The sequence below is a fragment of the Mercenaria mercenaria genome, chromosome 12, assembly GCF_021730395.1.
Source record: "Mercenaria mercenaria strain notata chromosome 12, MADL_Memer_1, whole genome shotgun sequence".
Classification (NCBI taxonomy): Eukaryota; Metazoa; Mollusca; class Bivalvia; order Venerida; family Veneridae; genus Mercenaria; species Mercenaria mercenaria.
In genome coordinates, this window is record NC_069372.1 from 42,135,768 (window position 1) to 42,260,167 (window position 124,400).

Consider the following 124,400-nt stretch of genomic DNA (forward strand, 5'->3'; position numbering starts at 1 on the left):
ATATACATTTATGTTTATATGTAAAACATTCTTAAACGTATTGCATTCCTTGACTGTATATTAAATTGACCAAGCTGAAATAAAAGCTGTAAATTAACTATATAGAAATGGAAATTAATTAATACTTTGAAAGTTATATTGTGTAACTATTATCCCTAAAGACCACCTAGACATAGTGACCTACTTTTTCACCCACAAAATCTTCATGAAGATAATTCTTACAATATAGATAATATACAGCTTTGCTACAAGTTTTCAGGTGGACAATTTAGGGCCTTTCTGAATAAAATTTAATGTTTTTTTTGACAACATCATCTGCAAACTTATTCAGTCAATCTCTTTTCATCATAGTTTTAAAAATATAGATGAATCACTATCTTACACTGTAGAAACAAAATGTGATTGAAATTCAACTAAGTACACTGATTTCGGTAAATATTGCTACAGTAATTCAATAAAATGTTAAGAGATTACACACATCGCCTTGTATAATGTCACTGAAACTAAATACTTGTACATCTCATTTTTTCATGCAAATCATGTATAGTTGCTATCATGGAAATACAAAAGAATACAGTTATTTTATGGTGCGTCTTTAAGTAGTTTTTATCAATTTGCTAAGTACTGTCGTTGTTTAGGGCAATTTTGATGTTATGTATAATTTTATATATTCAGATTGTGCAGGCAGTGTTATTAACTATTTGACTGTTAAAATACCTTAAAATTAAGTTCTAATAGTAAAATCTAAGATGAGTAATGACAAACAATATATACCAATCATGTTAAATGTGGTGTAAAATCCACAAGTTAAAGTATGCAAAATATAGTTTTAAATTTATATACTTCCTTGAATAAAATTATTATTTTTTTACATTCCATGCAGTGCATTTATTTTTATGTGCGTATTTTACTCAGTATTAGCTTTAATCAGAACATTTTTATTATTACATTTGTTGTTGCTTCATATTGGTATATAATTATTTCATGATTCATATTAATAAAAATGTTTACATATCTGTTGGATGTTTAATTGTTCCAATACATCATGGTCTGGACTTAAATTTTGATATTTAGATGCAATAAGGTCAAGGTCATCGTTACTAAAACCAGAAAGATTAAATTCTGCTCAATAATGTATGTCAGGGGTGACTTATGGCAATCCATGTCGGTGTGTAAGTAGCTGGCATAGAGAGGGAGCTTTGGATTGCATATAAGGTCATTAGACGCACAACCAAAGCCACTGTTACCAAAATATAGAAAACATAGTTTTTCAGTAACTTGAGCTAAAAGTGACCGACTGCGATGAAACTCAGTGACTTTTTAGGTAGCTTGCATGGAGACAAATGTTTGGATTGCATATTGGGTCACTAAGATTAAGGCCAAGGTCACTATTGTTTAGAATAGAAAACATAGTCAATAACTAATGACTTAAGGCTGCTATACATATTTCAATTGCAGTATCTATTTTTGGTTGACCTACTTTGCGCTGTGTAACTCGATCTGGTTGTGTTTGCTGTGTTCAGTGCTTTCATGGAGTCTATTCCTAAGACCTCATTATAGCTTCTCGGAATGCACCGTGCTGTTTCGATAAAACTAATTGCCATGCCCCACAGTTAATAAACGAATTGGTTCGGGCCAAACTTACCCGACTGAAAGTATGCCAATCGGCCCAGAGTAACAGGGCTAATTAGCTTGTACAGATGGAAATTCTGACCAAGTTTCATTAAGATATGGTCATAAATGTGGCCTCTAGAGAGTTAACTAGCTTTTCCTTTGATTTGACTTAGTGACCTAGTTTTTGACCCCACATGATCCAGATTCGAATATGAACTTGACCTAAAGATCATCAAGATTAACATTTTGACCAAGTTTCATGAAGATACAATCATAAATGTGGCCTCTTGATTGTTAGCAAGCACCTATGATTTGACCTTGTGACCTAGTTTTTGACCCCACTTGACCCAGATTGGAACTTGACCTTTAGATCATTAAGATTAATATACTGCCCAAGTTTCTTAAGATACGATTATAAATATAGCCTTTTGGGAGTTAACTAGTTTTTCGTTTGATTTGACCTGGTGACCTAGTTTTGACCCAACATGACCCAGATTTGAACTTGACCTATTTTAAAGATCATCAAGGTTAACATTCTGACCAAGATTCATGAAGATACAGTCATAAATGTGACCTCTTGAGTGTTAAGAAGGTTTTCCTTTCATTATTTTGACATGATGAGCTAGTTTTTCATCCTGCATGATCCAGATTCAAACTTGACCTACAGGGTATCAAGACAAACATTCTGATTAAGTTTCATAGAGATATTGTCATGAATGTAGAGTGTTAACAAGCTTTTCCTTGGATTTTACCTAGTTTTTGACCTCAGATGACCCAATATCAAACTCGTCCAAGATTTTAAATAAGAGTAAAATTCTGACCAAGTTTCATTAAAATTGGGCCAAAATTGTGACCTCTAGAGTGTTAACAAGCTTTTCCTTTGATTTGACCTGGTGACCTACTTTTTGACCCCACCTGATCCAGAATGAAATTTGACCTAAAGATCCTAAAGATTAACATTCTGAATAAGTTTAATTATGATACGGTCATAAATGTGGCATCTAGAGTGTTAACTAGCTTAAACTTGAGTTGACCTGGTGACCTAGTTTTTGAGCCCAAATGGTCCAGATTTTAACTTGACCTAAAGATCATCACGGTAACTTTCTGACCAAGATTCATGAAGATACAGTCATAAATGTAGTCTCTAGAGTGTTAACAAGTTTTTCCTTTGATTTTTTGACCTGGTGACCTAGTTTTTGACCCCACATGACCAACATTTGAGCTAAAAATCATCAAGATTAACATTCTGACCAAGTTACATAGAGATATTGCCATAAATGTGGCCTCTAGATTTTCCTTTGATTTGACCTGGTAACCTAGTTTTTGATTCCACCTGACCCAGATTTAAACTTGTCCTATAGATCATCAAGTTTAAAATTCTGACTAAGTTTCATTAAGATATGGTCATAAATATGGCCTCTAGAGTGTCAACTACCTTTTCCTTTGATTTGACCTGGTGACCTAGTTATTTGACCCCACCTGACCTAGATTTGAATTTGACCTAAAGATCATCAAGGTTAACATTCTGAAAACGTTTCATTAATATATGGTCATGACTCATAAATGTGGCCTCTAGAGTGTTAACTAACTAGCTTTTCCTTTGATTTGCTCTTTGTTTCATAAAGATATGGTCATAAATGTGGCCTCTAAAGTGTTAACTAGCTTTTCCTTTGATTTGACCAGGTGACTTAGGTTTTGACCCAACATGACCCAGATTCGAACTTGACCTAAAGATCGTCAAGAGTAACATTCTGACTAAGTTTCATGAAGATACAGTCATAAATGTGGCCTCTAGAGTGTTAACAAGCTTTTTCTTTGATTTGACCCGGTGACCTAGTTTTTGACCCCACATCACCCAGATTTGAATGTGAAATAAAGATCACCAAGATTAATATTCTGACCAAGTTTCATTAAGATATGGTCATAAATGTGGCCTCTACAGTGTTAACTAGCTTTTCTTTTGATTTGACCTGTTGACCTAGGTTTTGATCCCACATAACCCAGATTCAAACTGGACCTTGAGATCATGAAGATTTACATTCTGCCCAAGTTTCAAGAAGATACAGTCATGTGTGGCCTCTACAGTGTCAAGAAGCTTTTCATTTGATTTGACCTGGTGACCTAGTTTTTGATCCCAGATAACCAAATATCGAACTAGTCCAAGATCTTATTAAGGGTAACATTCTGACCAAGTTTCATTAAGATGAGGCCAAAATTGTGACCTCTAGAGTTTTAACAAGCTTTTCCTTTGATTTGACCTGGTGACCTAGTTTTTTAACCCGAGATGACCAAATATCAAACGCTTCCAAGATTTTATTAAGGCTAACATTCTGACAAAGTTTCATTAAGATTAGGCCAAAATTCTGACCTCTAGTGTTAACAAGCTTTTCATTTTATTTGACCTGGAAACCTAGTTTTTGAACCCAGATGACCCAATATCAAACTTGTTCAAGATTTTATTTAGGCTAACATTCTGACCAAGTTTCATTAAGATTGGGCCAAAATTGTGACCTCTAGAGTTTTAACAAGCTTTTCCTTTGATTTGACCATGTGACCTAGTTTTTGACCCCAGATGACCCATTATCAAACTCGTCCAAGATTTTATTGAGAGTAACATTCTGAACAAGTTTCATTAAGATTGAGCCAAAATTAGAGTGTTAACTGTCAAACTGTTGACGACGCTGACGACGAACGGACGACGGACACAGGGCGATCACAAAAACTCACCTTTGAGCACTTCATGCTCAGGTGAGCTAAAAATGGTGGTTTGTAGGTAAAGGTAACTTGACCTGTATTTGATGATGTTACATCTGTGTACCAAAATTTATTTTAATCTGTCAAACCTTTCATAAATTATTAAACCTTTCATGAGTTATTGACCGAATTTCAAGTTTGAAAGGGGCCATAACAACATAAACAAGGAGCTCCGTTCAATAAACGCTTGATGTCCCCGGTGGCATCCTTGTCAATAGATTTTGCACCTAAGTCCAAAACGAGGTCAAGGTCAAGGTCAAACTGAGGTCAGGTGATGTTTGAAGATGAGGAATGGTCACAGTTTACATCTGTTTTAGTATCAATTCATTCTTGTAAGGGGTATTGATGCTAGACGAAACGGTCCCATTTGGTTAACCAAGAGATGGCCCATATAAAGCAACCTAAGTCCAAAATGAGGTCAAGGTCAAGGTCAAACTGAGATCCGGTGATGTCTGAAGATGAGGAATGGTCACACATTGCATCTGCATTAGTATTAAGTCATTCTAGTAAGTGGTATTGATGTTAGACGGAACGGTCCCATGTGGTTAACCTCGTACGGACGGACGGATGGACAGGACAATCACTATATGCCTCCCGCATCAGTAGATGCCAGGGGCATAAAAATTGTTGATTTGTAGCCAAAGTCGAGCTTGACCTTTATTTTATGATCTTACACCTGTGTAGTCATAAGTGACCTCTATCTAATGCAATCTTAGACAAAAGTATTCCTCACTTATTTGGAAAAAAAAGTTCTACTGTTCTGTGTCAATATGACCTTGACCTTTGACCTACTAATCTCAAAATCAATAGGGGTCATCTGCTCGTCATGACCAACCTTCCTATCAACTTTCATGATTCTAAGCCTAAGCATTCTCAAGTAATCCTCTGGAAACAGTTTAAATGTTCCGGGTCACTGTGACCTTGATCTTTGACCAACTGACTTATATATGGATCATCCTGGTAATGACCAACCACCCTATCAACTGATTCTAGGCCCAAGTGTTCTCAAGATATCATCCATAAACCATTTCACTGTTCCAAGTCCTTTTGTCCTTGACCTTTTACCTACTGACCTCAAAGTAGAACTTGACCTGTATTTTATTATGTTACACATGTGTACCAAAATCTATGATTTTCGGCCCAAACATTCTCAAATTATCATCCGTAAAACATTTAACTGTTATGGGTCATTGTGACCTTGACCTTTGACCTACTGACCTCAAAGTCTAACTTGACTTAAGTATTTTATGATGTTACACCGGTGTGTCAAAATTAATGATCCTAAATCCAAGCGTTCTAAAGTTTACATCCGGAGAACCGTTTAACTGTTCAGGGTCATTGTGACCTTGACCTTTGACCTCAATATTAGACTTGACCTGTTTTTTATGATGTTACACCTGTGTACCAAAAAGTATTTAAATTTGTCTAGCCTTTCATGAATTGTGTGGAATCCATGAAAACCAACGTTTATGACCGACAAGCTCACTCCTATATACCCCCTAATTTCGTTTGTGGTGGTATAAAATATCTAGGTCTAACTATTAGCCATGACCTACTATGGACCAAGCATATTAATAAAATTGTTACGACATGGGGAGTTGTGGAGACGGGGTAGGCTAGGCATACTGAAGAAATGGTGAATAGGTATAGCCTTAATTCTGGGTATCTGAAAACTAACTAAAGCAGAGAAACTATAAGACTCAGGATAACAATTAATGATGCTTATTGATGTTAATATATAATACTCCAGCAAATGGAGCTAACACATTAAAGAAATGCATCTCACTGATAGCAAATGTAATCACAAATTTCTTTCTTCTCGATAATAAGTGTAAAAGAATTTCAACTATTGATGGTTAAAATCAGTCATTTTAAGTACACAATGTACAAACTTCTCGGTTATTGACCGATGGGTCACAATGATCAAAAACGTTAAACTAGTATGCCGAGCACTGCCGTATCACAAAAATGGCAATATTATGAAATATAAATATGAAAAGACATCAAAATAAGCACCATCGGGTAAATCTAAACTGTGTTGCTGCATTGGCTGTTGACTGTATTTTCTGAACAGAAACTGACTATTTATATATCTCCTACACTAACACTGTCAACATGAAATATGGCAAACTACGGAAAAAAATTGAACAAACAATAATAATTTCCGTTTATTATTTATTTTTTAGTATTCCATATGATAAAGTAACAATATATATACAAGATTAAATAAACATGAGCAAATTGACATTGTATTGTTTTGGATTTCTCAAGTATTTACATTGTATTACCTTTATTGCAATATTTGGAAACTAAAAAATGAAAACAGATTCTGTAAAAATGAACTGTTTATGAACAAACAACAACAATCTAAAATGCTGTGTATTTGATACCTGACCAGGTAACATAACATATGAACCAGATGGCCAAGATGGCCCTAGGTCACTCACCAGCGCAACACACCATAACAGTGTAAACATGTTAGATACAGAAACCCAGTTTTTGAAACCACATGACCCAGTTTCAAACTCATCTGAGTTTTTTTAAGGAGAAACATTCTGATCAAGATTGGAGCAAAAATGTGGCCTCCAGAATGTTTTTTTTTTCTTCGATTTGGTCAGGTGACCTAGTTTTTTACATGACTGAGATTCCAAACAATAAAAGGCTTCATGATACCAAACATTGTGACCAAGTGTTATGAAGAATAAGCAAGAGTGCCAGAATGTCACAATATACGCCCATCATAGCAAATTTCTTTACACTAGCACCTGTATTTGCAAATGGAATTTTAATTTTGGGGTTGTTTACAATGTTTTTAGTAATTATTGTAATTCTTTTGTTTTTCTTAATCCACAAAAAAACTCCTTACCAGGTAGAGATACCTTAAAATACACCTAAATTTTAAAAGTAACATCTATGTTGTACCACAGAAAAGTGGTTACAATGTAAGTTTTTTACAGTAACAACTAAGGGAAGTTAATCTTTAAAAAAGAAAAAAAAAAACCCAAAAATTGTAAGTCCACACAAAAATCTTACCAGGTAGAGATAGGTCAAAATACACCTCAGAATTTGATGCAACATGCATGTTGTACTACAGAAAAGTGATCTCGATTTTTCCCTACAACTAGTAATGAAAAAGTTACAATATAAGCTATTTATAGTAACAACAAAGGGAAGTAATTCTAAAGAAGGGACCTGCGCATGACACTCTATCTCATGATGGTGTACAATTGTGCCAAATTACATTAAACTCCCTCTATGCATGAAGAAGAAATGCTCCGGACAAACTCATTCTTGTATCTGACATTTGGCCTCTAAGTGTGACCTTGACCTTAGACCTAGGATCCTGGTTCTTGCACATGACACTCCGTCTTGTGGTGGTGAACATTTGTGCCAAGTTACATCAAAATCCCTCTATGCATGAAGAAGAAATGCTCTGGACAAAGTTTTCATTCTTGTATCTTTTGACCTCTAAGTGTGACCTTGACCTTAGAAATAAGGACCTGGTTCTTGTGCATGACACTCCGTCTCGTGTTGGTGAACAAGTTATAAAAAAAACCCTCCATGCATGAAGAAGAAATGCTCTGGACAAAGTTTTCATTCTTGTATCCTTTGACCTCTAAATGTGACCTTGACCTTAGAGGTAGGGACCTAGTTCTTACGCATGACACTCCGCCTCATGATGGTGAACAACTGTGCCAAGCTACATCAAAATCCTTCCATGCATGAAGAAGATATGCTCCGGACAAAGTCATTCTTGAATCTGACATTTGACCTCTAAGTGTGACCTTGACCTTAGACCTAAGGACCTGGTTCTTGCGCATGACACTCCATCTCATAATGGTGAACAATTGTGCCAAATTTCATCAAAATTCCTCCATGCATGAAGAAGATATGCTCCGGAAAAAGTCTGTGGACGCCGCCCGCCCGCCCATCCGCCTGCCACGGGCGTATAAAAATGTGGCCCCTAGAGTGAAAACAAGCTTTTTCTCTGATTTGACCTGGTGACCTAGGTTTTTACTTAACGTGACCCAGTTAAAACTTCATCCGAGACTTCATGGAGGCATACATTCTGACCAAGTTACATGCACATCAAATGAAAAATGCAGCCACTATTGCATACACAAGGTTTGTCTTTGATTTGAACAGGTGACCTAGTTTTTGACCCCAGATAACACATATTCGTACCCGACCTAGATTTCACCAAGATCATTCTGACAAAATTTCATGAATATCCATTGAAAAATGCAGCCACTATTGCACACACACTGGTTTTCTTTGATTTGACCGGGTGTCCTAGATTTTCACCAGAGATGACCTACAGTCAAGAAAAACATTCTGATCGATTCTCATGAGTTTCAAACCTGAAATGTGGTCTCTAGAGTGCTAACAAGATTTTCCTTTAATCTGACCTAGGTTTTGAACCCACATGACCCAGATTCAAACTTGGCCTAGAGGTCATCAAGATAAACATTCTGACCAAGTTTCATGAAGATAGGGTCATAAATGTGGCCTCTAGAGTGTTAAAAGGTTTTTCCTTTAATTTGACAGGATGACCTTGTTTTTGACCCCACATAACCCAGATTCAATCTGGACCTAGAGTTCATCAAGATAAACATTCTGACTAATTCTCATGAGTTTTTAACTAAAAATGCGGTCTTCTTTGAATTTGCCTAGTGTCTTAGTTTTTAACTCCACATGACCCAGATTCGAAAGTAGCCTAAAGATCATCAAGATAAATATTCTGGCCAAGTTTCATGAAGATAGGATAATAAATGTGGCCTCTAGGGTGTTAACAAGCTTTTCCTTTGATTTGACCAGGTGACCTAGTTTTTGACCCCAAATGACCAAGATTTCAAACTTGGCTTAGAGGTCATAAAGATAAACATTCTGACAAAGTTTCATGAAGATAGTCATAAATGTGACCTCAAGAGTGTTAACAATATTTTCCTTTGATCTAACCTACTGACTTAGTTTTTGACCCCACATAACCCAGTTTCGAACTTGACCTAGAGATCATCAAGACATATTCTGACCAAGCTTCATAAAGATTAGGTCATAACTGTGGGCTCCAGAGTGTTAACAAGGCAAATGTTGAGGCATGATGAATGGACAATGGCCAGTCACAATAGCTCCACTTGTGTACTTTGTGCTCTGGTGAGCTAAAAATAGTGCCAGTTTCCTTGCTAGGTTCTATGAGGGCTGTTCAAAAATAACGTAGACTTTTGCTGTCAAATGTTGCTTATTGTGTAAATAATAATGTGAAATATATCATTGTAATTTGGAATCTCGCTGTAATTTGGTCATATATTTTTTGTAACATTTTTGCTGATTGGCGAAGTGCGTTGAATGTTTTTATTACCATAGCTACGCATAACCGGCACAGTCGCTTTTTGATCTGTCGCGATTTGAATTCGATCGCTAATGTTTGCAGCTAAAAGTACACTTTTTGCCCAAAAATACGCCACAGTGCAGCAACAATTCAGTGCGACATGTACTTAGAGTATGGCGTCCTTCCGACGCGGGAAACGGAAGAAAACAACGTTTGTACTAAGTGAGTATTACTGTTTATAATGCATGTAATGTCGTCATCGGCTCACATGGATGGTAAGACAGTTGCTTAGTTATGGCGAACAGCAACTTCAAATCATAATTCAACGAAGCAGACGCAACAACATGATCAGTCATCTGTGTCTTTACCTTAAAGTGGTATAAACGATTCTCAATGGTCCAGAATTGCTTAAAAACAGCTGAGATCGAGGGGAAAACGGAAAAACTGCAAATGGACGTAACGCCAATGTATGACGCCGTAGATAAAGGCCAAGTACTCGCGTTTAGTACCCTGTCTGAGATGCGTGTCGTAAGTGTTCATACATATTTAGTATTCTAACCAAACAACCTGTTTTGACTTAAGTATTGCTCATGAAAATTTATAAAATAAATTTATAAATATGATTCTAACACGATCCGATTCATTTTCCTATTAACAAAGAAGGCTGGAAACAGTGAATTATTAAACAACAATTCACTGTTCTGACGTCACAATTATTACGTCATAGCGTGAAACGGCGTAGCGGCACGCTGGAAAAGAAACCGATTGAAAATGGGCAAGTATTAAATGAATGCCAACAAGGATGTACTTTAAAGTCCTTGGTAACCTGTTAGAATCGAAATAATATATCTCATTTAGTGATTTGCTCTTGAATAAATCACTGTTTGTCGTTAGATGCGTAGTATTATATCACTCGGGCTGCGCCCTCGCGATATAATTCCTTCGCATCTGAACTCCAAACAGTGATTTATTCAGTGACAAATCACTGATGAGATATATTATTTCTTAAATTAATGCAAACTTAATGAAAGCATAACAATGAAGGCACGACGCCGTTAAAATATGATTGCCGTGCGCCGGGTCCGTGTAAGTGACTGTTTTCGAGGATGCGTAATTCCTGAATGCATGATCATAATCACGTCAAATTTGCAGTGCAGTTAGTAGAAAGACTGCAAATCATGACGGTATATTTCTTGTTTCCCTTCATTAAAGTATATAAAAGCTAGAGAAAAGTCTACGTTATTTTTGAAGAGCCCTTGTACTAGGCATTTAAAAGGAAACTGGTCTCTTCCCTCATACTCTGAAGGTTACAGATACCATCAGGAATGAGGTGTCTTGTGATTCATATAAGTGGAAGAACTTGTTTCACAATCAACCCAAAGTACATTAGCATAAAATAAAATAAATAATCTTGAATACTGCTAATTTTACAAAAGTAATACTTTTAAAACTGTTGCCTATTACAACCAATTGTTAGGAGTATAATGTGAAATGAACTAAAAAGTAGAATTTTAGTTTGAACACAGCAGTAACTGACAGGAATAATGCCCAGTTTTTGTTATCATTGTAGAGGTATCAGCCACCTCCATGTTACAATTTTGGTCCGATTTGATCAAACCACATACTGTATTCCAATGTATTTCAAACAAGAGCTGTCTCCATAGGATGACACATGCCCCCGATGGCACTTTGAATGAATAGTTATGGCCGATGTAAGAGTTTAGGACCTTTGACCTATAGACCTGGGTCTTCCTCGTGACACACCGTCTTACTGTGCCACACATTCATGCGTAGTTATTTTAAAATCCATGCATGAATGACAAAGATATGGACCGGACATGCCCATCATTGCACTATCATGAAATATGACCTTTAACGTCTAAGTGTGACCTTGACTTTTGAGCTACGGACCTGGGTCTTGCGCGCGACACGTCGTCTTACTGTGGTACACATTCATGCCCAATAATTTTAAAATCCATGTATGAATGACAAAGATATGGACCGGACACGCCCATCAATGCACTATCATGAAATATGACCTTTAACGTCTAAATGTGACCTTGACCTTTGAGCTACAGACCTGGGTCTTGCGCGCAACACGTCGTCTTACTGTGCCACACATTTATGCATAGTTACTTGAAAATCAATCCTGAAAAATGACCTTTAACGTCTAAGTGTGACCTTGACCTTTGAGCTACGGACCTGGGTCTTGCGCGCGACACGTCGTCTTACTGTGGTACACATTCATGCCAAGTTATTTGAAAATCCATCCATGGATGACAAAGATATGGACCGGACACGAAAATTGCGGACAGACCAACAGACGGTTCAATAACTATATGCCTCCCTTCGGGGGCATAAAAATCAATATAGTGAAATCAATATTTTAATTTTGTGAGTAAAATTTTGTGGTTTCAGCAAAAATGCCTGTTTTGGTGTTTCAAATGGCCATGAATATGTGGATTTAAATATATGAAATGAATGAAAGATTTTCTTATTCATTAAGACTTAATTTTAGGAGTGACCAAACAATAATCAAAAAAAAAATTAGTCCCCCACATGAATTAATGATCTCACAGTGTACTGTGCATAATTTTACTATTCTATCCAGATATTCAAACTAATACAGGACAAAGGCTTATGAAGTGAAATTTTCAGCATGAAGAAACCAAACAGGAAGTTTAGAACAGTTACTAACCTTGGTTTCTAAATACTGAAAATTTCATCTGTTAGCCTCTATCTGACGGAATGTTTTTTTCTACTTTTTCTATGCAGTAAGTAGGTCATATTCTGAAAAATGCTCAGTTTTGGTGAAATGATCGATACTTTCATGTCACTATATAGGAATAAATACTTGAAAATGTTTACAATGTCTGACACGTGACTGGTTGAAAAAGTAGCAAAAATGCTAAAAATTGCATTTGTCGCCTTTATTACGAATACATTAATTGTCTAGAAGAGGTGTTCACCTACATGTATCAATTTTTACACACACAAATCCTAACGTCAACAAAATGCCCTATTAATTATGGAAAAATCTCATTTTGAGCAAGTGTTTATATTATATTTTATTACTATATCGAGGGATGCATGCGAAAGAAGTCTGAGTGCAGCATTATCTATATGCACTTCTTTCACATTCAACCCTCTATATTTACATAACGTACATAATATATGGCAAATAAATAGCACCATTTCAAATTTAGTAAAGGGATAAATTTCAAATGTTAACAATTACTGGAATAATATGTCTAGTTTTAAGAAAAAATTGTATAATCCATTATGTATAATTCATGACAATATGTATAATTCTTGGAATAATAAGTACAATTCATAGAATAATATATCTTGCACCTCTCCAGATAGTTCTGCACACCAGAAGTGATGGTAAGCCTGGATCAGGCATTATAGAAATGTAAATTAAACTACATAGAAATGGCAAACCTTGTGTAAAATCATTAAACCATTAAAACATTTCTATCTTTCTAAACATTCTATACATGAACAAAAATTTTGGCACATGAAATTAGTTCTTAACACCTGCATGCAATTTTATTATCTTTGTGATGAAGCAAAAATATCTAGAAACAAGAGCTGTCTCCGTAGGATGACACATGCCCCCGATGGCACTTTGAATGAATAGTTATGGCCGATGTTAGAGTTTAGGACCTTTGACCTACGGAGCTGGGTCTTGCGCGCGACACATCGTCTTACTGTGTCACACATTCATGCATAGTTATTTTAAAATCCATGCATGAATGACAAAGATATGGACCGGACATGCCCATCAATGCACTATCATGAAAAATGATCTTTAACGTCTAAGTGTGACCTTGACCTTTGAGCTACGGACCTGGATCATGACACGTCATCTTACTGTGGTACACATTCATGCCAAGTTATTTGAAAATCCATCCATCGATGACAAAGATATGGACCGGACACGCCCATCAATGCACTATCCTTTAACGTCTAAGTGTGACCTTGACCTTTGAGCTACGGACCTGGGTCTTGCGCACTGCACGTCGTCTTACTGTGGTACACATTCATGCCAAGTTATTTGAAAATCCATCCATCGATGACAAAGATATGGACCGGACACGCCCATCAATGCACTATCCTTTAACGTCTAAGTGTGACCTTGACCTTTGAGCTACGGACCTGGGTCTTGCGCACTGCACGTCGTCTTACTGTGGTACACATTCATGCCAAGTTATTTGAAAATCCATCCATCGATAACAAAGATATGGACCGGACACGAAAATTGCGGACAGACCGACAGACTGACAGACCGACAGACAGACAGACGGTTCAAAAACTATATGCCTCCCTTCGGGGGCATAAAAATTAGCACAAGGATCGATGCATTTCATTTTATAATTCAATAGAAAATATTTAAATTTACAACCGTGTAAAGTTTCACCTAATGACTTCTTACATGTAAGATGTCACCAAAAACTGTTATTTTCTCGTAAGATGAAATTTTGCTTCAAGTGCAATTTTTTAAAGTCAGTTTAGCAAATCAAAATCAAGCACACAATCCATTACACCATGCTGCTTTGAAAATTCAGGACTAGGCCAAAAACATCATTGTAGAATATATTTCAATCCTAATGTGCTAAACTATCTTAAAACCTAGCACTTCAATCATACAGTTCTGGTCATAATACTGGTTAAACATATGGTAAATAAAATACATTTTGATTAACATTACATAGTGTACATTTCTTTATATCAGTAAAAAGGATTTCATGAATATTTTTGGCTATATACTGAAGTTTCAAAACTTCTTTTAATACTCATTTTTTTTGCATATACATGGCATGAAGCCAGAGGGAGCTAACCTTAAAACAACATTAAACTTTCATCTGAATACAATGTAGTATCTAATTAATGTAACACAACAAGAATGATGTGAACATTGCACTGTTATAAAGACCTTTACATTCAATAACAGATTGCAGGAGTTCTTAAAATCAGCTGTCGTCAACAATAAAGTGTTTGAAAGAGTAATATCTAAATAAATCTGTAAATGTCCAGAAGTCTTCTGGGGTCAGCATTTTTGGCTAGGAACTATACCATGGCAGATGGTCAATATCAGTGTTACCCCCACACAGGATCACGCCCACATTCTGAATACTGTCATCCATATTTCTCATCCTGTCAGACATGGCTGCTGCTATACCAGCTCCAGAGGCAGCTTCTATCACTAACTGTAAAAGATAAATGTGTACAGTTATACCATGGCAGATGGCCAATATCAGTGTAACCATCACACAGGATCAAGCCCACATTCTGTATACTGTGGTCAATATTTCTCATCCTGTCAGACATGGCTGCTACTATATCGTCTCTCGAAAAAGCTTCTATCACTTACTGCTTAAAACATGTTTCAATTGCCACTTTCACTAGATGGAGTCATAAAAGCATGCTGGTGAACTTATTTGTGTTAACTGCGTTTGTTACTGCGTTGCGCACCATTGTTACTGTGCTGCACACCATTGTTATAGCACTGAGCACAACTGTTAATGTGCTCTGCCCCATTGACACTGCACTGTGCACCATTTCTGCTGCTCAGTGCACCTTTGTCACTGCCCTGTACACCATTATTACTGTGCTGTGCACCATTGTGACTGTGCTGTGCACTATTGTTATAGTGTTTTGAACCATTTTTACAGCCAAACTGATACTTCTTTTAATTAAAAAAATCCTTATAAATAGAAACAATCAATATCTTATATACTGAATACACTTTTAATGTGAAAATCATTTCTTACCTTCATCCTTTCAAAACAGAACTTCATTCCTTGCATTATTTCCTCATTGGTCTGAAATGAAAAGAAATTCTGGATCTCCATTTTTTTGTGTTTAAAAATAATCATCAACAATAAAAGACAGACGTTGTACATTTCTTAGTGTAGACCTTGAATTCGGTTCCGCACACTTTGAACACATCAATGCATTCCATATCCAATTATTAAATACAAAACTTCAATTCCTCTCTTTAATAATCAATAAGCCTCTTACAAATAAGAGAAGGTAATCTGAAAATAAATGAGACAAAATGGAGGACAACACAATAATATCTGACAAGGATCAGTTTGACCAAGGCGGACAAATGCCCCCATAGATTTTTCTATCATGTCTATGTGTTATTTTGAAATGATACAAGCTGACAGGCATACGAGTACTTTGTTAATGATTTCGTTGTGACTGAAAACCTTGACTGGAGTACCTTGGTAGAACTGACCTTCTGCAAGCCAGCTGGATGGCTTCCTCACATGATGAATTAAAACCCCAAGTGAGGCTCAAACCCATACAGGTGAGGGGCAAGTGATTTGTAATCAGTGACCTTAACCACTCAGCTACATGAGGAATGACAAGAATATTTCATGTTATTGGAAGCTAACCTGAGAGAAGACTTGTTTTTCAACCAGCTCAAGAATAATCGGCCAAGTCACATGACCAAGTTGCTGGAGTCTGATGCCGTCTGCTATCGTGTTGAGAAATCTAGGTGGGTTTGGCCATAACCTTTCACCTGGAAACAAAAAATGATTATTAACTGTACCTAAAGATACTTTCAGGTATTAATGCCTAAATCAATTTTTTTATACAATGTCAAACTTTATCAAACCCTCAATTTTTAAAATTTCTGAATATAACATGAAAATCCAACAATGAACAAAGAATGCCTCATATGCTTGATTGTTTGCTAGACTGATTTTTTAACTTCATGCAAGTTTTCATTACATAAGTCTATGAGAAAATTATGACTTTAGATTATTTGTTAACGTTTTTATCTTTAGTAAGAAAGTCATATAGCTGTATGTATACAATTTTGTACACATGGGATGACAATTATAAGTTGGAGAACTTTCCTTTCTGTATGCCAGGTCCAATAAAATGTCTTCCAATACATCAGATGTGCTGAACTACCTTAACCCAAGCTGCAGAATACTAATTCAAGGCTTCATTTAATACTCAACTTTTGGCTTTTTTTCTGGAGACTACTAACTTTAAGGTAGACAAACAGTTAACCTATTAGAATATCTTACCATATGGACTGAATGGTTCAGATTTGTGTACCTGAATACTTTTAATCAAATGTCTTACTAACATGGACTTGTATGTACAGTCTAAACAGAATGTCCAGTAATCTCTGTAGGTTAAGTCATAGGTTAACTGACCACTATTACATAACTGAAATGCTTCCAAGAATGATAGAGTAGAGCTAAACTAGAGCTATCACTAAAGGTGATGAATGTACCCCCCCCCATGCACTGACACAGTACATTGCAACTTGACGCACACAGGATTGCATAATTATGTGGACTGTATGTATACAGTATAGTAACAAAAAACAAAGTCCCATAACTATGCAGAATATTTATCTAAAAGAATGTAACATGCACCATGCACAACTAGGGTTGGTACTGATCACTTGTGTGAAGTTTCATTAAACTGTGTGCAAGGGTTAGGTAGATTAGGCACGCACAAGATTGCATATGCAGACTGTATGTACATAGTATGTTAACAAGAGACAAAGTCCCATAACTGTGCAATTTTTGTCGCTGAAAGAACCTAACATGCCCCATGCACAACTACTGTTGTTACTGATCACTTGTGTGAAGTTTCATTAAATTGTGTGAAGGGGATGAGGAGAGATGGTGCGCACAAGATTGTGTCTATGTATATAGTATAGTAACAAAAAAACAAAGTCCCATAACTCTGCAAATTTTTTTTCTAAAAGAACCTAACATGCCCCATGCACAACTACTGTTGGTACTGATCACTTGTGTGAAGTTTCATTAAATTGTGTCAAGGGGATGAGGAGAGATGGTGCGCACAAGATTGCGTCTACGGACAGACGGGCAGACAGACAGACAGACAACCTGAAACCAGTATACCCCCCCTTACAACTTTGTTGTCGGGGGGTACAATAAAGTTTCATAGCTGCTGAAATTAAACCTTTAAACTGCCTTCCAGCTGTACCAAATGTTACCACCACATAGAGTACTTATTTTTTACAGCTTTCATTGTTTTTCACAAAGACAAATGCACCTTTGAAAGGAAGAAATTTACTACCTACAAAAATATAGTACCACTAGAAGAACTGAATGCAATTAGAATAGCTCACCTGCAGTTAAACATCTCTCAACATCTTTTCCCTGAGGCTCTACAATGAATACTGAAAACAAATGTAATATTGCAAGAGTGTTTCAATACATAAATTCATGCCAAAAAGTATACCTTCATTTAAGAAATAATATACAGAGCAGCCATATTTTGATATACAAAAAACAATATATTAAAGTGGTTAAAAAAACTTCACGATTGTGTTTTTTCTTGTCATTATGTTTAATGCAATACCCAGCGATTAATTAATTATAATATGGTTAAAGCAATACCCAGTGAATACTTAAATAATCATTTGATGCAATGATATAATGATTTCTTTTCACTTAAAAACCAATAAATTGGATTCATTTAATTGATTTTAAATTGTATAAAAAACCTCCACTACAAGTCAATTTGTTTTGTTTTTTAACTGAGAGTTAAAGATGTCCAATGCTTATTATCTAAAATCCATTAAAATATTCTATCTTTAACTTAATTTACTTAAGATGCAAATGTATTTAAGTTTACTAAGCATATAAACTGATCATGCATGCAAAACTACATTCATACAGAAATGTCATGCCTTGCTAGCTGATTGTTAAAAATATCCAGTTTCTTTAGTGGCAGTGCTCCCTCTCTACTGGCTAGCAACCGCCAAAATTGGACGACCACCAAACAGTCCTGTAAATCTTAATTTTGGTCTTTAACCTTGCTCATCTGTTTACGATCAAATGGAAGCTTCATTTTCAACAACACAGCAAAATTACAATGGTTAAATTTAAGTATTTTACGATAAATGCTACATTTCATTTTGTCTGCACTCACGAAGCATGTTTACAAGGTGGGGAAAATCGGAAGTGGCATGATGCGCATGCACAGTATTTCTGTGAAAAATATTACAAAAGTGTCCGGTTGTAGGATGCTAGCCAGTAAACAACACCCTTTGGGAGACGGAAAATTTGTTTGTTGTTCTGAGGGAGTTGTTGTAGAGGGGTAAAATAAAGAACAATAAGCATATTTTGGAGTCAGTCGCAAGTGTTGTTGCAAGGAGGGAATTGTTGTTCAGAGGGCCGCTGTAGAGAGGTAATTGTTGTTCAGAGGGCCGCTGCAGAGAGGGAACTGCTGTTCAGAGGACCGCTGTAGAGAGTACATTGTTGTTCAGAGGACTGCTGTAGAGAGGGAATTAAGACAAACCTTTTATATCAGGTTTTATAGATTTAGCTGCTATAGCTATTCCTGCCACCATCCCACCGCCACTGGTTGGTACAAGGATTGCGTCCAGTTCTGGTACCTGCTCCAGGAACTCTAATGCTATTGTGCCCTGAAATATGAAAAGAATGTCAGTTTTCTACATATTGTGGAATAATATAATTCAAGGGTATAAAATAAATTGGTTTCATTCAAAATGGCTGTTTCGTGAATGTGAATCAATGGATTTTAAATTTTAAAGATAAAACAAGAGCTGTCTATAACACAGCATGTTCACCTATTCAACATCTTCTCAGTCAAACAAAGACCACAGCTTTACAATAAACTGAGATATTTTATAACAATCTATTAACAAGAGCTGTCTGATGACAGCACGCTCGACTATTCGAAGAATTGATTGAAGAATGGGGTCAAAATATTTCCACGGATATTCAGACAAAAGAAATAAATAGATTAGACAAACAATGTTCCTGTATTACTTTGATTTCGATAAGTCTTGCACTAAATGGCAATATATGAGCCAATTTCAAAGTCCAAAAAGGGCCATAATTCAGTCAAAATAGTTATGTACTCTTGCCTACAGATGGAAATCATAATGATAAACAAGTGTTTAAAGTTTAAAAGCCATATGTCAAATAGTTTTGACAAAACATGGACTTGTATGAAAACAGAACCAATTTCAAAGTCCAAAAAGGGCCATAATTCAGCCAAAATAGATGACAGAGTTATGTTCTCTTTCCTACAGATAGAGACTATTATACTAAACAAGTGATAAAAGTTTCAAAGCCATATGTCAAACACTTTACAAAAAATATGAACTGGTACGAAAAACTTAACCTTAATTTCTAAGTCAAAAGGGGCCATAATTTAGCCAAAATCCTTGATGGAGTTCTGTACTCTTGCCTATAACTGGACATGGTGATGGTAAACAGGTGTTGAAAGTTACAAAGCTTTATCTCAAAGACTTTGTCAAAATATGAACTGGTACGAAATATTAACCCAGATTTCTAAGTCAAAAGGGCCATAATTCAGCCAAAATCCTTGATGGAGTTATGTGCTCTTGCCTATAACTGGACATGGTGATGGTAAACAAGTGTTAAAAGTTTCAAAGCTTTATCTCAAAAGACTTTGTCTAAATATGAACTGGTACGAAAAACTTAACCAAGATTTCTAAGTCGAAAGGGGCCATAATTCAGCCAAAATCCCTGATGGAGTTATGTACTCTTGCCTATAACTGGCCATGGTGATGGTAAAAAAGTGTTGAAAGTTTCAAAGCTTTATCTTAAAAGACTTTGTCAAAATATGAACTGGTACGAAAAACTTAACCATGATTTCTAAGTCGAAAGGGGCCATAATTCAGCCAAAATCCCTGATGGAGTTATGTACTCTTGCCTATAACTGGCCATGGTGATGGTAAAAAAGTGTTGAAAGTTTCAAAGCTTTATCTTAAAAGACTTTGTCAAAATATGAACTGGTACGAAAAACTTAACCATGATTTCTAAGTCAAAAGGGGCCATAATTCAGTCAAAATCCTTGATGGAGTTATCTGCTCTTGCCTATAACTGGCCATGATGATGGTAAACAAGTGTTGAAAGTTTCAAAGCTTTATCTCAAAAGACTTTGTCAAAATGTGGACTGGTACGAAAAACTTAACCAAGGTGTGACGCCGACGCCGACGCCGTGGTGAGTAGGATAGGTCTACTTATTCTGCGAATAGTCAAGCTAAAAATTACAACTTTATTATGGCATTGATTACAACCAGCATGTAACGTACACTTCAACCAAATTTTCTACGAAAAATAAGGCCAATAATTGAAATTAATTTCAACCAAGAGTTATTTAAGTTGGTTGTTTAAGCCTGTTTGCCTTTAAATGATAGCTACACATACTTGCATGTAAAACTTTAACCAAGATGTGACGCGGACATCGACCTGGACCCCAGGGTGAGTAGAATAGCTGCGACAATTTTTTGAATACTTGAGCTCAAAACTACAGAGGCAACAGTTTAGCACTGGATGATGAATGGTTTGTTCAGTCTCTGTCCACTGGTTGTATGTTTTAACAGATCACTGCTTTTCTGACTAGGTATAGAAAATATTGTCTTTTAATTTTCCATTTCTTTCACCAATTTTAATATCAAAATGATTAACACGTAGGTCAGTAAGGACAATCAGCAATTTCAATGCAATAATGTATTCTTGTATGCTATTATCATCAAGTAAGCTTACATAAGCAACCACTATCCAAATGCCAAAATTGTATAAGATGAATAAAGTATGGAAAGGAAAACTACAGACTGTCATTTCGTCATTTCGTCAGTCCATTACCTTAAAATGAAAGCTTTAAGTAAATTATAAAAGTCATAGTTCTCATGAAACTATTGGTACTAAGTGCATAAACAAGAGGACCATGATGGTCCTGAATCGCTCACCTCTTCCCACATGACCAAGTTTTGAGTATGACGTCGTTTTTTTCTATTATTTGACATAGTGACCTAGTTTTTGAGCTCATGTGACCCAGTTCTGAACTTGACCTAGATATTATCAAGATAAAAATTCTGACCAATTTTCATGAAGATCAATTGAAAAATATGGTCTCTTAGAGAGGTCACAAAATTTTTCTATTATCTGACCTATTGACCTAGTTTTTTATGGCACGTGACCCAGGTTCAAACTTGACCTAGATATCATCAAGATGAACATTCTGACCAATTTTTATGGAGATCCATACACAAGTATGGCCTCTAGAGAGGTCACTAGGTTTTTCTATTTTTAGACCTACTGACCTAGTTTTTGACCGCACGTGACCCTGTTTCGAACTTAACCTAGATATCATCAAGATGAACATTCAGACCAATTTTCATATAGATCCCATGAAAAATATGGCCTTTAGAGAGATCACAAGGTTTTTCTATTATTTGACCTACTGACCTAGTTTTTGAGGGCACATAACTTACTTTCGAACTTGACCTAGATATCATCAAGATGAACATTCAGACCAACTTTCATACAGATCCCATGAAAAATATGGCCTCTAGAGAGGTCACAAGGTTTTTCTATTATTTGACCTACTGACCTAGTTTTTGACCGCACATGACCCTATTTCGAACTTGACCTAGATATCATCAAGATGAACATTCAGACCAATTTTCATACAGATCCCATGAAAAATATGGCCTTTAGAGAGGTCACAAGGTTTTTCTATTATTTGACCTACTGACCTAGTTTTAGAAGGTAAGTGACCCAGTTTCGAACTTGACCTAGATATCATCAAGATGAACATTCAGACCAACTTTCATACAGATCCTATGAAAAATATGGCCTCGAGAGAGGTCACAAGGTTTTTCTATTACTTGACCTACTGACCTAGTTTTTGATGGCACGTGACCCACGTTTGAACTTGATCTAGATATCATTAAGGTGAACATTCTGACCAATTTTCATGAAGATCTCATGAAATATATGGCCTCTAGAGAGGTCACAAGGTTTTTCTATTTTTAGACCTACTGACCTAGTTTTTGATCGCACGTGACCCAGTTTCGAACTTGACCTAGATATCATCAAGATGAACATTCAGACCAACTTTCATACAGATCCCATGAAAAATATGGCCTTTAGAGAGGTCACAAGGTTTTTCTATTATTTGACCTACTGACCTACTTTTTGAAGACATGTGACCCAGTTTTAAACTTGACCTAGATATCATCAAGGTGAACATTCTGACCAATTTTCATAAAGATCTTTTGAAATATATGGCCTCTAGAGAGGTCACAAGGTTTTTCTATTTTTAGACCTACTGACCTAGTTTTTGATGGCATGTGACCCAGTTTCGAACTTGACCTAGATATCATCAAGGTAAACATTCTGACCAATTTTCATGAAGATCTTTTGAAATATATGGCCTCTAGAGAGGTCACAAGGTTTTTCTATTTTTAGATCTACTGACCTAGTTTCTGACGGCACGTGACCCAGTTTCGAACTTGACCTAGATATCATCAAGGTGAACATTCTGACCCATTTTTATAAAGATCACATGTAAAATGTGACCTCTAGAGTGGTCACAAGCAAAAGTTTACAGACGCACGCACGCAGGCACGCACGCACGCACGGACTGACGGACGGACGACGGACACCGCGTGATCACAAAAGCTCACCTTGTCACTTTGTGACAGGTGAGCTAAAAATACAAAAGTCAACAACAACCCCTGTATAATACCTGTCCCGCTATGACATCATTATGATCATAAGGCGGAATGAAATGATAGCCTTTGTCCTTGGATACTTGGTCACATGTCTGCTGTCTGAAAACAACACGTGCATAAGCAGAAGATAGAAGCTAGACACATGGTGTTACTATAGACAGAAAGATTCTGTAAAGAAACAAGAGGGCCAAGACAGCCCTAGGTCACTCACCTGAGTAACACACCATAACAGTGAAAACATGTTTTAAATGGTGATTTCTGAGACAAATATTCTGACCAATTTTCATTAAGATTGGACCGAAAAACGTGGCCTCTATAGTGTAAACAAGCATTTTCTTTGATTTGGCCTAGTGACCTAGTTTTTTTTACCCCACATGACCCAGATTCAATCCTGTCCAAAATTTCATGAAAACAAACATTCTGACAAAGTTTCAGGAAGACTGGAGCAAAAAAGTGGCCTCTAGAGTGTATACAAGCTTTTCCTTTAATTTGACCTAGTGACCTAGTTTTGGATCCCATGTGACCCAGATTTGAAATCATCCAAGACTTCATGATAACAAACATTCTGACCAAGTTTTATGAAGATAGGGTGTAAACAAGCTTATTCTTTGATTTGACATGGTGACCTAGTTTTTGACCCCACATGACCCAGGTAAAGACTCGTGCGATATTTTATGCAGAAAAACATTCTGACCATGTTTCATGCACATCAAATGAACAAGAGTGTTAACAAGCGTTTCCTTTGATTTGACCAGGTGACCTAGTTTTTGACCCCATATGACCCGGTTTTGAACCTGGCCTAGGAATCACCAAGATAAACATTTTGACCAAGTTTCATGAAGACAGGGTCATAAATGTGGCGTCAAGAGTGTTAACAAGCTTTTCCTCTAATCTGACTGGGTGACCTAATTTTTGACCCCATAATTATGACTCAGTTTCGAACTTGGCCTAGAAATCATCAAGATAAACATTCTGACCAAGTTTCATGAAGATAGGGTCTTAAATGTGGCCTATAGGTTGTTAACAAGCTTTTCCTTTGATTTGACCTAATTTTTGACCCGACATGACCCAGTTTCGATCCAGATCTAGAGATCATCAAGATAATCAGCCTGTCCAAGTTTATATCAAATCAAAGCATAATTAAACCTCTATATAACTGAAAGGGCCACAATAGAAAATTTTGCCAGTTTCAGGGGCAGTAAATCTAGAAATGAACCGAGATCTTATTATGACTTAAGTTCTGAGTAAGTGTGGTTAAATCAAATATAAATCGCGTTCACAAGGTAAAAATTAACAAATTTTGGCTCTTTCAGGGGTCATTCAGGGGCCGTAACTCCAGAACCTATGATTGGATCTGACAGATTCATCACGGAATCCAAGATTTATTGTTGTTGAAGATATTTTGCAAGTTCGTATCAAATCAAACCATAAATGAAGACTCTATATGGCTGCAAAAGCCAAAATAGCAAATTTTGGCCCTTTAAGGGGACATAACTCTGGAACCAATGATGGGATCTGGCCAGTTTTTGAAAGGAACTGATATATTATGTAAATAAAAGTTGTGTGCAAGTTTGATTAAAATTGATTGCAAAATGTGGTCTCTATTGTGTTCACAAGAAATTGCGGACGGATGGACGACTGACGGACCCACGGACAACCGACGAAGATGATCACAAAAGCTTACTCTGTCACTATGTGACAGAAGAGCTAAAAAGATAGAAACTGATGTAAATCAAATGCAGGATCTTTTAACCCTTAGGCTGCTTTCAATAAACACCCCTTCGAATAATAAACAGTATTGCCCAAATTGAATGAGATCATGGGATCCAAGATCTATTATTGTCAAAGATATTATGCAAGTTTGTATCAAATCAAACCATAAATGAAGTCTCTATATGACTGCAAAAGCCAAAATCGCAAATTTTGGCCCTTTAAGGGGCCATAACTCTAGATGATCTGGCCAGTTTTCGAAAGGAACCGAATTATGGCAATACAAGTTGTGTGCAAGTTTGATTAAAATTGATTGCAAAATGTGGTCTTTCTCGTGTTCACAAGAAATTGTGGACAGACGACTGACAGACTCACAGACAACGGACGAAGGTAATCACAAAAGCTTACTCTGCCACTATGTGAAAGGTGAGCTAAAAAGATAAAAACTGATGTACAGGGTTCAAATTTAGACAAGCATACAAGCTAAATGCTAGTAGAATTTGAGAACAGCTAGTGGGCTTGGAATGTACTAGCTAATTTCAGCTAGTCAGTAATATACCAAGCAAATGTCTTCAAAGCTTGAATAAAGTTTGTTCTGCAGGTTTACATTTTTCTGCATGAAAGGAGTGTTATCATTTATGTTTATAAATGATATTTCATTGTTCAACAAAACTCTGATATAATGCATGATTGCAGCTTGCATCAAGTTGACATGGAAGGATTTGACTTTAGCTTGTAAGTGGATAAAAATGGCACTAGCTATTTTAAGCTAATAGAATTTTTTTTGTGACTGTCTACTTACAGAGTTTAATCAGTAGGTTTTGGCCAGTAAAATCTTGATAAAGTAATTAAATATTATTGTTTAATATTAGCCGGTATCTTTTCATTTTAGCTAGTGAACAAAAAGGGCACTAGCTACTTTTAGCTAGTAGAAAATGTTGCTAAATTTGACCCCTGGATGTAAATCAAATGCAGGATCTTTTAACCCTTAGGCTGCTTTCAATAAACACCCCTTCAAATAATAAACAGTATTGCCCAAATTGAATGACGGACCAGTCCATTTTAGAAATTTAGCAGGCTAAGGATTAAGTATAAGCTAAAAATTATGGACTGAGCTGAAGAAGATAAAAGGAACACAAATGAATTCTCACCCTTCAAATAAAATCATTCTGCACAATTACACTTACGAAAGGCAGACAAAAGCCCAAATTTTCCCCAAACATTATCCTTGTTTTCAAATAATAGAGTTTAAAACAGGTAACTATTAACTTAGACACGGTTGTTTTTGTAATTTTTGAGTTTTGGTGAAATAAAGTGGAATAGAGCAAGTTGGACATCCAAGAATAGATAAAAAGAGAACTGATCTCCATCACCAGAATGGTACTAAAGATAGTCCATGCATTTCATACTACTCGCATCTTGTTAAATAATCTAATTTAAAAAGACAAATGTTCAAAGGTTGAGTGTATAAACAAATGCACTATTTTGATACAAACATTTGTGTGTACATATACTGGTAAGCTACACAGTCAAGTATCTGTAGCAATAGTGTGAATATATACATACATAAGTTGTGTAAAAAGTCTAGAAAAAAGAAATATTGTGTGCATATAATTACAGTGAAAAGCCTACATGCAATTTTTATATGCATATAAGTATGTTGTAAACATATGCACAATATTGAAAAATGAAATAGCATGTGTATATTAAACTGATAACAGTTTTGTACATTCTACCTTGAAGTAGGTGTTGGTTCGCACATCACAATTTCTGCCCCATAACCCTGAATAGCTTCAAGTTTTACAGCTGGTGAGTTGTTTGGACAAATCACTGCACACTTTAGTCCTCTCATCTTGGCGGCCCAGGCCAAGGCCTGACCATGATTACCACTGCTGTGAGTTACCTATAATAAAAAATCAACAAACTGAAACAAAATTAGATTTATCTAAAGTTTGCCAGTTAGAAGTAGATACAACATAGGCTTGTATAAGCTAAAAAATTGAAATGAATGTAGAAAATGATATAAAATCTGAAGCCTAAATAAGCTTGCCATATGGGATCTATAGTTAAGATGGAGAATGGATAAAAAATGTTGACCTGAAAGAAAGTATAAAAATTACATCAAACATTGCATTAGAGAAGGTTCTCATAATGTCATTGTCTAATAATGTCTTACCCCTGCTCATATTTTTGCAACTTAGTATGGGAAATAATGATCTAGTTGACTGCCGGTAACTAAATTTTACCTTGCCACCTTCTGGTTAGGTTCAGGGTGCTCTAGAATCTTTCAGCCAACTGTGCCTTCCTAGGTAAAGTTTGTAAGTATTTGAAGATTTGACAAAGACAGGAGAAAAATTAAACAAGAGTGGCAGACTGTCACAAAATACGCCCGTCATCCAACTTGGCCTAATTCAAGGGCCATAATCCAAGAGTGCCTGGGGCGATTTTGCTGGTTATCAAACTTGGCCAAATATTATGCCCACAAACACTGTCAGCAAGTTTGGTGAAGATCGGATGAAAACTGTTAGACTTAGAAAGCAGACAAAGCTAAATTCGCAGATTTCTAGTAATTCAAGAGCCATAATCCAAGAGTGCCTGCGATTTGGCTGGTTATCAAACTTGGCTGAGATATAATGCCCAAAAACATTATCTGCAAGTTTGTGGAAGATCGGATGAAAACTGTTCAACTTAGAGAGCGGACAAGGCTAAATTCGCAGTTTTTCGAGTAATTCAAGGGCCATAATCCAACAGTGCCTGGGGCGATTTGGCTGGTTATGAAACTTGGCCGAGATATTATGCCCACAAACATTGTCACCAAGTTTTGTGAAGATCGGATGAAAACTGTTCAACTTAGAGAGCGGACATGCTTCTGGACACCGACCACCTGCCCGCTGCCCACCACAGGTGTTCACATAATACGCCCCTCTCTATCAGAGACGGGCGTATAAAAAGCCAAATTTTTTAAGTAACAAAGCCACACTGGTATAGATGATAAGCAGTATAAGTTATGGAAAATGATTTACCACGCCTGGCACAGGATTTCCACCCTCTTGAAGTACTGTTACCTGGAAAAGATAGATTAGAGTGAAATTGCTGCAACAAAATCAAACAAGCATTAAACTAGGTCAAAAAGCATCTAAATATTTTGACTTAACTTTTAAAATGTGTATTATTTGAATGAGTCCAAAGCAAGAACTATTTGATGAATTTTGGTACGTTTTCAAATAAAAATTTGATATTAACCTCAAGAAGTTGCTTTTTTGGTTTTTCCTTTAAAGTTGAAGTAGATACATTAAAATCTTCCATGCAGATGCTAACCACATTTTTCCTTTAAATTTGAAGCAGTTACATTTATTTAATATCTTCCATGCAGATGCTAACCACAGGACTTTAACTGATGCAAAACATATAACAATAGGGGTATGGTCACTTGGAAAGACTTTGATAATTATAATCTGCTTTTGGCTACAATTAGGTCATAATCTGAGTAATCATGAGGGAAATTAAAGCAGCTGCTATATCCCGAGATTTTTGAAGTCCGACAATACTATTTACACAACAAGAGGGCCATGGTGGCCCTATAACGCTCACCCGAGTTGCTTGTTTGAACAGTTAGAAGTTTCAACTAAATAAATACAGGCAGGTAAAAAGTATGTGTGTTTATGTGTTTTTTTTTTCTCCGGGGTGGAGCTAGTTTTAACCCCAAGGGATAATTTGTGCAATCTTGGTAATTTAAAAGGACTACTACCCTGGATGCTACATACCAAATATCAAAGCTCTAGGCCATGTGGTTTTGTACAAGAAGATTTTCAAAGTTTTCTTTATGTAAGTCTATATAAACAATGTGACCCCAAGGGTGGAGCCACATTTGACTCTAGGGGAATAATTTGAACAACCTTGGTAGAGAACCATTAGATAATGCTACGTACAAAATATCAAAGCCCTAGGCCCTGTGGTTTTGGACAAGAAGATTTTCAAAGTTTTTCCCTTAATTTAAGTCTATATAAACCATGTAACCCAAAGGGCGGGGCCATATTTGACCCTAGGGGAATAATTTGAACATCTTTGTCGATGCTCACTAGATGATGCTACATACTAAATATCAAAGCCCTGGGCCCTGTGGTTTTGGACTGGAAGATATTCAAAGTTTTTCCTTATATAAGTCTATATAAACCATGTGACCCCCAGGGTGGGGCCATATTTGACCCTAGGGGGAAAATTAGAACAATCTTGATAAAGGACCACTAGATGATGCTTAACATACCGAAAACAAAAGCCATAGGACCTGTGGTTTTGGACAAGAATATTATTAAAGTTTTCCTTTCGGTTGCCATGGCAACCAGAATTCTGTATGGAATTTAAATCTTCGAATAATTTGTAAAGAAGACCATCCAAGGAACATCCCTGTAAAGTTTCATCAAAATTGGTCTGGTGTTTAAGGAGGAGATTTTGTTTAAAGGAAAGTGCGGAGGAACGGACAGATGACGGGTGCTGGACAGCCGGACGCCGGACGATCCTGAGCTTAAAACATAAAGAATGAAATAAAGAGTACAGTGTGTTAGGGTATAGAGGATAGCATTCCAATTCAAAGAAAATATTTTTAGTAGTTTTTTTCTTGCATATCAGAAGGAAAATGTCTATTCTTTTCAAACCATTCAGCTTTTAACAAAAATTCATATGTTTTTTCTCAGACTATGCCATTAATTAAACAAGATGAACATTCTGACCAACTTTCATAAAGATCCCATGAAAAATGTGACCTCTAGAGTGGTCACAAGCAAAAGTTTACGCACGGACGCACGCACGCACGGACGCACGGACGGACGACGGACGCTGCGCGATCACAAAAGCTCACACTGTCACTGTGTGACATGTGAGCTAAAAATTGTATACCATTCTCATTCATCAGATGTTTGACATGGTACCCGAGACGAACCGGGGAACCTTGGTAGACCTCTGGTATGCGAGAATGTTGTATACACACCCACTGAGTTAATGTTTACATGATATCTTTGGTCATTTTTCAATTATTACTTACAGAAACATACCTAAACACCACTCCCTTGATCTTTTAACTATGAATCGGAATAATAATGTTTACTCTTTTAAAAAACATCCAGCTTTTTAAATTTCTATCAAATACTATTCATTCATTGATGTTTTTCTACATACACATCGATTTATTCAGTACAGAATTGGAAGATGAAGAAGAATAGCTGACGACATGTGAAAAATAACATGTCAAGCAAATATTAAAAATGTATGTCCGAATGTCTGTCTATAAGCCAGTAAAAGAATGACATGAAAATTTATACAAAAATTTACGTCTAAATGCAAAAATTATGAACCTTATCCCCTATATCCTAAAATCTGCTTTACCCTAAAGCACACTGGCACCAGAGCACCAAGCTGTGCTTTAAATTATGTCAAAATAAAAAATAATTTATTGTTTTAAACCAAAATAATATATCCAAAAACAAACTCAAAAACGCAGATTTATTCATATGCCCCATTCATACTTTCTCTATATAGGGAAAGTATGAATGGGTCATAATTATAATACAAGACTGCGTTTTTGAGTTTCTTTTGTGGTTATCTTAGTTTATGATTTATTTTGACAAAATTTAAGGTTTAGCAGTATATCACAAAACAACAGATTTTTTTTTAGTAAATGAACAGCACCATGACAAACAATTTATCTGTCCAATACATGTTTTACTGTTCTGTCCTACAGAGTTGGATACTTAAACTATTCTAAATGAGTTGTCCCCCTTTAAATAAGAATGCCATTTGTAAAGAAAAAATGTAAACAATTGTCAAAAACGATGTTTTACCTAGTTATGTAAAGTTTAAACACTCGCATGATGTTGGAAATGCATCAAAACGAAGACCAGCTTTTTAAAAATGGTGAGTTTTTAAAGCCGCTGAACTGCCCAGAAGTGTGGCCCCTTCATGCAGTCCCTTTCTGGAATTCAATACATATATCAACAAATTGACAATGGTTTTGTAGAATAATATAAATGTTTTATACGCTGTTAAATTTTCATGTAAAACAATGTTTTCTTTCTATGATTTGATGACGTTCGAACTTTTTTCTCCAAAACATGGACCTATACCTTAAAGCACAGCTTGGTGCTCTGGTGCCAGCTGTGCCTAAAGCACTGTATTATCAGATTAAAATGCTGTTAAATATCATACCGCATTGAGAGCACCTCTCGCTTTAAATGACCCAGTCTTCTGCAAGTTTTCTCCCTTAAAGTAGAAATTCCTACAATACTTTTGATCAAAAGTGCAGTTTGTGAACACAGGTGTTGTATGGGTGTGATTTTTTATTCTGCTCTGTGCCTTTAGAATGTCATTTAAAGTCACTGGCAGGCGTTTAGACATTTTGACAGCTATTGAAGTACCCATATATAACTTAAATACAACAAATTATATAAAATCACGTATCAGTTTTACAGATCTATATTAATTTAACACAATTTATGGGGCAGCTGCTGATGTGATGTTGACATTTCTTTCACATAATCTCGGACAGAGGAAATTATCCGAATATCGCGGAAACCAGCCTAACTAGTTTGGGAACCAGTCAACGATGGTCAAAGGTCACCAATTCTGTCAAAGTAGCAACAAAATATTATTATGTTCCTGGTCGTTTGTTTTTATCGACATGTGTAAATAATGGTTTAGTATAACAATATGTAATGGAGAACAATGTTTAGCAGCATTCTGATGTAAACCTGATCTGTTTGTAACAAAATAGAGGTTGAAAAAATGAGTGGATTTGTAGGAGACTTGAGTCCACAACAGACAGCAGTATTGGAGAAGGTATATAATATGCATATGTAGAGCACTTGCCTTCTAATTCACATTTTATATTACATAATATTGTGAAATATATTGGAACAGTACTGTAATATAATTAAGGAAGTGGTCAGAGGAATCTTGCGTTCTGTCTAGTACTATATATAATCTAGACATTTTCACTTGTGTGTTCTAAGCCTCACTCATTTGGCTTAATTATCGGGATGACTTATTTTATGATCGGATATTTATGCCCATCTTCGAAGAAGATGGGGTATATTGTTTTGCAGATGTTGGTCGGTTACGTGAGGCCTGTCTGTCCTTAGACCAATCCGTTTCTGGGTCATTCTATTAATTTTTGAACTTTTAATTAAGGATAAAAAAATGGTAGATTTTAAAGGTTTATAATTTACAAAATTTTGGTTTAGCCACGTGCATATGGTTATTCTTATAATTATAAAACTAATCCATAGTGGGAAAATAATGTTTAAACATTATTTTAAATATGTTTCTTGTAACTTAAAATTGACTTTTCCAAACGTTTTGTCATAAATACCATACATGTCACTAGTCCCCAGGATCGTCCGTGAGACTCACGGATTTTCAGTCCATCTCCCAGTCATACGGAAATCAATTATCATGTATCAAACTAAATTGATAATTTAGCCTAATTACAATGTACACCTTGTGGTTGATGTAATTTATCACTCTATCGATAACACTCTATCGATAAAAGTTTAACAAGGTCACACACTGATGACATTCTGCAAACAGGTGTGTGTATTGGGCTATTTTTAGATAAGGCAAGTGGTGCTGTTTACATAAATATGATAAAGACAGGAGCTGGTTAATGGATGATTAATTAGGAGTACAATTGAATAGATAAAAATCAGACCGTTTCAGTGGTGTAATGGTGATCATTACCACTGATGGCATAAGTGAGAAAACAACTTGAGATAGGTTAAAACATTTTTTAACAGCTATAATTTTGTATTGTTTTATTTTTATTGAGTAAAAAGCACTTTTACAATATAAATCTAACAAGAGCTGTCACAGGAGACAGCGCGCTCGACTATTTCGATGCTGGATAGTAAAACTTGCACATATGAGGAAGCTGGAGCTGTCACTGGAATGTTTAATGACTCCAATGGTGGATGAAGATATTGCACAATAGCTTGAGTCTGTGTCAAAAATATTAAGTAACAAGAGAGATAAAGTGTATCAAAACACTAAGTAAGTATAATTCTAAGCAAAAGGGGGCATAATTCATGAAATATTGGTGCAAGAGTTATGCACCTTGTGTCATAAGATGTGGGTGATGATGTGGAACAACTACTTCAAGTTTGAATCAAATCCATTTAGTAATAATTTTGAGATAGGGTGAAAATGCATCAAAATTAACTTTAAATTCTAAGTAAAAGGGGCATAATTCATGAAAAATTGGTGCCAGAGTTATGCACCTTGTGTAATACGATGTGGGTGATAAGGTGGAACAACTATTTTAAGTTTGAATCAAATTCATTTAGTAATACTTACTGGGATAGAGTGAAAGTGCATCGAAAACCTTAACCTGAAATTCTAAGTAAAAAGGGGGATAATTCATGAAACATTAGTGCAAGAGTTATGCCCCTTGTGTCATATGGTGTGAGTGATGATGTTGAACAACTTTTTTAAGTTTGAATCAAATCAATTTAGTAAAAACTGAGATACAGTCAAAGTGCATCAAAACTTTAACCTGAAATGCTAAGTAAAAGGGGGGATAATTCATTAAATATTGGTACCAGAGTTACGGACCTTGTGTCATGTGATGTGGGAGATGATATGGAACAACTACTTCCAGTTTGAATCAAATCCATTTAGTAATAACTGAGATAGAGTGGAAGTGCATCAAAATTTTAACATGAAATTCTAAGTAAAAAGGGGGGATAATTCATGAAATATTGGTGTGAGAGTTATGGCCCTTGTACCATATGATGTGGGTGGTGATTAGGAATAACTCTTTTAAGTTTGAAACAAATCCATCAAGTACTTACAGAGATAAAGAGAAAGTGCATCAAAACTTTAACCATGGTGTAGACGCGGAAGGACACCGACGCCGGGTCGAGTAGGACAGCTCTCCATACTTTGTATAGTTGAACTAAAAAGGTGAAATGGGTTTATTTCCAATCTGTTTATGCTGCTACTCACATGCTAAAAATCTAGGAAGGTCTAAAAGACCTGCAGATTATTTACTGGATACACCAAATAAAAAAAAGAGATATGCCAGTAAATTTAACCAATTTCTCTGCTTATTAAATGACAATTAAACAAATTTAAATCAATATTTTTGTTGTTTAAAATGTTTTAAAACGCAACTTACAACCCCTGAAACCATTGCCCAAATCAGTTAAACAACTTAGAAAGGAAATATGATTGATTTTATGATCTCATATTCGACCAAACAATTTCCTATTCCTTAAAAATGCTGGTGGATAAAATCTCCTGGATTTTTATAAAAATCTCCAGGATTTTCAACTGAAATCTCCTGGAAGGTTGACCAGAAACTTGGCATGTATGCATTACTGTAACAACAGATAAAATTTCCTCTAACTAGCTAGAACACATTTAAATCTGTCAACATCATTGAAAACATTATTTTGTGAAACAAAAATGTCTCAAAGGTTCAAAGACTTCATAAAATGAAAATTGTTTCTACACAGATTATGAGAGATCTGCTCACAATCAGCGTTACGAAAATGACATTGTACGGTTAACAGGCGCTATATTTGACGTTAACATTCCGTTTTAAAGTAAGATTTCCAAAAATATTTTTCAGCAATTGTATAAAACATAAATTACAGACTTGTTTTCTGTAATGTGTGTAATATCTGTTTTTAATAACAAAATGTCATTTCCGTAACGACAACGTTATGGAAATGACAGTTACGGAAATGACAAATTGTTTAAATTTTGTCACATCACGCAGCTTTATTTAGTCTAAATAAGTATTTTAAATTCAAGGTGTGGAACCATGTACGCAAAATCTACAAGTGGGTGTTATTATGCTCTTAAATATAGATACAGCAATTTGGCTAAAATAAGTGTTACGGTAATGACAAACAAAAAGTATACTCACTAAAAATAAAACATGTTGACCATCAGAATATATGCATATTCCATTATATTTTGTAAAAGACAAAGTTCTTTAAATGAAAAACATGACAGCATTATTCTATGACACCCCTTTAAGGTTTAGGAGTATACCACCAAAACACAGAATTTTTTGATAAACGAACAACATCGTTACCAATATTTTAACTGACCATTACATGTTCTGCCGTACTGTCCCGTACTTAAAATATTCTGAAAAAGTTGTCCCCCTTTGAAAATGAATGCCATTTGTAAAGAAATAAAAATAAACAATTGCTGAAAACTGTGTTCCACCTAGTTATGTGAAATTTCAACACTCGCACGCTATTGCAAATGCATCAAAACAAACTTGTGTAACAGTTCTTTGAAAATGGTGAGTTTTTAAAGGAGTTTGACTGTCCGGAAGATGGACCCCTTTAGGCAGTCCTTTTCCGGAATTCAATGTTTATATCAGTATACTGACACATGTTTTGTAGTTTTTGTAATGATAGCGTATATATTACTCTACAAATCTATTCTATTACGCTACCATCTAAAGTTATCACACTGTCCTGAAACATCCTATTATTTGGACTATTATGTGCTAAGACATGAAATTATGATACATATGAGAGAATCATGTGTAGTTTATAAATTTAAGTATTATTCTTTGATTAGAAAATTAAAAGACTTTAACAGGGCAGGAGAACTCAAAACTGAACTCAAAGACTCATTGCAAAAAAACAACAATCACACACCACATAAAGCAGTTGATTTATTTTCTGTTAAACTTGTCAGTATAAACAGAACCAGAAAGAAAAAAAAATCCAAAAAAAATCCAAAAACAAATTCAAAAACTTTTCTGATTATTTCGAGGTTTGTTATTTATACGATAAACAATGCTAAATAGATAACAATAGCCAAAGCTGTAAAACACTTTTATGCCTCTTTCTCGTAATGCCGAGCCTTCTCATTGATCCGAGTCTTTTGAAAATTAGCACTTGCAGCTATTTTCTGTTTTTAAATATTATGCATGTTGTGACAAACCATATGATAGTTAAAAAGGAATAAAAAGAAGAAGTATTATTCACATGAAAATAGATATATACACAACAGAAAATTTTGGCACAAAATTTGCTTATCTAAATCACTGGCGTAATATATAACCTTATAAGAAACAGTAGCCACTTACTGTAAAACATTTTTGTCTGCAAACACAATTATTTATCTGTTCTTAACTGAAAAAAGAACTTAAAAAAAAAAGCCTTAGTTTTTGAGAGCCCATACAAATGATCGCATGTCTCGGTTCAACAAGAAAGCAGCTGGCTGTTTCAGAGGGTGAGGGTCATCATGGTAAAGCCTGGATTATTCGTTGACAACAATCCTTAGAATTTTTTTTCATGTGGACTTTTTAGGTTTAGATGTTGGAGTATCAGACTATAGCAAAATCTCTTGAAACTTATATCTGTTCCTGACAAGAACTTAAATACCAGTTAAGGGGCTCGGAATAACGAGAAAAAGGCATAATTATATTATCTGCTGATCAGTAACTGTTACTAATCACAGTAAAGACTGCCTTCAGGTAGCCTAGTGGTAGAGTGCCCGCTTCGAATGCGAGAGGTCGTGGGTTTGATCCCTGGCAGCGTCATACCAAAGAAAAAATGGTACTAGTAGTTTCTTTACTTGGTGCTCAGCATCACTATAAAGTTGGGCATTGTGCTCACTGCTACAGTAGACACCATCGTTTATATGACTGAATTTTTTTTGAAAAAGCTGATAAATCCAAACACACACACACACACTAATATCAGTTACATAAATTAAGCAAATATAACAGCACCTTGTAAAGCAGCTATAGCTGTGACAATCACTACCTTGCCACTCTCTCTCCTCAAAATTCACACTGGCCATAGCTTTATCAGATCAAGTGGTTCCAACGTTGTTTGAGCAGTGAATTTTACGCCGATCAGATGGAGAAATATGGCCGATACTACAAATTTCCGGTATTGTAAGTATGATTTTAAGTATTTTCTACCTGTTTAATAACTAATCAGATGAAAATGATGGGTGCACCGGGAGCGCAAATGTGTCTATGTTTTAGCACATGTGTCCGTTTAGCTGAGATATGCGTCGTTTATTCAAACACTTCTGTACAGTTTGGCGGGGGTAGGAGATTTTTGACAGTATTTGACAATATCGTATCAAATACTGTAGTAACAGTGTTAATCGGGAATAAGTAACTGTTAAAACACTTTTTATGTAAAGGGCTATCTCTTTAAACAAAACTTGTGTATTTTCATAGACTTATTCAGCGTTATTTTCTGAAAATCGCTGAAAACCTAATGCAATGCCGTTTTGAGTGGGTTGCTATGCAACGGTTCAAGTGATACCGTTCTGTGTCTTACTTGCGAAGTATTATCCGTCTTAAAAACAGTCATTCAAGCCTAACAATGAATAAATTTAGTGAGTTTTATAGCATTTTAATATCCCGCTATTTCTAATATATTGTACATCGAACAATATCATTAAGTAAATAATAGTAATAGTTCGTAAAAACAAGAACCAGTTCACGGATATCTATCTTCTCCGCGAATGGTACTGAACAGCATACCAAAATCGGGTTGACTCTTTAAATCAGTATAGTTAAAGCTGGTTACTTTTTAGTCCCTTAAAAGCAATACATTGAGATTTCGTTACTAATTTGTTGTGCATTTAAGCTGTTCATTCAAAATAAATAAACTTTGGTCCTTGATATAAGTATTGATCAGGTGTTTGTACATATTTCATTCATATTGCTGTGGTAGCGTTCATTTATTTTCAGAGAAATAAATCACAGAGAACGTTAAAATTGGCCTGGGAAAAGAGAAGATTTTATAATTTTGTCCTCCATAAAACAGAAACGACGTAATAAACATCTATGGTCGCCGTTAAAAAAATGAAAATACAAATGAAATACAGACACCAATGAAAGAAAATAAACCGGACCAGCAATACTAATAGAGATGTACCACAGTTGTACTATTTAACTTTCTCTAACCAAAGAAGAAAAGCCAATGGGTATCAATTCGATTTGATAAGAGTTAGAAATATTGCAAAATAATGTGTCTTTTGCTTCAGAAAGTTGTCTCAGGACAGCCTTGTCACTTGCAATGTCTTAAAAATCTGTCTCTTCCTCTGTTAATTCTTCAAACATTTCATCACATAAAACTCGTTCTTTTAATACCTTACTGTGAACAGGTTTTTTCTTGATATTTTGGAACTTGAAGTTGGAGTTAGCAGTCATTTTGTGTGTGTGTGTGTGTGTGTTCTTTTATTCACTTTGACTGAAGACATGGAGAAAATGCTCTTAATCGTTTGCTTGATGACACGTCTCTATCAGTATTGTTGGTCCGTTTATTTTCTTTCATTGGCAGGCCCGGATCCAGGGCCCGGCTGAGGGGTCCGTGCCCCCCTCCCACTCCCCAGTTGGCCGAGAAGTGACTTATACTCATCAAAGATGCACCTCAAAATTTTGACCTAGAAATGCACCAGAGGCCACCATTTCATACCTGTATTTCAAAATTTTCCAGGGGGAGAACCCCCTGACACCCCCCCTCCCGCCCGATCAAGAGGGGAATATTGTCCCCTTCAATATCTCCAAATTTAGACCTAAAATGCACCACAGGCCGCCATTTTATGCATATATTTAAAAAAATTCTAGGGGAGTTAACCGTACCCGCCCTTAACCCCTACCTAACATGGGCAAAGGCGCCCCCTCTAAAACATTGCGCCTCGGCGTTGATGTCTTTGTTCAAGACTGGTGAACAAAGACTGGTGCCCCCCTCACAGTCAAAAATTATTGGATACGGCCTTGCATTGGTGTCTGTATTTCATTTGTATTTTCATTTTTGAACGGCGATAGAGGTTTATTATGTCGTTTCTGTTTTATGGAGGACAAATAAAATCTTGTCTTTTCCCTGGCCAGTTTTAACGTTCTCTGTGATTTATCTCTCTGAAAATAAATGAACGCTACACCAACAGTATGAATGAAAATATATACAAACAACTGAATAATACTTTTATCATGGATCAACATTTTTTTATTTTGTATGACCGGCTTAAATGCACAGTAAATCAGTAATGAAATCGCAATGTATTGGTTTTAAGGGACTAAAAAGTTACCAACTTTAACTATACTGATTTAAAGAGTCAACCCGCTTTTGGTATGCAGTTCAGTACCATTCGTGGAGGAGAAAAATATCCGTGAAATGGTTCTTGTTTTTACGAACTATTACTATTGTTTACTTAATGACAAGTTTGACAAGTTTATTTCATTTCTTCCAGAAGGTCAGAGACCCATGAGGAATAACAAAGCATATATACAAATGATATTGTTTGATGTTCGTCCTTGCATTATGTTTTTGTGTTGATGTGTTTTGACAATGTCCACAAAAATATGTTAAATGTTAAGCTAACATAAAAATGTAAAAGTACAATAAATTAGAAATGGCGGGATATATAATGCTGTAAAACCCCACTAAATTTATTCATTGTTAGGCTTGAAAAGACTGTTTTTGAGACGGATAATACTTCGCAAGTAAGACACAGAACGGTAATCCACTTGTTCGCGTTGCATAGCGAAACCCACTCGAAACGGCATTGCATTAAGGTTTTCGGCCAATTTTTTCAGAAATAACCCAAAATAATTCATGAAAATACACATAATCTTTTTAAGAAGAGGTAGCCCTTTACATAAAAAGTGTTTTTATCAGTTACTTGTTCCCGATATAACACTATTCTTGATGCGATTTTGTCAAAAACTGTCAAAATCTCCTACCCCCGCCAAACTATACAGAAGTGTTTGAATAAACGGCACATATCTCAGCTAAACGGACACATGTGCTAAAACATAGACACATTTGCGCTCCAGGTGCACCCATCGTTTTCATTTGATTAGTTATTAAACAGGTAGAAATTCCTTTAAATCACACTTACAATACCGGAAACTTGTAGTATCAGCCATATTTCTCCATCTGATCGGCGTAAAATTCACTGCTCAAACAACATTGGAACCACTTGATCTGATAAAGCTATGGCCAGTGTGAAATTTGGCAACCGATGCTGTCTAGCAAGATCTTCTTGTCAAATTTTTAAGAATCAAATATCAGACATGACCTGTTTGCAGTGGTAACTTCATGGGTCTTGTGTTGTACAATAATGACAACTTATTTGTTGGCTATGTAAAATAAAAAAATGGTAAATGAAAACAAACAATTTATTAATATAGGTCTAAGAAAAGTTAAATGAAGGATTTGTTTTGTTTTTCAGTTCCGACAAAATGTGAAAGATGTTCTCAAACCAAAGCAAGGAGATTACTATTTGTTACGTTGGCTTAGAGGTAAAGTGGATAATGCTAAAAGAATTCAATTTTCAAACTGTGTTGTGAGCTTCATTTGCAATATTTATTTGACATATAAAAGTAAATATGTTTGAGTTACTGTCCGTGATACCATATAATTAATTTATGATATAATATGTTGTTCTGAATCATTACTTTTTGTGCATGTGTCAAGTTATATGTACTTTTGTATTTAATATTCTCTCCCAGATAAATGCGTCCATCCATATCCACCTCAGCATTGGTTTTGATGTAACACCAGCATTATGCTGTTAATAAAATGAGCCGTGCCATGAGAAAACCAACATAGTGGGTTTGCAACCAGCATGGATCCAGACCAGCCTGCGCATCCACGCAGTCTGGTCAGGATCCATGCTGTTCACTTTCAAAGCCAATAGCAATTAGAGAAACCATCAGTGAACAGCATGGATCCTGACCAGACTGCGCGGATACACAGGATTGTCTGGATCCATGCTGGTCGCAAAGCAACTATGTTGGTTTTCCCATGGCACGGCTCAAATGGTTGTTTGAAATTATTCATTTGAAATTTAGTTTATAGAGACGAAGAGTTTGCTCTTTAATATGAATGAAATAAATTTTTAAAAAAGGGTCTTTACAAAAAAATTAATGCCCCCGACACCTCCCCCACTCCTCACTTCTGTTGCCATTAGTTGAGATGTACTTATATTCTGGATTCTGGAGAATATGAACAGAATTTTAGATTATCATTGTATCCTTAAAATGAAATATTAAGGAAGAGAAATTTCGGATAATAATTTAGCACAGTACATCAGTTGAAGTGGAGCTTTGATAGAATTAAGAGCTGCATGTTATAAAACCCATCTATTCATATACTTTGTATAATCTTGATTTTAATAAATAAGAATTTTATTGTTAAGATCTATTTACAATCTTTTACTATTGTTTTCATCCTTCAGATATTTATTTAATTCTTGAAGTCACATACCTCATACCTTTAAAGTGCGTCATTCAGAAATTTTAGAATTCAGATGTTTCCTCTCAAAAATCCATTAAATGTGGGTACTGTGAAAGTGTAAAGTGATCAGTGGTATAATAGAAGTATTAGCATATAACTTTTGCAAAATGAATATTATAAATTATGTATATTCTTCTAATGTTGCTATGTCAAAATAATGTGGTTGGTATGGCAACCAATAGTGATAAAGAAACGGCAGATCCTACAATAACTTAAGAGTAAAAGGTATTTATTCTTGAAACTAAGTACATGGACAAATGACAGTATGGAAAACATGCTTATTAGCTCACCTGTCACAAAGTGACAAGGTGAGCTTTTGTGAACGCGCGGTGTCCGTCGTCCGTCCGTGCGTCCGTCCGTAAACTTTTGCTTGTGACCACTCTAGAGGTCACATCTTTCACAGGATCTTTATGAAAATTGGTCAGAATGTTCATCTTGATGATATCTAGGTCAAGTTCGAAACTGGGTCACGTGCCATCAAAAACTAGGTCAGTAGGTCTAAAAATAGAAAAACCTTGTGACCTCTCTAGAGGCCATATATTTCACAAGATCTTCATGAAACTTGGTCAGAATGTTCACCTTGATGATATCTAGGTCAAGTTCGAAACTGGATCATGTGCCATCAAAAATTAGGTCAGTAGGTCTAAAAATAGAAAAACCTTGTGACCTCACTAGAGGCCATATATTTCACAAGATCTTCATGAAAATTGGTCAGAATGTTCACCTTGATAATATCTAGGTCAGGTTCGAAACTGGGTCACGTGCCATCAAAAACTAGGTCTGTAGGTCTAAAAATAGAAAAACCTTGTGACCTCTCTAGAGGCCATATTTTTCATGGGATCTGTATGAAAGTTGGTCTCAATGTTCATCTTGATGATATCTAGGTCAAGTTCGAAAGTGGGTCACATGCGGTCAAAAACTAGGTCAGTAGGTCAAATAATAGAAAAACCTTATGACGTCTCTATAGGCCATATTTTTCATGGGATCTGTATGAAAATTGGTCTGAATGTTCATCTTGATGATATCTAGGTCAAATTTGAAAGTGGGTCACGTGCCGTCAAAAACTAGGTCAGTAGGTCAAATAATAGAAAACCCTTGTGACCTCTCTAAAGGCCATATTTTTCATGGGATCTGTATGAAAATTAGTCTGAATGTTCATCTTGATGATATCTAGGTCATGTTCGAAACAGGGTCATGTGCGGTCAAAAACTAGGTCATTAGGTCTAAAAATAGAAAAACCTTGTGACCTCTCTAGAGACCATACTTGTGAATGGATCTCCATAAAAATTGGTCAGAATGTTCACCTTGATGATATCTAGGTTAAGTTTGAAACTGGGTCATGTGCCGTAAAAAACTAGGTCAGTAGGTCAAATAATAAAAAAACCTTGTGACCTCTCTAGAGACCATACTTTTCATGGGATCTGTATGAAAGTTGGTCTGAATGTTCATCTTGATGATATCTAGGTCAAGTTTGAAACTGGGTCAACTGCGGTCAATAACTAGGTCAGTAGGTCTAAAATTATTAAAATCTTTTGACATCTCTAGAGACCATATTTTTCAATGGATCTTCATGAAAATTGGTCAGAATTTTTATCTTGATAATATCTAGGTCAGGTTCAAAACTTGGTCACATGAGCTCAAAAACTAGGTCACTATGTCAAATAATAGAAAAAAACGACGTCATACTCAAAACTGGGTCATGTGGAAAGAGGTGAGCGATTCAGGACCATCATGGTCCTCTTGTCTTTTTATTTTGTTGCTATGGCAACAATTGTGGCAAAAGTAAAAAACAAAAATGACATAAAAATGGATTCCAAGTTAACTCAAAACATGCAAAATATTTTTCATGAAACATTATAATGGATATATGGCAATATGGAAAATATGTAGGTTCTTTAATTTTGTTACTTTGGCAATAAATGTAGTTGCTTTGGCAACAAATAGTCCAACAATTTGAGGAAAAGCAGACTTTATAATAACTTACAATGTACAAGAGATTCTTTCATGATATTTTGCGACATGCGCATTATTATGTCTCCCCCAGGAGACATATTGTTTTTGCCCTGTCCGTCCAATGACCCCTATTGATTTTGGGGTCACTCCGTCAAAGGTCAAGGTCACAGGGGCCTGAACATTGAAAACCATTTCCGATCAGTAACTAGAGAACCACTTGACCCAGAATGTTGAAACTTCATAGGATGATTGGTCATGAAGAGTAGATGACCCCTATTGATTTTGGGGTCACTCCGTCAAAGGTCAAGGTCACAGGGGCCTGATCATGGAAAACCATTTCCGATCAATAACTGGAGAACAACTTGACCCAGAATGTTGAAACTTCATAGGATGATTGGTCATGAAAAGTAAATGACCCCTATTGATTTTGGGGTCACTCCGTCAAAGGTCAAGGTCACAGGGGCCTGAACATTGAAAGCCATTTCGATCAATAACTGGAGAACCACTTGACCCAGAATGTTGAAACTTCATAGGATGATTGGTCATGAAGAGTAGATGACCCCTATTGATTTTGGGGTCACTCCGTCAAAGGTCAAGGTCACAGGGGCCTGAACATGGAAAACCATTTCCGATCAATAACTGGAGAACCACTCCACCCAGAATGTTGAAACTTCATAGGATGATTGTACATGCAAAGTAGATGACCCCTATCGATTTTTGGGTCACTCCATTAAAGGTCAAGGTCACAGGGGCCTGCACATGGAAAACCATTTCCGGTCAGTAGCTTGAGAACCACTTCACCCAGAATGTTGAAACTTAATAGGATGATTGGTCATGCAGAGTAGATGACCCCTAACGATTTTGGGGTCACTCTGTGAAAGGTTAAGGCCACAGGGGCCTGAACATTGAAAACCATTTCCAATCAATAACTTGAGAACCTCTCGACCCAGAATGTTGAAACTTCATAGGATGATTGTTCATACAGAGTAAATGACCCCTATTGTTTATTGGGTCACTCCGTTAAAGGTCAAGGTCACAGGGGCCTGAACATTGATAACCAGTTCCGATCAATAACTTGAGAACCACTTGACCCAGAATGTTGAAACTTCATAGGATGATTGAACATGCAGAGTAGATGACCCCTATTGATTTTGGAGTCAGTCAATTAAAGGTCAAGGTCACAGTGGCCTGTTCATGTAAAATCATTTTTTGGAAATAACTTGAGAACCACTTGACCTACAATGTTGAAACTTAATAGGATGATTGGACATGCAGAGTAGATGACCCCTATTTATTTTGAGGTCACTTGATCAAAGGTCAAGGTCACAGGAGCCTGAACAGTGACTTGAGAACCACTAGGCCAAGAGTGTTGAAATTTAGCGGGATGACTGGACATGCCAAGTAGATGATCCCTATTGCAGCCAACCATCAGTGTCTCTTTGACTTTCGCTCCTGACCCCTATTGACTTCTTGCCTATAGGACTTTGCATTTGGGGAGACATGCGCTTTTTTACAAAAGCATTTTCTAGTTTTATTTTATTTTCATCATTCATTCACCGATCTGTCCTATTAGTCCCAAGTCTTGACAGGACAAGAGATTTTCTTCATGAAACTTGGGGACATAAATAACAAGCAATATGTAGAACATAAAGTTCATGTTATTTTGTCCCTTTATTCATCTGTCTGTCCATTCACCAGTGACAAAAGATAGTTCCTTTATTAACTTTCAAAGTACAATAATTTTTTGCATGAAACTTGTTTTATAGATTGTACTAACTTAAAGGTTATTTTGAAAATATGCAGGTTCTCCAATTAAGTTTCATTGTAAAAATTTGGTTTCTGTGGCAGCAGTGTGACAAATGCCCCTGGTAGGGGACTTTTATTGCTTGAAAATTAAAAGTCTTGTTAAATGTTTAAATGTATGAATTTCGTATGTGTGGAGCAAACTTACACATTTTGCCATTATTATCTCTCGCCTAAGGCAGGGGGATATTGTTTTGGTGTTGACCATCTGGATGTTCGTCCGTGCATCTGTCCGTCTGAAATTGAAAATGCTTATTATTCCAAAAGTATTTAAGCTAGAATCACTTAACCTCTCAGAATTATTCATTAGTACATGACCTTTGCTCACACTTAGTATTATCTCCCTTAACTAAGTAAAAGCAGAGTTTTTCCCCTTGTTTGGTAAAAAAAAGGGAAATGCTAATAATTCAAAAAGTATTTTAAATAGAATTACCAGTTCTCACATAAAGATTAATTAGCGCATGACGTTTGCTTACATATAGTATTATTCCCCTTTACCCATTTATCCCCTTAATTTGGTAAAAATTAGGGATTTTTGACTGTATCTGAATATAGCCTATAGATGGACCTTCATGGAACTTTACACAAAATTAATGTAATGTCAATTTAGGGCAGTGGTGCACATGCAATTTTGTCAGGATCTCTTCATTAACCAGAGTTATTGCCCTTCATTTTACAGTCAGTAAATTCCCACATAACAAAGTAAATCCATTGATAGATCTTCATGAAATTTAATACAGATATAGGTCACTATAGGGTGGTGATGTGTGCGTATCTTTTATCAGAATCTCTTCAGTAACTACAGAGTGATTGTCCTTTAATTGTTTTAAAATTCAGAAATTCCCAGAAAACAAAGTAATCCATTGATGGATCTTAAAGAGTCAGGTCCATGTTTCGGAGAAAAAAGTTTGATCATCACCAAATAGTAAAAAGAAAGAATTGTTTTTTATCAAAATTTAACAGCATATAAAACATTTATATTATTCTGCAAAACCATTGTCAATTTACTGATATATGTTTCCGGAAAGGGACTGCATGAAGGGGCCACACTTCTAGACAGTTCTGTTCAGTGAAATATATAGAGCCATCATACTCCCCTTAAAAAATCTACTGTGTGTATGACTTTTTTGTCAAATGTCATTTGATTAGGGTCCATCAGAGCATGAAATAAGAAAAAATTAATGGATTGTTTTTAGATGAAGGAGATATTAAGGTATCGAGTCATATTTGAAAGATGGTCTGGTAAAATTTCTTGTAATTTTAAGTTATTTTTCTTCGTTTTATTTTGTACCTTTGAAAATATGCACTATTTATAATGGCTGAAAAATAGAAGCTCAGAATACATACTTGGGATTGAAGATTGCATGGAGATTAATTAAGCTTTAAGTACATGAAAAATGACACACATCAAATGTGACTAACTACCTTAAGTTAACTACCTGGTTAAAGTGATGGATTAATGAACTTCACTTTAAAGGCTGACTGAGCAGAACTAATTTTAATGACACAATAATAAAATGTTTATAATATTTGATTTGGTTTCGCTTACTAAAACATTTGCCCTGGAGCAGAAGCTTGAAATATCAGTCTATATTGATAATGTAAAAAAAAACATCCAAATAAACTCCAAATCACTTTATGTTTTGGGTTGAATCCTTATTTATGTTTATGAGGAAGTCATCTGCTTGGCACAGAAAAGATCTGAGATCTGCCTTGCTGCCAGAAAATTGTCCAGGCTCGTCTTCATCTACTGGCTAACTTTGTTCAAGGTCACGAGGGTTAATAAAGCTTAGAAATGTTATACACTGTGGTGAAACACTCTGATTTGATTGGACAAGAGTGGTGCACACTACATATGCATATGTGGATCTCCAAAATTGGATATTGCCTAGAACAATTTGCATTTGAAGTCTGTCTGTAGTTGCGGTACATACTTTTCACTTTTTTTCTAGTAGATATTTACTTGTAATGTAACAACTGTAGATTAATACCTGGCCACTATTGCTTTCAAAAATTTGCATGTTGCCCTCAGCACAAACCATTGATTATATATTATGAAATTAACATTTATGCAACTACTAAACTTTCACAAGGGATATATCTTGTAACTTTTAGATTATGCCAGTTCAATGTCAGGGTCATCATGTATATGATAAATAGGCCACTTTTTGCTGAGCAGTTGCTTAAAGTATTTATATGATTGTGGTTGAACCTGCCAAATATATTCACTTAACCCTTACCCTGCTAAATTTCTATAATGGACTGGTCCATCTTTCAATTTGGATAGTACCATTAACTATTAAAAGGGGTGCTTACCAAAACGATACTTATTGAATGGTGAACAGTGCAGACCATGATCAGACTGCACGGATGTGCAGGCTGATCTTGGTCTGCACTGGTCACAAAGGTAGAATTACTTGCTGCCGGCAGGCTAAGGGTTAATCATCTCAACAGTTAGACCCTAATGTACTCATCCCTCATGATGGTTTGAAGGTCAAGGCCACAGTCATGTTTCAGGGTGGAAGAAAACAAAAATTAATGTAACAACTGATTTCATTTTTGAGTCGGCTAAACGCTGTCAAGCGATTGACGAGTCCTTGCTATCGCACGATTTCTCATTCTTAAATGGCCCCACAACACAGCAAAGTGATGTAGTTCCATTAGATTGTCTCTAATTTCAAAGAGTTCATTGATCGAATGAAGTTCATTTATATCAATCCTATTTGCTATGACCAATATACAGTGTAATCTGTCATATTTATGACTTGTAATTGTGCAATACTCGAATAAAGCCACGTATTTTCTTCCACGGTAACTCATTAAGCATAAACACGCATAACGATTCTGCGGGATTTGGTAATACATTTGCGCATATGATTATGGTGACGAATTTTATGCCCTTTTGTCACAAAATAGCAAATATGATGTTCACAGATTCAAATAAAAACTGCATATTAACTTATTAGCCAAATTATCCATTTGTTACCCTGTCCGTTTCAAAAAATAATCTTTAAAATCATTGCGTAAATAAATATTTATTGCGCTGTGCATTTTATGAATTGCGCAGACTTACAAAGCTTGCGTAACATCCAGCGAAAGACAAAATATAGTTCCAGAACATACTGCTAGTATTTTATTGAGTGGGTACCTCTGAAAGCATTTGAATGTCTCTTATCAAAGAGTTTACCACATTGATGAAATTAAATTATGACAGCTTCATTTTAAATGACCCGAATAAGATATGTGCAGTACGTTAATCCTTCCACGAGACTTCGCGGTTGAATCCTAACTACATTCTGGACACTTGACAGCGAACACGCGTGACCTGTTTATAAAAACGCTTCTACGACTTTGCGTGGGTTGAATTTTGCAGTCAGTAAACGGATAAATTATCGGAAGAAGAAGCTCTTACTGGTTTGTTTAGTTACTACTGATATTAAAAATGATTTTACTTCTTATTTTTCAAGAAATAAACAAATCGGCGAAACATTAAATTGTATTTTCTTGTAGTTTTTGAAATCGAAAGTAGATCGTCTATGTTTGGCTGCTTTGACGAAACGAAACAACGTTTTTATGAAAAGATTTAAATAAGAGGTAATTTAACCGTAAACTTCAATGTCAGATTCTGCCAATTGCTGCTAAATGTCTTTGTATCATCACAATTTGTAAAATATATTGTTGAAACTGGAGAAAAGTGTAATTGTATCCGGATATAATATTTTGGGTAAATATCGAGCTGTGTTATGAAATTTTAACATTCAAGTAACATACATGACAGATATTATTGTTACAGAAATGATTCTAGAATTTATTTTTATTACACCTACATATAATCTATATCAGACTCATATTCTAGTCCTGAGGCATGATCTGAAAGTAAAAAGATGAAGTGATAGTCATACTTTGGGTATTGTAATACTAGAAAGAATCTAGGTAATATTTAGAAATTGAAACAGAAGATTTTCAGTTAAAATCGCACCAAAGGCTGTATCAAGGGTCTACATATTCAAAAATTTCTTGTGGTAATACCCCAAACCCTACTTGCAGGAGGGGGTATCCTCCCACACCCTTCCCCCATATTGCCACTTTACAGTTTGATACATTGACTAATAGGGTCTTAACACTTGGTTTTGCAGTAACTCTGTGATTCCAGCATGTAAATGAGATGTGGAACCAAAATTTGTAGTCCTGTTTGGCGCCATATAACCTATACTGTGTTGGTGCGCCGTAAAACCCAAATAAATAAATAAATAAATGATACATTTGCCCTTTTACCACCTGCCGCAATGCCCATTTCAAAATCTGACTGCAATTTAAAGCGGAAAGAAACTCCCCTCCCCACACCCACCCTGCTACCGACCATGTAAAAATGGCTCAAACATTTTTTCTGCCCAGTCTGGGCCTGTCTGTCTACATGAATCAAAATGGATAATTGAAAGTGGATGGACTTCGGGATAACAGACATGATTTTTAAGGGGTTAACAAGTCTGAAATAGAATAAATGATAGTTTTAACTAAAAAAGAACTGCATTTATTAATATCTGTTACACTATATATTGACACTCAGCAACATTTACATACATGTATCTCTAAACGCAAAAGTAAGTATACTTTAAATTGACATCACTTATAATATGATTGAACAATACCTAACATATGACAAGGCTATCGCCAGGCCCATTATAATATCTGTAAAATATCAGTTCTTTCGTCCATCCGTTACAAATTGTATGTGGCAATCCGCGCTGTAAAATTTATAATATTATAAATTGTCATATTCAAATTTTATCATGTGCGAATATATACCAGCCGATAATTGCCTCTTTTGGCAATGCCAGAGGCAAATGTTTACTGGAAAATTTATAAAGTCATGGGCAGTATCTTAGTGTCAGCTGCCAAATTGTAGTTTGTACTTTCAACATTTTTATTTCTGCGAACCACTCTTCAATTTTAGAGAAATATATTTGGTTTAAATACTTGTATAATGTCAATCAAAGTTTTACTAGGCTTGACCGAATGTTCATTTCATTTATTGTAACAAAATCTCTCTTTAGTTGGGGAAAAAAACTAAAAACAAACTGAAACTGGTAGACTATACTGTCAGTACATCAATCATTAGCCGACTCAGGCCCTTCAGGCCTTTGATTTTAACTTTGCCTGAATTTAATGTACAAAATATCATCTCAGAGACATGATTGATATCCGGAAGATTTTGATTTGATGGATTTTTTTCTCTATTTTTCAGCTCGAGATTTCGATGAGAAGAAAGCGGAGAAGATGCTGAGAGATGTAAGAACAGTTTTCACACATTGGCTTTTGTGAATGTATGATAAAAATGTTTGTTATTTTTTATCTGGATAACTTGAACAAATATGATTGACCTTTCAAGGGGTTATGTTTCAGATATAGTCTGGACTGTCCAGTTTTCTTTGTGATATTGTGACCAAAAATTTACAGTGAACAATCCATATGGTCCCTCATAGTCTGGCTACAGATCTTTCTTGGCTCTGATTATTGAAGAAAAGGGACATAATTTATACAAAATTTGAAATAGGGTCTGAAGTTCAGACTCTGAACACAGACTGACAGTGTCCCTGACTGTATATTTCTTGTTTTTGAATCTCTCAAAATACCTGGATTATTACATTTTGCTCATCTTACGACATCAAGTGATCAGAGTTTTACTGTACATCTAAAGCAGTTTGTACAGCTCTTACATGTCTTATGGAATACGTTGAGCAGTTGTAAGTTATTATGGAATTTTGGTAATTTTTTATTATCCCCCGACGAAAGTCGGAGGGATATAGTTTTGGCGTCATCCGTCCGTCCGTCCTTCCGTCCGTCTTTCTGTCTGTCCGTCCTTCCGTCTTTCCGTCCGTCCGTCTGTCCGTCCGGAGCCATATCTAGAAAATGGTTGGGAATATTTATTTCAAACTTCATATACATGTTCACCACAATTAGTTCTTGCGGCCCGTCAAGTTTCAGTCAGATTGCCCAAGTAACACCAGAGTTATGGCCCTTAGAAGTTTCTAGTGTTAACTATATAGGGTACTATAAATATGGCAATTTCTGCATCATAACTTTTGATATATTTGACCTAGAACTATGAAACTTAAACAGAATTTAGATCACCATAATGTGGTTGTGTACACACAATTTCATTTGGATTTATTTGTAAATTAAGAGTTATTGCCCTTTAATTGTATAAAAATCCACATATTTGTACATAACATAACAAACTTACCATTTGGTACAATTTCATTACATTTCTTTCATTCATTTCCATGAACATTTATTGTAAACATGTGAAGTTGTATACCCACACCTGGTCACCCCCTTACCTTGATCACACACCTCCCCCCCCCCCCCCCAAAAAAAAAAAAAAAAAAAATTCATTCCTTATTTTAGATTTTTTTCAAACAAACTTCATATACATGTTCACCACTATGAGGTTATGGGGCCCATCAAGTTTCAGACAGATTGCCCAAGTAACACCAGAGTTATGGCCCTTAGAAGTTTTTAGTGTTAACTATATAGGGTACTATAGATCTATAGATATGCCAATTTCTGCATCATAACTTTTGACATATTTGACCTAGAACTATGAAACTTTCACAGAATTTAGAGCACTATAATGTGGTTGTGCACAGACAATTTTGGAAGGATTTCTTTTTGTAACTTCAGAGTTATTGCCCTTTAATTGTCTAAAAATCCACATATTTGTACATTACAAACTTACCATTTGGCAGAATTTTATTAAATTTCTTTCATTCTTTTCTGTGAACATTTATTATAAACATGTGAAGTTGCGCACCCACACCTGGTCACCCACTTGCCTTGGTCACACCCCCCCCCCCCCCCCCCTCCCCAAAAAAAATTTTTTTTTTTTTTCATTTCTTATTTTAGATTTTTTTCAAACCTTCCAAGTTGTACCATTCCCCCACCTCACTTCCCCGTCCAGTCATGCCCACCACTGATCATGCATCCTCTGCCCCCCCCCCCCCCCCACACCCCACTCCAACTTCACCCTTTTACCTTTTTTTTTTTTAATTTTTAATTTTCAATCAATATTTATAATCAACATGTGAAATTTTGTTTCCTCTCCCATTCCCCTGCACCCCCACCCCCTAAAAAAATAAATATATACATATATCTATATATAGATATATATATTTCCATTCCTTTTTTTTTTTTTTTTTTAAATGTTCAAACCTTCAACATGTTAAGTTGTGACTGCACAAACCTTGCCCTCAGCCGTTTTAAGATATCTTACCTGTGTTCTCTTAAGGACATCTGATCTTTTAAGTTCAAATGTACATGTAAAACAGCAACACCTGGTGCCAAACCACTCAAAGACAATATTTCATTCCAGTTAAACTTCAAGCTCACATTTCAATTAACTGCATTTAATTTTAAAAGCTAAGCTTATTACAGTAAGCATATCCCATTCAAAATAAATTCTTAAGTCAGGATCAAAGTATCATACATTTATTATGTACTCTTTAATTAAACATTTGTTTTCTGTTAAATTGATTTTGACTAATGAAATCATTTGCTTCTTATTAACATCCTTAACTTTTTGCCGGATATATCTTTTTGCCATTCCTCACCACAAACCCTTTCGGCGGGGGATACCAATTCATCGAATTTGCTTGTTTGCTTTGGTACTGGTCAGAATTGATGAAAGTACTGTGATTTTAAAATTTGTGCATACTTTTAAGAAGTAATGTATTATTGTAAACATGGATTAAAGCAGTGTTCAGAGTTCAGATGCAAAGGCATTATATCTCTACGATGCAGCCTGAATGTTAAAGTATGCATTCTGAAAGACAAACATATTAATAATGACTGATTTAATTCTTGACAAAATCACTGGTGAGATATTATCATTTTGATTTTAACATATATGAGCCGTGCCATGGAAAAACCAACATAGTGGCTTTGCGACCAGCATGGATCCAGACCAGTCTGCGCATCCGTGCAGTCTGGTCAGGATCCATGCTGTTCGCTAACAGTTTCTCTGATTGCAATAGGCTTTGAAAGTGAACAGCATGGATCCTGACCAGACTGCGCGGATGTGCAGGCTGGTCTGGATCCATGCTGGTCGCAAAGCCACTATGTTGGTTTTCTCATGGCATGGCTCATATTATATTCGAGGATTTCTGTCTAAATCCTGGATGACCTCCCTTGCCTCACAGATTTGTGTGGTTTTCTTCTGAAGTATTGTGGCATACAAAGATTTTGTTGCATACTAAAGTCCCACTTTTAGTCTTCCTTGTTTAATAGGAAAACAAATCAAATAGTGTTAGAATTTTCCATTTCTAAAACTTGTACAAGTTGTAACAGAATGTCAGTATGGTTATTAACATTTTTGCATTTTTCCCCGTAATAACCTTTGAAAATACAGTATGAAATCTAAATGGAAATAATTTCAACTTGCCTTTAAATAGTGGCCACAAGAAGTAAGCAGCCACCTGCCTTGAGCAGCCAGTCGGATAATTTCTAGAATTTACATTTTGTTCCAATTACAACAAATACTAGTCTTAAGCATTCACCTGTGTTAAGCAGCCAGATTGTGTTGCTCCCTCGACTGGTTGCGAAAGACAGGTTTGACTGTAATTCTGCTTGAAGACTGATATTTTCTTTCCGAATAGACCAACCCTTGTTAAAAGTAACCTGTCTAGAATAAAAAACCTCTAAACAGCAAACAAAAATTAGTCTTCCTAGGCCTGTTAGCTAAAGAAGTTGTTCTGTTTTAAGATTTTGTGTATTTAATAAACTTAACCCATTGAGACAGTGGTTTAGGTTGCTGGGTTTGAATTATTTGGTACACTCCACTGTTGGTTTGAAACCACTCTAAAAGTTTTTAGAATTCTTCCTGCAAGGAAGCTAGCCAACTTCTGCCTTTGTGAAAGGTCAGAGGTCATACTTGAGATGATGTAATGAGGAGATCTTCGAAAGTTACTGTGTAATCAAGAAAATGTTTTTCACTGCAAAACCGATAACAAAATATAAACCTACAGCATAATAAATACTCATTAGTTAAAATGTTCACGCTATTTTACAGGCATTGCAATGGAGACAGGAAATGGGTGCTGACACCATATTAGAAGATTACCAGCCAATTGAAGTTCTGGAGAAGTACCGGACTGGAGGCATATTGGGCAGAGATAAATCCGGATGTCCTATATACATAGATCCATATGGTCTAATTGATATGAAAGGTTAGCTTGTATTCATGTCTGACAGATTTCTTCCCTGAAGACTATTGTTTGATATGAAACTATCATTTACATTGAATTTTATTGAAATGAGAAATGAGTTTTTGTTCGGGATGCATGTGAAATGAGAAACAGAATGTGAGTGGCAAATCTATGAATTTAATTAGCTCTTCATCCTTTAAGTTGCTGATCATTTTCTGTTTATTCATTTCTCATCAACTTTGAGGAAGAATTTTTTTTATATTTGCGTTAAATTTCCTTTTGATTTGTAAAGGTTCTTCACGTAACTGAAATGCATTCAAAATGCAGAGCTAAACCAAAAATAAATTCTAATGAAATCTTTTCATAAATTGCACAAATTTTGTTGCATTTATTTAGAATCTGCTGTTCACCATACAGCAGAACTGTGTTGTCACCCTGAATACATGCAAGTGTCGTCAAAACAGCTGAACATTATCAATAGGCTGCATTAATTTAACTTTGGCCCCTTTCCTTGTTTGGTTCATACAAAATGAATGTCATGATTTTTAATGGAACAAAATGGTAGAATGTCTATTTTTGCATTTACGTAAGAGCGGTAAGTTAGCCTAACCAGTGTGTTTTGCTTTGCAAATAACAGCAAGGTGGAAGACATTAGCTGAAGGTTTGATTTGTCTGTCAAATCTTTACAGAAAAAAAATTATCTTGACCTTTTGATTTACAGTGTAATGCTGTACCTGCTGAGCTACTAGGCAATCTGAAACTCCCGACAGTTCTTTACAATAGTATTTTGAGTTTAAGATTCTTATACATGTACTTATGATTGGCAGTTTTTATGATGTTGTTAATTTAAGGTTTATTACGATCAGTAAAGAAGCAAGATATATTGAAGAAATTTGTACAAGTGATGGAATCAGTAGGAAAAATTTGTGAAGAGGAATCAAAAAAGGTATGCCATATATTAACTAATTAATGCCCCCCCACTATTAAATGCTCCTTTAAGTCAATTTAGGTTGTAAATGAATTACAGCTCTATGGTAGTGGTATAATTGTTAAAATTCATTCATTACAAGATGGATTTAAAGTGTATATTTACCAAAAAGAAAATATATATTTAAAAAAAAAACATTTACCTGTTACAGTAAATATCCATATTGATTTGCTCATGTTGGTCCGTCTGTTAATAGACCATTTGTTTTTCTGTCAATGATTAGAAATCCCATTGACTAACAGTCAACCAATTTCATAGGATTATTAGTTGAGGTCAGTAGATGACCCATGTTTTCTTGGATTTATGTCAAGGATCAAAATGACCTGGAACTGAAAACATTTTCATTCACTAACTTATTCTTGGAACAATGGCTGTTCAGTTGGGGGGCAGTAGGTCAAAGGTCAAAGTGACCTCAAAACTGAAAAAGAGTTTTAGTTACTGGGGAACCCTTGGACAGCTATCAAACATTATTTGATAGTTACCTTTGGTCAGTGGATGGCCCTTATAGCTTTTAGGGTCATTATGTCAAAGGTTAAGGTCATAGAACACTGTGATACTGAAAATGTTTTGGATCAAAAGGTAAAATTGCTTGGGTCTATGAGCTTCAAACTGCAAACTATGTTTGCTTGGGTATTTAGGCTAAAGGTCAAGGTCACTTTGATTTGGTTTACTATAAATGGCTAAAAAATGCTTGGTCTCCCAATGGTCAAACTTCATGAATCTACCCACGAACTTGAGAACCAACTGACATAGAACCTTTAAACATAGTAGCGTGACAGGCCTTATGAAGTAGATGAAATAATAGTTTATGGGATCAATAGGTCAAAGGTCAAGGGGGCCTGAACCTTGCAAGCAGTGTCTGTCCAGTAATTTGAGAACCACTTGACCCAGATCCTTCAAATTTTATTACATGGTTTGGCTTATGAAGTAGATGATCCCTCTTATGTGAAAGGGTCATTATGTCAAAGGTCAAGAACACAGGGTCTGAACCTTGAAAAAAAAATTCTACCCAATAACTTGAGAACCTTTTGATCCAGAAGCTTCAAACTTGACAGCAAGATTGAGCATAAGAAGTAGACGATCCCTATTGTTTTTTTGGGTCAGTAAGTCAAAGGTCAAGGTCATATGGACCTGAATCTTCAAAAGCAGTTTCCACTTAATAACTTGAGAACCACCTGACCTAAATCCTTCAAATTTGAAAGCATGATTGAGCATATGAAGTATGTGATCGCTATTGTTTTAGGGGTCAATAGGTCAAAAGTCAAGGTCACATGGACATGAACATTGAAAATGGTTTCCCCACAATAAATTGAGAATAACTTCACTGAGAACCTTCAAACTTAATTGCATGGTTGGAATTAATGAAGTACTAGTAGAAAACCTCTATTGTTTTTTGGGTCAAAGGTCAAGGGTACAGGGGCCTGAACCTTGAAAACAGTTTCCAGTCAATAAACTGAGATTGACTCAGTATCTTCACTCTTCATAGCATGACTGAGCTTATGAAGTTGATGACTCCTATTGTTTTGGGGGTTAGCAGGTCAAAGGTCAAGGTCATAGTGATCATGGGACTGAAAACAGGACAAGCCATTATGCGGGGCATATGTGTTTTACAAACAGCGCTTGTTTTTAACTTGATAATATGGCCTAACTCATTTAATAAGTTATACTAAAATGTTCCTAGCCTACAAACACAATCGTATGATGATAGATAGATGTGATTTTCAATAAACATGTATAAATTTTAGCAAGGCAGACATCTTGAACAGCTTACTGTTATATATGATTTGAAGTGGTTCGGCTTAAAACATATGTGGAAACCAGGTATTTTGTAATGTTAGCTTACTAAACCCCATTAGGAAAAACATGTGTGGTTCTTAAAAAAAATGTAGGTTCTCACTAGCCGGAAAGTGATTTTGCCTTTGTGACCAGTGCAGACAATCCGTGCAGGCAGATCATTTGCTTTTTGCAAACATTATTTGCTTTTCAGTCAGTAAATATTCAGTGAACACCCCTTCCTATTCCGAATATAGAATAAAAACAAATTTTACTGGTTTGTTTAGATTTGATTTTTTGAATTCAAGCAAACTAGGAAATTCATGAAAAGAAGTCAATGGCAAAATATGATGATTTCACAGCATATTTGTGTTTACATTTGTAATAATGTATATTTTTTTTCAGAAAAACATCACTTTTGTAGATTTTTTTTTACAGATAATGAGATTTAGAACTTTGTTATGTCAGTAAATCATTCTACTGATACATAGAACCACACAATGTTTTTAGCTCCACATGTATGCCTGAGTTCTTCAAAAAATCATTTAATATTTCATTTTAGTTTGAAATTGTGTTTGGAATTAGTGTAGTTTTTTTGAGCTTCATCACTGTAGTTTTGAGTTCAAACTTGTGTCACAGTCTGTTAAAATCTATTATTATCTCAAGAGGTTAAGCTTGGAACCAGAATCAGCTGAATCAGGAATTCTGAAGAGAAGGAACCAGTCTGCATGTCATTTAAAGCTGTTTAATGTAAAATAAACAAAGTTCAATCAAAATAGATCCAATTTTCTCACCTGATATATATATAGAGTATTCAAATGAGTCTTGTCTCACACAGCTTGTCTAACATTTAGGGCACTGACTACTACACTGAGTAGTTTAAAAAAAATTAATGTAACACCAATTGTTGTAAGCAAAATATTGTGGATATTTGAAGAAATATTTTTGTCAACAAAATAAACATAAACCTCTATAACTTCTGACATGCTGAATTTGGAAATCACGTGAAAATGAAGTCTATGATGAATTTGATGGGATACGTAATGTCAGTAATACACAAATCAATAGAATTTTTAAAGTACCATGTTAGAATACATCTGAACTGGAAACTACATATTACCGGTATTTTGGTTAAATATTTTAAATTTTTCGTAATTTAGGACAAATCTTAACCTCAGATAGAATTTCTTCAACCTCAGCTCATGGAAGTCTTAGATTCGCTATACATTGTATATATTTTCTGATTAGACTAATGGCTACAGCAGGGGTAGAATGTCCAGCTTTTATAATTTTGCAAAAGGGTCTGGAAATTTATGGAAATTCTTTGTTAACTCACAAAATCAAACACATTTTCATATGAAATAATTCAACTTCCTTCTACTAATTTTTGCGGTTGTACACTGACACCAATCCTGTGTGTGATTTTAGTCTTTCTTCTTCTGAAACTGAAATACTCTGAAATTAAAACATTCAGATACTAACTACCCTGAAACTAAATACACAGTAACTAAATATTCTGAAACTTAACTGCTCTGAAACTGAATGCCTTGGAGCCAAGACACTCAGAAATCGAATACTCCTGAACTGAATACTTTGAAACTGAAATACACTGAAACTAGATAATTTGAAACTGAAGTTAACTGAAACTAAATACAATGTACTCTGAAACTAAATAATGTGAAACTTAATACTTTGAAAACAAAATACTCTGAAACTAAATACTTTGAAACTGCAATATACTGAAACCTAATATTCTGAAACTAAAATTGTGAAACTAAATACTTTGAAACTAAAAAAACTCTAAAACTAAATATTTTAAAACTGAAATATACTGAAACTGAATAATTTGAAACTGAAATATACTGAAACCTAATATTCTGAAACTAAAATTGTGAAACTAAATATTTTGAAACTAAAAAAAACTCTAAAACTAAATACTTTGAAACTGAAGTACAGTACAATCGCGATCCTACGAAAAGCCAAGGGACCGGCCATTTTTTTCGTAATATCGCATTTTCGTTCGAGCGTAGCATAGGAAATTTCGTAGTATACCAGTATTTCGTTAAATTGCGATTTGTAGCATCGCGAATGCACTGTATACTGAAACTAAATAATGTTAAACTAAATACTTTGAAACCAAAATACTCTGAAACTGTAATACACTCCAACTAAATACCCTGAAAATAAATACTATGAAATTTGATACTTTGAAACTAAAACACTCTGAAACTTAAATATTCTGAAACTAAACATACTCAAACTTTATACTTTGAAATAAAAATATTCTGAAACAAAATGTCCTGAAACTTAAATATTCTGAAACTAAAGTACTCTGAAACTAAATATTCTGCAGTGAAATACACAGAAATAAAATACTCAGAAACTAAAATACCATGAAAGTAATGTGCTCTGAAACTAAATATTCTGAAGCTGAATACTCTAATACCACCATTTAAAATGTTTGGCTTAAAGTTGTGAATTAGAGCATTTGAATTAACATGATCATTTCCTATCCACTAAAACCCAGAGGTGATAATAGGTGATGGCAACAAAGCAAACTGCAATGAAAACATAGATATTGATGCAAATTCTGATTATCAATATCAGTTTTCATTTTCTTGTTGTTTTGAAAAGAAACCCAATTCCTGGGAATTGCAATAAACTTAATAATTTAAGTTGAATTAGCAACTTTTAAAGCAAAACTGAAGTGTGCGGTAAGATTGAATGGTAAGATTTAATAGTACATAAGTAATAAAAAATGCCTTTTCTTTTAGTTCTCACTTAATGATATGTTGCTTTAATGTGACTGTGTTTTAATTTCAGCTTTCATGTTTAATTTTTTTCTGTTTATTTTGTACAGAATGGATGTCAGTTAGATACAATGACAATTATATATGATTTGAAGGGTTTAGGACTTAAACACATGAGTAAAGAATGTATGTATAAAGGCAGTTTATAAACACACTGCTAGATTTTCATCTTCTCAGATACCTGTACTTAATCCTTTAGGATAAAGTTTCAGTTGGGCAGATCTGAGCAAATTGAAATAAACATGTTTATTATTATGCTCCCTTCAAAGAAGAGGGGATATATTGTTTTTACTCTTGCTAGGGAATACTGTGAAATAATTAATGTTCGTAGGGGACTAATTTTCGTGGATTTCATAGTTGAGTCAATCCACGAAATTTAATCCCAATGAACAAATAAAATTCCCATTCATTTTATGTTCAGAAGTTGAAATCCATGAATTAACATCCCCACGAAATTGCGGTTTTGACCTAAACCATGAAATTTCATGCCCACGAAATTAAATGATTTTACAGAAGTCCATTTATCCAGCAGTCTTTACAATCCATAACTACAGAATGCTTTGGCGTATAGTAGTCAAACTTAAACGGATGATTATCTGTGGTCACTTGATGACCCCATGTTGTTTAAGGGGGTCAGTAAGTCAGAGGTCAAGGTCACTGTGACCTTTAGACTGAAAAGGATTTCCAATCAGTAACCTGAAATGTCATAGGATGATAGCCTGTGGTCAGCAAGTGAACATTATTGTTCAAGTTAAATGTCAAGATCCCACTGACTGAGACTGGGAATGGAAACCTTTGGTCTATAAAGGTCAAACTTCATAGGATGATTGTTTGTGGTTAGTAGATGACTGCTGCTGTTCTAAGGGTCAAAGGTCAAGTCACAGTGACCTTGAGACAGTAAAATGGTCTCAGATCAACAACTGGAGAAGTTTTAGCCGATAGTGGTAACTCTTCATAGGATAATTGCCTGTGGTCATTGAAGACAACTATTGTTTTGGGAATTATAAGTCAGAGGTCAAGGTCACAGTGTTCTTGACTTTAAGAGTTTTCTGATAAACAAATGGAGAATTCTTTGGCCTAGAACTCTGAAATTTCATAGGATTGTTTCATCTGGTCAGTATATGGCCCCTACCATTTCCGAGGTCATTGAGTCATAGGTCAAGGTCAGAGTGACATTGGGACTTAAAATGGTTTCCTATCAATAGCTTGAGAATGATTGAAACTTTGGCTGTTAAACTTTATAGTATGATTGTCTTTTGTCATAGGCCCCCTATCAGTCTTGTAGAGCCAAGGTCATTTTACTTAAGACTGAAAATGGCACACTTGGTTACCTTGGACAGCCATCAGGAGAAAGTGTGGTGTTGCAGACATGTGTGCTTAACAACTCTTGCTAGATATTTGATGTTGGTAAAAAAAAAAAAGCAGCTCCGTTTTGATAATGATATGTCAGTAAATAAAATGTAAATATTTCTTGATAATTAACTCATTTGCATATTTCAAATTATAAATATGTGTATAATGATCTGCACAGCTGACACATTTTCCTATATTGTTGATTTGAACAAGATCATAACGAACTGCAACATCAAAAATACTTAGCTTTGATGAGCCTACTTGAAAAATTAAGTCCTTAAACTTTGTGTCAAATTGTTTGAGATTTTTTAGGTGCTTTCCATTGTAATTGTTAGTAGAAAGTAAAACCAAAATGATTCAGTAATATAATCAGGAACTTACTATTTATAGAAAAACACATAAGTGTGTATTCTGAAAAAAGTTAAGAAATGATATATCCACAGTAATCCTTGATAATGTGTTAGAATCGAAAAAATATATCACAAGCAGTGATTTGCTCTTGAACAAAATCATTGTCTGTCGATTAAATGTGTGTTATCAAACACATCCCATCTGATATGATTCCTTTGCATCTGAATTCCAGACAATGATTTTATTCAAAAACAAATCACTGTTTGTGATAATAAATTTTTTAGATTTTAACATATTGTCAAGGAATATTGTGGATATCCTTGACGACAAGAAATAATGTAAAGAGAAAAAAATGGAACATGCCAAAATTATTTCAATCTTTTTATGTGTTTTTGTTCATACTACAATACTAGAAATATTTTTTAGCTCGACTATACGAAGTATAAGGAGAGCTATCCTACTCACCCCGGCGTCGGCGTCGGCGTCTTTCCGCGTCCCCACCTTGGTTAAAGTTTTGGTGCACTTTCTCTTTTTTCAACTTATCTCTGTAATTACTTGATGGATTTGATTCAAACTTCAAATACTTATTCCTCATCATCATCAACATCATGTGACATAAGGGCCATAACTCTGGCACCAATATTTCATGAATTATCCCCCCTTTTCACTTAGATTTTCAGGTTAAAGTTTTGATGCACTTTCACTCTATCTCTGTTATTACTGAATGGATTTGATTCAAACTTAAAATAGTTGTTCAACATATCACCCACATCATATGACACAAGGTGCATAACTCTGGCACCATTTTTTCATGAATTATTCCCCCTTTTTACTTAGAATTTCAGGTTAAAGTTTTGGTGCACTTTCACTCTACCTCTGTTATTACTGAATGGATTTGATTCAAACTTTTAATAGTTGTTCAGCATCATCACCCACATCATATGACACAAAATGCATAACTCTGGCACAATTTTTCATGAATTATTCCCCTTTTTACTTAGAATTTCAGGTTAAAGTTTTATTCACTTTCACTCTATCTCTGTTATTACTGAATGGATCTGATTCAAACTTAAACAATTGTTCAACATCATTACCCTTATCATATGACACAAGGTGTGTAACTCTGGGGCCAATTTTTCATGAATTATTTCCCCTTTTTACTTAGAATTTTAGGTTAAATTTTTGATGCACTTTCACTCTGTCCCTGTTATTACTGAATGGATTTGATTAAAACTTAAAATAGTTGTTCAACATCACCACCCACACCATATGGCGCAAGGTGCATAACTCTGGCACCAATTTTTCATTAATTATTCCCCCTTTTTACTTAGAATTTTAGGTTAAAGTTTTGATGCACTTTCACTCTGTCTCTGTTATTACCAAATGGATATGATTCAAATTTAAAACAGTTGTTCAACATCATCACCCACACTATATGACACAAGCTGCATAACTCTAGCACCAATATTTAATGAATTATGCCCCTTTTTGCTTAGGATATACTTATATAGTGTTTTGATACATTTTATCTTTACCTCTCTTATTACTTTACGTTGATATTTTTTGACATAGACTCAGGCTATTGTGCAATATCTTCATCCACAATTGGAGTCATTAAACACCCCAGTGACAGCTCTAGTTTCCTCAGATGTGCCCAGTTTCACTATCCAGCATCAAAATAGTCGAGCGCGCTGTCTCCTGTGACAGCTCTTGTTATATGTACCACCACAAACAGAATCTGAGGGGTATGAAGGAGTGAGCTTGTCTGTCGATTGGTTGGCCGTTCGGCCGGCCAGTTTCCAGACAATAACTCATGAAAGGCTTGACAGATTTAAATAAATTTTAGTCAAGTTCAACTTTGAGGTCAGTAGGTCAAAGGTCAAAGTCACAATGACCCAGAACAGTTAAACGGTTTCCGGATGATTACTTGAGAATGCATAGGCCTAGGATCATAAATTTTGGTACACAGGTGTAATCAGCATAAAATACAGGTAAAGTTTGACTTTGAGGTCAGTAGGTCAAGGGCCAAGGTCACAATGACCCGGAACAGTTAAACTATTTCCGGATGACAATTTGAGAACGCTTTGGCCTAGGATATAATAATTACAAAACCTTCCTATAGCCTCTTTTAGACTAAGAAAATACGATAAAAACACACGATTACAACAATATTTCTATTGTACAGAGACAAAAAATCAGATGAGCATCACTGTTTCTCCGTTTCTTCTAGAAACAATGACAATTTGATGAAAATCTAGCAGTTTGTTGTGTCCCCTGTACCACATTATATTACATTACTTATGAAAATAGCTTACTAGGCTAAGTGTTGCTTTATTCATATAATTTTAGCTTTTGCTTTGCATTATCATGCTTTTAAAAGTTTTTATTGCTATAGTAAAGTTCTGGCATTTTAGATATTTCAGTATTTTAAGGTAATTAGTTTCTTCAAAAATCAGCTCTTTTGATAAACATATAATGCTCTACCTTTGATACTCAGAGAATTTAAGGATTTCATATTCTTTTTTCCATTTCTGCTGTAATAACAGTAAAAATATGCTAGAACATTATGATCAATCTATGTTGAACCTTTACTGACTATTCTGCTCTATTTACTACTAACATAACAATACTAACATTATTCTATTGCTAACATAGCATACTTTAGATGAGCCACGCCATGAGAAAACCAACATAGTGGCTTTGCGACCAGCATGGATCCAGACCAGCCTGTGCATTCTGGTCAGGATCCATACTGTTCGCTTTCAAAGCCTATTGCAATTAGAGAAACAGTTAGTGAACAGCATGGATCCTTAGACCAGACTGCGCGGATACGCAGGCTGGTCTGGATCCATGCTGGTCGCAAAGCCACTATGTTGGTTTTCTCATGGCGCGGCTCAGATGTTGTTTCAATTGCTGATGTATTTAGGAATTTATTTGAAAAGACCCATAGATTGGTGCTGAATTTTTGAAAAAATGAATTTTTATAAATGTCTGTAAATTAATAGTTACATGATCTAATTAAGCCTGTTACCTCATACAGTCATATCATTGTACATGTATCCAAAATAGCATCTATTAAAGTGAAATTTGTATCTGTAGACCACTCTTTGTGTGAAAATGTTTTGTTTTCTCAAAACTGGTCTTTATAATTTCAGATACACATATATATTTGACTATTAATTTACTGTAATTGTTATAACCAGCAGTAAATAAATAAATGAATTATTAAGTTCTCTTTATAGTTACTAGGATTTATTATTAGTATATACAGTTTTTTCCTTGCATTACAAAATAGCTTGTACTTGAATTTATATAAATCTATTTCTTTATCTTATTGTATGTATTTTTCCTTGCATATAATTGTAACCATAGAAACATAATTTTACTATATATTTCAGCGGTAGATATGTATCTAGCAATAGTAGATGCATCTGAAAGTCGCTATCCCGAGGTGCTCAGACGTGCTTTCGTTATAAACAGTATGTCAGAATTTTGTTAAAACTGTAAATAGTTAGGTTGCAATTCCTGTACTTTTTCATGAGTGCATACCTGTGGTAAGTACTGGTAAATCTATTTGATAAATCCAATAAACTCGCCCGCCACACAATTATTCATCGATAAGTGTCTGCTAAAATTTGTGTGATAAATTCATCCAACTCACTCATTCTTTACATGTTAGACTTTACACTTAAAATTTCAAATTTTGGTTTTACATGTATAGAATGTGTAGCTTAACAATTTTGCAATGTTCTGATTTTTGACACTTCGGAAATAAATCGTGAAATCCTATGGTATGCAAGCAACCCATACAAATATGAAATTGCAATCTCTCTATTTTTATCACTTTCACTGCTTTTGACTTTCTGCTTCTTGTAAAATTTGCATTTTTTTAGATAGGAAATTTTCTCTCTTCATTTGATAAAATAATGTTCACAGCTGCACCTTTATATGACACCAGTACTGGATTTTCCAGAAAACTTACTCAGATATGCAGAATTTTCATCACAATTGAGCTGAAATAAATGCGTCTAAATAGTAAATTTTAAATTTGTTGGTTCATGAAATCATACTGTTACAGACTGTTGAATTAGCTTTATAAAGGTAAACCTGTAAGTCATACCAGTATTTAGAATTCTGAAAAATAAATATCATTTGAGCTTTATCAGTTCATTTTTAACAAAGTAGAAGTTGTGTTTTTTTTCAGGTCCTAAAATATTTCCAATCATATGGTCAATAGTGAGACCTTTTCTCCATGAAAATACGGCAAACAAGGTTGTAGTTTTGTCAGGTGAGTTACTTCCCTTGTTTTGTGTTGAGTTAATAGAAAAAAGCATTGTAGGCTTTTCAAACTTAAACGGAAATTTCAGTTTCTTGAAGTTTTGATCTTCAAGCTGCGTAGGATATGGCCAGATGTGAGTAGGTTATCCCTATTGTTTGGAAGATCAGTCACATTTTCATATCACTTACATTTTATCAGTAATTTACCTCCGTTAAGCTATCAGTGTTGGTAAAACATAAGTGTTTTACATCTTATTATAAGATTTTTTTCCCCTAGATTTATGCATGTGTAAGCCCTGAAAAATAATGCACACATAGAATAAAACCTCGAGGGGTTTTATGTTAAAAGTGTGGTAATAAAAGACAGGGTTTACACATGCATGAACGCCAGAAAAAAAATAATTTAAGCCTTGTCATTTCAAGCTAACATGTTTCCAGACCTAATTTTCAGTTTTTCATTATTTTGCTTTTCAGTCATAACAGATTATTCAGTTTTGTATGGAAACAATTATCCTCATATTGGAAATAATGAAAGTTTGAAAATCAGTACTCGCATACTTAACCTTTAGCCTGCTAAATTTCTAAAATGGACTGGTCCATCGTTTAGTTTAGGCAGTGCCATTTATTATTTAGAGGGGTGCTCACTGAAAATTTACTAACTGAATAGCGAATAGTGCAGACCATGATCAGAGTATGCACTGGTTGAAATGCAGAAGCAGTCTAACTATCAGCAGGCTAATCTGAGGTTAGATGTTTTGTTAAAAAATAAGAAAGTTTCGACAGAATTCTGATTATCTCTATGTAACAGTTTTGCCACTGACATTGCTGAAATACGCACATGAAAAGAGGTTTACTGATGTCTTGCCTAAGCCAATCAGATTGCTTGAATAGGTAGATTGAATTATTTAGATTTAGCTTGATGAAATATGAAAAATTGATAGAAAAAGGATGAAAATTGGACATCAAACGAATGAAATGCTGGCCCCTTATATTTTGGGCACTTACGGAGCAGTCATCCTAGACACTGTTGTGCATCACTCTTTCGTTCTTTATATGGTCAATATTCAGTATAGCTATGAAATGTTTCATCAGTTTACACAGTAAAAAATGAAAATCAAGACAGTTTCTGCTACAAAGTAGAATCACCTTGGTGCTAAAAGTGGACAGCTACTTCTATGTTCTGGGCCTCCGTGGCAGAGTGGTTAAGGTCACCTACTTCAAATCATTTGCCCCTCTCGGATGTGGGTTCGAGTCTTACTTGGGGCATTGAATTCTTCATGTGCGAAAGCCATCCAGCTGACTTACGGAAGGTCAGTTGTTCTAGCAAGGTGCCAACTTGTGATGAAATAATGCACGGAGTTGCAACTGGGGTCTTCCTCCGCTATCAAAGCTGGAAAATGACCTATAATTGTGTCTGCTTTTACAGTCAACATTGTGCTGAAAAGAATTGGAACCACTACCTTTCCCTTGCATGATCGTAAGAGGCGACTAATAGGGTCTTAACACTTGATTTTGCAGTAACTTTGTGATTCCAGCAGGTAAGCAAAATTTGATTCCATACCTCATTTTTTTCGATGTAAATGAGATGTGGAACCAAAATTTGTAGTCCTGTTTGGCGCCATATAACCTATACTGTGTTGGTGCGCCGTTAAACCCAAATAAATAAATAACGTACTACGACCACCTCCATTAAGCGATTTTTGTATTAAACGACCGGTCAAAATCCCTCCCAAACATTTTTCAGTACATAAATTCATTCCATTTAACAACTTTTTTGTTAAAAGACTAGCAACCACGTTAATGTAGTCCCAATGGGTAAAATATTCGACAGAAGTATCTATTAAGCAACCGGGTAACAATTCCCACCTGCTATTTCTTCTCCTGTGTAATAAGCCTGAATGCAATTAACTTTTGTAACAGTCGAACGGACAAACAATCCAGGTATAATTTTCAAAGTTTGTGAAATATATATACATGTATATGTATGTTCATAATACATACAGTTACATTAAAAGTTAAAAATAACCTTTCTATTCACCTGAATGAAATTCATTAAGAAAACACTTTTTAGCAGTCCCTTGGGCAGTCTCTTAACACAATATCGACTGCATAGGGGAATGGAATAATCTGCTTATTGTGTCGACATGAATTTATTAATGGAATCAAACATTTCCTCACCACAGCGATACTGCTTCAGTCATGATAGATTTGAATCAAGGTTGTGATTTATAGGTAGTAAAGAGTTTGTTTGATTGGTAGGTTATTTGATATTTATCGTATTACAGGTAATTATAAAGAAGCACTATTGAAGGAGATTTCCCCAGATCAGCTTCCAGCATGTTACGGTGGAACGTTAACAGACCCTGATGGAGACCCTAGATGTAAAACATATGTAAGTGTGGCATAAGAAGACATTCCTTCAAATCCAAATGACAGTTTATTTGCCATTTGGGCATGATAATTAGTTAACTTGTATGCATATTTTTATGCCCACATCTGTATTACAGTTGTCACTTCCGTATGTTTGTTAGGTAGCTCTTAACTGTCAGAAACACTCTGTATTTTGCTTCACTTAAGTTTTAAACAATTTAGGGGAATCCAAGTGAAACTTTACACAAATATTAATTATGATAAGAAATTATGCCATGCACAGGTGACATGCCTGCCTCCAGGGTCAGGGTCACTGGTGAGGACACTTGGGTTAGGGTTTGTTTGTGTCTCCGCTGTAACTTTCAAATGATGCAAGTGATTCCAATGGAATTTTACACATATTAGGTTAGCATGAAAAAAAGTTGTGTTACCTGCACGAGCCATGATAGTGCCTTCAGTGTCAAGGTCAAAGGTGAGGGCACTTGGGTTAAGGTTTGGATCAAATTAAAAACTGACATTTTGTCAGACTTCTAAAATTTGCAAGAAAGTAAAATGCTTTGCCTATGTTCTGATTTATGAGAAAAAGCAGATTCAGGTCAAGTTTTATCTAGTTGATTTAAGCCGCACCATGAGAAAACCAACATAGTGCATTTGCGACCAGCATGGATGCGCAGGCTGGTCTGGATCCATGCTGGTCGCAAATGCACTATGTTGGTTTTCTCATGGTGCGGTTCATTTATGCTTAGCTGTGGTTTTGAACTGTATTTATTAACTCATCTGTCACATAGTGACAAGGTGAGTTTTTGTGATCACCCTTCGTCTGTCGTCCGTCCGTGCGTGCCTGCGTCAACAATTTCTTGTCTGCACGATAGTGGTTTCATTTATGATTTTATTTTAACCAAACATGCACACAACTTGTATCACCATAAGATCCCGGTTCCTTTCTTGAACTGGCCAGATCCCTTTATGGGCCCTGAAAGGGCCAAAATTAGCTACTTTGACCTTGTCTGCACAATAGCAACTTTATTTATCTCTTGATATTTACCAAACTTGCACACAACTTGTATCACCATAAGATCTTGGTTCCTTTCTTGAACTGGCCAGATTCCTTTATGGGTTCTAGAGTTATAGCCCCTGAAAGGGCCAAAATTAGCTATTTTGACCTTGTCTGCACAATACCAGCTTCATTTATGATTTGATTTTAACCAAACTTGCACACAACTTGTATCACCAAAAGATCTTGCTTCCTTTCTTGAACTGGCCAGATTCCTTTATGGGTTCCAGAGTGATGGCCCCTGAAAGGGCCAGAATTAGCTATTTTGACCTTGTCTGCACAATAGCAGCTTCATTTATGATTTGAATTTAATCAAACTTGCACAAAACTTGTGTCACCATAAGATCTCGGTTCCTTTCTTGAACCGGCCAGATCCCATAATGGGTTCCAGAGTGATGGCTCCTGAAAGGGCCAAAATTAGCTATTTTGACCTTATCTGCACAATAGCAGCTTCATTTATGATTTGATTTTAACCAAACTTGCACACAACTTTTATCACCACAAGGTCTTGGTTCCTTTTTTAAACTGGCCAGATTCCTTCATGGGTTCCAGAGTTATGGCTCCTTTAAGGTCCAAAATTTGCTATTTTGGCTTTTGCAGCCATATAGAGACTTCATTTATGGTTTGATTTGATACAAACTTCCAAAATATCTTCAACAACAATAAATCTTGGATTCCATGACGAATCTGGCAGATCAAATCGTAGGTTCCAGAGTTATTTTATATCTGATTACCTCCCCTGATTGTAATCAAAATGGATATATATCAGTAAGTACTTATAGGACTTATTTGAAATTTCATTTTTGTCATTAGTTGGACTGAGACAATCAGGGTAGATAACTATGGACTGATTTTATGTCAAATTACCTCCCTTTATTTCAAATTAAAATGGGTATATCTCCGTAACTAATGAAGATACTGACCTGAAATTTCATTTATGTCAAGAGATGGACTTGAACAATCAGTGAAGATACATATTGACTGAATTTATGACAAATTACCTCCCTTTATTTTTTATCTATGTCTTTCATGGTAAGAAATAGTCATATTAGATAACTCTTGATTGAACATTTATCGATATGAATACTTTACTTATATATTATTGTTGCATATACCAATGCATGATTACCTCCCCAGATTTTAATAAAAATGGATTTATCTGGGTAAATATTTATAGAACTCATTTGAAATTTCATTATTGTCTTTATTGGACTGAGGCAATCAGGTAGTTAGCTATGGACGATTTTATGTCAAATTACCCCCTTTGTTTCAAATTAAAATGGGTGTATCTCTTTAAACCAATGAAGATACTGATTTGAAAGGTCATTTGTGCCATCAGATGGACTCGGACAATCAGGGTAGATAACTTTTGACTGAATTTATGAAAAATTACCTCCCTTTATTTTATGTAAACGAATATACTCAGCACATTTAATGAGATTGGTTTTAAATGTTATTTAATTCTTCTAAGAAAAGGGAAAATAGTCATGTTATGTACAAAAATGCAGCATTGAGACTGGGAAACCCTCAAACTTGGTATGGAAATTGGCCCGACTAGGTCAAAAGGGACTGTTACAAGAAATGTTTATCCGATGATATTTAATGTGTATGCCTATGTGCTCTATGTCAAACTGATCATATCATTTTGAGCAATGGTGCTCAGGTGAGCGATACAGGGCCATCATGGCCCTCTTGTTTTGTTTGTTGTTTTTAGATATGTCAAGGAGGAACAGTCCCAAAAGAGTGTTACAGCCAGGCTGTGCCACATCATGCCATGTTGACTGGAAATATAGGTCGAGGTTCAACATTACAGTTAGAATATGAGGTTCATGAACCTAATAGTATACTTAGGTTTGTATAGATACTATAAACCTTTAAATAAGTATCAAGGGGCCTTGCATTTTTGTGCATCACTTTAGAAAATGTGTTTGTGTGTGTATGGGGAGGAGTATAGGTGCTCCCATGTCGGAATAACATTTCTGAATGTTTAACTGTAGAATAAATAAAGCTATGGGCCTTAAACTTGTAATAGATAGTAAGACCCTTTTTGAAAACAAGATGTACAATGTATTGGCAGGCTTTCATTGGGGGTATAATGTATATATGATATATATAGGGTCAGATTTACAGCATGGGAACCTCGGTGGATGAGTTGTAATGTTGATGTCACTGATTTCTTTCACACAGTTGTGAGTTTGAAACATTGCTTTGAGTGTAAAACTGTTTTTTTTTTTTGGGGGGGGGGGGGGGGGGGGGGGGGGGGGGAAAGAAGTAATTCATCAGGATAACTAAGGGGTTGATGGTTCTATATTGGTGCCAAAGTAATGTCCAAACGGGCGCTTGTCTTCTTTCACCTTCAAAAGCACAACTTATAATTATATTTCTATAGCTTTCAAACCCACAAATAACAAATCAAATATGACAAAATTAAACTGAAAATCTTTATTTTGAAATAGCGTCAAGATGCTGAATGATTTATATATTTACAAAGTAAAATTATTCCGCTTACTATTTTCTAGGTATGAATTTCAAACAGATGGTTATGATATAGGTTTTGGTGTGTTTAGAAAGAATTCCAAAGAAAGATTAAAAGCTAGTGAAATGGACACTATATTGTCAACACAACGATCAAACTGTCATCTAGTCCCTGAAGATGGTGCTGTAGAATGTGACTCGCCTGGTATATGTATGTATTTTATGTTATTTTCCTAGTATGTGTTTGTATATAATATGTGACTTGCCTGATATATGTTTGTATTATATGTGAGTGGCTTGACATTTATATATATACAATGCATTCTTTGTGACTTGCCAGCTATTTGACAGTGTTTGTATTATATGTGACTTGCCTGGTATATGTGTGTATAATATGTGACTGGTATGTGTATCTATTATTAGTGACTTGCCTGGTATGTGTATGTATTATATGTGACTTGCCTGGTATGTGTATGTATTATATGTGAATTGCCTGGTATATGTATGTATTATATGTGACTTGCATGGTATGCGTTTGTATTATATGTGACTTGTCTGCTGTTTGTAGGTATTTTATGTGACTTGCTTGCTGTGTTTATGTATTATTTGTGACTTGCCTGCTGTGTTTATGTATTATTTGTGACTTGCCTGCTGTATTTTTAGCCCACCATCATCAGATGGTGGGCTATTAAAATCACTCTGCGTCCGTGGTCCGTCCGTCCGTCATTCCGTCCGTCCGTCCGTCCGTTAACAATTTCTCGTTATCGCATCTCCTCAGAAACTACTGGGGGGATTTTGACCAAACTTTGTCAGAATGATGTATTGGTACCCTAGTTGTGTCCCCCTGAAAATCAGACTGGTTCAACAATTTATGAGTGAGTTACGGCCCTTTGTTTATTTCTATATTTTACATAGATTTATATAGGGAAAAACTTTGAAAACCTTCTTGTCCAAAACCACAGAGCCTAGGGCTTTGATATTTGGTTTGAAGCATCATCTAGTGGTCCTCTACCAAGATGATTCAAATTATTTCTCTGGGGTCAAATATGGCCCCGCCCTGGGGGTCACGTGGTTTATATAGACTTAGATAGGGAAAAACTTTGAATAACCTCTTGTCCAAAACCACAGGGCCTAGGGCTTTGATATTTTATATGTGACATCATCTAGTGGTCTTCAACTAAGATTGTTCAAATTATACCCCTAGGGTCAAATATGACCCCGCCCTGGGGGTCATATGGTTTACATAGACTTATATAGGGAAAAACTTTGAAAATCTTCTTGTCCAAACCACAAAGCCTAAGGCTTTGATACTGGTAATGTAGCATCATCTAGTGGTTCTCTACCAAGTTTGTTCAAATTATCCCCCTAGGGTCAAAAATGGCCCCGCCCCCGGGGTCACATGGTTCATTATAGACTTATATAGGGAAAAGCTTTTAAAATGTTCTTGTCAATAACTACAACATTCAAATTTGGACCACATATGTATTTTTGAGTGGCAAGATGAACCTTGACATGAGTTGACCTTGATTTTGACCTAGTGACCTACTTTCACATTTCTGTAGCTACAGCCTTCAAATTTGGACCACATGTATATTTTTGAGTGGCAAGATGAACCTTGACATGAGTTGACCTTGATTTTGACCTAGTGACCTACTTTCACATTTCTGTAGCTACAGCCTTCAAATTTGGACCACCTGCATAGTTTTGTGCACTGGAAAAAACTTTGACCTTGATGTTGACCTAGTGACCTACTTTCACATTTTTGAAGGTACAGGCGTCAGATTTGGACCATATGCATAGTTCCGTGTTTCAAAATGAAATTTGATATTGATTTTGACCTAGTGACCTACTTTCACATTTCTCAAGCTACAGCCTTCAAATTTGGACCACATGCATAGTTTTGTGTACCAAAAAAAACTTTGACCTTCACATTGACCTTGTGACCTACTTTCACATTTTTGAAGGTACAGGCTTCAGATTTGGACCACATGCATAGTTTTGTATTCCGAAATAAAATTTGACCTTGATTTTGACCTAGTGACCTACTTTTACATTTCTCAAGCTACAGCCTTCAAATTTGGACCACTTGCATATTTTTGTGTACTGAAATGAAATTTGACCTTTACATTGACCTAGTGACCTACTTTCACATTTTTAAGGTACAGGCTTCAAATTTAGACCACATGCATAGTTTTGTATTCCGAAATAAAATTTGACCTTGATTTTGACCTAGTGACCTACTTTCACATTTCTCAAGCTATAGCCTTCAAATTTGGACCACATGCATAGTTTTGTGTACCGAAATGAACTTTGACCTTTACATTGACCTAGTGACCTACTTTCACATTTTTGAAGGTACAGGCTTCAAATTTGGACCACATGCATAGTTTTGTATTCTGAAATAAAATTTGACCTTGATTTTGACCTAGTGACCTACTTTTACATTTCTTAAGCTATAGCCTTCAAATTTGGACCACTTGCATAGTTTTGTGTACTGAAATGAACTTGACCTTAAGATTGACCTAGTGACCTACTTTCACATTTCTGTAGCTACAGGCTTCAAATTTAGACTTCATGCATAAGATTGTGTACCGAAACAAACTTTGACCTTGACATTGACCTAGCGACCTACTTTCACATTTCTCAAGCTACAGCTTTCTAATTCGGACTACATGCAGTGTTGTGTACTGAAATGAAATTTGACCTTGAGCTAGTCAATAAGTCTTGAAATTTGGAACACTCAAAAATGGCACATTGGTGGGCGCCAAGATCACTCTGTGATCTCTTGTTGTATTATATGTGACTTGCCTGCTGTGTTTATGTATTGTATGTGACTTGCTTGGTATATCTGTATATTATATTTGTTTTCCCTGGAATGTGTTTGTGTTATATGTGACTTGTTTTGTGTTTGAATAAGTTATAAAATATTTTCATCATATGTATTTATTATGTATGTGATTTGATTGATCTGGCATGTGCTCTTTTATATTTGTAACTTTTTTAATATACTGTAAAATCATTTAATTTCATGGGCATGAAATTTTGTGGGTTTGGTCAAAACCGCAATTTCGTGGGGATATGAATTCGTGGATTTCAACTTTTGAACATAAAATGAATGGGAATTTTACTTGTCCATTGGGATTAAATTTCCTGGATTGACTTAACCACGAAATCCACGAAAATTAGTCCCCCACGAATATTATTGATTCCACAGTATTAGCATTATATATTACTTGCCTCTCATATGTAGTATTTGCCTTGGATGTATGTGTGTGTGTGTGTGTGTGTGTGTGTTTGCCTGGTTTATGCATGTGTTATTTGTGACTTGCTTGGTACATGCATGTATTACATATAACTTACCTGGAATGGGTATATATTTATGACTTACTGCAAAGAATAATTTTGAAAAGGTTTTTCTCCTTTGGCTGAGCTGACCTTTAAAGAAGGTATCAATTTCTTTTCATGTTGGCCATCTTTGTTAGAAGTTGGAAACATGCAATGCTATTAAATATATCACATAGACAATTTTATATTTATGATACATGTTTAAGGTTAGCATAAATATTTGACATAGAGACATTTTATTAATCTGTATATTTGTTTTATCTCTGTTTGTTGTCATATTATTCATCTATATATATTAAGTAATTAGGGTTGAAAAGTTTTTAACCATTTCTTGTGAATATGAACAAAGGTGATATCTGCCAGTTGACATAAAGGATTTATATTTCTACATAGTATACTGTTTGATCATTATTGAACTGTCACAATTATGACCTTGATTATGATAAAAAGTTGATATAGAGATTAAATGAATTACTTTTATTTAATCTGCTGAAAGCTGACAATCCTGGTTTGAGATTGGCAGAATTTTGAGATAAGCAAGTTCAAGAAACCAGATTTCAGATGTATACAAATTCTGTTAAACATAGATTTTGTTAACTGGCATCATTTTAAATTTTTGAAAATTTCTTGAGATGGGATTTCTTTGGTAACACTTCACTTTTGAATGAATTCTTTTTTATAGATGTGGTAAGGTTTGACAACACGTACAGTTGGGCCAGAAGTAAAAAAGTCTACTACGTCATTGAAGTACTGGAGACTGAATCAAAATCCAACATGGAAGTCAGCAATGATGATGATGACAATGATGATGATGATGATGAATTTGTAATGGCACAGGATACTGCATTTTAGATTTTGTTCCATTTATGGTCACACATCATTGACTTTGACATTACTTATGATCAGTTTTGCCATTGCATCTTAAATTTAACCATTTAAATTTGTTTTGATGATGGTGGTGATGTTAAGTAATGTGTTCAAGAGGATGATGATGTTTGAGATACTACCTTGACTATACCAATTCATCAGAGTGATGATAATGATGTAAAGGAAATAATGATGATGATGATGAATTTGGTATGGTTCAAGATAATACATTGTATGTCAGTTACTTAGATGACAATGACAAATTGTTGATTGTTAAGTATACAGCATTTTACACTATGCCATGACTTCTGTACTTATGACATATTAAATGATGATGGTGATGATGATAGATTTATAACTGCACAGGATATTGTATTTTAGATTGTACCATTTTATTTACATTGATTGGCATAAAACTGATGATGATGGTGATGATTATATTTATGATGGCACATGAAACTGTATCTAATGTACTGTTAAGTGTTCATTTTGATGGTGATGATGATGATATGTTGATGATGATGATGATGATAACGTTTGTAATGTAATGATAGAATATGTTATGAGTTATACATTATCATTTACATTTACATTAATCAGTATGATGATGATGACAATGATGCTGTTGTTGATGATGACAGCAACATGTAGAACAGTTTACTTTGTGTTAAGAGTATAACATTTATTTATATCCATTCCACAAAAGATCTCACGATGACTGGCTCAAAAGTCAGAGAAAGCATATGTACATTTCAAAGCTATGCTATTTTAGTTTGTGTTTTTAAAGCTTTCATCACCTGTTACTAATTTTCTGATACAGTGGCAGTCTGAATTGCCTATAGTTGCCTGTAGTTAATGGTTTGATATCTATGGAAGGCTTGTGCAGCATGCAAATTGCCAAATGCTTTAATGACAAAAGTGTAATGCAATTGAAATACCAGTTACTTAATGCTAAATGCCAAATACTTAATGCTAAGTGCTGCTTATCAAAGCTTTATATCATAGACTAACCACGAAATGTCAGATAACTATAATGCTTATTGCCAAATGGCAAGCTCTGATTGTCAAATTCTTTAATCATACTGGTGGGAACAGCATATGTGTCCAAATAAAAGTAGCATTCATATAACTCCAATTTCTATAAATTCAAGCAATTTGTTGGTTAAGGTAGTTCTGCACTTTTGGATCGAAATTTTTTCTACAATGTAGAATTTGATTAAACTCTGATTTTTCAAAACTTCGGAATATACTTAGAAAAATCAGCAAATAAAAAAGATAGGGTCGTACGCTTGATTTTTTGCTAGAACTGTTTTGAAATTTGGACCGCACCAATTTTTCAAAAGGGGAGCCTATGGGAAAATCGCAACTTTCATAACATTTTCGCGAATAATTTTTTTTCTAAATGTAGATTTTATGAAACTTCTCACAGTCGTAAATAAAATTATGGCCTATAATATGTGAAATATAATGTAAGGTCCGTGTGCTTTTTTTTTGTGATTAAAGTGAACCGCCTATTTCAAGCGGAATTTTAAGACATTATTTTGAATTATTTAACGTGTCACATGTTTTAATAAGATATTTTAACTTTAGAAATATAGTAACTGTCCCATTTTAATAAATTAACGCACAGGTTGCCATTAATTCATAAAATGATTTTCATTTCTGTACGCCGAATCCAGGCTTTATTCTACATTTTCCGGACAAGTGACGTTACGTTAACCCCTTTTCAGGATTTTAGCATCCATGTGCATATTTCAGTATTGTGTCTGGCCTTTCATAGATATCTGATTGCCATTTATTGACATACCAGTAATTAATTTGTCACAGCCAATTGTTTATGGGTTGATGTCATATTTACTTCCTATACCGGTGATATGATATTTGCCAAAAACTTATAGTAAATTGTTTAATATCTGGTTGCCCTGTACTTGAGTATTTACATTTTTATCTTGACTATACAAAGTATATAGAGAGCTATCCTACATGACTTTGCATGCCCACATCCATAGCTTGGTTAAAGTCTTGATGTGCTTTCACTTGATCTCTTTGTTACTGAAGAGATTTGCTTCAGACTTAACATCCACATGACACATGGGTCATAACTCTGTCTCCCAACTTTTTTATGAACTATGCCCTCTCTTTGTTTAGAATTTCAGGTTAAAGTTTTGATACACTTCCAATGTATCTCTGTTATATCTAAATGGATTTGATTCAACTTAATATTAATTTCACATCATCATCCATATCATATGACACTAGGGTCATAACTTTAGCACCAATATTTTAGGAATTATGACCCTTTTTAGCTCGACTTTGAAGAAAAAGTAGAGCTATTGCACTCGCCCCACCGTCGCCGTCTGCTTTTGATAAAGTCAAATATCTTAGTTACTATCAAAGCTTTTGACTTGAATCTTCAAATAGTTATTCACTATCAAAGTCTTCACCAGGAGAAACAATCCCCTTAAATCTGGTTTGAATTTTGATAGAGTTATGTCCCTTTTTAACTTAGAATTGTTTAGTTAAAGATTTTTAAAGTTTTTATTGGCAAAACTCTAATTCAGAGTCAAGCACTGAGAAAAGTCGAGCGCACTGTCATCAGACATCTCTTGTTTACTTAAAGTTTCAGATTCAAGCCTGCACTGTTACTCTATCTCTGTTATTACTTCATGGATATAATTAAATCCTAAAATATTGTTCCACACCATAACTTATATTGTATCATACAATGTGCATTGCCCTGACAGATATATTTCATCAGTTATCTCTCCTTTACACTAAAATTCTTCTTAATGTTTGTTGCATTTTTGCTCTATCTCTGATATTAATAAATGGATTTGACTTATAGTGTTGTCCCACATCATCTTCCAAAGTGGGATATTAAACACTTGAGTGATAGCTGTAGTTTTCTCAGATATGCCATGTTTTACTATCTAATTAGTTGAGCACCATCTTCTCAGGCAGCTCTTGTCCTTGCCTTTAGTTAAAAGTTTGTTATCTTGTTGCCCTATGGTGGTGTAAAAAACATTTCATTGTCTTAAGTTAATAGTTTTGATATTTGATTACTCCATAGTGGTGTAATTACATTTGATATTTGATTACCCTATAGTGATGTAATTACATTTGACATCTGGTTGCCCTGTATTGGTGTAATTTCATTTGACATCTGATCGCCCTGTAGTGGTGTAATTACATTTGACATCTGGTTACCCTGTAGTGGTGTAATTGCATTTGACATCTGGTTGCCCTGTAGTGGTGTAATTGCATTTGACATCTGGTTACCCTGTAGTGGTGTATTTTCATTTGACATCTGGTCACCCTGTAGTGGTGTAATTGCATTTGACATCTGGTCGCCCTGTAGTGGTGTAATTGCATTTGACATTTGATTGCCCTTTAGTGGTGTAATTGCATTTGACATCTGGTTACCCTGTAGTGGTGTAATTGCATTTAACATCTGGTTACCCTGTAGGATGTAATTACATTTGACATCTGGTTACCCTGTGGTGATGTAATTGTATTTGTCATCTGGTTGCCCTGTAGTGGTGTAATTACATTTGACATCTGGTTACCCTGTAGTGGTGTAATTGCTTTTGATATTTGGTTGCCCTGTAGTGGTGTAATTGCATTTCAAATCTGCTCGCCCTGTAGTGGTGTAATTACATTTGACATCTGGTTACCCTGTAGTGGTGTAATTGCATTTGACATCTGGTCGCCATGTAGTGGTGTAATTACATTTGACATTTGATTGCCCTTTAGTGGTGTAATTGCATTTGACATCTGGTTACCCTGTAGTGGCGTAATTACATTTGACATCTGATCGCCCTGTAGTGGTGTAATTGCATTTGACATCTTGTCGCCATGTAGTGGTGTAATTACATTTGACATTTGATTGCCCTTTAGTGGTGTAATTGCATTTGACATCTGGTTACCCTGTAGTGGTGTAATTGCATTTAACATCTGGTTACCCTGTAGGATGTAATTACATTTGACATCTGGTCACACTGTAGTGGTGTAATTGCATTTGACATCTGGTTACCCTGTAGTGGTGTAACTGCATTTAACATCTGGTTACCCTGTAGTGGTGTAATTACATTTGACATCTGATCGCCCTGTAGTGGTGTAATTACATTTGACATCTGATTGCCCTATTGTGGTGTAATTACATTTTCATTGCCCTTAGTTAATAGTTTGATATCTAGTTGCTTTTTGGTGGTGTTATTACATTTTGTTGCCATTAGTTAACAGCTCCTTTCTAGTGCCCTGTAACTATGCTTCTTATTTTGTAACTATTACTTGTATACCAGTGTAAGTACATATTCTCCCCAGTTGTAAATAGGTGGATATTTGGTAGCCCTTTTACAGGTTAAAAGCATTGGAAGTTTTAGCAATTTTTACCTCATCACTGCTGAAATCAGGTATGCATTATTCACTGCCAAATTATTTTTTTCTAGAAGTTAATTGATGTAATGTTAATGTTTCTAAAAATTGTGGTTAAATTTTATACTAGGAGAAAGGTTGGTGAAAAGTGAATTTCAATAAAAATGGTTCAAACCATGATTTAATAACTAAGTTATGAATGAAGAGTTAATGTCACTACATTGCTGATTAGAAGATGATTGTTTTATATGTTTAATTATACAAGATTGATCTAAACATAATATATAAAGTTTTTCTAGATTTAGAAATGTTGGTGTTCTGTTCAGTTTTATACAGTTTCAGTCTGCAAGAGGGTTCTTTATAAATTCATGTTTTTGCTAAGGTAGCTAAAATCCATTCCAGTCATATTTATTGTGTATTCAGATATTTTACATGAGAAGTTGTTAAGATATCTTTAGTAGAAATATCATTCTGGTATTATTTTGTTATTGTTGCTTATCTTAATGCAATTAGTTGTTAATCTTGATTGAATTAGGGCCTCTGTCACAGTGGCTGAATGGTTAAGATCGCTTACTTTGAATCACTTGCCCCTCACCACTGTCGGTTTGAGCCTCACTCAGGGCATTGGAATTCTTTGTGAGGAAGCCATCCAGCTGGCTTACGGAAGGTCGGTGGTTCTACCCAGGTGCCCGCCCATGATGAAATAATGCACGAAGGGGCACCTGGGGTCTTCTTCCACCATCAAAGCTTGAAAGTCGCCATATGACCTATAATTGTCGGTGTGACATTAAAACCCAACAAAATAAAATAAATGATTGATTTAGGCGAATGAGGGACGTGGCTTGCCTGATATTGCCAGTTTATAGATAATCAGTTATAATATGTTTTAAATATTTATTTTCATATTTTAAGTTTGGTATATGTTTGTTATGTGATTAGTATTCAGATCTTGTGTACTATTAATGCATAATTATACTGTGTTAACTAATTATTATTAATTAAATAAGATTTTTGTATATTTCTATGTTTATGAAGTGCTACAACTGTAACCTTGCACTGTGATATTGTAGAAGTGATGATTGTTTTTAGCTCACTTTAATTTAAGGTTCAGGGTTGGGTGTTAGTATGTTTGGATGGTTTGTCGTGCATTGTTCATTCTCCAAAGTTTACATAAATATCTTCTCCTTTGGAACTGTTGGTCAGAATTACAATAGACTTGGTCTCTAGCAGACGGGCAAGGTCTGCTCACAGTTTTGTTTGAACAGTTCATTTTGCCGGGCCTTTTTAGCTAAGAATAATTCTGTTTAAAACTACTACTTCTCATGAACCACTTGCTTGATCTTCATCAAACTTTGTTCTGTAACATCCTCTGTCAATTATTTTTAGCTCACTTGAGCACAAAATGCTTAAGGTAAGATATTGTGATTAACTTTTGTCTGCTGTCATTGTGCTTTGTGCATCGTCAACATTTTGACTGTTAGCATGTAAGAGGTCATAGTTTTGGCCCAACCCTAATCAAACTTGGTCAGAATGTTGCCATATAAAATATCAGATGAGTTCATTACTGGATCATCAGGGTTTAAAAACTAGGCCAGTAGGTCAATTAATAGGAAAACTTGGTAAACACCCTAGAGGCCACATTTTCTACCTAATCTTCTTAAAACTTTGTTAGAATATCTTTATGAAATCTAGGTTAAGATTGAAACTGGGTTACCTAAGGCTTTAAACTAGGTCAGTAGGTCAAATAATAGCAAAACGTTTTAAACAAATTTTCTACTTGATTATCATAAATGTTTGTCAGAATGTTTGTCTCCATGAAATATAGCATAAGTTGAAAATTGGATTAAATCGGAAAAATCTTGTTAAAGCTTTAGAGGTCACATTTTTTATTAGATCTTCATAAAACTTTCTTAGAATGTTTGTCTCTTTAATTCTAGGTCACTTTCAAAACGGGTTTTCCCCGAGGTTAAAAACTAGGTCAGTACGTCAGATTGTAGAAAAAACCATATTAAAACTTTAGAAGCCACATTTTACATACTAGAGGCCACATTATAAATCTTGTCTCTATGAAATTTATATCAAATTAAAAAGAGGTTTCTGAGGTCAAAAACTAGGTCACAAAGTCAAATCATAGAACAACCTTGTTTACACACCAGAGGCCAGTTTTTCTATTTTTCCATGATAAATCTTTTTCGGAATGTTTGTCTGTATAAAATTTGTTTGAAATTGAAAAGTGAGGTGCCTGAGGTGAAAAAAATAGGTCACTAGGATAAATCATAGAAAAACATTGTTAACACTCAAGTCTTTTAGAGGCCACATTTTCTACTTGATTTTCATTATACTTTGCTAGAATGTTTGCCTGATTAAAATTTAGGATAAATTTGTAACTTGGTCACTTGTGTGAAAAACTAGGTCACTTGGTCAAATCTTTGAAAAAACCTTGGTTGATTTACATAAAACATGGTCATAATGATTGTCTCTATGAAACCTATCTAGATTATAACACAGAAATTTTCTTCAGTGACACTATACAAAGTTTGTTGAAATTATTCCACTTGTCAAAAACAAGGCTGCCAGAGGTGGTTACCAACCACTTTTTAGCTCACCTGTCACAAAGTGACAAGGTGAGCTTTTGTGATCGCGCGGTGTCCGTCGTCCGTAAAAATAGAAAAACCTTGTGACCTCTCTAAAGGCCATATTTTTCATGGGATCTGTATGAAAGTTGGTCTGAATGTTCATCTTGATGATATCTAGGTCAAGTTCGAAACTGGGTCACGTGGGGTTTAAAAAACTAGGTCAGTAGGTCTAAAAATAGAAAAACCTTTTTGACCTCTCTAGAGGCCATATATTTCATAAGATCTTCATGAAAATTGGTCAGAACGTTCATCTTGATGATATCTAGGTCAAGTTTGAAACCGGGTCACGTGCCATCAAAAAACTAGGTCAGTAGGTCAAATAATAGAAAAAACCTTGTGACCTCTCTAAAAGCCACATTTTTCATTGGATCTGTAGAAAGTTGGTCTAAATTGTTCATCTTGATGATATCTAGGTCAAGTTCGAAACGGGGTTCGGGTTTGCAGTCAAAACTAGGTCAGTAGGTCTAAAAATAGAAAACCTTGTGACCTCTTAGAGGCCATATATTTCATGAGATTTTCATGAAATTGGTCAGAATGTTCACCTTGATGATATCTAGGTCAAGTTCGAAACTGGGTCACGTGGCTTCAAAAACTAGGTCAGTATGGTTAAATAAAGAAACCTTGTGACCTCTCAAGGGGGCCATTTTTTTCATGGGTTTCTGTATGAAAAATTTGGGGTCTGAATGTTCACTTGATGATATTTTGGTCAGTTTCGAAAGTGGGTCACGTGCCATCAGAAAACTAGGTCAGTAGGTCAATAATAGAAAAACATTGTGCCCCTCTTAAAGGCCATATTTTTCATGGGATCTGTATGAAAGTTGGTCTGAATGTTCATCTTGATGATATCTAGGTCAAGTTCGAAACTGGGTCACGTGCCATCAAAAACTAGGTCAGTAGGTCTAAAAGGAGAAAAAACTTGTGACCTCTCTAGAGGCCATACTTGTGAATGGATCTCCTTTAAAAATTGGTCAGAATGTTCACCTTGATGATATCTAGGTCAAGTTTGAAACTGGATCACGTGCCTTCAAAAACTAGGTCAGTAGGTCAAATAAAAAAAAACCTTGTGACCTCTCTAGAGGCCATACTTTTCATGGGATCTGTATGAAAGTTGGTCTGAATGTTCATCTTGATGATATCTAGTCAAGTTTGAAACTGGGTCAACTGCGGTTCAAAAACTAGGTCAGTAGGTCTAAAATTATTAAATCTTTTGACCTCTCTAGAGGCCTTATTTTTCAATGGATCTTCATGAAAATTGATCTGAATGTTCACCTTGATGAATCTAGATCAGTTTCGAAACTGGGTCACGTGCGGTCAAAAAACTAGGCCAGTAGGTATAAAATAGAAAAACGTTGTGACCTCTCTAGGGGCCCTTTATTTTTCATGAGATCTTCATAAAAAATTAGTGAGAATGTTCACCTTGATGATATCTAGGTAAATTCAAAACAGGGTCACGTACCTTCGAAAACTAGGTCAATAGGTCAAATAATAGAAAAACCTTGTGACCTCTCTAGAGACCATATTTTTCAATGGATCTTCTTGAAAATTGGTTAGAATTTTTATCTTGATAATATCTAGGTCAAGTTCAAAACTGGGTCACATGAGCTCAAAAACTAGGTCACTATGTCAAATAATAGAAAAAACGACGTCTTACTCAAAACTGGGTCATGTGGGAAGAGGTGAGCGATTCAGGACCATCATGGTCCTCTTGTTATAGATGTAAACAGTATTTCCTATACACATATAAATGATAGATTTCTGTTCATAATACATTAGCTCAATATCAAAGTAATTTCACATGTGACTCTCTACTAAAATTGTTCTTTGGTGAGCTATATAGGGCCATCACGGCGGTCTTGTTTTTCAGATTGTTCCATTTTATGCCTGTAGGGGCAACTGGAGCTGAAAAAAGAATAACTTTTAAAGAACTACTTATAGATAGTTTGATGTTACCTGACGCCATACAGTGTGGTTTTTGACAAATAATTTACATCCAGTGGTCAAGATCAGATGAGCGACTTGGGGTCACCATTGGAAGGGATTGTTGCTTTTAAGAATATACGTTAGTTAGAAAGAATAGAGAAATGTATGTTTGATTTTCAGAGATGTTATTAACCACTGTACATTGTGTCAGAATTCCACTTAATTTTATTTATGTACATTCTTTTAAATATTAACTGCTGAGCTGCTTGCAATTACTTTATGAACTGAAAGAAAACTTTTAAAAAGTTGTTCATGTACAAAGTGGTCTAGAGATTTGTTAGAGCTAAAACATGTTTTATTAATAGTATCTGTTTTTATGTCTTATCATAATGTTGATATGTTTGCATATCCAAAGTTTGGCTTTAAAAGCAGTCAGACTATAAAAGTGTGCTGTATATTTTTTGTCACAAATGAAATTAAGATAGTTCTGCATGTTCAATAAACTGGAAGAACATTTAATGGTGTATTGTCATTTATCCAGATAACATACAATAAAACCGGGACTGCATATGAAAGTGAAAACTACAACAAAATGTTTTCTATGAATTACTGTAAATTTATTAAATAGACAATATAACATTTTTATGGAGATAAAATATAATATTAAAAGTTTTGACATTTCATGTCTCAAAGTCCATTTAAAATATTAAAGCAGATCTTTTTAGCTCACCTGTCACATAGTGACAGGGTGAGCTTTTGTGATCGCCCTTCATCTGTCGTCCGTCTGTTCACAATTTCCTTGTGAACACGATATAGTCCACATTTTGTATTTTATTTTAATTAAACTTGCACACAGCTTGTATGGGCATGATATCTCGGTTCCTTTTGAAAACTGGCCAGATCCCATCGCGCGTTCCAGAGTTATGGCCCCTTATAGGGCCAGAATTTGCCATTTTTGGCTTGTGAACACAATAGAGACCACATTTTGTGATTAGCTTTAAAATTAATAAAACTTGCACACAAGTTGTATTGGCATAATATCTTGGTTTCTTTTGAAAACTGGCCAGATCCCATCATGGGTTGCAGAGTTATGGGCCCTTAAAGGGCCAGAATTTGCTATTTTTGGCTTGTGAACACGATAGAGACAACATTTTGCCATCAACTTTAATCAAACTTGCACACAGCCTGTATTGGCATAATATCTCGGTTCCTTTAAAAAAACTGGCCACATCCCATAATAGGTTGCAGAGAAATATGGCCCCTTAAAGAGCCAAAATTAGCTATTTTTGGCTTGTGAACAGGATAGAGACCACATTTTGCAATCAACTTAAATCAAACTTGCACACAACTTGTATTAGCATTATATCTTTGTTCCTTTCAAAAACTGGCCCGATCCTGTCATGGGTTGCAGAGTTATGGCCCTTTAAAGGCAGCCATATAGATGTCATTTACGGTTTGATTTGAATCGAACTGCAAAATATCTTCAACAACAATAATTTTTTGTTTCCGTGATGATACTGTCAGATCCAATCATAAGTTCCAGAGTTACGGCCCCTGATTTACCCCTGAAAGTGTCAAAATTTGTTCATTTTTATCTTGTGAACACAATAGAAGTGACATTTTATATTTGATTTTAACCACACTTACACACAACTTAAGTCACAAAAAGAGCTCAGTTCCTTTCAAACACCGGCTAGATTCCATCATGGGTTCTAGAGTTGCTGCCCCTGAAAGGGCAAAATTTTCTTTTTTGGGCCCCTTTCAGCCATCCATTAAAAGGTTTCATTTACTTGATTTGATACAAACTTGGACAGAATGACTGTCTTGATGATCTCTAGGACTGGATCGAAACTTGGTCATGTTGGATCAAAATCTAGGTCATCGGGTCAGATCAAAGGAAAAGCTTGTTAACAATCTAGAGGTCACATTCATGACCCTATCATCTTGAAACTTGGTCAGAATGTTTATCTTGATGATTTCTAGGCCAAGTTTGAAACTTGGTCATATGGGAACTGAAACTAGGTCATCAGGTCAGTCAAATCTTGTTCATTTGATGTGCATGAAACTTGGTCAGAATGCTTGTCTGCATGAAATATTGCATGAATTTTTATCTAGGTTATGTGGGGTCAAAAACTAGGTCATAGGGTCAAATCAAAGAATAAGCTTGTTTACACCCTTGGTGGGCACATTTTTGATTCTATCTTCATAAAATTTGGTCAGAATGTTTGTTATCATGAAGTATTGGACGATTTCAAATCTGGGTCACCAGGTCAAATCATAAGAAAAGCTTGTATACACTCTAGAGGCCACTTTTTTGCTGCAATCTCCTGAAACTTTGTCAGAATGTTTGTTTTCATGAAATTTTGGACAAGTTCACATCTTAGTCATGTGGGGTAAAAAACTAGGTAACTTGGTCAAATTAAAGAAAATGCTTCTTTACTCTCAAGAGGCCATCTTGGCCCTCTTGTTGATACTAGGCAATGATAGCTTAAAAACAAGTACATAGTCTATACATTATACTTTACCAGATTATAGACTATACTTTTATTTACGACTGTGAGATGTTTCATTAAAATCTACATAGTTAAAGACAGGCTTATTTGCCAAGCTGTCATCAAAAGTTTGATTTTTGTCAATAGACTGTTTAACAAATCCGTCGATTCAGAACTTAAAAACACCGTAAGTACTTCATTTTTTCACCGATTTTAATAATTATTTTACGATGCTCAAGCCAAGATAGTGGGCTATAAACATAAGACAAAGTTTTCCTGAAATTCTAAGCAGTTTTTGAAAAGGGTGGGTTTCCCCAACCTGAAATTCGGCAAATTCTTGGAGGTAATACGGAAAGGGAAAATCCCGGTTTTACAAAATAATGCAGGATGTTTTCCCTTTTACATTGTTGTGCCTTTCACCGCTGTTTACTTCGGTTCCAAGAAGGTCAGCGAATCACTTGACTGAAAATAAAATGGTAGGTTTCTCTGTAAAAACATATGGTCTTGGGAAAATGCTAATACGGCAAGAATGATATGCCGGCAAGCAGATTTCAGGAATACTCCTATTGTCCCTAACAGCCGTTGAGAATTACTTCTGTCAGCAGGTTAGTAAATAGGGCATACCTATATATTTGCATGGTATGCTAACTAGAGGGAACCGTTTAAAAACCCAGTAAAGCCCTATTTCATTTTTGAAGTTTTGACAAAACATTTTTCCGTATGCCTGAGATTTTATTAAAAAAAATTTAATTCGTGGCTGTTTTCAAAATTATTGTTACGTTTTCATGCACTTACAGTCCATAGGAAAAATGGGGGTTTTTGCTGTACAAGCAGTTGTATATGGAGCGATGAAGGACTGTCATGGCCGTCTCAAGATTATTTTTTAAGTCTGTCTGTTTAACCAATTTGAAAATACGTTTTACTAATATATTTAGCAAGTAAAGTGATTGCACGGGCACAGTTTTACATTCTATTTTACGAACATGATTCTGAACGATATTTTGAACGATTGTAATTTTGTTCTAAAAGATATTTATCGTTTGTCAAAATAATTTGATACTATGACAACTTACGTATAGGGGTCTAAAGAATGCATGTAATACTGTACAATTTTGATATCAGATTATGCAAAATCTTAGAAATTCAAATTTATAATGTTACGTTTACCGAACAGATTAAACCTTCTTTTCTTTTCTTTTCATACTTTTACTTTTACGCCTCCTTTTTAGGACATAAAGTTTTAGCATTTTCTGGATTTATCATTATATGATTGGATATATAATTCTTATGTTTTATGTTAAGCCCAAGTTATCTTCTGAGTAATGATTCTGCGATCCTTACAATAACTAGGATCATAACTTAGTAAACAATTGTTTCATGACATGACCTGTATTAAGAAGATGTAACACCGACCCTTGATTCCGCCTGTGACAACTATGTTTTATTTTCAAACAGATTGGTATGTCTCAGGAGCAGATCAATATCGCACTGATATGTGCTCTTTGGCTAATTACTAACGCTTTATTCAAAGGTCAGACAATAATTTTTCTCTCACGTTCGGTGTGGTCTTTATGAGATACAAAGAATCGTTGGTTTACGCGTTGAAAGTGTCCAAATATTTAAGAAAATATTTTAACACATTACGTTTTGTACATTGTTTTTATTTTTTGAAGGTGCATATGCATTTTACACTCTAGATAGTATGATATACTAGAAGTACACATGCATATTTTTGTTATTAATAATTATATGGTTTACATTGATTAAACTGTGATTAATGGACGATACGACAAATGCAGAGTCGAGATGGAAATCCTTTGCACTTACAATAGTTTTATATCATAATTATGTGCTAGTTTGCCCAGCGTCAGTGAAATTTTTGTTTGAATAAAAGATAATTTTGAAATACAAATTTATAACAAAAGGATGCTGCAAAAGTATTCATTTAAAGAACGTCGATTACTAAGTTTCAATGTGTATAATATGTCGTTTCGATACTTGCGTGTAGGTAAAAAAAAAAAAGCGGCTGGTGACCTTTTGTAGTTTTTGCATTTGTTGTTTACCCTTGTTTTCTTGAGTCTGATAAAATGAATTGTTCAATTTTACTTAAATTTTACGTCATATCATTCTTGCCGTATTAGCATTTTCCAAAGACATAGGTTTTTAAGAGAAACCTACCATTTTATGTCATGTAAAGTGGTCCGCAGGCCTTCTTGGAACCGAAATCAACAGCGGTGTAAAGCACAACAATGTAAAGAAAAGCAATCCTGCATTATCTTGTAAAATACGGGTTTTCTTGCCGTATTACCATCCAAGAGTTTGCCGAATTTCAGGGTTGAAACCGACCTTTGCAAAAACTGCTTAGAATTTCAGGAAAATTTTGTCTTATGTTTATAGACCACTACCTTGGCTTGAGTCTCGAAAAACAATTATTAAAATCGGTGAAAAAATGAAAACTGGTGGTGTTTTGCCGTGATACCCGAAAATGACGTCACAGACCACGTGGTATGTACACACTGTACAATTGAAAGCGCTTTCAGTGAAAAATATAAATTATTGAAAAAACAAAACAAAACGGGATTCTACTGCTGTTATTCCTTGGAAATTGAACTTTTATATATTTTATACCTGCACAAGGATTTTACTGACTTATCTATATATAATATATGTTTCGAGCATTAGGACCAGCGTATAGAAATTAAATTTTTATGGGATAGACGATAGCATATACAGGCTGAGCATCGGAAGGCTGAGACAGAGACGTACGGTCTGGTAATACACTGAGACAGTAGGAGAGTTCCAGCTTACAGACGAGAACGTTATTGGCGAAATTCGTCCGATTTTCAGAAGTTTCCAGTTTTTGGAAGGTACGGTATTCAGAAGTTCCACTGTACCAGTTTTAACTTTTTATAATTTCGAAATTGTTAGATATACATTTTACGTTTCATATCAAAGTTCGTGTTTACCTAGTTATCCTCACTGAGAGCAAAAAGTACCTTTCCTTAAGAGCCAAAACTTAAATATTGAAAGTAATGGTTCTTCAAGCCAGAAAATGTCTTGAAACAAGTTGATGCATTAAACTTTCTAGCTAATATTAGTTTAAAAAATTCTTTGCCATCGTTATAACTTTTCTCATGGCGTACTCTTGACAATTATTTTGAGTCTTGCTGAGGCCCTACAAAACCGGTTGGAATTTAGTGAAACTTCATAGAAAGTTTGAAGAGGAGATGCACATATCTTTGTGTTCCAGTCGAATAATTTTTCACCCAGTTATTGCCCTTTGACTATTTACCAATTGTATACTGAAGTAAAATTCTTGTCCGGAGTATTGCTAGGCATCCACTGTTTGGAATTTAGCCATACTTCATAGGAGGAAGCCTACTATCAATAGTAGATGGGCATATAAATTCATGTTTACGACGGATGATTTTTCACACAGATACTGACCTTTGATTATCCAACAAAAGTACTAGTGATGGGCCGACAATCGGCGGCAATCGAATAATCGTCGGCGTTGCATTTATGAGCGCGATCGCCGACTTCACAATTCCCTGACCGATTAATTACTTGGTACCCTAAGCGGATAATTTAGTTGTTTCTGACCTTTTTCTTTCTGGTATTTACGATTCTTTGGGGCAAATACGCCAAGGAAAACTACTCTACGTAAAAATGGCTTCCTCCAAAGTCCCTCGAGGTTACATTCTACCAATTCAATTCCTTATTTATTTCATATTAATAACAAAACATTCAGACCCCATTTTCAGCACTTTAGGGCATTTCAATGATATGAAACCATATATGGTCATTTAGTTAACATGGCTTCTTATCAAAATAGAAAAATATTGACATGTTAAAGTTTAAAATAAGAAAAATATCTGTTTGAGAAACATCACCCTCTAAAAAAGCCCCCATGAAAACAGCCGTTTTGCAGTTACGCGTAGGTAACATTTTTCGCAAAGAATAAAACTTATTCCAAGAAATTTACAATGAAAATGGTCTAGATTCTATTCTCAATAATAAGCAATAAACATAAGCCAACAATTTAACTGTCACCTCCTCATGCACTCATTTTTACCAGATTTCATCCATTGCATGGAACTACATTTTGGACTACTTCACATGTAAACATGAGTAGTCACTTCCGGTTTGGTGTAATCCGTCCCCGACAGAAATTGAGATCATCTGTGATCACCCAGATTTTGGAAAATATATGGCTTTTACAAAATTAAGCCGGGAAAACCATCAACCTAAACTCTTGACATTAGTATAGCAGTATGCATAGCATGCCGTAAGACTTAGGCAAGCATATTAGCAAGGATATTTTAATTTTTTATTATGTGGGACTGAAATATTCCTGTTGTTATCTAAGAATTAATAAATCGTTAATACTTTTTGCTCAAATAATTTAATATTTAATAACACAATATCACTGGATAAGTCCCTGGTGAAATTAAGACGGTACCTGATTTGAAGTTTGCTATTCTTCACAAATATTTTACTTTTATGCTGTTAACTTACTCGTGTTTATGAAGGGATACAATAGAAATAGGATATTTGATGTTTTAGTGGTTCATTTCTTAAGTAATGACATAAAACATACACTGTGAGGTGAACTTATAGATATGCAATTAGAGTAACCGATTATCCGATTATATCCGATTAATCGAATCGGTTGGCTTGTCCGATTATGCCGATTAATCGGTTGGCAAATTTAACCGATTTGCCCATCACTAAAAAGTACACTATCTAATTTTTGTCCGGAGTCAGCAAACACTGGTTAGAGTTTAGCCATACTTCATAGCAAGGTTTATCATCAAGAGGAGATGCGGATATCATATTTGTGATTCGGTCGGGTGATTTCTCACCGAGTTATTGTCCTTTGATTATTCAACAGTAGTATACTATAGAACAATTCTTGCCCATAGCATTTATCAGCAGCCACGGGTTGGAATCTAGCGAATCTTCACTGGGAACTTTTCTATCAAGAGGAGATGCGCATATTATTTTCCTGTTCAAGTCAGATAATTTTTCATCGAGTTATTTCACTTAAATGATTCAACAATAGTATACTGTAGTACAATTTTTCTCCGGAGTATTGCTCAGCAATCATTGATTGGAATTTAGTGAATCTTCATAGGAAGCTGTACTGTCACGAGCAGGTGCGCATTTTATCTTCGTGCTCCGGTCGAATGATTTTTAACACAGTTATTACCCTTTGATTATTCAACAATATGTGTACTACTGGTTCGAGTCGTAAATTCGGCCAGGTCGTAAATATTCGGCCACCCACTTTAATGCATTTTTTCGAGCCAGATGCTTGAGAACGCATAAAGTTTTCATCACAAGCACTTGCGTTTTGCAACAAAGTCGCAGAAAACAACAAGTTGAGGTGACTAGAGAAAAAATTGTCATTCCCTAAAGTTGTGTGCTCTAAGTAGCAAATATTTTGTCTGGGGGCGCGTGACGTCATCGCACGCGCTTGTTCCTGCTGAGGCCGGGGAAGGGTTAATTTAGATCTAAACTTTATAACACGAAAAGAACATGCGCTAACTAGCATAAAACGCGTTTTTACAGAAAAAGAATATATTATCCTCGACGTCATTAAATTTCCATGTCTACGTTGTTTTTTTTTCACGTTGAGTCATATCCTTTTGAATTATCCTTTTCGGGGCCGTAAAACGTTTATGCTTTCCACGGAACGCGCTATATAAAAGGTGTTATAACAGCATGTGAGCGCGAGGAAACTCTTTAATCTCCTGTTTAAAACACCCCTGAAAAGTGACAAGAACAGCAGTTTTATGCTAGATTGTGTGATTTAAAAAGTGACGTAAAAATGGAACTACGTCATATGCTGGTGTGAGAAGGATGGCAGGCGCTTTTGGAAATCTCTGTGGCAAATATTTCCCCTGAGGTATGCTTTTGTAAATGATTGCAGTTGTGAAAAAAGAACCCTTTTGGCTGTAGCATCGATTTATTTCCAAGACAATGTTGAAAATATAACCAACTTTATATTTAAAAAGTGGCCGAATATTTACAACCTCTAGAAGGTAAAATGTGGAGGCTAAACCTGTCCGTTATTTTAAGCACGGTTTTATTGTTTACTATACTGTAAACGGCCGTTAATGATAACAATCAATGTTGCTTGTATTAAAGCACATATGGTAGAAATATACAAATCAATCGTATAAAGAAAGAAATATTTATGAAAAACCGCAAAAAATGGCCGAATTTACGACTCGAACCAGTATAGCACAATTCCTGTCCGGAGTATTTCCCAGTAAACACTGACTGGAGTATAGCCATACTTCATAGGAAAGTTTATTATCAAGAGGAGATGCGTAAGTTGCTTTTTGTTCCGATAAATGATTTCTCACCGAGTTATTGCCCTTTAATTATTCAACATTAGTATACTATAGTACAATTCTTGTCCGGAGTATTTCTCAGTAAACACTGGTCGAAACTTCGTAGGCAGTTTCACTATCACGAGCGTTTTAGCTTCATGTTTGGATTGGAAGAATTCTCAGCGAATTATTTTCTATTGATAATTATTATCTATTAGCTATTATCAAGTACGTTTGTTGTGGCCTATTAATTATCAGTAATTATATAAAGTACAATTTTTTTTTTTTTGAGGAACCATGCTCTTCAAGACAACTTTGATTTGCTTATATGTGATTTTCAAAAGCACTATTAATTTTGGATATCTTTTAAACGCCTTAATCAAACCAACCCAAATTTTGCAAAGTTCCATCTTTGGCATGTAGCAGCTCAGGCTTTTTTAAATTGAGTAATAAAACGTTTCTTTCTTTTCTACATTGAAAATAGTTAGTGTAGATAAAGTACGCACGTTTATTTCATAAATGTACACAAGAAGCCCTTTATGATTAAGTGGGCATACTTGCTTTTGTATTACGTTAAGTTATAAAAGAATAGCTTTCTTAATCCATATTCTCTTTTAAACATAAAAACATTGACCTCACTTTATTTTGTTCAACAGAGCTATCAGGTCATTGTTGAGGTCAACAATTATAATTGGATTTTGTAGCAGGAACTTTCCTTTCTATGGTAACTTGTAAATGGATTTCCGATATATTTATATGCGTAATCTGTATGTCAAAACCAAGCAAGGTAAGCCAAATTGCTCAGAGTGTATGCTTATTTGTTTGTTTAGGTATGGTGTAAATTTCTTTGCAGATTGTAACATTTTACAAATTGGCCTAAGTTCCGTTACCACCTGTACCAGTGGAGCAACAAGTCCTATCTAACCCTTACAGCGAGACTCCTGTATTTAGAGACGACGTACTTTATATGAGGTGAAATACAACATGACATTTCGGAATGAACAATATTATCTCACATACAGTTAACATTATAGTATATCAATATGTTATGAAATAACATCTCTGTTTAAAAATAAACATGTATAACTGTTCTACTGTTAACTGTAGTTCAAAAAATAAACGACATAAACTTTGAAGTTTTGCAAAACATGGTCGGCTCGCACAGGAAAAACCAGAAATAAAACTTATTTTTGTATTTCTTATTTGTAATTATTTTCTTTTTATTTTTGAGTAAAAAAACTCTGGAAACCTGTACCCATTTGTCATCGCTTATATGCGACTGTCTAGTAACACTGAATGTTGGGTCTCATCCTTGCAAAACATCTGAGAATAACAATTTTTACATTAACTAAATATACGTTTTCGTAAAGTAAGTACGTATTACATTATATCGTCGTGAACGACTTTAAAATAATGTGTAAGCGTGCAAAATTATACAACTTGACACTGTGTCTAACAATTTCAATATGATTAAAAAACTTTTACATGCTTTTCATTTTGGCATTGGATTTGAATTAAGGCGATGTCGTCTCTAGTAGTGACTCGCTAGAACTGATTTCAATAAAGAAAAATCTCTCATGTATAGCTCGAATCATTCGAGCGTACTAAACCAGTTTGTAGTCAATACCGCTAGGACAAAGGTACTCCGACTATACGTGTAACGTGGAGAACCAAATAGTCCTATCTATACCCTTACAAAATAATAACAAACTCTCACTGCGATTTGCGAGACGCCTGTATAGAAATACAAAGTATAGAAGCAAGTTATAATTTAAATTCAATGCCAATATTTCATACTTTTTATTTATAGATTAAGATACTTTGAAACTGACATTCTTTTCTCTAATGAATCTTTTATATAACCGTCTTTGGCTAAATCGGTCTTCCAACGACCATGTCTTTTCAGACACCTTTCAGAAACACCCTGCACGTTTGCAACTGTGGTAGCTCCGCTAGCTCTCAGTGAATGGGTACCCAGATTTAAATCTGGAGCAACTAAAGCCAACTTTGCCTTAATACATTCTCTTGTTCTAGTATAACTTAACTTTTTGTTTTTGTTAATAAGAGATGGCATATTTTTGGATCGGTATGCGGTCTTAAACAGAAAATCGTCAGATGTTAAAGACAACTTTGCATTAGCAATATATCTTTGTAACATATTAACCGGGCATGCTGAAGAGTCACCTTATGAAATTAAAACTTCAGAACCGTCTCTATATACATCTGTTTTGCTCTGCCTAATCTTTAATACAAAATGATCTGATTTGAGTTTTATATCATTGCAGTGTAAATTACATACTTCACTTATTCTCATAAACCCTGAATATGCTAACATGATCGTGGTTAAGTCTCTCAGATCGATGACGTCTGTTGTACCCTCGAAGTTGGAACACAATGTTTTAAGCATTTCTGATGTGATTACGTCTTTTTTCTCCACTGGTTTTGAATTTATGCGCTTATCTGTATTCAACAGTTGTTTAACTATATTGCTTTCGGTTGGATCATATAAATCGTTTATGTTGTGGGCCCACTTGATTTCATAGAAGGCTCCAGTTATCACGTGATCTGATTTGCCTTCGTCCAACAAAGTGGTAAAGTACATTGCCACGGCTATTGGTAATGCTGGTAGTGGTGATAAACACTTTGATTCGCAGTATTTTTGAAATTGAAAGAAACTATTTTTGTATTTTGACACAGTATTTTCTGATTTCGATTGTATTAGATAGTCTGCCATGTGTTCAGCGATGACGTCATCTTGTATATCAGCCTCTCCAAGTTTTCGTTTTAATGTGCTGTTTAGACCAATACCTGTCAAAAAGCAAATATTATTAAAATATTGCCATAATAAATGTTACATCAACCAGTAATTCTGTATTTAATTTTCATACAAACATTTAATTTGTTTATGGTTTACACCTCAAAGCTAACATATCGAATGCTAATGGATCTTTTGCGAAACATCCGTTATTCCCTTTACCTGGTAAAATGACACCCTTTCTTCCTAAATTTGTAACTTCTTTAACAAACTCTTTACATTTTCCTGTTTGCTCAAAAATGCGAGGCCAAAATGGCGCACTCTTCCATGATGGAATAACAAGAGTACAAACAGCCTTTTCTTCTACGATTTTGTTTATGCAACTTGTTATTAATCTTGGTGGAGGTACTACCCAGTTAATATTTTGTGACCATGACTCTAATAAAGCGTCTACCCCCTCTGTTCCTGGAACCCACCACTTGGAGTTAAATTTTTTACACTTTTTGTTTAAATATGAAGCAAATCTATCAATTGAGTGTGGGCCCCATTTTTTATCTAAAGTTTCGAAAACATGTGGGGGTTATACCCCAGTCGTCGCAATCGAAACACCTACTGAGATAATCAGCCTTTTCGTTTTCTTCCCTTGGAATCCACTCAGGACATAATGTAATATTTTCTTTGTCACAAAACCTGCTCAGTTCTAATACAATGTTTTGAATATTAGACTTTCTACTTCCATTTAATAAAACAGATTTCACATTTTTGTTATCTGAAAATATTTTTACGTGTGAATTTCTTAACATGCTTGCATTTGATTGAACATCTCTGTTCACTGCCTCTGTTTCACGCCAGGTAGAACTTAAAATCTTTTCTTGTTCAGACCAGTTACCAATTACTTCTGTGCTAGAACTTACATCTTGCGAAAGTTTTCCTCATCTTTGAGTAAATATTGAAAAATTCCAATTTTGTGGATACTATGTCGTTGTGGTCCTCTTCCGGGGACACGTGATCAATTACATTTTTACATGATTTGTCCACTTCCGGGGACATTTCTTAGTACATAGTGTCCACTTCCGGGGACCCCTTTAACTCCATATGGCATAATGTCCACTTCCGGGGACATTTCTGAATACATAGCGTCCACTTCCGGGGACCTTACTAAATGCATAATGTCCACTTCCGGGGACATTTCAGTGAACGCTCTGTCCACTTCTTTGGATAATATATTTTTTGAACCACTTTCTAGGTTCGACTTTTCAACAGGAATTTGAAGTAAACAGTATTTCGTACCTGCTCTGTCCTCTCTTGAGGCACAATCATTTTGGTTCACTTCCGGGAACTCGCACTTCCTTTTATTTGTTTCTGGACTTACCGTAATACTTGATAATTCGTCATTTTTGACAATTGACCGCTGAAGTGAATACTTACTTCTGTTGCTTGTACACAATTTACTATGATAAGCTGAAGTTTTTCATGACTGAAATTGCTTACACAGTTCTCTATATAACTCCCGTAACCATCGGCGCTAGCGTCGACAAATACAGAATACAAACAAACTTGATTTTGTCTGAAATCTTTCCCTTTGTTATTTAAGGAACGTACGCTCATTTTCCAGAATTCCATTTCTTTCAAAGCTAGTTTTGAAACTTTCACAGGAGCGTTCCAGCTCGCCCTGGAATTTATACAATTGTACATTTCTCTTGTCATCAGGCGTGCTTTGCTACCGATTACAGTCTGTAGCGAAATTATATGCCCTACAATGCTAGCTAAGTGTTTTACTGGTATCACTTCATATTTGCTATTTTTGATCTGATAAATACATGATTCTAAAATGACTTCTAATCTATGAATTCTTTCATCAGATATGAATAACAGATTTTGTTCCGTATCCAAAATATGACCCAACCATCCTACCTTTCTCGAAGGTATCCAGTTACACTTTTCTTCAGCGAGCAAAAATCCGAACTCTTCGATTGTTTGTTTTGTGTACTTACTTGATTGTAATGCCCGCTCGTAATTCTGTTCGCCTCCGATGCCGTCGTCTAGAAACATTATGATTTTGTGTCCCTTTTCACGTAAATGAGAAACTACTACCTTTAACAACTTTGTGAATATATGACCTGCAGTTTTTATACCAAATGGTAATGAATTAAATACGTAATACTTTGTGTGACCCTTTTCAGCAAATGAAAATCCTAAAAACGGTCTGTGTTCTTCGAAAATGTCAATATGATGGTACGCCCCTTTCAAATCGTAAGTAAAAAGAAAAGAATTTTTCTCAAATAAACATTCTGCTATTTTGATGTCTTCAAACTTTATCTTAAACTGATGTAAGAATTGATTTATGTATCTGCAGTCTAATACTAATCTTGGCTTGCCCTTCTTGTTGTATGCAACAGTTAGTGGATTAACGACGTTTGGAATGGTTTCACGTCAGTAGTATTAAATATAGCGTTTTTGAAACATCTGACCCCACTTAACCTTTTGACCACTTCTAAAAAACCGACCAATGCCGGACAATTTAAAATCCACAAGTTTTAAACCCAGTAAAAACCTCTGATTTAACTAAAGATGATTTAACTAAAGATGATTTAAAATGAAGAAAACACATGTCTTTATTTAAAAATAGTTTCCACACTACACCAGGAGACAAAATGTAGAATAAGTTTGGCCTAATATAACATACAGGAAGTAAAATATAATGTGGTTGAATTTAGACCACATTTATTTTCTGTTTAAATACCTTTTACTTCCTTGTTTTGTAATCCTTCTACATAGATAAAACAACTGTTAAAGACATTAGAAATGACACAAATGTACACAATACCAATAAATACATTAATAATTATCCATGAAACAAGAAAATTTCAAACTAAAAATAACACAGACCGGGAAACCAAATGCTAAATATAACAAATATAACAAGGTCAGGTAATTTATAAATCTATCCCCCTTTTTAATAATTGAAATTAAAAAAAAAACAAGTAATATCTCCCTTTGATAATTGAAATTCATACAAATTATTTTAAATTAATATTGGAAGAATAAAATTACTTTAGGAGTTGTTATTATTTAAAAACAAAAAGTAATTGAATAAATTATAACACATGAAAATAAAATTATGATAATTTCAAAACCATAACACTATTATAATAAAAAGAATATACACTATATATAAAACCGGTTTTCAACTTTTATATCATTGAGTCGTTTTGTGTTACGCTTAAGTTCCGGAAGTCGATCTGATGCTTCCTTGTCTGTTTAAAGGTAGCTTGCAGTATGGTTTGTGCACTGGGTCGCCTTGTCTGTTAACGGTTACAGCCTGCTGTTATGACATTGACTGGTTGTGCACATAAAGAATTCTTCCGTCAATGTTGTAATAGCACTGAATTGCCTTACTTCGTTCTTGTCTCTAGTTTCGAAGGTTTCGGGAGGCAACGAACAATGGGGTTGAAGGTGATTCTGGCTGCAAAACCGGGCAGGTTTGATGATTTAGGAAAAACCAGCTGTATGGTAAGCCTACAGATGAGGTCTCTTAGGAAAGACTAATGGTTCACCCCGGCGTCGGGTTAAAATAAATGTACATAACACGGCTTTTGCATTTTTTAACAACTATTAAAGTATTAAATATTACAAGATTTAAGTACAAACAACTGAAATCACTCAACCGTTTGAGTATGCTATAGGTATACACATGATTGAATATCATAATACTTTTATGTTATGAAAATCACTCAATCGTTTGAGTATGCCATAGGCATATGTATGATTGAACATACGCTTTCATTTATATTATTAAATATTCCTATTATATTAATTATTCCAGTTAAATAAAAACACAGTAATTAATTAAAGTTTTAATTAAAGTTTTTAACTTAAAAGTTTGTTTACGAATTCAGGTTCATTAAATATATTATGTTCATCCGATATGTAGAATCTGATGTAACTATCCTTCATAAGCGTAAATGTTACTTCTGTAGATGTTGAATCGTTATAAGGATGAATGTCAAACATTGTCCCTTGTGTTAAATAAATTTTAATTTTTTTCTTATACATAGATATTAACTGATCAGTGTCATAGTCCTCAGCTGCTATATTTACAGTTTTGATAATTGTACTAAAAATTAGATCATCATCATTATTCCACCACCTAAATATAAAATGTGAAAATTGGGCTTTTAGTCGGTTTATAACGGTTCACCTATAGGGCTCGAACCCGTTAATAAAATCTTAATATTTATTATATAAAATTCCGGTTTTTTCGACACAAACACACCCCTCAAAGCACATCTGGTACAGCTATTTTATGTTTTTGGTTTATTTGTAAAAAAATCTTTATAATCTACAATAATTCCAGGTTAAATTCAAATATATTTATATAGTTTCAGACCGATCAGATTTTCATATGTTGAATATATCCAGGCACCATGACGGTTAAAATACTTTTTCATTTTTATGTAATCAATAAAACTGTTATTATAGTATTCGAAGAGAAACACTTCATGTCCCACTTCCTCTAACCTTTCTTCTATTTTCCTGTCTTTCTTTTAAGTTGAAGAATTATTTCAGCTAAAATCATCAAGTCGTTTTGTTGTAGCAACTTCAAAAGCAGATAGATTGTTAACAGTATTCTTTGTTCAAAGCTAATTGTTTTTTCTTGTTTAGAAAAGCATTTTTTACTTTTGTAATTTCTTGGGTTTTAGTAGAAATTACTTGGGTATTAGCAGTGATTGATTCTCCTTGTTTAGCTGATATTTCAACTACAGAGTCCAGATCATTTATTATTTTTTTAATTTCATCATTAATTTTATCATTAAATTATCTTTAAATTCATTAATATCTTTTTTTTAATAAACCTGTAAGTTTACTTAAGTCTGCATACTTTATATTGTGACGTGTGTCAACAGTACTAATCAAGTTCTGAAATTGTTTCTTAAAATTTTCTAGCTGATCATTAATTGTGTTAATTGCTTTAGTATTAGCAGTATTGATTCTCCTTGTTTAACTGATTTTTTCAACTACAAAGTCCAGTTCACTTTTATGTTTTTCAACTTTAGCATTAAAATTCATTAATATCTTCTTGTAATTTTTTTGTAATATTACTTAAGTCTGCATACTTTAAATTATGACGGTTGTCAAACAATACTAATCCAATTTCGAATTTGTTTTTTAAAGTCATCTATTTTAGAATTAATTTCTTTTTTAAGGTTATCTAATGCTGTGTAAATGATCATCACCTCTTTTTGAAGCTTGCCTTTTCCAGTCAGATTTATATTCTGCAAGTTTATTTGAAATTAATTCTAATAAATCTTTATGCTTATTTTCATTTCAGTATTTAGTTTATTTTTCTGTTCTGATTTCTAACTGATACATATTTTGTAACTTTTTCTCAACCTCAATAATCTTGTCTTTTAGTTCTTCATGTTTAAATCATACTATCTTTTAATTCTTGAATTTGAGTGAATAAAATGTTTAAATTAACTCGAAATACTTCTTTTATGTTGTCATCTGTCAAATCAGATTTCTCTTCAAGTTCTTTAATAAATCAACCATAGCTTTCATTTCTTCTTCAATTTTACCTTGTAATTGAACTATTAATAATGAATTCTTTTTAAAATCTTTTGTTAATTCTTCAATATTCTTTACTTCTTCTTCTAATGTCTGTTTTATAGATTTGATGTCTTCAAGATTATAGTCATCTATTACACTTTGAACTTTTTAAACATAAATCGTCTTGAAACTGCATCGTTTGGGTTTTATCTGGATCTCCTAGGTTTATAAGGTTATTCCCTTTCCCATATCTAATGCTCTGTTCATTGTGTTATCAAGTTCCTTATTTCTGTGAAGATACGATTCCGTTTCCTTTTAAGTTTTTTTAATTGTTTTTTTAGTAGCATAATCACTTAAATCAATATCAAATTTAACTTTACTTATACTGTCAGGTTCACTTATTTGTTCTATATTATTAAAAACTCCCATTATAATAATTATTATATATTACCAGTAAAGTTTTTTTCTAAAAAACTTCCTTGGTTTGTCAATATATAAGAAATCATATTTTTGATTTGTTGCATTAGCAAAAGAGTTAGGGTTAATTTTTGTTCATTACAAATCATATCATTTTCCTCGTTTACCCGGACTTTCAAATAAAATATAATGTGAACAGTTAATTCGGATATCTTTTGGTGTTTTATAGTAAGACTGGCTTAAATAAATAACACAACAGTTTTTGTGACGTCCTGAATAAAGTATTTTGTTATTTCATTTTGAACTTTTTTATCTTCACATACAAAATCATCAAATATTACTACTTTTTGTTTTCCTGATTCAAGATTCTCACAAGGTTCAATTTGGTTAAGGATCAGCTGAATATTCAAGTATTTCATTTGGATCTACTTTAATTTTTTTTTGCAATTTGACTTAATGGTTAATTAAATCTTGATATTTAGATTGTTCTAGGTTTTTAGCATATAAGTATAAATTTATCATAATATATAAGAGGTTTTCGGAGTATATGCATTAATGTATTTGTTTTTCCAGATCCAGAAGATCCACATATTAACATTCTAAAACATGAATCCGGCATAAAAGGATAACGTTGTTTAAAGTTATTGGATTTATCACTTTTTGTATCATAATTTGGAATTTCCATTTAATATATAATAATACATTATCTTACATTATCTTACATTATTTTACATTATCTTACATTATCTACATTATATATAAATGCAATCAAAACTTAATGAAATAAGAAAAGAAAAAAATTAGTCGGCAAAAGATGAGAGATCTTAGAGAAGAAATAATGAGAGAAAAATTAAAAAAGCTACAAATCGGGACATGTATACTGAAATTTATAAGCCAATTACTGAAAAAATAGAAAGTCAAAAAAAAAGAATTGTCAAGTCAGTTAAAAGCATTAACCTGGAATAAAACAACAATTAGCGCTACTTCCAAAAAGTAATCAAAGATCTGACACAAGGTATTGCTGAATTAACAAAAAGGAATACAAGATGAATCTAAAAAACAACAAGATGAATCTGTCGGATGGGTTCCTCAAGATGAACTTAAAAGATTAGAAGATTATGGAAGAGAAAAGATGGGAATAACTGAAGAATCAGAAGAATCAGAAGAATTAGAAGAAGAACTGGGAGCAAGACCAAAAGAAAAGAAAATACCTACAGTAGATTTAGATGCTTTTCTGGATGTTAATGTTATAGAAAAATATCAATATTACAAACCGTCTGAAACGTTTGACCTTTTAAATGCAAATATACTTGATCCTAATAAAATAGATAAAAAAGATCTTGAAGGTATAATAAATGGTGTTACTGAAGATATTCAAAAATTAAATGGTCCAATAACTGGCAAATCAAGATCGAAAGATCCAAATAAGCAAAAAGAATCAAAAGAATTAAAATATGAACAAGACGAATTATTAAAGTACAAAGACCGGTTAAATCATATTCTTGGTATGGCTTCTACATATGGTCAAGGAATAAGATATCATAATTCATATAAAGTTTCACCAAATGGACAATATGGTAATTTAATTATTGACCTAAATAAACTTTATGGTCAAAACAAATTAATTGCTAAGGATCAAAGAACTGGAAAAGAAGTAATTAATACTGAAGTAGATAATGATTTGATTGATTTGATAATAAAAGATATAACAATAATAAAAAACATTCAATTCATTCTAGAAAAATATTCAAAGAATTAACAGAAAAGTCAGGATTACCTATCAATAAAAGATCTATGAAATTTAAAAAAGTAATTAGAGGACAAGGTTATGACGTTTGTCCATGTAATCCAGAAGAATTGGTTAATGAGTTGGAGTTAATTTGTGGTTCGATTGATGCAGGAAATAATAATGAAGAATTAAAAAATGAAGGTATTAGAATAATTGATGAACTATTAAAAATGAATTCACTCTTACCAAAAGAACATGAAATGTTATATAAAAAATATTTTTCTTGAATTTAAATTTTAGTTATATATAAATGGAACAAAAAATAGTATTAAGTTCTGAAACAGTTAAAGATAATAAAAATACTCCGAGTGATTTTACAATCAGATTTAGTCGTTCTTTAATTTTAGATAAAAATAAAATTTATGTTGTTGGTTTGGATAGTATTAACACTATGACCTATTCTTGGCATAATATTAGTGATGAATATGATAATAAAAGAATTCGTTATAATAATGGTAAGGATTGGAAAGATATTATATTTACAAATGGTTCTTACAGTTACACAGATATTAATAATTATATCAGGGAAACATTAATAAGTAATGGTGATTATGAATTTGATAAATCAGACATTGCTCCAATAAGTTTGGAATTTGATTTAAGTAGTTTTAAGATTTTGATTTCAATTACAGATAATTTTATGTTGGATTTAAGAATGTAAAATTTTCATACATTGCTTGGATTTAAGAAGAAAAAATTGGAAAATAACTGAATGGGGAACTACAACCCAAATATAACTAACTCTGTGGATACAATTTACATTCATTGTGATTTTATTGATAATTCACTTGTTGATGGTAATTTCAGTGATATTATCTATGCTTTAAGTACTGCAGATTTAACAAGAGCTTATCCATTTACAAAAGAACCACAAAGAGTTGATATTCTGAAATTAATAAATATATTATAAATTCAATTAGAATATATATTACAGATGTATTTGGTAGAATAATTAATTTTAATGGGTTGAAACAAGTTTTAACACTAATTTTAAAAAGAAATTGATTAAAACTAAAGTTTTAAAACTTTTATTATGAAATTATAAATTTTAGTTTTATATAATGTACAAGAAAGTTTATGACAAAAATAAAGGAATATTCATTTATGTTGATGCTCAGACCGAAGAAGAAATCATACATGGTACAGGTATCTTTGACACTTTAACGAAATTGTTTTCAAGCGGAGTTGCATCTTCAATTAGCACAGCTGGAAAAAAAGCATTAGAAACAGCAGGAAAAGCTGCGTTAGAAAGTGGAACAAAAAAGGTTGGAACAGAAGTTGGAAATTTAGCTGCAGCGAAGCTTATTGGAAGCTTCACTGGAGATACTAATAAAATTGTTGAAAAATTTAAAAAGAAACCTGCTCCGGCAGTTGGTAATTTAATTGCTAAGGAATTACAAGAAAAGAATAACAGTAAAAATAATAATAAAAATAATAAGGAGGAGGAGGATATTCATATGAGAATAAATAGAATATTGTCAGGATCTGGAACACATAAAAGTATTAACAGATTAATTTATAAAAACTAAAGTTTTAACTTTAATAAAAACTAAAGTTTTAACTTTAATAAAAACTAAAGTTTTAACTTTAATAAAAACTAAAATAAAAAAATAAAATAATATATAATATATACATGTTTAGAACAAAACAATATTGTGAAAGATATGAATTAACTCCTATTCAATTAGATACAGCTTTAATATCTGTCTTGGGAAATAATGTTAAGCAACAAAAAAAAAACGGTTATCACTTTACAATTAATGATAGAACTCATATTTTGATTGGTTTAATGGTTATTTGAAGTAAGTTTTAAAGTAAATAAGCTTGCTGATGGTAATAATTATGATGGTAATGATCAATTGCTCTAATTAATAATGCAGCTTCATTAATTGATCAATTAAAGTGGTTAAACAAAATGGAAAAATGTTTATGATTGTAATAAATTATACAAAGTAATAAATGAAAAAAATTTAGTTGAACTATCTAATGATTATGCAGAATCAACTGGAACAAATGAATTTATCTCTTTAGATACTACTGCTACTGCTGAAAGTAGGAATGACCAAGCTGGATAAATAAAGGTTTTGCTACTAGGAAGTTATTAATCCAAGGTGGTAGTGAGGTAAATGCTAAAATTCCATTAAATAATTATTCATTTTTTCAGGGTTTAGAAACTAATATTTTACCTCCAAGTCAAATTCAAATAACACTGCAGCTAACGGATGATGATGAATTAATTTTTAGAGCTGGCGGAGACACAGGTAGAGTAATTGTAACAAAATTAATTCTATGGGTTCCACGTTTGGTTTTTAATGAATTTGGACTTAATCTAATTGCTGAAAGATTTACAAAAGCAAGATGGTCATACCTTAGGGAAATGGTGACGCAATCAACTGATACACAACAAAATAATATAACCTTTAGAATAACAGCTGGTGTAACAAAACCACAAAATGTATTTGTTTATTTACAACGACCTGACAAAAGTAATTCACAACAACATAACCCACACCTGTTGGATACATTTAAGGTAAATGCAAATAATAAATAATTGTACATTGGAACTTGTCGTCTTGAAGTTGGTAATGGTGTTTTTTTATCCAGAAACAGAATACACAAGTATATCAAGAATATATGTGATGTAATTAATTATTATTATAAACAAAATAATAAGACTACTGGAAGCCTGCTAAATAGATCAAATTTTTCTAGATTATTTGGATTTATTCATTTTAACTTGGAATATAAAAAGGAAGTAATAACAGAAGATCCTAAGCATATTACATTAACAGCTAAATTAAATATTCCACCAGCAGCTAATATTCGTGTTTACGCAATTGTATTGTATGAAGAAACAGTTGAAATAAATACTATTGGAAATGAACTTGTTATTGTTTAAATAAAATAAATATAAATTATATATAATGAGTATTAAAAACACTGGGGTTGTAAACAACCACACATCAAATTATATTGAATATAAAGTTAACCTAACAGATGGACAAAAGAAAAATTTAGCACAAGCTTATAATAATAAAATTCCACATACTTTTAGATTAAAACATGAACAATTACATGGAAACTTCCCTTTATTATTAACAAAAACACAAATTAATCAAATTAAAAAAGCTGTTGCAAATAAGAAGGGATTAGAAATTAAAATTTCAAAAAAACAAATGTCCAGTCAAGGTCAAAATGGTGGATTTTTAGGAGCTTTGGCTGGTTTGTTAGGAAAAACAATTCTTCCAATGGCAGCAAAAATAGCTCCAAAAATATTAGCCCCTCTAGGCATTGGAGCCCTTTCTGGACTGGCCAGTACTGGTGTTAGTAAGTTACTTGGGAATGGTATTATTTCAGTAGCTAATGATAAGAGAAATATGATATCGCCATATCTTACACCTAATCAAAGAAAGCAACTAGTAGGATCTGGAGTGATTAAATTAACACAAAAACAGAAACAAGACGGTGGGTTTTTAGGTATGTTGGCTGCTAGTCTAGGGATACCTTTGATTACATCTTTGTTAAGTGGTAAGGGACTACAGATTGATTCTCAGAAAAGACCTTACAGACGAATTCCTATAGTAAAAAAAAAATAAAATTTATAAACAAACCAATTTCTAACTTTGAAATTGAACAATGGGTAAAACAATTAAAAATTAAAAACTTTAGGGGTGTATTTAGTAGAAATAATTTACCAAGAGTGAAACTCTCGGAGACCACAGGTTTACCAAAATTAAAAGTAAAGAACGAGTGTGGAATTATAAATTTAGATGACTCTGTTGGTCCTGGAACACATTGGGTTTGTTACTTAAATACTTTGTATTTTGATCCATTTGGACTTTCTCCACCAAAAGAAGTAATTCAGTATATACCAAATGTAAAATACAACAATGTTCAATATCAAGACAAAACAAGTATGCTTTGCGGATATTATTGTTTATTTTTCATAAAAATGTTACAAGATGGTATAAACATTTATGATTTATCGTATAAAATACTAAAAATTTATAATGTAAAACAAAATGAACAAACTATTATAAATTATTTTAACCAATAAGGACATGTAAATTTTTCTTCCGGGTTTTAATTAAAACTTATTAAAACTGTGTTTTTATTTAACTGGAATAATTAATATAATGGGAATATTTAATAATATAAATGAAAAAGTAAATAAAATAGAAAGACAATTAATAAGAAAACCTCCATTGTTTTTAACATGATATACCCAAGATACCGATAGTGGGTTATTTCAATGGAAAACTGTAAATGCTAGTCCAGTTTAGTTCAAAATGGCAATAAATGTAAGAATTAGTTTTAACTGCATTTTAAAATTTTTCTTGTTGATGCAATTAAAATTAGATAAAGGAGAAGCTAAATTACAACTAAAAAAAAAAAGAAAATGTAATTCTTCAAAGTTACAAATGTAAAAAAATAACAGAAAAAATGAATCTATTTTCTATTAATTATGCTAATAAATTTAAAATAAATGACGTTATTTATATTAATTCTTTAAACGTTAAAAATATTCAGTTAACAATTTATGGTTCTATAATTTAAGAGTTTAATTTTGAGGTAATTTAAGAATAAGCTAATGTATCAATACCATTATCAAGAATATATCTTTATCGTCATAACATGATAAAAAGTTTTAAAATTTATAACATAACCCGGAAAGATTGTGTTTTATTAGAACGAATAACTTTAAAGGTGTGATTACTCTGGGTTGAATTAAACAAAGTATGTTTGTAATTTTTATGAACTATTGTTTTCTTAACAAGTTTTTTAATTCCTTTACATTTTTTAATATTAACTTCGTTTTCTAATAAATATGAATACATTTTACTTCTTAATCCGACAAATTCAACAAGGGAATGCCGGCAGCTTCATCTTTAAATTTTCCAATTACTTTTTTATATTGTCGAAATAAAATTTTGAGTTGTTATCGTAATCACTATTATCAAATAAATCTTTGTCCTTATAAAAATCCCTCATAATGCATCTTTGGTTTTTATTTCATAAAATAATGAATCAGTGTCAGTGAATAGTAATTTACAATTACCCTCGTACTTTTCCATAATATAATTATAATGAAAATCATACATTAAATATTTTGATTAATCTAAAATGCACATTCCAACATAACAAGGTCTGTTTAATAACAAACTTTCTTTTATTCTATGAATACCAAAAAGGTTAGAGTTAAACATAGTTGAACTAACAAATGAAGGTTTGGCTATATATTTAATAAAAGGTTTTCATCATGAGTTAATTTAATATTAATCCTCTTGCGTAAATTCTCCATCGTCTTAACCGAATACAGAGTTGTTCATTAACTTAAAAAAGTCCTTTTCAAATGAACTTTTTGCTTTAGATCTTTTTGAGTATTAAAATCAATAAACTTTTTTAACCAAGAGATGAATCAAAAGTTAATATTTTGTGTATTTTTGTTACTTTTAACCCTAATTGTGTATATAGTTCAAGAATTTTATAATGAACTACATAATTTTGTTTTTTCATTAAAGTTGGAACTAATTTTTTTACATTACTTTTTCCTATTCAAATTTTGTTTTAATATTTTTACTATAATTGGAAAGCCATTCGTCTGGTATTTTAAATTTTTTCAGGAGCTAAAGGATAATCGTTGTGGGTTTTATGTAATTCTTTTGGATATTCAAGATCACATTCAACTGTAAAGTTACTTTTTAACCTTTTGCAATTAATTTCTTAAATTGTTTTTCGGATATAAATTTAAAGTTTCGAGAGGGTAAGGTTGACACATAGCCCAACCGTAAAGGTTATTGGCGTCAAGGTACATAATGTATTTGCTGTCAAGTTTAGGATCATAATCTTTCATAATTTATTGTTTGCTTTACTGTATCTGTTTTTAAATATAACTTATTCCTCCTCTCAGTCCTTTTTCAATAAAAAGATACATATCAATATCAGTTTTTTAAATCTAACTTAATTCCAGTCATTTTTAACATTGCATCCCAAGCTAAACCAGGGCTACTGAAATAATGACAAGGATCTAATTTGTAGTACTCCAAACATAGTTTTCTAAAATTATTCGAATACATCAGCTAAAAGTAATACTCAGTTTTTAAATAAAGATCATGATATTCTCCCATTGTTTTAGTTTTAAATTTATTCCAAACGTTTTTAGCATGTTCATATTCGTTGTCAGATATGTGTGTTTCATTTAAAATTGAATAAAAACTCTTCTTTAGAAGGTAATTCTGTTTCTTTGAATTTTTAAATGAATCCCATGTAATCATATGGATAAACACCTTTTGTTTTTAAATAATTCAACACTTTCACAATTAAATTCAGTTGAAAGTGTATTTAAAATTCAGGAATATTTTTTACTAAGTTATCCAATGATTTAGACATAAACTGGAATGAATCAATAAAGAAACCCAAGTCAGAAATCATAAATGCCATAAAATCTTTCCATATTGTTAGAATAACATTAATTTCTTTTTTAAATTTTCCTATTTGTTGCATAATAAAAAGACCGTCATAACCTCTTAACAGGAATTTTGTGTGTTAGTTTAAAATTAGTATTACATTCTGAGTGAGCACTTCCTCTGAATTTTCCTGTTATATGACAATGATCACGTACTGGCACTTCACCTTCTATATATTCTTTTTCACAGATATGACAAAACTTTCGTTTTTTAAATTCACTTTCATCTTTTTTAGACATTCTTAGTTCTTTGTTAAAATTATCTCTAAATATTTCTTTACAATATTCCTCTTCCTCAAGCATTTTTTCAATAAACTTATAAACTGCATTAGGACCTCTATAAATCTGGGTTGGTTTAGTATATTTATCGTCATAGCAACAAACAACTTTATAGCCGTAACCACAATCTATATGATTTTGATATGGTAAAGTGTAACTTTCCGAAGACTTCGTCTTTGTTACAGTAAATGAAGATTCAGTTGATGGTAAAGCAGTTAAAACTTTTTTAGTTATTGATTCAAAATCAGCATAAATTACAAAAGGTACTGCTAAATCTTTATGATAATTTTTAAATTGTACTTTACTTCCCTCTTTTGGCATTTTACACCTTGGGTACCATTAATAGCTAAACAATTTGGAATATGTTCATTTAATATTCTTTCTTGAGAAAAATGTTGCAGACAGCTTTTACAGAAGTGTTTTTTATGTTGATATTTTGTTTTTTTAAACATTAATCTATTAAAGTCTTTTATCCAAACATAATGTTGGACTACAGTTCTTGAGGGTTTACAGTCATCATCAGTTATTTTATTATTTATTTTATCATTTATTTTATCATTATTAATTAGCAACATGTCACAGTGTTCTTCGTATTGATATTTTGATATGTACAATGGATAAATTCCCGTAGGTTCTTCATAACCAAATAAATTAAATGATATTTAAATTTAAAACTTCAATTTTAGGTATTTGATTTAATGTAACAGGAAATTTAATTCCAGTAAAATCAAGATCGTTTATATGTTTTTTATATTTGAAACTCTATGAGGGTTTTCTTTAACAGGAAATTTGTAAGCTAAATGACACCATCTAAAACATTCGTTAATCATCATTCTTTATATTTATTAATCCTTTCATTGGATGTTGTAATGGTTTTGGTATTCTAAATAACTTGAAGCAGCCAACGGATTACTTATATCTATTTATATAATGAGCATCAACTGGCTCTATTCTCCAGCCACTTCCATCTGAAATCCAATTACCAATTCTATTTATTATTTCATCAAAAGCTTGATGTAAAGTTTTTTTTATTTCGTTTGTGTTAATAATTCTAAAGCCTTTGATTGAAAATAAGCTGATATTATATATTGTATCAGTTTTATCCATTTTTGCAAAAGTTATTTTTAAAAACAACGTTTATTTTTATACCTTTTAAAGTTTTTAGTTCAGATTTAAGTAATTCATAAGAGTCGTTTATAGTTAAATATAATTGATTCTTTGGATCTTGTCTATATGTAATTTTAATTTTTAAATTTCTTATAAATTGTTTTGTAGATCTCTCGATTCCATCTATATATTATATTTAGAAAAAAAAATTCGTTAAGCAAAAAAGGGTTAAAAAAATAATTAAAAAAATAATTAAAAAAATAATAAAATAAATAAAGTTTTAAAATTTTCTTTAAAAAGAAATATTTAAAAATTTAAACTTATATCTTTTTCCATTAGTTTTTGATATTCCACATTTTACTCGGTTTTCTCCTTTGCAGCACATTGTTATTAACCCAGAATTAAATACCAAGGTCTTTAGACGCTGCATAATTGCTTTTATATGTTTTTTTCTTCATTAGTATCACAGTCGGTTACAATAACTTTTTAGGGTTGTTTCTAATAAATTTTTTGGTCTGGGACAATCACATAATCTTTCAGCATTTTCTTCTTCAGTTAATAGACAACCAAAGTTCCATTCAAATAAATTATTTTTTAAAAGATAAGGATCTATAACATTTTGTAATTTATCAATGACATGATTTTTATATTCATCGCTAACTATTTGATCAAGTTTTGATTTAATAACATTTCTTCTTTTAAGAACTTTCTTATATGAATTTTTGTCTGGATTCATTATTTCTCCTAAAGTGCTAGATAATTTTGGCATAATCATTCTATCTACCTTTCTATTAACCATCTATATATAATATACTTATAGAAAAAAATCTTTAAAAACGTACCTAATAAATTATATTGATTTGAGAAATTTGTTAAGATTTTAAAGTCATTTTTTCTAAATTGTTATCAACTGTTAAAATTTTAATACCTTCTTGAGACATTCTGTTTAACCATTCTTCGTGTAATTTGTGTAGTTTTTCTAAATAATCTAAACCAACTTTGTTTTCTTCCGTTCTGTTTCTTTTTTGAAGTCTTTTAAAACATATTTTTGGATCGGTTTTTAACATAAACAAATCCATCAATTTGGGGTTTTTTCCGTATGGTTTTATAATATGATCAGTTAAGAAAAGATTGTATACTGCCCCCTCGGGGTCATTTATAACACCGTTGTCGTGATGTTGTTTTGTAAAAACGTTACTGTTAGTTAAAATAACAACGTTCAAGAACAGAAACACCAATCAACGTTTTAGCAGATGATAACATTTTTATATGACTGTTTAAAGTTGTTAGCTGAAAAGGAAATAAATATTTGGAAGGTTCTTGAGCAGCAAGTTCAAAAAGGTTATATGAATTATAATCAGAGTCCATAACATTTTGCCATTCGTGAATTGTTCTGGAATTATATTAAAATTAGGATTATATCTTTAATAATATCTAAAAACGTACTTTTTCCTGATGCAATATTACCTTCAACTGATATAATTTTTCTCATTTATATAAAATACTTATAGAAAAAATCTTTAATAAATCTTTAATAAATCTTTAATAAATCTTTAATAATCTTTAATACAACTCTTTCTTTTTTGCTTTTATATCCGTTAAGTTTAAATTCCTTCATATGCATTTCAAGAGGTGTTGAATAATTTTTTTCTTTCTGCATTTCTAATAGTATTGTAAAAATATCCTGAATAACTTTATTTGGATCTTCTTTATTTACTTTTCCAATCTGTGCTTTTGTTATAAGTTTTTTATTTTGTGATGATGTGTTTTAAAATAAAATTTATTGTCGTCAAGTTTTAGTCTGTTAGTAAATATGGTAAAATTACTGATGGAACAGCACCAGCAACTGCTACAAATACAGGAATAGCTGGAACAAGTGCTAATGTAGCTGAACAACCAAAGACACCTGCTGTAATATATAACCCAGTACTTACTCTCCCACAAAAATTATAACTTTTTCTGTAAGCAGCAGCTAGTTTAGTTAAGTGAATAATTAATTGATCTATTGTTTCTATTCCATTATTATTAGAAATTAGATTTTTATTACTCATTTATATAATTAAACTTTTTATTTTCTAAATTAAATTTCTTCCAATTCACTAAACGGAACCCAACTATTAAATTTTTCATTGTAACCTTTCCATTTTACTAAAGCTTGTTTTTTCTTATAGTCTCGTCTGATAACTTTTTCTATTCTAAAAACCTCTTGTGTAGTAGGTAAAAGTTCTTGTCCGTAAAAAAGAACCTTGAACTATTTCATCATTTAAATCTTTAATAGTGTATGTTCTGGATTTGTATTAATTAATTTTAAAAATTATAAATATTTCCTCTGTCCAGTTTTGGTGTACATCCTTTTCGAAATGTCTTTAAGTTTGCTAAAACGAACTCGATCACCAATTTTAAATTTTGCTTTACTTTTTGGTGTCTTAAATCACCGTATAAATTAAAGTAAACCGTACCTTTATTTAAGTTTTTACTAGCTTCGGTTGGTGTCATTTTTATACTAGAATGTTTTGTTTTGTTATATTTATCAACCATATCCTGCAAATTATCTAAATAAGTATAAGTATTATTTGCTGTAAAATATTTCCACATTATTCTTTTTAAACTTCTATTAAATCTTTCAATAACTACAGCCTTTCCTTCATTAAATGTATGGTACATGTTAATTTTATTTTTATTCAAAAATGATTCAAACTTTTATTATAAAATTCTTTTCCTTCATCCACCCATAAATTTACTGGTAATCGCCCTTCTAAAAAATTATTTTTTCAAATGCTTCAGTAACAGATTCTCCAGTTTTATTCTTTAATGGAATAACCCAAGCAAAATTTACCAAATATATCAATAACGGTTAACAAGTACTTTACTCCTTTATTATATTTTGAAAAGGTTTGCATATCAAATAAAATCAGCTGACCAAGTATCATCAATATCATTAACTATCACTCTTCGTTTCCTAAATTTCCTTTTAATTGGTTTGTGTAATTCTTCTGCTCATTCATCACTCCATGTGATTCCGGGGGTATACTCTACCCCCTTTTTCCGTTTTTTGACTTTCGTTTTTGTCTGGGTGTTAAACCCATAGGGAACTGTTGTTCCTGTCCGAGACCAAGTTTGTATTTCGTTTTGATAGCTGGTTTTACAACTAAAAAGTTTTGCAATCTTTCTCCAAATGTTTTTGATTTAGTGTTATATATAAATTGGAAAGCATTTGCTTATCACATGTACTCTTTTTTACACCACTGTCATAAACAAAAGTCATGGTCCATACATACTGCATCCAGTTCGTTGACAGGAGGTCCGTTATCTAAAGGATTTCCTGGTCCACAATAGTTTATATCCTGGAAGTGTTAAACCTTTTTTAGGTAATAAAGGTAACATTGCTTATGAATATCTAAATTACCTGCTTTGATAGTACTTTTAAACACATTTTGCTTTCATTTTTCCCACAAGACGAACAGGTAGCTTTTATCATTTTCTCCCATTTTTTGTTATAACATAATGGGGTTTAAATTATCAGTAAATCTTCTTTCTTTCAAACAAAAATATTTATTTTTTAAACTCATCTATATCATATGTATTTAAAACTTCTTAGTTGGTTTTAACTGGGTTTAAAACCTGTGGTTTTTAAATTGTCCGGCATTGGTCGGTTTTTTAGAAGTGGTCAAAAGGTTAAGTGGGGTCAGATGTTTCAAAAACGCTATATTTAATACTACTCACGTCTAGAAATAACACCTTTAGATAACAAGGTTTTGATCTCTTGTTCAACAAAATCCGGATTATCTCTTGCTGATTTATTGTTTTTTAATATAGTGCTTTCCGGCACATTTTTGAGTGGCAATTTGTAGCCATTTTTTACCACATCTAAAATTTAAATGCTATCTGTAGCAGTTCTCCACTTACCTATATTTTGTTTCAATCTCCCAACTGGAGAAACAGGTTCACATTTAGTTATCTCTGTTACTTTCGGAGAAATTTCGTTCTCCTTGTTACATTTACCTTGATTACTATCTTTTTCGTCAACATTCTGAATAAGTGGTAGTGACTGAACAAAGTTATAACTAAGATTACTTATCTTATTGTTTGACATATTCGCAGAACATTCCGCTGAACCTTTCCAATGACCTGCTTTCCCACAGGCAAAGCATAACCCTGGACGACGAGGTGCCGTCTGCGGAACCATGGGTACTGCTGCTTGAACAGTGCCAGTAGACGTCGCTGTCGGTCGTCTGTACGGCAAGCCACTGGCATTGCGTGTTTTCTTAGTCTTTTCCGCTTTCATTTTTCTGTTTGCCTTCGCTTCGGCCTGGAGAATCTTCTTTCCATCATCCGAGTCATCAGCCAACGGGTTGACCTCGTACTCGTTCACAACCCGCCATCCGAGTTCTGAGGTATCAGCCAAACTTATGAGTTTTTGTCTATGTGCAGTCAAACCCTGAGCTGAAAAATAAAGTCTGTGTCAATCGTTTTTCACTTATTTATACATATATTTATAAGTATATCATCATAATATATTTATCTGTTTATTTATTTACTTTTCATTTACCAAAAATGCTAAAATATTTTTTTTTTTTTTTATGAAAAACTTAATTCATTCCTTTTATTCGTGCATAATTTAATATAGGTAATTTATGCTTCGCCCGAATAATTTTACCTGTAATTTACCTGCCAAGTAATCAGCTGATAACCGCTAATCCTGTAACAAAAACTAGATCAAAATTCGCACGTGAAATAAATTCAATACATGTAGAAAATTAAATACCTTCGGCGATTTTCTTTCGGCTTTCCTCGGCATTGCCTGATAGAATTAATTTATCGGCAGCCTCTAAAGCAACAGTAACCTTTGAATTGTGTTTATATTGTTCTGCATTAGATTTTCTTTTGAAAGTTGGCATACCGGTCTAAATGCTAGAAATTTTGTCCATTTGATCTAAATTTGAATTGCCACTTATCTTTTCAAAAACTTTCTCCATGTCTGTCAACTTCGAAGTTCTGTGTTCCTGTAAAGATGTCCGTAATGTGTTTTCTATCATATCTTGAATTTGTTGAGGCTCCATATTTGCAGATGAATTAAGGCGATGTCGTCTCTAGTAGTGACTCGCTAGAACTGATTTCAATAAAGAAAAATATCTCATGTATAGCTCGAATCATTCGAGCGTACTAAACCAGTTTGTAATCAATACCGCTAGGACAAAGGTACTCCGACTATACGATGTAACGCGGAGTACCAAATATTCTGTCTAACCGTTACAAGTTGAACCTATGTTTACGATCGTGAACTTGGGTTTACGAGCGTGAACTTAGGTTTACGTTCGATAAACCAGGTTTTTCAAACGTAAAACCAGATTTTTCAAATACTAACCTATTTTTTCGAGCAAAAACATAGGATAACGTCGTAAACCATAGTTCACGCTCGTAAACGTAGGTTCACGTTCGTAAACCCAAGTTTACGGTCGTAAACATAGGATAACGACCGAAATTCATAGTTCAATCGAGAAACCTAGTTTATCGAACGTAAACCATGGTTTACGATTGATATACTAGGATTATGAAATCAATTCGGCCGTAAACCTATGTTTACGGTCGTGAACCTATATTACGAGCGTGAACCTAGGTTTACGGCCGTGAACTACAGTTTACCTTCGTAAAACCGTGTTTATCGATTTGTAACTATATGGCAAGCCAATTGTCCAATAATTACGTGAACCCTAGTTCACAGTCGAAAAACTAGGATTAACGATCGATAAACTAGGTTTTTCGAACGTAAAACTAGGTTTTTCGAATACTAACCTGTATTTTCGAGCGAAAACATAGGATAACGCCGTGAACCATAGTTCACGCTCGTTAATATAGGTTCACGATTGTAAACCCCAGTTCACGGTCGTAAACATAGGTTCACGTTCGTAAACTATGGTTTACGAGCGTGAACCGGGGTTTACGAGCGTAAACATAGTATAACGATCGCAAACATAGGATAACGACCGAAACTCATAGTTCAATCGAGAAACCTAGTTTATCAAACGTAAACCATGGTTTACGGTTGATATATTAGGATTATAGAATCAACAATGAATTTCGGGCGTGAACATGGGTTTACGGCCATGAACCTATGTTTACGGACGTGAACCTATGTTTACGACCGTGAACCATAGTTTACGGACCTAACCTATATTTTCGAGCGTGAACCTATGTTTACGAACGTGAACTCGGGTTTACGAGCGTGAACTTAGGTTTACGTTCGATAAACCAGGTTTTTCAAACGTAAAACCAGGTTTTTCAAATACTGACCTATTTTTTTCGAGCGAAAACATAGGATAACGTCGTAAACCATAGTTCACGCTCGTAAACGTAGGTTCACGTTCGTAAACCCAAGTTTACGGTTGTAAACGTAGGATAACGACCGAAATTCATAGTTCAATCGAGAAACCTAGTTTATCGAACGTAAACCTGGGTTCACGAGCGTACGCCCGGTATCTGATGTTTTCACTCGAAAATATAGGTTAGTATTTGAAAAACCTAGTTTTACGTTCGAAAAACCTAGTTTATCGATCGTTAATCCTAGTTTTTCGACCGTGAACCGGGGTTCACGTAATTACTGGACAATTGGCTTGCCATAGACGTAGCTATAATGAAAGTTGTTATCTCTCAGTATATGGTTTAACCAAAGAAGTATAAAATACATGGAATGGCAACTGGCTGTAATCTCGCGTGAGCTCGTGTCAGAGCGTGATTCGGCGTTATCTTACTAAAAACAAACATCGGCGAGCATGGAGTTACAATTTGTACCTTTAAAACTACATTTAAAATACACGTTGGCTTCTAAAACAAAATTAGTTTAATGTGAAATGGTCTTAAGACACGAAGTACACGTTTTTTTTGCCATCGAAAGAAGCATGGTCATACGGTGATAATTATTTTACCGATGAATAATTGCTTTCGCATACAAAATGGCGCGTGGAGAAAGCGCCACTTCCGGTAAACGATTCTTACGAGATCTCGTTTTTTTGTCACGGGAGGTTGACGAGATTTGCTCTATATGCCTTTCAAGTTGCCAATCTATTTATTTTTTATAGCTCTTTGGTTTAACTAACGAAGATCCAAAAGGATGTTATGCCGTCATGAAACTTTCCTATGATTAGTTTCAATTTTCTGTTTCCGTTCTCTTGCGGTAATGGCGATAGCCTACTCCTGACAAGAGAATCACTTTTACTGGATTTTCCAAATCGATGATAGTCAACTTCTAATTAAACGATTTATTTGATATCCCTTACAGTTTCCCCAAAAGCGCTAAATCAACCGTCGCCGAATACATGCGCTGTGTTCACTCTCTCTTTACCTCTCTCTACTTGATATGTAATATTTAGATATTAAGTTTAAATTATTTAATAAAAAGAATTAACTGTTAAATTTTGAATTCTTATTATTAATTTTAAACGGTCCTCCAGTTCTTCCATAGTTAGCTTTGTCGTTTAGTGTAGCTGCAATGGTTTGACTTGCGGTCTTATTCATGTATTCAAACGGTCGTGCAGACAATTTTCTTCGAAGTAATTACATGTAGACTGAATTGTAGGACATAATCCAACGGACAAAATCCCATCTGCTAAGTTTGACAAAGGCGGAAAAAACCCTTTGATTTTCTTGAATATAGTCTCTAGAATAACATAAATTAACAATTTACAATTATATGACGATACCTACCATTTTAAAACGGAATGAAGTGAAAATTTAGAGTATAAATGAAAGAGTCAAATATTGGGGGTTTGCGGGTTGAGTTGTCCACTTTTTGGGGTTTTGTTTGGAGGACTTTGTTCGCCGATGTAAAAATTTCCGAACAAAGGATTACGTTGTTTCCAGATATCTTATTTGAAATGATGTATTTTGTGTATATTGTAAAGGCAATAGAATTGTTTGTAAGATAATATTTCATCTTCATTAACTATTTGACGATTTCCCTTCAAGTTGATTCTTTATGATGAAACCTCTTAAATTATGGTAATACATTACAGGTATTACTTGCGTCTTTTGAAGAAGACGGCTTACATCTCGTGAACAGACTCAATTAAACTATTATTTGGGCTTATTTCAGCCATCTTTGCTTCTCACAGATTTTATTTGCATTCTTTAAATGTGGCTGTTCCTGTAGGACTATTGTTTTTGGTTTTCTTAATCCCTATGATCTCCTGTTTTTCGAAAATGCTTCAGCGATATAAACAGCATGAGAAGCTAAATTTTTAATTTATTTATCTTTAACTTTACATTTACTGAAGCGTTGCGTTAACTTAATGGTTTATGATATTGTAGGCCTACTTTTGAAAATGATAATTTAGGATGTCTCATTTACTATTTTATCATCACAAATGTATTTTACTTGATGGTGCAGAACTTAAAATTGTATTTATGCGGAACAAATACAGATTACATACAGATAAACAGTTTGTCAAAATACACAAAAAATGAGATCATGTTTGGTAAATATCAAACTTTAATATTGGTTGTCTGTGCACTTATTAAGGATGTAGTATACCTCCAGGTTAGATTCAAACTTATAAACCCGTTGCAATTCGTAGCATTTCGTGTAATTCAATGTTTTGACTGATAAAAACTCGCATTTGCTTGTATCTGTCCATTCAACAAGTACTTCATGATCTCGCGGTTCGCAACCGTGGTCTCGTGCTTTGCCGTTGTGATCTCGCGCTTCGCCAACGTGATCTCACGCTTCGCACACGGGAGGCGATGACCTTAAGATGACCACCGGAATTACTGCAGTTCTTCTCATCTGACCTTTATACGGAAAAATCATATGCCCTTGCACTTTGAAATATTGTTAAAACGCTCAAAACACTGTTACTTAGGTCAGTTTCAAAACCTTTTGATATTTAAGTAAAATATATGCGATAAAGAAAAAAATATTTTTATCAATTGAAACTGCCAAAATTATTTGAAAAAGGCCGTGCCCATTTATTTATCTTGAAACCACTTATCTTCCCAATAAGACCAATCACTTCACCATTTTCATACGTGCCATTTCAATAAGCAGACCCGGATCCAGAAATATTTGAGGGGGTGGGCACCAGTTTGAAACAAAGGCGTCACCGGCGAGGTGCACAGCGCCGAGAGGGGGTAGGTACGGGAGGGGGCCTCTGTCCGTATTTGGGGTAAGAGTGGGGTCCCCCCGAAGGTTTTTGATATACTGGTATGAAATGATGGCCTCTGGTGCACTTTTTGTCTTAATTTTGAGGTACTGTAGGGGAACTCCCCTCATTTTAGGGGAATCAGTGGATGCTCCCCATGGAACACTTTGAAATATAGGTATGAAATAGTGGCGTCTGTTGCGTTTTAGGTCTAAATTTTGAGAAAATGTTATTCCTTTGCCAAAATAATTTAGTGCAACTTTGATGAGTATAGGTCACTTCTCAGCCAACTGGGGGAGGTGTGGACGGGCCCCTTGGTCCGGTCCAGGAGCCGGGCCTGATAAGAGTATATAAAAGCTGCAAAAATTGACTCATGATTCAAAACGGAAGATGCGTGAAAATATTGCAGCAAATAAAGGATGCTTAAACGTAGTTCAAATAAAACAGATGATACTCTTACTGCTGTCAGTTGTATCTGCAGTGTCATTGGCAGCCTTTAACTGCTCTTACTACTGATGAAACAGAGATGTAGTTACATGTATAAAATGCAGATATGCAACTTCAAAATCAATAATTTTGCGATATAATCTGGCAAAAGATATAGTTTCAATTGACACAATTTAAATACAAATGAATGAAAATAATGTAACACCAACTGGAGACAATCTTGTAAAATTCGTCTTCACAGACGAACACAAAATAGGACAGAAAAATGGTATCTAGTCATTTCATGTTTAAAAGTTTATCTACAAAACACAGAAATATTTGATAATCGAATAACATCATTACCAGCAATCTTTTTCTACCTGACTTATCTCTACACTCTCGCCATCAAAACGTTGCCCACCCACATCACCACCCACTCTTTAAAAATGAATACCATTTGTAAAGATATAAAAATAAACAATTACTGAAAACCACGTTCAACTTCGTAATGTGAAATTTCAGCACTGAGACTTTATTGCAAATCAGTCGAAACGAAAATATCTAACACTTCTTTAAAAATGGTGTGTTTTTAAAGGCGCTGAACTGCCCGAAAGTGCGGCCCCTCTATGCAGCCCTTTTCCGGAATTCAATGTATATATTAGTAATCTGACAGTTATTTTGTAGAGTAATATACAAGTTTTATATGCTGTTCGATTTGCATGTGAAACATTTTATTTCTTTAGTTGGTGTTACTAGAAGTTTTTTTCTCAAAATGTACATAAGTCTAAGTCTTAAATCCAACATAATAAACTCAGATTTATGAACATGTTCAAGTTTGATTAAACACCCACGAACCCATATCCTTTTAGTGATAGATATGTTGTTCTTGATTAATCTATTGGACATGATTTGGCTCTATTTGACATGATTTGGCAATTATTACAGAATGTTTATATTTTATACCTGGAGTTTCGTTTTATCTTCGTAGAATCCGCACAATTTGATTTACTTCCTGGCGGACATTTTGACATTAGTCGTGAAATGGTGAGTGTTTTTTTAAATATATATTTCGTATCGTTTTAGAGACTTGTTAACCAGATTTTATTCGAACATCAGGTCGTTTAAAATTCTCAAAGAATACAGATATACATGTCGGCTAAAGATTTTTCTGGGAAAAACAGCTCTTACTGCTGTCACAGTTGATGCCTTTAACTGTTCTTACTGCTACCAGTTGAAGCCTTTAACTGCTCTCACTTATGTGGCAGTCCTAGGCTTTAATTGCTCTTATTGCTGTGCCAGTTGTAGCCTTTAACTGCTCTTTGTTGCTGTGCCAGCTGTAGCCTTTAACTGTTCTTACTGCAACCAATTGTAGCCTTTGATTGCTCTTAATGCTACCAAATGTAGTCTATAGCTGCTCTTACTGCTGTGGCAGGTGTAGCCTTTAACGGATCTTACTACTGGAAGTTATGACCTTTAACTGCTGTTGCTACTGTGCCAGTTGTAGCCTTTAACTGCTCTAAATGCTACCAACCGTAGCCTTTAATGCCTATTTCTGTTGTGAAAAAGGTAGCCTTAAACAAATCTTATTTCTGCGAGTTGTAGCCTTTAACTGCTCTTGCTACTGTGCCGGTTGTAGCCTTTAACTGCTCTTACCGCTACCAATTGTAGCCTTTAACTGCGCTCAATGCTACCAACTGTAGCCTTTAATGTCTCTTACTGCTGTGAAAAAAGTAGCTTTTAACGGATCTTATTTCTGCCAGTTGTAGCCTTTAACTGCTCTTACTGCTGTGCCAGTGGTAGCCTTTAACTGCTCTTACTGCTACCAGTTGTAGCCTTTAACTGCTCTTAATGCTACCAACTGTAGCCGTTAACTGCTCTTACTGCCATACCAGTGGTAGCCTTTAACTGCTCTTACTGCTGTGCCAGTGGTAGCCTTTAACTGCTCTTACTGCTACCAATTGTAGCCTTTAACTGCTCTTAATGCTACCAAATATAGCCTTAAACGGATCTTACTGCTGCAAGTTGTAGCCTTTGACTGTTCTTAATGCTGTGCAAGTTGCAGCCTTTGACTGCTCTTACTGCTGTCAGTTGTAGCATTTAACTGCTCTTACTGCTGCCAATTGTTAACTGCTGTAATATTTGCAGATAAGTGCAAACGTCGACAACTGAAATGAAACGGAATTGACCAAAATGCGAAACTATGTTTGTAGTATTTGGAATGTAGTAATAGATGTTTGTAACAAAATATATACGTACAACTTCAAAATCAAAATCAATAATTTTGGGATATAATCTTGCAAAAGCTTGATTTTCAATTGACCTATAAGTAAAGAGGCACAAATACACATGATTGTAAATGTTGTAACATCAAAGAGAGATAGCGTAATAAAATTCGTCTTTAAGACGTGCAAAAGTAGGACAGAAAAATAGTATCTGGTCACTTAAATATCAGCCTACCATTGTTAAAGGATGATTAGCTATGTTCGATTATACAAGGAAAAACACATAACGTTTTAGTGATAGATATAGGTAATTCTTTGTCCAGCTAAACGACATAGATAGATAGATACTTTATTTAAATCCATTGCATTTATAAATACATGAGGATAATAACACACAATAATACATGATGAACAAACAGTGTGAAAACATGTAACATTTAAATATAGATCATTTGCCATAAATATCTTTTACTACATAATGCGCATAACAGTGAAAACATATCGACATAATCAGTGAGTTCAGTCCATTTAAGTACAGTATTATGTGTTTCAGGACACTTAAATAGATAGTACTATTAACATCATAATATTAAAATTGAAGTTTAACTACCTATATGTTATTTTGTATACTATAACATTTAACGTTTA

General features: G+C 34.1%; 2 protein-coding genes across 4 annotated transcripts; one reads left to right on the plus strand and one right to left on the minus strand.

Annotated features, from left to right (window-relative positions):
• Positions 1-6,535: 6,535 nt before the first annotated feature.
• On the minus strand, positions 6,536-31,476 carry LOC123534133 (probable serine racemase). The gene is made up of 9 exons (XM_053519851.1): positions 31,134-31,476; positions 27,959-28,000; positions 26,672-26,838; positions 23,240-23,324; positions 19,010-19,136; positions 17,835-17,885; positions 16,108-16,235; positions 15,475-15,525; positions 6,536-14,910 (listed from the first exon to the last, which is right to left on the minus strand). The coding sequence occupies exons 1-9, from the start codon at positions 31,344-31,346 to the stop codon at positions 14,764-14,766; spliced, it is 1,011 nt and encodes a 336-aa protein (XP_053375826.1). The 5' UTR covers positions 31,347-31,476; the 3' UTR covers positions 6,536-14,763.
• A 28-nt stretch (positions 31,477-31,504) lies between these two features.
• Positions 31,505-77,157, plus strand: LOC123534130 (SEC14-like protein 2). 3 transcript variants are annotated; one of them, XM_045316219.2, is made up of 12 exons: positions 31,505-31,763; positions 40,155-40,224; positions 50,223-50,266; positions 54,045-54,201; positions 55,032-55,126; positions 56,914-56,989; positions 64,854-64,934; positions 65,660-65,743; positions 68,019-68,125; positions 70,872-71,008; positions 71,677-71,843; positions 75,660-77,157. In XM_045316219.2, the coding sequence occupies exons 1-12, from the start codon at positions 31,710-31,712 to the stop codon at positions 75,827-75,829; spliced, it is 1,242 nt and encodes a 413-aa protein (XP_045172154.2). In that variant the 5' UTR covers positions 31,505-31,709; the 3' UTR covers positions 75,830-77,157. The 3 variants fall into 3 exon arrangements, with proteins under 3 accessions (XP_045172154.2, XP_045172155.2, XP_045172153.2); XM_045316218.2 differs by lacking the exon at positions 56,914-56,989 and adding an exon at positions 59,802-59,877 and having other exon boundaries at positions 31,506-31,763; positions 75,660-77,156; XM_045316220.2 differs by lacking the exons at positions 56,914-56,989; positions 64,854-64,934 and adding an exon at positions 59,802-59,877.
• Positions 77,158-124,400: the final 47,243 nt, after the last annotated feature.

What these genes read in the sequence shown, in the direction of transcription:
- LOC123534133 (XM_053519851.1), bottom strand. Translation starts at nt 31,346, where the DNA reads ATGGGTACTTCAATAGCTGTCAAAATGTCTAAACGCCTGCCAGTGACT. An exon ending in AAAAACAAGTCTTCTCTCAG is followed by an intron (nt 15,526 to 16,107) that starts GTTAGCTTCCAA and finishes TTTTCATTTCAG; the next exon opens with ACCAATGAGGAAATAATGCA. An exon ending in TCTGTTTTGAAAGGATGAAG is followed by an intron (nt 14,911 to 15,474) that starts GTAAGAAATGAT and finishes TATCTTTTACAG; the next exon opens with TTAGTGATAGAAGCTGCCTC.
- LOC123534130 (XM_045316219.2), top strand. Translation starts at nt 31,710, where the DNA reads ATGAGTGGATTTGTAGGAGACTTGAGTCCACAACAGACAGCAGTATTG. An exon ending in CAAGGTTGTAGTTTTGTCAG is followed by an intron (nt 65,744 to 68,018) that starts GTGAGTTACTTC and finishes ATCGTATTACAG; the next exon opens with GTAATTATAAAGAAGCACTA. An exon ending in ATGTGACTCGCCTGGTATAT is followed by an intron (nt 71,844 to 75,659) that starts GTATGTATTTTA and finishes TCTTTTTTATAG; the next exon opens with ATGTGGTAAGGTTTGACAAC.